General features: G+C 45.3%; 1 protein-coding gene and 1 pseudogene across 5 annotated transcripts; one reads left to right on the top strand and one right to left on the bottom strand.

Annotated features, from left to right (window-relative positions):
• The first annotated feature begins 9,982 nt into the window (after positions 1 to 9,982).
• TMEM114 (transmembrane protein 114) lies at positions 9,983 to 72,503 on the top strand. 5 transcript variants are annotated; one of them, XM_010383648.2, is made up of 4 exons: positions 9,983 to 10,469; positions 11,205 to 11,285; positions 28,626 to 28,763; positions 30,855 to 31,358. In XM_010383648.2, the coding sequence occupies exons 2-4, from the start codon at positions 11,228 to 11,230 to the stop codon at positions 31,085 to 31,087; spliced, it is 429 nt and encodes a 142-aa protein (XP_010381950.1). In that variant the 5' UTR covers positions 9,983 to 10,469; positions 11,205 to 11,227; the 3' UTR covers positions 31,088 to 31,358. The 5 variants fall into 5 exon arrangements, with proteins under 5 accessions (XP_010381950.1, XP_010381949.1, XP_010381947.1 ...); XM_010383647.1 differs by lacking the exons at positions 9,983 to 10,469; positions 28,626 to 28,763; positions 30,855 to 31,358 and adding exons at positions 10,660 to 10,879; positions 46,592 to 46,684; positions 72,374 to 72,503; XM_010383645.2 differs by lacking the exon at positions 9,983 to 10,469 and adding an exon at positions 10,660 to 10,879.
• Positions 72,504 to 92,858: 20,355 nt separating this feature from the next.
• On the bottom strand, positions 92,859 to 93,593 carry LOC104678390 (annotated as a pseudogene).
• Positions 93,594 to 130,455: the final 36,862 nt, after the last annotated feature.

Raw genomic sequence — 130,455 nt, 5'->3', positions numbered from 1 at the left:
GTGGTTGCGTTAGGCATACTTCTCTCCCACAATTGATGTGAAGGTTCAAACAGGAACACGCCTGATGTGCCTGCCCCATTGTCACAATTCAGCACATATCAGCTATAGCTGGAATAGATTCCCAGAGAAGGGCTTTTACTAGCCCCTCTTACAGATGAGGAAACTGAGGCCCAGAAAGGAGAAGTAACCAGATCAGGACCTTTCAGCCGGCTAGTGGCAGAGCTGGTGCTAGAACCCAGCTGTCCTGGTTCCTGGTCTAAATTCTTTCCCTTCAGCCATGTGATGTCTGGAAGAAGCTTCTCTCTGGCTGAGGATTTCTATTCCAATTTGGGAAGAAGTTTCCCCAAGGAAAGAGAGCTCAGACTTTAATATCTTGGTGTTATGCCAGGTGGGTAATGGCAAAATTAGACCAGTGGGTTACTGATCTCTTTTCATTCTAAGCTAATTACATCACCTAGGATATTGAGAGTGGCAGCTAGCTCTTCTAGATGTCCTTAATGGATGGATAAAGGCTTTATACTTAAATGGTGATGCACAGGTCAGGTCCAGGGAGTCCAGTTCACCAGCAGAACATCATGACCTCATGAAACTTAATACAGAGAAGAGGTTCTCTCTAGCGCAGCAATCTTAATAACTGTACCACATCCTAGCTATATTTCTAAAGCCTTCAGCTGGTTCCTTACAGTTCCTTACAGCCAAACAAAATAAGCTCTGTGCTTGCAAGAAGATACTTTTTGCAGGATTCATTTATTAAGTCAACAAATTTCTGTTACACACATATTATGTCTCACATACTAACCCAAAAGCCATTGATACCCATTGGATAGCACCAGTGCAATCCCTCTCTGCATCAATTCACAATGTGTTCAGTTGCAAATAACAGACAACTCTAAGTTAATGGCTTAATAGATAAGGGTTTATTTTTTATCTTGTAACAAGAATTCTGGAGGTAGGCAAATCAAAGATGGGGCAATGATACTGTTGGGTATTCATATGGTCACCCAATGGAGAGTTGCATTGTTCAATGATACTATTGTGTCCTCAGATCTCTGAAACTTTCTGTTTTTGCCATCACAGATGGTTTATCCTCATGGTTGCAAAATAGCTGCTGCACTTCTAGACATCACATTTACATTCCAGATGGACAAAAAGCCTTCTTCTTCCAAGGTCTTGTCGTTTTTGCTTGGGGGAGCCATTTGCAATAGACTCTGTGTCTATCTCATTGGTCTGAACTATGTCACATGGCCACTACTGGCTGAAAGGTGTCTACAAATGTGAAAGAGAAGTGAATCTGAATGGTGTTGAGTGAGCCATCCTGTAGTACACCATATTGCCTGAATGAGGTTTACAGTCCAAAGGAGCAGACACGTAGCTAGCAAATAACTTCATTGTTAAATATTCCGTAATTACTATTAGGAAGGTCTCTTTGAAGTTGTAAGAGTGCTAGATACATGTCTTAGGTTGGGTTTTTCGGAAGTGGACCCTGAGATAAGGATTTTAGGGCAAGTAATTTTTTTTTTTTTTTTTTTGAGACGGAGTCTTGCTTCATCACCTAGGCCGCAGTGCAGTGACATGATCTTGGCTCACTGCAATCTCCACCTCCCAGTTTCAAGCAATTCTTCTGCCTTAGCCTCCCTCCCGTGTAGCTGAGACTACATGCGTGTGCCACCTCACCCAGCTAATTTTTTGTAGAGATGGGGTTTTGTGATGTTTCCAGGCTGTTCTCGAACTCCTGGCCTCAAGTGATCCACCTGCCTCTGCCTCCCAAAATGGTGGGATTATAGGCATGAGCTACAATGCCTGGCTGAGGTCAAGTAATTTTATTTGGAGGGTTATCCTAGGATGCCCTGGTACAGGAGTGGGGAATTGAGATGCAGGAGGGAGAAGAAAAGTAAACCAATATAAGATGTACTATTGAGCAGGACACCACTTTAGGGAGCTGCAACTCAGTCTCTTTGGGAACCTCTGGGAACCAGAGTAGAACATGCTCAGAGCTTTCCCCTGCCCTAACGGATGAGATCACTGGGGGCTATTTATCCTCCATTCTATTCCCTTTCACACTGGTATTTCTCCCAGTGAAAGCCTTGTAGATCTAACCCTGTCTGTGTCAGCTTCTTAGAAAACCTGAACTAACACAGGCTGGGAGTGGGGACAGGCCTCAAGTAGGATTGCCTTAGCAAATGCGAAGCCATAAAGAAGCTGTGGGAAAGGAATGACATGTTCTGAGTTGTGTTTCATGATGACCATGCAGGCTCTTGTAAGAATGGATGGTCATAGTGGTGGTGGGGCAATGGCAGACAACAGCAGACGCAGGGACACCAGTGTTCAAGTTATTAATAGCTGTGTAACAAGCTACTCCCCGATTCTCTGGCTTAAAACAACTGTTTTATTTTGTTCATGCTTTTCTGGTTTAGGAATTCAGGAAGGGCTCAGCTGGGTGGTTCATCTCTAATCCATGTGGCAGCAGATGGAGCTGCTGGAGCTGGAGGGTCTACTTCCAAGATGACTTCTCCACTCATAAGCCTGGCACCTTGGTGCTCCCTGGCCCCATCCACCTGCTCTCTGGCATTTCATCCTCCAGCCTTTCGTCATGGCCGGGGCTTCTCACAGAAGGGTGGTCTCCAGGAATTTGCATCCTTACATGGTAGCCAACTTCCAAGAGATTGAAAATGGAGGCTCCTTGGCCGGGCACGGTGGCTCAAGCCTGTAATCCCAGCACTTTGGGAGGCTGAGACGGGTGGATCACAAGGTCAGGAGATCGAGACCATCCTGGCTAACCTGGTGAAACCCCGACTCTACTAAAAAATAAAAAAAATTAGCCGGGCGAGGTGGCGGGGGCCTGTAGTCCCAGCTACTTGGGAGGCTGAGGCAGGAGAATGGCATAAACCTGGGAGGCGGAGGTTGCAGTGAGCTGAGATCCGGCCACTGCACTCCAGCCTGGGTGACAGAGTGAGACTCTGTCTCAAAAAAAAAAAATAAAATAAAATAAAATAAAATAAAAAGAAAATGGAGGCTCCCAGGCCAGTTAAGGGTAGTGCCTAGAACTGGCCCAGCATCCTTTCTGCCAAATTCTATTGGTGAAAACAAGCACAGTCCTCCTCAGCTTTGAGGCAGTGGAGAAATACAGTCAACATTTTGCTGGGGAGTGGCAAAGTCCACTGGAGAAGAGCCTGTGGCATGGGCAATATTGCTGCTACCATGTTTGGAAATGACAGTTGGTTATAACCAGGTAGGAGGTTTTGTAGCATCCAGGCAAGAAACAAAGAAATATTAATGACATGACTGTGAAGATGGAGAGTTGCAGATACATAATACATTTTGGAAGTAGAACTGATAGGAGGTGGTGATGTCTTGGTTGTGGTCCTTGCAGGTGAGAAGAGTGCTGAATAGCTTCCATGTTTCTGTGAAGGCAACAGAGGAGATGATAGCTCTGTTTCCTGAGGTGGTAATGTCCTGAGATCAAGAAGGAGATCAAGAGTCCAGTTCTCAGGGCACTCATGGGTGGTCATCTGTTGAGTCAGACAGTTATGCCATCTCTGCAAAGTTATTGACCTTGGGCAAGTTGCTCAAACTCTGAACCTCAACTTCTGCATCTGTAAAATGCGCATGCATCACCTCTCTGATTGAATAGTTGTGAGGACTTTGTGGGTGTGGCAATGACCTGGGGTGGATGCTTTTTTTTTTCTTTTCTTTTTTTTTTTTTTTTGAGGCAGGGTCTCGCTCTGTCACCCAGGGTAGAGTTCTGTGGTGCAGTCTCGGCTCACTGCAACCTCCACCCCCTAGGCTCAAGTGATCTTCCTCAGCCTCCTGAGTAGCTGGGACCACAGGTGCACATCACCACTTCTGGCTATTTTTTTTTTTTTTTGTATTTTTGGTAGAGACTGGGTCTTATCATGTTGCCCAGGCTGGTCTCAAACTCCTGAGCTCAAGTGATCCTCCCGCCTTGGCCTCCCAAAGTGCTGAGATTACAAGTGTGAGCCAAAGTGCCTGACCTTAGATGTTTAACTGATGCCCCAAAGTTTCCCTGCTGACCCATCTGGGCTCAGTCTGGCCTAGGACAAACTGTCCAGGTCAGAGAACTTCCTGGGAACTGGGAAAGGGGAAGGGAATTCATGGACTTATTCAACATCTACTATGTTTCAGATGCTTTTTATACATTATCTTATTAAATTCCTCTGCAACTCTATATGTAAGATACATGTAGAAATAGGGAAACTGAGGCTCCAGGAAAAAGGGACTTACTCAAGTTCACATAATGATGAGTAAAAGAGCTGACAGCCAAATCCGAGTCTCATTAATTTTTTAAAAAATACCATTTTTTCCCTATGATGCCTCAGTGCTTCATAATAAGAGATAACCTTTCTTCCCTACATCCTGATACCTCCCTCCCTCTTCCTTTATTCTTTCTCTTAAAAATATATATTTTTTATTTTTTTAGGGACAGGGTCTCACTGTATTGCCCAGACTGGAGTACAGTGGCATGATCATAGCTCACTGCAGCCTCAAACTCTTGGACTAAAGTGATTCTCCCACCTCAGCCTCCCAAGTAGCTGGGACTATAGGTGTGCCATCACACCTAGCTAATTTTTTATTTTTATTATTTTTTTGGTGGAGATAGAGTCTTGCTATGTTGCCCAGTCTGTTCTGGAACTCTTGGCCTCAAGTGATCCCCCCATCTCAGACTCCCAAAGCATTGGAATTACAGGCATGAGCCACTATGCCCAGCCCTTTCCTTCTCTTTCTTTTAAAATATTTCCTCTTTTCATTCTTAATGTGCATTTTCCTCCACACTTCTGAAAGTGCTTTCCACTTATTTTTTGAGACAGAGTCACACTCTATCACACAGGCTGGAGTGCAGTGACGCGATCGCAGCTCACTCCAACCTCCGGCTGCTGGGTTCAAGCGATTCTCCTGCCTCAGCCTCCTGAGTAGCTGTGATTACAGGTGCCCGCCACCATGCCCAGATAATAGACAACTTCTCTGGGCTCAGACAGCCTGTCAGATGCTGATTTAAGACTCAAAACCTGCCTCTGCAATTCCTGCTGAACGTTGTGCTCCCGCATGCTGTAGTGAGCTAGAACGGTGCCTGGTGTAGCCTTAATCTTAAATGCCATGGCTTGTTTGGATCTGGCCTTGGGAGCTTTCAGATTTTAACATGCCTCTTCAGTTGACTGGCTGAGTAATGATATTACATGATGTTTGATGTGCTCCTCTCCTCCTCAGAATCATAAAAAAAAAAAAAATTACTTTCTGTTCCTTTTAGAATGACTGAGCATGATTCAGGTGGAGTACATTAAAACCCTCAGGGAAAATACAATTTCGAAACCTATAAGGTTATCTTTGCCCAGGAACCTGGAAGAAGGTCTCCTTATATAGATGAGGAACATGGGACCCATTGAAGTGACAGGCCCATGGTGGGTGCAGGGGGCAGCCCCTGTTTTAGCCTGCCATTGTCCATTCTCTTGGTTCTGATAATGGCACCTTGGTTTTCTTTCAGGAGTCAGCTAGGTTTGCTGGATACAATAGAAGCCATCTGGTTAAATTTTAACTTCAGATAACACAAAAGTTTTTTTTTTCTTTTTTCTTTTTTTTTTTGAGATGGAGTCTCGCTGTGTCTCCCAGACTGGAGTGCAGTGGCGTGATCTCGGCTCACTGCAAGCTCCGCCTCCCGGGTTCCCGCCATTCTCCTGCCTCAGCCTCCTGGGTAGCTGGGACTACAGGCACCCGCCACCATGCCTGGCTAATTTTTTGTATTTTTATTAGAGATGGGGTTTCACTGAGTTAGCCAGGGTGGTCTCGATCTCCTGACCTCATGATCCACCCGCCTCAGCCTCCCAAAGTCCTGGGATTACAGGCGTGAGCCACCACGCCCGGCCCAAAAGTTTTTCTAGTATACCTCAAGTATTGCGTGGGACATATGCTGAAAAATTATTCACTATTTACTTAAAATTAAAATTTAACTGGATTTCCTGTATTTTTATTTGTCACATTTAGCAGTCATAACACCTTTCAGCTCAAATGGCTTAAACAACACTTTTATTTTAAATTCAAGGGTACCTGTGCAGGTTTGTTATATAGGTAAACTCATGTTACAGGGGTTTGTTATACAGAGTGTTTCATCATCCAGGTATTAAGCCTAGTATCTATTAGTTATTTTTTTTCTGCTCCTCTCCCTCCTCCCACTGTCCACCTTCAGGTAGGCCCCAGTGTTGTTGTTCCCTTCTATGTGTCCGTGTGTTCTTATCATTTAGCTCCCACTTGTAAGTGAGAACATGCAATACTGGGTTTTCTGTTCCTGTGTTAATATACTAAGGATAATGGCTTCCAGCTCCATCGGTGTTCCTGCAAAGGACATAATATTGTCCTTTTTTATGGCGGCATAGTATTGCATGGTGTAGTGTACCACATTTTCTTTATCCAATCTACCATTGATGGGCATTTAAGTTGATTCTATATCTTTGCTATCATAGTTGAACTCAAATATTTAGGGTGGGACTGACTTCTGCCACTCTGGCTCCAGGAGTAGATGGGTGACCGAGGCTTGGCCAATTAGCACATCTGGTCCCTTTGAGTGATAGAGATTGATTCAGAGATGGGCACATGACCAAAAACAGGCCAATGAGATTGAATTCTGGGGATCTGGCACTTTTGAGAGAGAGATTATTTCTTTTTCTTGGAGTTGCTAAGCTGTGAAACTGGCTCCTATGATTGAACAAATAAGAGCCTGCTTGAAAAGTGAAGTCAAGCGAGAGGAAAACAATTGAGAGATGGCAAGGAGAAGAGAAAGAGGAAAGAGATTGAACCTCAAAGACATTGTAAGGGCTCCTGGGATCAGCCTCAACTGAATTTTACCTGCATCTCTCAAGTTGATGGTGAGGACTATTTGGATGATGGTGGAAGTAAAGATAATAGTAGAAGTGTGATGGAGTTGACAGCAAAATGATCAGTGATGATGGTTTTTGGAAAAGATCTATTTTCATCAAGATAGTGGTGGAGGGGTGATGAAACAGAATGGTCTGCAGAATCAAGGGAGGGTATATTCTTGCTGGTGATAGCTCTGCCAGGGTGCTGATGCCCTTGATAATGAAGACGAGGATGACAGTGATATGGATTAAGGTGGTATTGGCAAGGAAGAATAAAGTAACAAGGAAAAGCATAATTCTCCACCCCAGCCTATCACCAAACCCTACCAGTTCTAGTCCTTCAACTTTTAAAAACTCTATACACTTTACTCTCTGTTCACTGCTGCCCCCACCCTAGCCCAAGTCAGCAGGATCTTGCTGCTTCTTCTACGATGTCCTCCTAACTGGCCTTCTTGTTCCCTTTCTTGTCTCTCTATATTCTATATTCCACACTACAGCAAGCATAGTGAGATTTTTAAATACGTTAGTTAGAACATTTGACTTTCATGCTGAAAACAGTTCAGTGGTTTGGACTAAAATCGAAACTCTATCATGGATCTCAAGACCTGTGTGACCTGACCACTTCTTATACCCTCCATCTCATTTCCCTCCGCTTGCTCTTCCCTTACTACATTCTAGCCTGATAGCCCTTCTTTTGACTTCTCTAGAATGACGAAACCCCTCATATAAGCCATTCTCTAGACATGGATAATTTTATAACCTTCATGTCTCAGTGTCAGTGTCACTTCCTCAGAGAAGCCCAGTGAGATCTCCCCTCTGGTACTTTCTCTCATAGCACCGTCTTAAGCACACTTTGATGATTCTCTTCCGACCTGACCAGCACCTATCAACTTTTGGACCTTGACACAATGGTCCCTTAAGAATGGATCACAGGGCCAGGCATGGTGGCTAAAGCCTGTAATCCCAGCACTTTGGGAGGCCGAGACGGGAGGATCACAAGGTCGGGAGATCGAGACCATCCTGGCTAACATGGTGAAACCCCGTCTCTACTAAAAAATACAAAAAACTAGCCGGGCGAGGCGGCGGGCACCTGTAGTCCCAGCGACTCAGGAGGCTGAGGCAGGAGAATGGCGTAAACCTGGGAGGCGGAGCTTGCAGTGAGCTGAGATCCGGCCACTGCACTCCAGCCTGGGCGACAGAGCGAGACTCTGTCTCAAAAAAAAAAAAAAAAAAAAGAATGGATCACAGGAGTGCCAAGATTTTGATTCCTCAGCCATAAGGTCAGCCTTGAGGGGCCTTTAGTAGCTGTAACTCCTGAGGATTGGTCATCCCCAGTATCTGGAAGCCTCTTCTATTAATGAGCCATGCAAATATAGGTATTTTCTCTGTGTCCCCTGCATGTAAAAGGCTGGGAAGCCTGAACCCTATATTTCTTAAGGGCAGGACTATTTTTTGGATTGTTCATGCCAATATTCTTAACATAGACTATAGGATCAGACACATAGAAGGTACCAGAAGTATTTCTTTAAGGAATAAAAGGTTTTATGGTGGTGAAGAAGGTGATTGAATGGATAAGAATGATGGTGATGATAAAGAGGAGAGTGGTGCTGGTGCTGGTGGTGGTGGTGATGGTAATGATGGTAGTGGTGATAGTGGTAATGGTGGTGATGATGGTGATGATGGTGATGGTGGTATGATGGTGGTGGTAATGGTTGGTGGTGATGGTGGTGGTTGGTGGTGGTGGTGGTGGTGATGATGACGATGGTGATGACAGTGGCAATGTTGGTGATAGTGATGGTGGTGGTGGTAATGGTGGTGTTGTCCATGGTGATGGTGGTGGTGGTGGTGGTGATTATGATGGTGATGGTGGTGGTGTTGGTGATGCTGCTCCTGGTGGTGATGGTGGTAGTGGTGGTGATGGTGGTGATGAAGATGATGGTGATGGTAGTGATGATGGTGTTGGTGGTGGTGATGGTATTGCTGTCTGTGGTGATGCTGGTGGTGGTGGTGGTTGTGGTGGTGGTGATGGTGATGGTTGTGGTGTTGGTGATACTGCTGGTGGTGATGGTGGTGATGATGATGATGGTGATGGTAGTGATGATGGTGGTGGCATTGGTGGGGATGATGGTGATGGTGGTGGTGATGGTGTTGCTGTCCGTGGTGATGGTGGTGCTGGTGATGAAGATGATGGTGATCGTAGTGATGATGGTGGTAGTGGTGGTGGTGATGATGATAGTGGTGGCGTTGGTGATGCTGCTGGTGGTGATGATGATGGTGATGGTAGTGATGATGGTGGTGGCGTTGGTGGGGATGATGGTGATGGTGGTGGTGATGGTGTTGCTGTCCATGGTGATGGTGGTGGTGGTGATGGTGGTGATGATGATGGTGGTGATGGTAGGGGTGATGGTGGTGGTGGTGATGGTGGTGATGATGATGATGGTGATGGTGGGGGTGATGATGGTTGTGGTGGTGCTGATGATGGTGATGGTGGTGGTGATGGTGTTGCTGTCTGTGGTGGTGATGATGATGGTGGTGGTGTTGGTGATGCTTCGGGTGGTGATGGTGGTGGTGATGATGGTGATGTGGTGGTGATGGTGTTGGTGGTGGTGGTGATGATGGTGATGGTGGTGGTGATGCTGCCGGTGGTGGTGGTGGTGATGATGGTGATGGTGGTGATGATAGTGTTGGTGGTGATGATGGTGGCAGTGGTGGTGATGGTGTTGGTGGTGGTGATGATGGTGATGGTGGTGGTGGTGGTGATGGTGGTGGTGATGGTGGCAGTGGTGGTGGCTATGATAATGAAGAAAGACTTTGGGGGTAAAAATGATAGATTCTGAGGACCTGGACTACCTCAGTGCTTTAGAGAACTTTTATGAAAAACTGATGTGCCTTTTCCCATTCTGGTCAGCCCAGACTACACTTGAAGGTGAATTTTGGAGGAAGGGTGCTTGGAGCTGGAGGGACTCTTGGAGATGATTTGCAAATCCTGGCGGGACTGTGAGGCCCGCCACACCCCTCTTTCCTACTGCCCCAGGTGGTCCCAAGGCCGCCTTCCCTTCCACACCGGTAGCCTCCAGCACTCCAGGGCTGGGGACCGCCCCCGTCCGTGCTGCGTGCGCACTCCGAGCTTGTCCTCGGCGGCGAGAAGGAGGGCGCAGAGGGTCAGCTGCGACCCGGCCAGAGCAGGAGCTGCGGGAAGACCCTGGAGAGCAGGGCTGGGAGTGGGGAGCTGGCAGTGTGGGGCCAAGAAAAAGGGTTAGGGCGGAAAGCCAGAGTCAGAGGCAGAGAGGGAAGCATCTGGGGTCGGGGGAAGGGTTCCCGGAGAGTGAGGCAGGGGAATGGAGGGAGTAGGGGTCTGGGGAAAGTGAGGATTTTGAAGTGAGAGAGTCCGCTTGGGCTGGGCGTGGAGGGCTGAGGGTGGAGTGGGGCTGAGGGACAAGGTGGATTAAGGTGCTGGTGGGGAAGGACTAGGGCTTCCAGGAGGGTCTGAAGGCGGGGGTGGAGGTCGGACAGCACAGGTGAGGGGTCTGCAGGTAGAGCTGGCTTTGGAGGGCTGGGAGCGTGGACCGGGGCTGAGCGGGCGCGCGTGCAGGTCGGAGCCGGCAGGTGAGGGTCTGAGGGTGGATCCAGGGTCTGAGCTAGGGCCAAGGGTCCAAAGGAAAGGCTTTCAGATCTGAGCTCGGCGGCTCCGGCGGTGGAGCTGGGAGCCCGCGGTGGCCGACTGGGGACGGGGGCGGGCACAGAGGGGTCGCGCCTCGGCCGCAGGAACCCGCGGCTGCTGGTCCTGGGCTCAAAGATGCGGGTGCACCTGGGCGGGCTGGCCGGCGCGGCTGCGCTGACAGGGGCGCTCAGCTTTGTGCTTCTGGCGGCCGCCATCGGCACGGACTTCTGGTACATCATTGACACCGAGCGACTGGAGAGGAGCGGCCTGGGGGCGCAGGACCTTCTGGGGTCCATCAATCGCAGCCAGCTGGAGCCTCTGAGCTCCCACTCCGGCCTCTGGCGGACCTGCCGGGGTAAGGGTGCACCCCGGGGCTGGGAGCTGTGGCTGCGGACTCCCCCTGCGCGGTGCCCTGCTCGCTTGGGACCTGTTGCTTGGCGCGCACTCCTCCCCTAAGTTCCTAGAATACAATGTCTAGAGACTCGGGGGGAAGGTGAGCAGAAGGCCGGGACTGTGAAAGCCCTTCCGAGAGGCGCCCGGCTGCGATCCCAACTGCTCTAGTTCTCCCCATGCCCTCCCTGGGTGGCGCACTTAGGGTGTGCATGGGGGCAAAGCCGCGGACGGGGGCTCTGCGCGGAACTCCGGGGTCCTGCGCCCATGGATTCCTCCGTCCTATCCAGTCCAGAGCCCGTGCACACCGCTGATGAACCCCTTCTGGCTGGAGAACGTGACAGTCAGCGAATCCAGCCGGCAACTTCTCAGTGAGTCCGGGGAGGGTGAGGATGGAGGAAGCGCCCCAGTCCTAGCCGTGGGTTCTGGAGCCTTTCCCCAAACAGCTGGGCTTCAGAGCTTGCGGAGGGGGCGGCTGGGGTGGCCTCTGACAGTCCGGCCTGAGAATGCAGTGGGCTTAAGACCCAGGGGCGGGGTCTTTCCTGATCCACCTGTGACGTTTTGTGGTTTAGGGTTCGTTCAGCTCACGTTGACTAATGGCGTTCTTTGCACAGTTTTGATTGATGGTTAAGACACAGGCCATCCCCTCAAGAAGCTCACAGTGGTGCAGGGGACAAATGTGGAGATGCGCAGTTCAGAGTTCAGAGTGAAGAGCAGCGTGAGGAGGGGAAGGTGGGAAGACCCTGCAGATACCTAAATTAGCCTGGGGAGGTGAATGGTGAAAGAGAGGTCTCATTCCACAGATTCCATGCCAGCGTTGTTTGTATCCACATTTCCTAGAACAAGGGCTTTGCAGTAGTGGGGTGCGATAAAAATTTGCATATAAATATGTGATTGGAGCCAGGCAATTAGGAGGTGGGAACAGCCCCTCCTCCCAGGGCCATTGTGTCCCTGTTACTCATAGTTGGTTCTTAGTACCCAGCTCTGGGCCTGGAACTCAGAAAAGTTGTGAGGACTGAAAGCAATTAAAGAAATGGGATGAATGAGCATTTGTGGAGGGAGGGAAATAAACGTAACAGTTCAATTCATTGAGGCTTGCGATAAGCCAGACATGGAGCGAACTGCTTTTCATCTATGTCTTCATTTGATTCCTACAGCCACACCCGATGAAGTTATCAGTATCTTCACTTCTGCCTTCATTTTTCCAATTAGGAGGCCCAGAGAGGTTCTGTAGGAGGGTCTGATGAGGAAATGAAGATTTGAGTTTTGTAGACTTTGAAAATGTGGGCAGGTTTTTTTGAGACAGGGTCTTGCTCTGTCACCCAGGCTGGAGTACAGTGGCACAATCTTGACTCACTGCAACCTCCTTCTCCCAGGTTCAAGCGATTTTCCTGCCTCAGCCTCCCGAGTAGCTGAAACTACAGGTGCCTGCCACCATGCCCGGCTAATTTTTTGTATTTCTAGTACAAATGGGGTTTCACCATGTTGGCCAGGCTGGTCTCGAACTCCTGACCTCAAGTGATCTGCCCATCTCAGCCTTCCAAAGTGCTAGGATTACAGGTGTGAGCCACTGCATTGGTACCAGGTTTTTTTTTTTTTTTTTTTTTTTAAGTTAAAAAAGATATTTATTTATTTATTTATTTATTTATTTATTTAAAATAGTGATAGGGTCTTACTATGTTTCGCAGGCTGGTCTTGAACTCCTGGCCTCAAGTGATGTTCCTGCCTTGGCTTCCCAAAGTGTTGGGATTTCAGGTGTGAGCCACTGTGCCTGACTTTCTCCCTCCACCCAACCCTACCCAGAGACAGGGTCTTGTTCTGTTGCCCAGGCTGGAATGCAGTGGCACGATCATAGCTCACTGCAGCCTCAGACTCCTAAGCTCAAGCGATCTTCCCGCCTCAGTCTCAAAGTGCTGAGATTATAGGCATGAGCAGTTTTTGATAGACTTACTGAGGCTGGGGATAAAAAAATAAGACAAGTGCCTAGCATGGCCCACAAGGCCTGGTAGGTCCTTCTCCAGCCCCATTCTCCCTTTTACTCCTTTCTCTCCAGCTGGGCTGGCCTTGGTCAGTTCTTGGAACATGCCAAGTTTCCTCCTGTCACAAAGATTTTGCACAGGCTGTTCCCTCTACCTGGAATCTCCCTGCTTTTATCCCACCACCTTGACTTGGCTAACTCCCACTCATAGTGCAGGTTGTATGACTTTTTTTGGGGGGGGGGGGGGGTTAAATCTGACTCCTTCATTAGATTGAAAGCTTCATGGGGACAAGGACCATGTCTATCTTGCCACTGCTGAATTCCCAATATTTAGCATAGAACCTGGCACATAGTAGCCCATGAGTCAAAGTTTGCTGAACAAACATGTTAGTGAGTGCAAATTATATTATGCTGTAGGTTGAGCTCAATATATGTATTTATTGTATGAATGTATGGGTTTATGGTGAACTGAAACTGTTTCTCTGAAGTCCAGAGGCATGCTGGGAAATATTGAACAACTGGATCTCTGCAAAATTAAAAGAAATAAAGCCCTGGTTTGTAGCATTTGCCAATTTCTGTGGTGCAAATACTTCCACCATGGCCAATTTCAAGATACCAACATGATGTCACCTGGCTCACAAAATTCTCAAAATCTTAATTGGCTCTCGTGAGTCAGCTCCTGCACACTGCTGTGTAAAGTCCCACCAAAGGAGACATACCCTAGACACCTGGAATGTGTGGGAGTTGAGGAAAGGTGAAGGTACTGCAAGCTCTGTCCTGAGCCCCAAACTGCACAACGGGGAACTTTGAGTGTCTTTGAAGCACTTTGTTTCAAGTGAAGCTCTTTGTTTCAAGAATTATAAGAATTTGGCCAGGCGTGGCGGCGGCTCATGTCTGTAATCCCAGCACTTTGGGAGGCTGAGGCAGGCAGATCACCTGAGGTCAGGAGTTCGAGACTAGCCTGGCCAACATGATGAAACCCCATCTCTGCTAAAAATATAAAAATCAGCCTGGTTTGGTGGCACATGCCTGTAGTCCCAGCTACTCAGGACGCTGAGTCACAAGAATCGCTTGAACCTGGGAGGCAGAGATTGCAGTGAGCTGAGATTGTGCCACTGCATTCCAGCCTGGGCAACAGAGTGAGACTCTGTCTCAAAACAACAGCAACAACAACAACAGAAAATGAATTATAAGAATTATTGTCATGGAAGTGAGGGAAATGGGGGTCACGTCCCAGATAAAACCCTTATAGAGGCCTTCTGTGATCCTGGGATAGGTGTCTTAACCTCTCTGAGCCTCAGTGTTCACATCCATCAAACTGAGATGTGGATACCATCAAAGGATATGGTTAGAATTCCATGAGAGGGAATAAAAATGGATGAACAAAATGGACCTTGCCTAGGACCAGTCATAAAGGAATGACCAGACTTGTCAGCAAGGAATGACTTGACATCAAGGTTCCAGACATATGGTAAGTGCTTAGTAAGCATGAACTCTTCCTTTGCCCTTCCTTCCAGCCTCCTTCTAGAGGTAGTAACATCTATGGAGTGCTGATCCTTTGCCAAGCTGGGTGTGGGCATTCAGCCGACTTATTACATCCGTGGGTCAATTGGACAGCTAACCACAGTAGGCACTGGGCTGGCTTCCTCTTCAAACTTGACAATGCAACAACTCTGCTTGTTCCAGGATTTTGAGAAACAGCAGAACTCACATGCACAGTCTATTCACTCGTTCACCCTCAGTCCTAGGGCTAACCGGCAGTTTCACTGCCAAGTAGGCACGTGGCCATGGGCATTTCCTTATTTCATTATACCTCTCTGAGCCTCAGTTCCCTCCTGTGCAAAATGAGGATAATTGTCATCTCTTTTTCTAAGGTCATTGTGAGGTAAAACAGGAGAGTGTATTTAAAGAGCCTAATGTGGTGCCTGGCCTCCGTAAGTGTGCCATAGGTGGTAGCTGCTATTCTTTCCATTATATCATCCAAGAAAAGGGACAAGCTGCCCCTTCACACCATGTACTCCTTGCAAATCACCCCCAGAAAGAGCTTTTTTAATTTTTTTTTTCCTCTGCATAATCTCTTTTTCTTCCAAAACGAATTTTGAGTTTGGTCCAAGCTCTTCTATTATATGAAGACATTTCATTCCTTTAAGGACCTGCTGCAGAGGCCATAGAGGAGAAGCCAGCTGACAAGCAGCACGTTCGACAAGCAGCATGTTCTGTAAGTTCAGCCTCCTAGACAAATCCTTGTGGGGGTGTATGGCAAGAAATCTTGATTTTTCCTCTAAGAAAACCCTCACAGAGAGACCACTTCAGTGCTAAGTAATTCGCTGTATTCACCTGGCAGATGGAGGGCTGTGACGGAAGTCCCACGATCTAACTTGCCTCCTGATACGGTTTGGCTGTGTCCCCACCCAAATCTCATCTTGAATTGTAGCTCCCTTAATTCCCATGTGCTGTGGGAGGGATCTGGTGGGAGGTAATTGAACCATGGGGGCGGGTCTTTCCCCTGCTGTTCTCCTGAGAGTGAATAAGTCTCACGAGATCTGATGGTTTTATAAAGGGGGTTCCCCTGCACATGCTCTCCTGCCTGCCACCATGTAAGATGTGACTTTGCTCCTCATTCACCTTCAGCCAGGATTGTGAGGCCTCCCCAGCTGTGTGGAACTGTGGGTTCATTAAGCCTCTTTCTTTTATAAATTACCCAGTCTCAGGTATGTCTGTTTTTTTTGTTTGTTTTTTGAGATGGGGTTTTGCTCTTGTTGCCTAGCCTGGAGTGCAATGGTGCGATCTTGGCTCACTGCAACCTCCACCTCCTGGGTTTAAGTGATTCTCCTGCCTCAGTCTCCTGAGTAGCTGGGATTACGGGTGCCCGCCACCACACCTGGCTATTTTTTTTGTATTTTTAGTAGAGACAGGGTTTCACCATGTTGGACAGGCTGGTCTTGAACTCCTGACCTCAGGTGATCTGCCTGCCTCAGCCTCCCAAAGTACTGGGATTACAGGGTGGGCCACTATGCCCAGCCAGGTATGTCTTTATTAGCAGCATGAGAACAGAGTAATACATCTCCTTAATTCTACTTAGCCACTTTGGGAGAGTGGAGTTGAGCAGAAATATCAAGTCCATAAACAGGTACATCCCATAACCTCCACTCTTTCAGCCACAGAGAGAAGTTTTCAATGGAACAGGTTCCTTGTCAGCAAAATCCACTTTGCTAAAGTGTTTTGCCTTCCAGATTAGCTTTGGGGAAGTCATGGGTTTGTTTTTTGGGCTAGGGACTGGAATTATTTTTGGTGAAAAAGAGGTCTTCAAATTCAGCACAGTGTAGATGAAACAGCTATGGTCTAGAATGAACCAGGCTAGCTGTATCAGCCAGGATCTTTTTGGTGGCAAGTGACAGAAACTCAAATCTTACGGGCTTCAATAAGAAAAGAAATTACTGGTTCAGGTAACTGAAAAGCTCATGTCTGCTTGAATCCACTGTTAAACTCAATTTCTTTCCTCTTCGTTTTGGGCTTTGCTTTCTTCTGTTTGAGTTCTGCTTTCAGCTAAATCCTCTCCCACCTTAGCAACCATAGTAAGGGAGACGTTTTGTTTCTCAAGAATTCCACCAAACTTCCAGCTAGGTTTTCCACTGGACCACATTGGGTCACATGCTCAGTCCTGAGCCAGTCCCTGGAGCCAAGCTGATTGGCCAGGCTGAGTCATGTGCCCACTTGTAACCCGGGTGGATTGGGATCAGTTCTATAGATAGGGGTGGGAAGGTGGGGAGGAGTGGTCACATGGTCACAGGCAGATCATGGTGCTGTTGTTAGGTGTAGGGGTGGGCAAAACCCACATGTGCCTATATCACTGGGGTTCAAATCCTGGTCCTACTTCTTGCTGGCTGTGGGACTTCTTTTTTTTTTTTGAGACAGAGTCTTGCTCTGTTGTCCAGGCTGGAGTGCAGTAGCACGATCATAGCTCACTGCAGCCTCCACCTCCCAGGCTCAAGCAGTTCTCCTGCCTCAGCCTCCCAAGTAGCTGGAACCACAGATGTTCACCATTACACCCGACTAATTTTTGTATTTTTTTTTTTGTAGAGGTGGGGGTCTTACCATGCTGCCCAGGCTGGTCTGGAACTCCTGGGCTCAAGCAATCCTCCTGCCTTGGCCTCCCAAAGTGCTGGGATAACAGGCCTGAACCACTGTGCTCGGCCAGCTGTGTGACTTCTGATGAGTCACCTTCATCCACAAATGGGCTGTTCTAAGATGAAATGAGATCACATAAACAAAGCAGCCAGCACTTGGCCTTGCGCATAGTAGGAGCTCAGTTAATGCCTCCTCTTCCTGCTCTAATTCATATTGCCATCCTGAGCCTCAAGCTTTTCATCTATGAAATAGACCAAATCATTGCAGACCCACCAGACACATTTATTTGCACAGTACATTCTGATTTCATCCCCAGTACTGGGCTAGTTGCCTGGTGTAGAATATGGTGAGACAGTTGCTGTGTGCTGGACACTATTCTGAGCTCTTGGTTTGTATCTACTCATTTAATCTTCACAGCAGCCCAAGAGGCACTATTATTATCATCCTCACTTTGCAGATGAGATATAGAGAAGTTAGGTATGGTATTTAAGTTTGCACAGTAACTGGAACTTCTAGGATTTGAACCCTAGCAGTTTCTCTCTCTCTCTCTCTCTCTTTCCCTTTCTCCCTCTCTCTCTTTCTCTCTCTCTTTCTCTCTTTCTTTCTTTTGTCTGTCTGTCTCACTCTGTTGCCCAGGCTGGAGTGCAGTGCTGAGATCTTGGCTCAGTGCAGCTTCCACCTCCTGGATTCAAGCAATTATCCTGAGCCTCTTGCCTCAGACTTCTGAGTAGCTGGGACTACAGATGTGCACCACCATGCCTGGATAATTTTTGTATTTTTGTAATTTTAGTAGAGATGGGGTTTCACCATGTTGGCCAGGCTGGTCTCCAACTCCTAACCTCAAGTGATCTGCCCACCTCGGCCTCCCAAAGTGCTGGGATTACAGGCATGAACCGCCACACCCAGCCTACCTAGCAGTTTGTTTCTACTCCATTGAAGCAATGCAACACTGATTATAGTTTCAGTGTAATGTGTGTATGTTAAGACTAGAGGTCATGGTAGCCCAGAGGAGCTCCTAGCCTGTTTCTGGGGTTCAGAGTCCTGCTATCCAACATTGCCTCTTTCAGACAGGAAACCAGAGACCTGCATTAAGGGAAGGAACAGCAGATTCAGAGTCATGAGGCAGGACTGAGCTTGGTATGTTCCAGAAATAGCAGGAAGACTGGTGTTTCTGGAGGCTGATGTGGAAAGTGCTTCTTCAGGGCACTTCCTGTTTTTTTTTTTTTTTCTATGTCTTACCTCAGCTGTGTCTCCTAAGAGCCCGTGAGAGAGGCCACCAGGCTGGCCAGATGAGGACACCAGACCCAGAGAGGTCAGACGCCTTGTCCAACACAGCACACCAGTGGTGGAAGCAGAACTGAGAGGAAGTGGTCTGGCCTGGCTGTCCTCTGAGGCGACCAGGTTGGAAAATCACAAGATTTGATTTCCAGTTTTTCTGGGTGCTGGGCTGTTGCAGTGACATGGAAAATTAAAACCAGCCCACCCACGATGCTTGGTGCAAATTGCAAGAGTGGAGGAGGTGAGGGACAGAGCAAGGATTGGGAACATAAATGCGTGAAGAGGCTGCCTGAGCCCAGGAGGGAGGAACTCTCGGTGTGATTTATGCATAGCTGTGCTGCATAAATCTTCGCTCCTCTGGGCACAAGGGACTGGGCTTCAGGCTGCCTTTCTGAGGTGCCCATTAAAAAGTAAAGGCCACATTTTAAAATAACAAAAGTTCGTATTTAAAGCAAGTCCACTTCTGACTGGGCCCGGTGGCTCACACCTGTAATCCCGGCACTTTGGGAGAGCAAGGTGGCGGATCACTTGAGGCCAGGAGTTTGAGAGCAGCCTGGCCAACATGGCAAAACCCTGTCTCTACTAAAAATACAAAAATTAGCCAGGCATGGTGGCGTGTGCCTGTAGTCCCAGCTACTTGGGAGGCTGAGGCACGAGAATTGCTTGAGCCCAAGAGTCAGAGGTTTCAGTGGGCCGAGATCACACAATTGCATTCCAGCCTGGGCGACAGAGTGAGACCCTGTCTCTCTCACACACACACAAGTCCACTTTTTGGTATCGGCCATGTGAGGGTTCTAGGAAGTTCACCATACCAGTTTGAAATTGAAAAACAACAAGATATATACAGCTCAGTGCCCACAGATGGAGAAATGGCTAGACATTTATAGGCGTATATTCATGTTATGGAATATTATATAGCCTGTAAAAAGAATCTACTAATGCATATTAGTATTAATATTATATAGCCTATAAAAAGAAAATATTAAGATGTATTGTGGAATGAAAAAAGCAAGTTACAGAGTGTTATGGGCAGTAGGATGTCATTTATTATCCCCCCTCAAAGAAACTCCCCAATATTACACCTTTTCTGCGGGCATATAACAAAATTGTAAGATGCACGTTTATGAGCCATTAAGATAGACAAATATACTGCCAATTATGATTGTGAGGTGCTGTGGATGGTCAAACATACTCTGTTTTCAGATCCGTTAAAGTATGATAAAGGCTGGGTGTGGTGGCTCATGCCTGTAATCCCAGCACTTTGGGAGGCTGAGGCAGGTGGATCACTTGAGCTCCGGAGTTCTAGACCAGTCTGTGCAACATGGTGAAACCCTGTCTCTACCAGAAATACAAAAAATTAGCCGGGCATGGTGGCATGCACCTGTGGTCCCAGCTGCTTGGGAGACTGAAGTCGGAGGTTGCTTGAGCCTGGGAGATGGAGGTTGCAGTGAGCCGAGATAATGCCCATGGCACTTCAGCCTGCGTGTCAGAGTGAGACCCTATCTCAGAAACAAACAACAAAAAAAGTATAATCAAGTGTGCATTGTAGAGTTTGAGGAATATGTGAATATATAGAAAAATTATAAATGTATAGAAAAAAACTGGGAAGATGCACACTGAGTCATTTACAGAGGGTCACTCTGGAAAGGAGAGGAAGACACAGGGTTTGGAGTGGTGGCCAAAAGGGTCTTGTTTTAATTTTTTCTTTCTTTAATTTCTTTTGAGATGGAGTCTCACTCTGTCGCCCAGCATGGAGTGCAGTGGTGTGATCTCGCCTCACTGCAACCTCTGCCTCCCAGGTTCAAGTGATTCTCCTGCCTCAGCCTCGTGCTGGGCCTTGCTTTAATTTTTTCTAAGAAGAATGTTATCATGTGTTGATGTAAAGCAGGCTCCAAGAGGGCTGCTTCTGTGGTTGGATTTCTCATTAGTGTGGCTTGTAGGGTTATTTTTGATCCTAGCTCACCTCTCCAGCTGCAAGAGCTGAGATATTGCTACTTTGGATGTCTCCTGCTTCTGGATGTTGGCATTTTCTGTCCCCACTTTTGGGAATCCCTCTCCTCCCTCTCAGCCCAGTTAACACCTCACCGTCTTGCCTCTAGGTCTCAGCTGAGACCTCTCCCCCCTCAGGAAGCCTTTCTTAACTTCTCAAGCTGGAGTACGTGTCCACGTCTGCAGTTCCATGACCCCTTTGTCCACTTCCTTTGTAATTTCATTCCAGCTCTGACACTTCATGGCCATTAGATCTTGGGGTATTTGATGTAAGTTCCCTGAACCTCAATTTTCCCACCTGTGAAATGGGAATTAAAAACTCCTACCTGGTAGAGTCTAAGTTGAAGATGAGAAAGAGACAATTATTCTCATATTTGGTGCCCACGGCTCTAGAAGGCCAGAGTCCGATTGACAGGTGAGGAAAACGAGACTTTTGAGCGATGATGTGGTTTGCTTGGGTAAGAGGCAGAGTCAGGATTTGAACCTATGTCTTTGCTTGGAGACTCCTAGTCTTTCCATATCCTGACAATACCTCTTGGAGACCATGAAGAGGTAGTCCCCATCCTCCAGGACAGACTCAAGGACATATATATATATAATTTTAAAAGCCACTTCCTTACCAGGCATGACAGGACTACATAGCTCTGAGCTCTTTCTGAAGTCTCAAAGTCACACAGACAAGGTTAGAAAATAAAGGCAGTGATATTCCTTGCAGTAAGTGGATCCTGAGACCTTCTTCTTTTGCCAGAGCTTTGGATGTTCCTGGGGTAAGAGACATCCCTCCAGTCTGCGTAAGAGCGCTAACCACCCCGGGGCTTCCTGACCTCGCAAACATCAGGGACGACTGCTTTCCCCATTGAGCAGTTCTTCGAACAGCATGATAATGGAGCAGTCACAAGCACTTCTTTTGTTTGTTTTTGGTGTGAACATCTTTGCTGATTTCTGGGGTTGCTTTTCTCTTGACTTGCAACAAAGCATTTTGCATCTAAAATATCTCTGCACTTGGGCACACATGTTTACCATTGATGAAACAATGTCCTGCCAATATTTTATTTTATTTTATTTTATCTTATTTTATTTATTTTCTTGAGATGGAGTCTCACTCTGTCACCCAGGTTAGAGTGCAGTGGTACAATCTCGGCTCACTGTGACCTCTGCCTTCAAGGTTCAAGTGATTCTCCTGCTTCAGCCTCCCAAGTAGCTGGGATTACAGGCCTGTGCCACCACGCCCAGCTAATTTTTGTATTTTTAGTAGAAAGGGGGTTTCACCATGTTGCCCAGGCTTTTCTTGAACTTCTGACCTTAGATGATCCGCCTGTCTCGGCCTCTCAAAGTGCTGGGGTTACAGGTGTGGGCCGCCACGCCCAGCCAACATTTTAATATTACTAGTAATTCCATGTAATAATCATAGCTATCATCTATTGAGTACCCACTGTATGCCATCCAAGACGTGGCACTGTGTGGGTGGTGTCACTCCTAAAAAGATACACTCATGTACTAAGCCCCAGTACCTGCGAATGTGATTTATTCAGAAAGAGCATCTTTGCAGGTGTAATTCAGACTCTCGAGATGAGATAACCTTGGACTAACTTGGTGGGCCCTAAATCCTATGACAAATGTCCTTATAAGAAGAGGAGAAGGTGGCCATGTGTGGATGGAGGCAGGGATTGGAGTGATGTAGCCACAAGCTAGCGAGCATCACAGATTGCCCACGGCTCCCAGGACATGAGAGAGGCGAGGAAGGATTCTCCCCTAGAACCATCAAAGGGAACATGGTCCTGCTGATATCTTGATTTTGTACTTTTGGCCTCCAGAACTGTAAGAGACCAAGTTCTTGCTGCTTGGAAGCCACCCAATTTGCCTTCATGTGTTACAGTGGCCACAGGAAACTAATACCACCACCTGATCCAAGAACAAGGTCTTCCTGCCACTGCCCACCTGTTTTTCTGCATCATCACACTTATTTCCTTTGTGAGACATCACAACCTGCAATGATCTTTGTTTCCTTGCTTCCTGGCTACTCTGTCTCCTGTGCCCACCTGTGAACTTCATCAGGGCAGTGGCCTCGTTCAATGTGGTGTCCCCAGGCCCTAGGACAGGGCTTGGCCCTCACTGGGGACCCTGAGGCATTTATTTCTGAATGAATGCATGTGCTCAGGGTTGAGTTCAATGCTTTTGAAAACACTGCTGGTGTCTCATGCCTATAATGCCAGCACTTTGGGAGGCTGGGGTGGGTGGATCACTTGAGGTCAGGAGTTCAAGAGCAGCCTGACCAATATGGTGAAACGCCATCTCTACTAAAAATACAAAAATTATCCAGGAGTGGTGGCAGGCGCCTGTAGTCCCAGCTCCTCGGGATGGTGAGACAGGAGAATTGCTTGAACCCAGGAAGTGGAGGTTGCAGTGATCTGAGATGGCACCACTGCATTCTAGCCTGGGTGACAGAGCAAGACTCCATCTCAAAAAAAAAAAAAAAAAAAAAAGAAGAAAAAAAAAAAGAAAACATTGCCAATCCAGAAAACAACCCTGCAGGGAGGTCTTAGGTCTTCAATTTTTTTTTTTTTTTTTTTTTTTTTTTTTTTTTTTGAGACGGAGTCTCACTCTGTCGCCCAGGCTGGAGTGCAGTGGCTGGATCTCAGCTCACTGCAAACTCCACCTCCCGGGTTCACGCCATTCTCCTGCCTCAGCTTCCTGAGTAGCTGGGACTACAGGTGCCACCACCACGCCTGGATAATTTTTTTTTTTTTTTTTTTTTGTATTTTTAGTTGAGATGGGGTTTCACCGTGTTAGCCAGAATGGTCTTGATCTCCTGAGCTCGTGATCGGCCCGCCTCGGCCTCCCAAAGTGCTGGGGTTACAGGTATGAGCCATCGCACCCGGCCAGGTCTTAAATAATTTTTACGAATGAGGAAATGAGGGCTCACGGAGGTGAAGGGACTTACCTAAGGTCACAGGGTCAGTAAGAGTATCTGGCTGGCTTCAGACCCAAGATCCTTCTCTCCCAAGACCATCAACAGGGAATAACAGAACTGAGGTGGAAATCCAAGGTTCAGGAAGTTTGCATTTGAGTCCAATGCAGTAGCTGCCCCCACATCATTCCTCTCTAGCTGTTGAAGGCAGACACCTTTGACAGCTTCAGGGTCTGTGGGAGAAGGAAAAGGCCAGTTAGATCTGCAGAGTAGAGGGAAGGGAAGTGGCTCTTGATGAGGGCTTGAGCCCCAGTCATCTGCTATGGTCCTTATGTCAAGATGAATATGGTCCATTTCCGTTTTTCAGATGAGAAAATCGAAGCTCAATGAGGCAGCTTGTCTGAAGTCACATGGCTAGTAAGAACCACACTCAGGTCTGACTCTAAATACTCCACACTTTCCTCTAAAATTCACTGCCTTAAATGGAGGGCCTGTGATCATGTGGACTTAGCCTGGCATCTCTGAACTAACACATGGCTGTCTGAGTCTCTTAAGGCACCACTTTTGCCTGACATGACAGCAATTTATGTCTACATCTGAGCTTCCTTTCTGAATTATAAGTTCCAAGGAGGTGGGATTTATATCTGATTCAACTTTTTACCTCTACAATACCCATCCCAAAATAATGCACCTATTAGATGCTCAGCAAATGCTCAGTTTCCTTCCTTCCTCCCTCTCTCCCTCCCTCCCTCCCTCCCTTCCTTCCTTTTTTCCTTCTCTCATTCATTAACTCAGCCATCCATTGCACAGGGAGCATGTACTACCTTCTAGGTTCTGGGTTGCAAGTTATTGGGCATTCAGGATGTGCAAGAATACATCACAAGAAAGACATTTTCCAGGTCCTGCTGGCCTTTGATTCCTGCCACCTCTGTCCTGCTCCATCATATCCTCCCTGCTCGCCAGTGCCTGGGAGAGCCCCTGGCCCCTGCCAATGCCCTCCAGCCAGAGACCACTGGGGACATCCCTGCAGTTCACGTTGGGGTTTATTACTTATTGCAGCAAAGGAGAACACACACCATGGGGAGCCGTGGGACGTCTCAGTAAGAGGTTGCTAGGAAGGACTTACGGGATTCCAGCTTTGATCGAGTGACTTTGGAGGGTCTGAGGAGTTGGAGGTTTGCTCTGGACGGGTAATATCAGGAAGCGGAGACAATTCTGTGACCGAATATCTCAATCTTATCTACAGGGAGGCAGACTAGCTGTGTTGAGCAAGTAGGGACACTCATATTGGCTGGGAGAAAGAGGTGTGGATATTTTGTGGGTGGCACAGAGACCTTGTTTTCACCTCTGCTTAGGAAGCCTGTGGTGTGCCCTTGCTGGGCCTCATTGTGTTGTGGTCTGAGATGACCTCGTCTGATGTCGGAGTTCTAAGATATTATATCCAGCAGAATACTGCAGTCTAGTTATAAGCGCCACGCCAGTTCCCAGAAACTGGAAACTGTTTATTTATTTATTTATTTATTTATTTATTTATTTATTTATTTTTATTTTTTAGTAGAGACGGGGTTTCACCGTGTTAGCCAGGGTGGTCTTGAACTCCTGACCTCGTGATCCACCCGGCTCGGCCTCCCAAAGTGCTGGGATTACAGGCTTGAGCCACCGTGCCCGGCATGGAAACTGTTTCTTTCTTTCTCTCCATCACAGAGGTTCATTAGAGGCTTGCTGATGAATGGGAATCAGGTCGCATGACCTTAGATCTGTGTTTGGTTGTAACAGGTTTTCCATATTACCAAAAGGTGTGCAAGATTTCACGCACATTATTTCATTTAGATAGTCCAATATCAAGCTGAGAATAACAATTAACACTTTTATTAGGTTTATGATGCGACAAGCACTATTCTAAGAAGTTTGTCCATTTTATCTCATCCTCAGTACACAATCCTGCGAAGTGCATACGCTTAGTATTCCCATTTAGTTGATGAGAAAACTGAGGCTTCAAAGTTATAAAGTAACTTGCCTACAGCCCCTCAGCTAGAAGTGATTGGGCTGACATTAAAACCCTGGTGAGCATAGGTGGCAGGTGTTGCATCAGTGTTTACTGAAACAATAAACGGAGAAGTGGGGGGACCAGTTGTCCTGGTTTATCCTGCCTGGTGCCTGTAGACACCTATGGTCATGGTAGATAATTTAATACCATTGATGATTGTTTGATTCTCAAAAGTGTGGTTTGGATGGTCAGTCATACAGTTACTCCATCAACATGCCTGCAAGAGAAGAACTGCCTGTGACTTATTTCTTTGTCTTCAATGCTCAGTGTGGAGCTAGACTCATAGCAGACACTCTTAATATGTTTGCTGACTTTAATAAGTTCTAGGAGATCAGTGGGCAGGTATTTTTACTCTTGTTTTGCCGACGAGGCTCAGAGTGGTCCAGTCATTTGTCCAAAGTCACACAGCTTGTATGGCACAGACTCTTATTCAGTGGTCTTTTGACTGTAACCCCTCACTCTGAAACTACATATCCACTATGTCCCAAATAACCCAGCCCCCACAAAATTGGTGATGATGATTATTTTTATCATATCCACATTCCAAAGGGGAATATCTTCCCCAGGCGCATTCAGAGATGTGGCTAGCGATGGGAACATTTGCAAGTAGAACAGAACTTGGAATCAATATTCATGTTCTAAAACCACAATCCTGGGGGGGAAAAAAAAAACATAGCGAAGAATAGGGCACACACACAAAGAAAGCTAAACCAAATTTCAGCAGGAGGTTTTACAAGTCTCTCCTGGGTAACTTGTTCTTACCCAGACATTTAATTGAATGTGGACATCAAGGCAGCTTGCAGCATGACTGCGGAACTCACATGGGGCTGCCATGGCTGCATCAGCTCTGGGAAACCTCATTAATTTCTGAATGAGAAATGATTTCCTTTCTCGGCCACAGTCTGCGATGATGGTGTGCAGGGGGTGGATTTTAAAGGACTAGGTGTTTGCATGAGCTGTGGTACTTCCCTGCCCAAGATTTTTCCCTGAAAAAGAAAGGAAGGAAGACCATAGGTCTCATCCCCTGTAATCACATTTCATCCCAGGACAGCCCTGGGAGGAAGTTCAGTCTTGTTTTCTTGACTCACCAAAGTTAGTGCCACTTGAGGGACTGAAGACAAAGTGATTTGGTCACAGTGGAGGTCACAGACCAAATTATTATTCTCATCATCTTTATTATTGGTAGAGTTATGATTTATTTAGTGCCTGCTCTATGGGACACAAGACTGCACATCTTACTACATCGCCCCATGTTGCCCTATGGTCTTTACAAGTATTATTCTCACGATAATTCTGTGAGCCGTATACTTTTACCTCCATTTCATAAGAAGTGGAAATGGAGGTTCTGAGTAAATACATGACATGCCTAGGACCCCACAGTCAGCCTGAATTCGAGTGCAAATAATCTGGCTCTGAAGTCTATATTTTTCATCGCCATGAGGTCATCTCTTAGGCTTCCTCAGTTTTTTTCTTATTGCCTAGAAACTGCCATATTTTTCCTGCCTGAGAGCCACACTGTCTAGCTCAAAATTCACTCATTCACTCACTCGTTCATTCAGTACGTTGGTCAACACACATCTCTTCAGCACTTACCATGTTCCAGAACAGAACCTCTGCTAGAAACTCAGGGACACAATTGTGCACAAGGAAATAAGATCAAATAAAATCCTCCTTGCCAAGGAACTCACGTCCTGTCAGGTGAGACATAAAAGTGACTCACATGCCCTCAACACTAGGTAATAAATGCCTGTCCCTATGGGGTGCTGAGGGGGCACAGAGGAAGGGCACTTGACTGGATGGACAGTGGTGAATATAGAGTAAGGAAAGACTTCTCGGAACAAACGATGCTTAGCCTGTACTAAAGGATGAGAAGAAAGTATTTATTTTTATACTGAAGGATGAGAAGAAAGTATTTATTTTCATACCTATCCTACTGCCAAAAGGATTTAAAGATGCTTGGCACCCAGCTCATAGTAAACAACCAATACACATTTGGTAAATGAAGGATGGATAAAAAAATAACTTTGCACTTGTTTCCCTTTTTTCTTTGGCTGCTGGGAAGCTCAGAGCCAAAGTAGTGGCAGAGGTATAGACCCTGAAACCTTAGACTTCCCCCTTTCCTCTTCCTCTTCCTCCATTCAGCCCCCACCATGGGTCTTGACTTTCATGTCATTCATTCTTTTCTACTTGCTGATTTTATAGATTATATTAATATTTGTCTTTGACTGTTTGGGCTTGGGAGTTCTCTAGAATTGGTCCCAGATCTTATTAAAGAGGAGGCAAGAGAAATACATTCAATGCAGGACTGTTCTCCAGGTGGATCCGTTCGGCTTTGCAATCCAGGGACAGCATCTCCCCCTTCACTTTGGTTATCCCACACATCATGTGGTCTTCATGCCCTGATAATAACAGTGTCCCCTTTAGTTCTCTCAATGCCCAAAGCCCTTTATCCACAGAGTCCCTGCTCCCCCATCCCATCCAAAAAGCTTGCATGATGCAATCAAGGTGCTGGCAAAAACTTTAAACAAAACAAAACCCAAAAAGCTTGCACGAGGCTCCTCCTTGTGGCGACAAATATGTTCTTGTAGAGAACGGGGCGGGCACTCCGGTCAGTGAAGCCAGCCTTGGGAGAAGGATAACTTCTAAATGATCAGCAAGTGCTGTCCCCAAATGCCATGCTAAAGACCACAGTGGCTTTTAGATCTCTTAAGTTCCCATGGCTGTGGAGGCAGAGCCAAGCACAAACCATGCCAGCCATCCCCCAATCCCAAGTACTCCCTAACACCCAGCTCTTGTAATGAATAATTAATGATGTGTGTGAGCATCTGCATTGTGGCTCCCCCCTTGTTAGAAACCAGCTCTGGCCAGGCACAGTGGCTCACACCTGTCATGCCAGCACTTTGGGAGGCCAAGGTAGGAGGATCGCTTGAGCCCAGGAGTTTGAGACCAGTCTGGGTGACATATCAAGACCTCATCTTTACCAAAAATCAAAAAATTAGCCGGGTGTGGTGATGCACACCTGCAATCCCAGCTACTCGGGCAGCTGAGGTGAAAGGTTCCCTTAAGCCCAGGAGGTTGAGGCTGCAGTGAGTCATGGACATGCCATTGTACTCCAGCCTGGGTGACAGAGCAAGACCCTGTCTCAAAAACAAAACAAACAATAACAAACAACAACACGAAAGCACACAGCCTTGCACACGATGAGCCTCAACCACTGTTGCCATGGTCATCATTATCATCAGAAACAGTAGAAGTAATAGTCACAGGGGCAGTGACAGTGTGGATTTTCCCCAGCTCCAGTAGGTGCTCGGGAAGTGTTTGTTGATTGAATGAAGGATGTTAGTAACTCTCCTCTGCCTGGTATCCTCTCTGTCTCTTCTAAGCCATGCATGGGACGTTTGTGATTCTGCTGCCGCTCAGCCTCATCCTGATGGTTTTTGGGGGGATGACAGGGTTTCTGAGCTTCCTCCTCCGAGCCTACCTCCTCCTTCTGCTCACTGGAACTCTCTTCCTCTTTGGAGGTAGGTGCCCACCCTGCCTGGGGCTCTGGCTTGTGGTCTGGGGGTTGGGCAGTGGCTACTGTGTATGAACCCTCAGGAAAGGAGGGGGATCCCAGGACCTCATGGGGTTCATTTTCCCCTTCTGGGATATCAGTTGGAAGAGATGAGTGGTTTCCAGTCCAGAATCACTTCGTCTCTGGTTCCAAGACAGGAGCAGTGCAGAGGGAGCAGCTTCCAAGAATCATTTTTATTATTTCACCAAAGAAGCTGCATATATTACCTTTGCCCGAACTCGTGATGGCTTCAAGCTTTAGGGCTGTGAGCTGGCAAGAGACCATCGCTCCAGCCACCCTCAAGCTCCCCTGCTGATCAGCCATTGTGATAGATACTGCTTTGATTGACTAAAAAACGGGCATGTCCAGGCTCAGAAAGACAAACACCTCATGATCTCCTTTCTATGTAGAATCCAGAAGAGTCAAATTCACAGAAACAGAGAATGGAACAGGCTGGTGGGCCAGGGCGTAGGGGGGAGATGTTGGTCAAAGAACACACAATTTCAGTTCAAAAGGAGGAAGTCCAGTGACCTCTTGGGCATCATAGTCACAGCAGTTAACAGCAGCCTATTGTGTTCCTGAAAATCGCTGAGAGTAGATTTTAGTGTCCACCACACACAAAAGCAATGCTAAGTGTGTGAGGCCGTGCCTGTGTTGAATAGCTTGACTGAGCCATTCCACAGTGTACACATGCATATCAAACCTTTGTGCTGTGCACTGTAAATACATACAATTTTTACTTGTCAAGTAAACAGCAGCACACATAAAAACAAGACGAAAGAAAACAACAGGTGGACAGACATTGGCTAGGTTCGCACCATTGGGTGGTTCAGTGGACCAGAGGTTTTGAAAAATAGGACCTGGCACGTGGCTGGCTGCCTTACGGCTCCCTGTATCCCTGTGTATTTGAAATGTTCCTTAAAAAAAAAAAAAAAAAAAAAGACAGCAGTGATGACATGCTGGAATCCACAGAGGGAAAAAAGCAAAAGGGATGTCTGGAGGTGAAAATATTGCAAAGCTCTCATTTCCTGTAACCACTCACTATTATTATTAATAGTAGCATTCATAGTTCACCCAATGACAAATTCTCAAAACCAGCACTGCCTGGTAGAAGTTTCTGTGATGGTGGAGAAGTTCCCTAATCCGTGCCGAGCATCGGGAGCTGCAAACCAGGCCAGGGCAGTGAGTGCTGATAGGGGACTGAGCTGTTAACTTTATTTAAATTAATTAACTTAAATTTAAATAGCCATGTGTAACTGGCCAGTGGCTATTGTACTGGACCACGTGGCTCAAATCTAATATCTGTGGAAAACCGCCATGGGCCAGGCACCATTCTAGGTGCTGGGGAATTGAAAATGAGCAAAACCAACACGAGCGTCTGCCCTCTGGAGACTCATGGGAGACAGATGTTACTTAAATAATTACACAAACACGCCTGCAATCCCAGCACTTGGGGAGGCTGAGACAGGCGGATCACTTGAGGTCAGGAGTTTGAGACCAGCGTGGCCAATATCATGAAACCCTGTCCCTACTAAAAATACAAAAATTGGCCAGGCGTGGTGGTGGGCACCTGTAGTCCCAGCTACTCAGCAGGCTGAGGCAGGAGAATAGCTTGAACCTGGGAGGCAGAGGTTGCAGCGCAGCAAGCTGAGATTGCAACAAGCTGAGATTGCACTACTGCACCACCGCACTGGGCGATAGAGTGAGACTCTGTCTCAAAAAAAAAAAAAAAAAAAAAAATTACACAAACGAATGCAAAGTTGCAATTGTGACCCGGGCAGTGATGGGCAGCTGTATGGTGCTGTGGAATCACTGCTCAGGCAAGTCCAGGAATCGAAGCCTGAGCTGCAATGTGCAGGGAGGGTAGGAGTTGCTGATGACAGGCAGAGAAGCAGGGGTGAGTGCATCTAGTGGGGAGACCAGCAGGCGCAAAGGTCCTGCGGCAGGAAGGAACGAGGACGCTGGACGTCGGGCAGCATGGCTGGGAAGGGCGAGGAGGTGGAGGGGAGTGCTGGGGCGGGGTGGGGGTTGATCTGCTCTCCCTTTGCCCTCCCTGCAGCCATGGTGACCCTCGCTGGGATCAGCATCTACATAGCATATTCAGCCGCCGCCTTCCAGGAGGCTCTGTGTCTCCTGGAGGAGAAGGCCCTCCTGGACCAGGTGGACATCCACTTCGGCTGGTCCCTGGCCCTGGGTTGGATCAGCTTCATCGCGGAGCTGCTCACGGGGGGGGCCTTCCTGGCAGCAGCCCGCGAGCTCAGCCTAAGACGGAGGCAGGACCAGGCCATATGAGCCTGGGCGCTGGATCATGAAGGGGAGGGAGGGGTTTGGCCCCGGAGCTTCATGGGCCCATCTTCATGGGCTGCAGCCTCCTCTTCCTCAAAGGCCACTCGGGGAGGCCAGGCACCCCCTCGTCCCCCACAAATCCCCGCGGACTAAGCTTGGGGCCTGGCTGTTATCCTAGTGCCTGTGTGCTCATGTCCGTGTGTGTCCGTGTGGCCTGGAGGAGCCTGAGGGAGTGCCAAATCTCTTTACAAGAAATAAAAACGATCCTTTAATCACACACACAGTCTTACAGATTGCAAAGTCCTTGCGCCCCCTCCGACTTCATTTCCTTCTCACCCGTGTCCCTTGGATCAGCTCCTTGGTGGACCTGAGAAAGGGAGAGGGCACCTTACCTCCTGGGCCCTGTAGTGCATTGAGCTCTTTCTGAGGAGCTTTGCCCTGGAGTTCCTTTTGCTCTAAAATAACTCTGGCATGACATTGGCTTTCTGCAGGGTCGGGTTAAATCTGCAATATGAAGCTGCAAGACTCCCAAGAGGCTGGCCAATTGATAGAGTGCTCTTTGAGGCTAATCGTACCTTTTCCATCCTCCCCCAGAAAAATCCAGTCCTCCTTTCATCCTGGTGTTCTGCCCCTGGGAATGGGCTCCACCTCCGGGTCCCCTGGGGCAGCGCTGTTCACATTTAGCGTGCCCGAGTCTCTATGGGCTTGTTGGTACTCATGGGCTGATGCCACCCCCAGGGTGTCTGAGCCAGGAGGACTGGGTGAAGCCCAAGAACTCACATTTCTTTCTTTCTTTTTTTTTTTTTTTTTGTTTTTGAGATGGAGTCTCGCTCTGTCCCCCAGGCTGGAGGGCAGCGGGGCAATCTTGGCTCACTGCAAGCTCCGCCTCCCGGGTTCACGCCATTCTCCTGCCTCAGCCTCCTGGAGTAGCTGGGACTACAGGCACCCGCCACCACGTCCGGCTAATTTTTTGTATTTTTAGTAGAGACGGGGTTTCACCATGTTAGCCAGGATGGTCTCGATTTTTCTGACCTCGTGATCCGCCCACCTCAGCCTCCCAAAGTGTCGGGATTACAGGCGTGAGCCACCGCGCCCAGCAGGAACTCACATTTCTAACTAGCTTCCAGGCGAGGCTGAGGCTTCTGGCCCAGAGCCACACTTTGCATAAGTGCTGAGGTGGGGTGTTAAGTGACAGAGAAGGGTTGTCATCTTGCTGCTCTTAGAATCACCTGAATATCTTCCCAAAATCCTGCTGCTCTGGCTACATCCTTGATCTGATATTCTCTAGGGATAGTGTCTAGCCATCAGTGTTTTTTAAGAGCTTTCCAGGCTATTCTAACCCAAAACCACGGCTGAGATTCTGTTCCTGTAAGATTCCAAGTCATGAGATGTAGGGAAGGGCCCGGGGAGCCTTTGGCTTAGGAAACTCTGGGAGGTGCTGACGGTTTGGGGAATACTGATGTGGATTAAAAGATGACAACACCATTATCAACAATATGACATCATCATCTTCATCATGACATCATCATCACCATAACATCAACATTGTCATCATCATAGCTGACACCCACTGAGTACTTTCTATGCACCTGTGCTATTCTCAATGCCAGTCGGTCAGTCAGTCATTCAACAAACACCTAAAGGAAGGCCAGTACACACCAGCAACTAGGGGGCAGTGACTCCTCCAGACCCAGCCCTTGTTATCTGGGGTGCCACATGGTTGAGGAGAGAGAGGCATATGAAATATGTAGCCTGGGATGAGGACTAGGAGATAAGCAAAGCAGGGTACAGATGAGGAAACTTAGGCACCAGCAGGTTAACATAGCTGGACTAAGGGGATAAGGAGAGAAAGAGATGCAACTGGAAGTAAAATTCAGAACTGCCTGATCCCAAGATGGTCCTCCCTGGAGTTCCAGCAACACCTGCACTTCTTCACTGGCTGGCTGCTCCTGGGTTCAGCACGTTGCTGCGATGTCCCCGCTAACTGGAAAAGCGCAAATGAGTGGCTTACTCACATGGCCCCATGGGGCTAAACGAGCGCTATCGGAAAATCAGTTGCTAGGCTGAGGAAAAGAAACTTTTTGCAAAGTGAGGGCAACCATGCTACCGAAAGGGCGGTCTCTGCTTCCATCTGCTGGTCGTATTATGGAACTGCGCCAGAGGCAAGATTTGATTCCCAAATTCAAAAAACACGTGTTCAGCCCTCCTAGCACCCAAGTGCTGGATTAAATACTGCAGCGCCAGGGTCCTCAGCTGGGGCGATTCTCTCCCCCACCTGACATTTGGTAATGTTTGGAGACAGTTTTGGTTGTTCTTAGTGCGTGTGGGGAGTGGTATTACTGGCATCTCCAGTGGGAAGAGGCCAGGGATGCTTCTCAATGTCCTGTGATGCTCAGAACATCTGGTCCCACATGTCCACCTTGGGACATGCTGAGACACTCTGCTAAGCGAGCAACAATGAACAATAACAAACCAAAACATGTGCACTCCAGGATCTGACAATGTCAAAGAATCTCATTCATTCCCCCATCCATTCATGCTTTCCATAAATGCCTGCCAGATACCTACTATGTGTCAGAGACTGTTCCAGGGCCTGGGGACACATGAATGGGGGTGGCCAAGAAGATCTCCACCCTTCCTAGCTCACATGGGAACAGACGATAAACACATGAACCAATAATCTATCTGAGAGATTCAGACAGTGATTAGTGTTGTGATGAAAACAAAACGGGACGATGAGGCTGGGCGCCATGGCTCACACCTGTGATCCCAGCACTTTGGGAGGCCAAGGCAGGCAGGTCACCTGAGGTCAGGAGTTCGAAACTAGCCTGGCCAACATGGTGAAACTCCGTCTCTACTAAAAATAAAAAAAATAAAAAATAAAAAATAAATTGCCGGATGTGGTAGCACGCGCCTGTAATCCCAGCTACTCGGGAGGCTGAGGCAGGAGAATCACTTGAACCCAGGAAGCGGAGGTTACAGTGAGCCGAGATCACACCACTGCACTCACTCCAGCCTGGGCAACAAAGCAAGACTCTGTCTCAAAAACAAAAAACAAAAAATAAAACAAAACGAAACAAAAGACAGGGTGATGGGATGAAAGGTGTCTGGGAGAAATGCAGCTCCAGAGAGGACAATCAGAAAGGGCCTCTTGGAGGAGGTGGCATTGTACTGAGACCCGCATGAAGAACCTACCTGCAGTTAGTGAAACTGTAGACCAGGCAGGTGACAGCACACGCAGAGACCCTGAGGTGGGAGGAAGCTTCTGTGTTTGAGGGAAACAGAGAGGGTTGAAGGAAAGAAATAGGAGGTGAAGGTAGAGGCGGGAAGGGAGAAGTCAGTGGGCGGTGCCCATGGCCCGTGGTAAGGAGGTGCTGATGATTAAGTGGGGTTGGGATGCTGTTCTGTTCTATTCTGTTCTATCCTGATCCGTTCTGATCTGTTCTATTCTATTCTGATCCATTCTGATCTGCTCTGTTCTATTCTGATCCTTTTTTTTTTTTTTTTTTTTTTTTGAGACTGAGTCTAGCTCTGTCACCCAGGCTGGGGGTGCAGTGGCGCAATCTCGGCTCACTGCAACCTCCACCTCCCAGGTTCAAGTGATTCTCCTGCCTCAGCCCTCCGAGCAGCTGGGACTACAGGTGTGCACCACCATGCACCATGCCTGGCTAATTTTTTGTATTTTTAGTAGAGACGGGGTTTCACCGTGTTAGCCAGGATGGTCTCAATCTCCTGAGCTCATGATCCACCTACCTCGGCCTCCCAAAGTGCTGGGATTACAAACGTGAGCCACCGTGCCCGGCCCGATCCATTCTATTTTGATCTGTCCTGCTCTATTCTAATCCATTTGGATCGGTTCTGTTCTATTCTGATCCATTTTGTTCTGATGTGTTCTGTTCCATCCTGTCTTGTCCTCTCCTCTTCTATTTTTCCATTCCACTTGGACTCTATCTTGAGAGCGATGTGCCTTTAAGACAGTGGTTCTCAAACCTGGCTTTATATTAGCATCACGTGGGGGTCTTATTAAAAAAACAACCAGTTGCTAACACTTGGGCCCTAATGGAGCCAAATGCAGTCAGACACTCGAGGGCAGACCTGGGCACTGTTATTTTTACAAAGTTCCCCAGGTGATTCTGCTGTGCAGGGGAGGTGAGAACCATAGCTGTAAGACTGTTAGGTCTGTTGTGTGAATGGACCGGCCTGCAGGGGTGGGAGTGGATGCAGGAAGTCCAGGGAGGGGCCTCCCAGGGCCAGATGAGAGGAGGGAGAACTCAGAGCAGGTGGAAGTGTGGTCGGATCCAGGTGTGCTGGACTAACCAGGGGGTTAGAGGAGGGGATTTATACTCATGAGAAGGTAAAAAGGAGGAGGAAGAGGGACTAGGGTGCCTGTCCCTTTGCTGGGGAGGCTCAGCCCGGATTTCTCCCTTCAGGTCCAGACCTGGCTGGAACCCCTGGCAAACAACTGGCCGCTCTCTTTCTCTCAGAGAGGGTGGTCTATCTGGCAAAGAAGATCCATTCATTTATTCACTCACTCATTTATTCACTCGTCATCTACCCATCCATTTATTTACTCACTCATTTCTTCACTTATTTACATATTCATGCACACATTCAGTCTTTGCTCATTCATAAATTCACTCGCTTATACCTGTCCCGTGCTTCATTCATTCACTCACTTATTTGTTCATTTATTCATACATTTTCCGATTAATCCATTCACTCTTCCAACCGCGCATCCATCCACCCATCCATCATTATCCATCCATTTGCTAACTCACTCATTCACTTATTCACTCAGTCATTCATTTACTCATTCACTCATTCACTCCCTCACTCATTCACTCACTCATTCTCTCCCTCACTCCCTCACTCACTCATTCACTCACTCATTCTCTCCCTCACTCACTCATTCACTCACTCACTTATTCGCTCAGTCACTCATTCACTCACTCGTTCACTCCCTCACTCTTTCACTCCCTCACTTATTCACTCACCCATTCCATCACTCACTCATTTACTCACTCATTCACCTCTTCACTAATTCACTCCCTCACTCACTCATTCATTCACTCACTCACTCATTCACTCACTCATTCCCTCACTCATTCATTCACTCACTCATTTACTCATTCACTCACTCACTCATTCACTCACTCATTCCCTCACTCATTCATTCACTCACTCACTCATTTACTCATTCCCTCCCTCCCTCCCTCCCTCATTCATTCACTCACTCACTCATTTACTCATTCCCTCCCTCATTCACTCACTCATTCCATCCCTCCCTCCCTCACTCATTCACTCCCTCACTCACTCATTCACTCTTTCATTTCCTTACTCATTCATTCACTCACTCATTCACTCACTCATTTATTCATTCACTCATTCCCTCCTTCCCTCCCTCCCTCACTCAGTCATTTACTCACTCATTCACTCACTCACTCACTCATTTACTTATTCCCTCCCTCATTCACTCACTCATTCCCTCACTCATTCCCTCCCTCCCTCACTCATTCACTCACTCATTCCCTCCTTCTCTCACTCCCTCATTTACTCATTCACTCACTCATTCACTCATTCATTCACTCACTCATTCCGTCACTCATTCATTCACTCGTTTACTCATTCACTCACTCACTCATTCAGTATTCACTCACTCATTCCCTCACTCATTCATTCATTCCCTCACTAATTCCTCCCTCACTCATTCATTCACTCACTCTCTCATTACTAATTCATTTATTCACTCATTCATTTATTCACTTACTCATTCACTCCCTCACTCATCACTTGCTCACTTACTTGTTCATATAGTTATTCATTCATTCACTTGCTCATTCATATGTTCATTGACTCATTCATTCAACGGTGACTTATTTGATGCCTGATGTACCAGTGCTGCTTGAAACACCAAGGATTTAACAGTGAACAAAAGTGACTCAAAACCTACCTTTTGCAGCTGACATTCCAGGGCCTGTGTGTGTGTGTGTATGAGTGCACGGGTATGACACACAGTAAACATGGCTGGTGGAATGTGGGGTATACTTCCTGATAAGAAGTTCTATAAAGCAGATAGGCAGAAGGTAGCAGGGAAGGGTGTGTTGTACAATGAATATAATGTGCTGTCCAGTCTTTTGAGAGACCAGCAACTCTTCCTCCTAATTTGGCCTTGATTAATTAGCTCAATAAGTGTTGCCCAAGCCTGTGCTGTAGGCAAGGGAAGGGGAATCTCCCTAGGGCTGGACAGACAGGGGCAGAGTGTAAACCCAGTGATATGGTTTGTCTGTGTCTCCACCCAAATCTCATGTTGAATTGTAGCTCCCAGAATTCCCACATGTCGTGGGAGGGACCCTGTGGGAGATCATCGAATCATGGGGCAGTTTCCCCATACTGTTCTCATGGTAGCGAGTAAGTCTCATGAAACCTGACGGTTTTTTAAGAGTTTCCCTTTTTGCTTGGCTCTCATTCTCTCTCTCGCCTGTGGCGACATAAGACGTGCCTTTCAACTTCTGCCATGATCGTGAAGCCTTCCCAGCCATGTAGGAGTGTGAGTCCATTCAACCTCTTTTTCTTTCTTTTTTTTTTTTTTTTTTGAGACGGAGTCTCGCTCTGTCGCCCAGGCTGGAGTGCAGTTGCCAGATCTCAGCTCACTGCAAGCTCCGCCCCCCCGGGTTTACGCCATTCTCCTGCCTCAGCCTCCCGAGTAGCTGGGACTACAGGCGCCCGCCACCTCGCCCAGCTACTTTTTTGTATTTTTTAGTAGAGATGGGGTTTCACCGTATTAGCCAGGATGGTCTTGATCTCCTGACCACGTGATCCGCCCGTCTCAGCCTCCCAAAGTGCTGGGATTACAGGCTTGAGCCACCACGCCCGGCCTCAACCTCTTTTTCTTAATAATTTACCCAGTCTCAGGTACCTCTTTACCAGCAGTGTGAGAACAGACTAATACACCCAGCCTCAGTCCCCAATGCTGACTTTGGTCCTTTCTCCTGCAGGTGAACGTTGGGACTGATGGGGGATCCCAGACATAGTGAGGGCGCCCTGGAAACTTGCCAAGCATGTTCTCATGCCCTGACTGGCAGACAGGAACCTGAGGTTCACAGAAGGAGAAGACTTGCTCTGGTAGAGGCTGATAGTGAGAGAAACCGGGATGAGACTCGAACTCCGGCCCCAGAATCTCCCTTTGACATCTCGGGCTGCCTCCCTCCCTTTCTCCCTTCAGAATAAACAACCTGCCTTTTGGAGCCTGCAGGAAGTGCCTCCTCTGTGCACAGCCCCTAGTCGCTGAGGATGGGCCACCCTGGCTTGCAAACCTTTGTTTACATGGTAGAGCACTTTACAGTTTCCAGGGCAAGTTCCAAGGCTCATGTGACCCTTGCCACTGTCCTCCAAGGAGAGAATGCCCACCATTGCTCCCACTAATGGACAAGCCAACAGAAACTCAGGGAGGTCAAGGATGCATCCAAGATCATTGGCCAGGTCAGGAATGGTGGCTCACACCTGTAGTCCCAACAATTTGGAAGGCCAGGCAGGACAGGAGGATCGCGTGAGCCTGGGACTTTGAGACCAGCCTAAGCAACATAGCAAGACCCCATCTCTACAAAAAAAAAAAAAAAAAAAAAAAAAAAAAAAGCCGGATTTGGTGGCATGCACCTGTAGTCCCAGCTGCTCAGGAGGCTGAGGCGGGGGGACTGAGCCTAGGAGGTCGAGGCTGCAGTGAGCTGTGATGGCACCACTGCACTCCAGTCTTGGTAACAGAGTGAAACCCTGTCTCAAACAACAACAATAACCACAACAAGATCGTTAGCCAGAAGTTTGCAGAACAGAGACTCAAAGCCAGGTCTTCTGAGTGCCCAGCTAAGCCGCCCACTTCTGCCTCCCATTCAGCCACCCCAGGCTCCCAACTTCCCACCCTTGGGGTCTAAAAAGCCCCACAGGGAACTCAGTCCTTGTCCTGGTGCTGCAGCTTCTGTGTCATGGAAACCTGGGCTTCACGCACACGCAGCTCCTCCATCATCAGCAGCACGAAGTCAGCAGCATCGCAACTGCAGGGCTCAGGCACCTTCTCCTTGTGAGGGTGGCATGGGGCTTCTGTTAGAACATCTGCGTCTGTCCCATATTCATTTCTATTTCCTCAATGAAATGCTTCTTTTAACAGAGTACTCAGAGCTCCACAAGAGGAACAACGCTTTGATGACTGATAAAATATTCATGCATTGAAAAAGCTGACTCCCCATCCCCTTCCACATTTGTTCCTTGGTGGAGTTTGTTCCCTCCTGCATCTACTGGATTGCTGGGTCCTTGCTTAGAAGTAGCAGCTCAGGGAGCCCATGGCAGGCCGAGGATTCACTTGTAATGCTTGAGGTAGCCATTGGTTTTTCTCCACACCTGGGACGTTGGTCCTGATGTGTGTGATGGAAGCAGCTAGTATCAGAACTGGGTGGAATTAAGGCCGGATTCGGTGGCTCACGCCTGTAATCTCAGAGTTTTGGGAGGCTAAGGTGGGCGGGTCACTTGAGGTCAGGACTTAGGGACGAGCCTGGCCAACGCGGTGAAACCCCGTCTCTACTGAAAATACAAAAATCATCTGGGCATGGTGGCGCATGCCTGTAGTCCCAGCTACCCGGGAGGCTGAGGCAGGAAAATCTCTTGAACCTGGGAGGCGGAGGTTGCAGTGAGCCGAGATCGCACCACTGCACTCTAGCCGGGTGACAGAGTGAGCTCCATCTCAAAAAAAAAAAAAAAAAAAAAAAACAGGCCGGGCGCCGTGGCTCATGCCTGTGATCCCAGCACTTTGGGAGGCTGAGACGAGGTCAGGAGATCAAGCCCATCCTGGCTAACACGGTGAAACCGTGTCTCCACTAAAAATACAGAAAAAATTAGCTGGGCATGGTGGCACGTGCCTGTAGTCCCAGCTACTTGGGAGGCTAAGGCAGGAGAATCACTTGAACCCGGGAGGCAGAGGTTGCAGTGAGCTGAGATCACGCCATTGCACTCCAGCCTGGGTGACAGAGTAAACTCCACCCCCCCCCCCAAAAAAAAAAGAACTGGGTGTAATCATATTAGCATCTGATCTTCCACCTTTTGTCAATGGGACCCTGAGAGGCAGGGTGACATGCTCAGGGCGGGTGTTGTAGTTGCCTACCTGAAGAGGGGACTGTTGTGGGTTCCAGCATGTGCCCCCAAAACATCATGTTGAAATTGTAACTTCAGTACCTGTAAATGTGACCTTACTTAGAAAAAGGGGTCTTTACAGGTGTAATTGCTATAGTTAAGATGAAGTTATAATGGATTTGGGTGGGCTCTAAATCCAATGGCTGGTGTCTTTTTTTTTTTTTTTTTGAGACGGAGTCTTGCTCTGCCGCCCAGGCTGGAGTGCAGTGGCCGGATCTCAGCTCACTGCAAGCTCCGCCTCCCGGGTTCACGCCATTCTCCTGCCTCAGCCTCCCGAGTAGCTGGGACTACAGGCGCCCGCCAGGTCGCCCGGCTAGTTTTTTGTATTTTTAGTAGAGACGGGGTTTCACCATGTTAGCCAGGATGGTCTCGATCTCCTGACCTCGTGATCCGCCCGTCTCAGCCTCCCAAAGTGCTGGGATTACAGGCTTGAGCCACTGCGCCCGGCCAAGCTGGTGTCTTTTTAAGAAGACCATGTGAGGGTGGAGAGATACACAGAGAAAAGTTCACGTGAAGGCAGAAGCGGGGGTTGGAGTGATGCTGGCACAAGCCAAGGAGCACCTGGAGCCACCAGGAGCTGGAATAGGCAAGGAAGGACCCTCCACTGGAGTCCTCAGAGGGTGCGTGGCCCGCCTGACACCTTGAGTTTGAACTTTCTTGTTTTTTCTTTTTCTTTTTGAGACAGAGTCTCTGTTGCCCAGGCTGGAGTGAAGTGGCGTGTGCTCACTGCAACCTCTGCTTCTCAGGTTCAAGTGATTCTCCTGCCTCAGCCTCCCCAGTAGCTGGGATTACAGGCACGCACCATACACCCGGCTAATTTCTGTATTTTTAGTAGAGACGGGGTTTCACTATGTTGATCAGGCTGGTCTTGAACTCCTGACCTCAGGTGATCCACCTGCCTCAGCCTCCCAAAGTGCTTGGATGACAGGCGTGAGCCACCGTGCCTGGGCTGATTTTGAACTCTGGACCTTCAGAATTGTGAGAGAATACATTGCTGTTGTTTTAAGCCACCTAATTTGTGGTGGTTTGTTAGGGCAGCTCTAGGAAGTCACTAAAGTCACGATATCACGAGATTATTTTAAAGATCAAAGTGTTAATAACAGCTCACATTACCAAGTGATGATGGTGCTTTATCTTCTTTAGTCTTCCCACGATATCTGTGAGGTAGGTGCTGTTACTATCTTTCCCAAAGTGAGGAAATTGAGGCTCAGAGGCAGGAAGTAATTACCTGAGTTCATGCCCTGGGCAAGTTGGTTCTGGAAAAGGGAGCAAGCTGCTGACCAACACCTGTGCTCTTAAGGGCCACACATATTTCTTTGTAGCTGCCTAACAAATCACCCAAGATGTAGTGGCTAAAACCAGTGACCCTTGTATATTACTTGTGGTCTTTGAGAGTTGGGAATTGCAGAAGGATTCAGCTGGGCAATTGTGGTTTGGCTTCTCTCATGCAGTAGCTGGAGCTGGAACAGCAGGCAGTGGAGCAGCTAGGGGCAGGCTGAGCGCTTCTCTCTTTACATCTTCTCAGGGCCTTTCCATATGGCTCTCCACATGGGCTAGACTGGGCTTCCTGACAATATGGTAGTATCAGGGCTGTTGGGAGGCTTAATGGCAGTTCCTGGGCCCAGGGCTAGTGCTCTCATGGGCAAGGTGGAAGTTGCGTTACCTTTTGTGACCTAGTCTCAGAAGTCATATGGCATCCTTTCTGCCATAGTCACAGCCTGTTCTGATTCACAAGGAGGGAACATAGACCTCAACCTCCCTGGGAGGAGTAGCAAGCTCGTATTCTAACAAGGGCGTGGGGGATTGGAGAGCTGCTAGAGCCACCCTTACAAAGTACAATCCGCTACCCTCTCCGAGTATAGCCTGTTTTCTCAAGCCTCACCGACTCATCGTTTCTACCATGGGATCTCAGACACCTCAGATTTTGCTCTGGTCCCCCGCAAAATCCACCTATTTATTTGCATCCTTAGCAAGAACAGAGGCTGGAGGGGTCAGCAGGGGCCACATCATGGAAGGCCACAGGGAGGAGCATTGAGATCAATGTGGAGGGTTTTAAAAAATTGTGATAAAATACACATGACATAAAATTTACATTTCAATCATTTTAAAGTGCACACGGGTTAGGCATGGTGGCTCACGCCTATAATCCCAGCACTTTGGGAGGCCGAGGCGGGCGGATCACCTGAGCTCAGGAGTTCGAGACCAGCCTGGCCAACATGGTGAAACCCCGTCTCTACTAAAAAAATTAGCTGGGTGTGGTGGCAGGCACCTGTAATCCCAGCTATTTAGGAGTCTGGGGCAGGAGAATCGCTTGAACCTGGGAGGTGGAGGTTGCAGTGAGCCAAAATCATGCCATTGCCCTCCAGCCTGAGCAACAAGAGCAAAACTCCATCTCAAAACAACAAAAAAAGCTAAAGTGCATACAACTCAGTAGCATTTAGTACATGCACAATGTCATGCAACCATTGCCACCGTCTAGTTCTAGAGTATTTTCATCACCCAAGGATGAAAAGGATGAATGTCTTCACCCCTTTTCAACCCAAAAGGAAACCCAGTGGGGAGTTCTATGGAGGAGGCGATACTTTTGTGCCCTAGAAGGATCTCTGTCTAGAAGTTGAGTGATGGGCTGGAACAGCGGGGGCTGGTATAACTGCAGGGACAAAGGCCGGCAGAGAGGCTGATACTTGTGTAGATGAGAGAATGTGGGCAGAGCTGACGAGAAGGAGAGAAGAATTCAGACTTGGCATTTACAAGGTAGAATTGATGGACTGGGCGAGTGATGGATGCAGGAAGAGGAGACCGGGTTCCCAGATGAAATATGAGTGTGGACGGTATTATGATTCACAGAGCTGGAAAATGCCAGGAGGCATGTCGACATGTAGTGTTGAAGGAGGGGAGTAAATAGTAAATTCATTCTGGAAGACAGCGCTTGAGACACTGTGGGGACATCCAAGAGGGACACGTCCAAGAGGCAGTTGGAGATACTTCTTAGGGTTAGGTCAACCAGGCTTTCCCAACTTTGGTACTAGTGACATTTGAGGCCAGATATTCTTTGTTCTTGGGAGCTGCCTTCTGCATTGTAGGCAGTTTGGCAGAATCCCTGGATTCCAGCCAGTAGATGCCCACTGCACCCCCTCTTTGCAATTATGACAACCAAAAACATCTCCAGATATTGCCACGTGTGCCTGGAGGACACGAATGTCCTGGTTGAGAATTACCTGGTCAGAGGCATGGGGAGTCATCGACATGAAAACAATGGTGAGATAGGGAGCAGGTGCAACTGGACCCCAGACCAGATTGAAGACTCGTGGAAGCTGGGAAGAGGCATCGAAAGACACATCCACCAGTGCTACGACAGTTTACCATTGCCATGACAACACCTGGAAGTTACTGCCCCTTGCCATGGCAACACCCCCTCCCCCACCCGGAAGTTACTGCTCATTTTCTAGCTGATTCTGAAAGGCTGCTCTTTAATTACCATATCATTAAAAGTGGGTATAAAGACTGCAAAACTGCCCTGAGTGCTACTCTCACCACACTGCCTGTGAGGTGTCCCTGCTCTTGTAGGAGTAGTCACAGAGCTGCAAGCCTGCCGCATCCTCAGTGCAGCTGTTTTCTTGTACCACGAGCTTGCTCTTGAATTCCTTCCTGGGCTAAGCCAAGAACCTGCTCTGCATCAGTAGTGCAAACCTTCGGGATGTATGAGGCGCTCAGAGAGTCAGCGTGACATGCGAAGAGAGAAGAGCTCAGGAAATGTGCATGATAAACAGCAACTCACATGGGCGAAACCAGAGGAGACCACAGAGGTTACTGAGAAGGAGAGACCTGGGAGGAGAGGGGAGGGAAACCCCACGAGTGGGCAGGTCCTGGTACCGAAGGCTCCCTCACCTTCTGACTTCCAGCCATCTATGAGACCACATTTCCACGTTTACTTCTGGGGGTCTGCAGAGCATGGGGGCTCAAGGCACAGGCTCTATGGGCATTCGAATACCCAGCTGTGGTACCAAGGACAAACAGCTTAAGCTCCTCATCCCTCAACTTCCTTATCCTTAAGACAGCACTAACATCAGTGCCTACCCTCAGGGTTGTTGCATAAGTTACAGCAGGCAAAGTGCATAGAACAGGACTTCTCATCTGTGAGTGCTAAGCCAGTGTCAGCTGCTCTTCGGATTCTTACTTGACTCATTTCCAGGCCTTTTGAACCTGGCCTCACTCCTTGGGCTTAAATTAACTCCATCATTCTTACATTCAGCAAATATTTTTGGAAGACTTAGTATGCACCAGCAGACAGTGTGTGTGGGGAGCAAAAGAGAAGCAGAGCCCACCCCACAGAAAGCATGGTTGGGGGTGGAGGATCAATCGAGTGCCACATGTATGATTCCAAACGGAGACAAGTGTTATGAAGGGGCTATGAGAGGCCAAGAAGGAGACCCTCTCTCTGGTCAGCAATGGTGCCTCGTTTTTATTATTATTATTATTAGAGACAGAGTTTGGTGCAATCATAGATCACTGCAGTCTCGAACTCCTGGTCTCAAGCGATGTTCCTGCCTCGGCCTCCCAAAGGGCTGGAATTGCAGGCTTGAGCCACTGTGTTCGCCCCTACCCATTTTTCCTCCTAAATCACATGACCTCATCTGTTTGCAGGGCCCAGGCAGTCAATAAAGGGGAAAAAGAACGGAAGGCCTTTCAAATACATCTCTTATTGTTCTGGAGAAAGAAAGTATTACAGTGAAGCAGTGTTAGGGAGGCCAAGGTGGGTGGATCACTTGAGCTCAGGAGTTCAAGACCAGCCTGGGCAACATGGTGAAACCCTGTCTCTACAAAAAACACAAAAATTAGCTGGGTGTGGTGGTGCATGCCTGTGATCCCAGCTATTGAGGAGGCTGAGGCATGAGAATCACTTGAACCTGGGAGGCAGAGGTTGCAGTGAGCTGAGATCGCATCACTGCACTCCAGCCTTGGTGACAGACCCTGTCTCAAAAACAAACAAACAAAAAAAATTAGCAGCCATAGTGGTGTGGGCCCGTAATTCCAGCTACTTGGGAGGCTAAGGTGGGAGGATAATGAACTTGAAAAGCTGAGATTGCAGTGAGCCCAGATAGTGCCACTGTACTCCAGCCTGGGTGACAGAGCAAGACTCCGTCTCAAAAAAAAAAAAAAAAAAAAAAAAAAAGTTCAAGTCCTTGAATCTCCATCTCCTGATTCTTTGGACTCTACAGCTATTTTCATTCTCCTGAAAGAGTTCTCCGGCCATAGACACCCACAGGAACCTCCCATGGCCAGATTTTTCAGAACCTCAATTTCAAAGTGATATGAGATAATGCCCATTAAATCACAGGTCTTGATGTTGGTCTGGAAAGCAGGGGCGCTGAGCTGATGCCCCGGGGCCAGCTGAGTGTTTCTCAGACCAGTGGAATGAAACAGCTGCGGTCAGCACTCCTGCGCTCTCCTGCCCTCTCCATCCTGGCCTCTTCGCCAAGCAAAGGGTGAGCAACAAAGGGGAGGATGAGAAGTCGGAAGAAAAACCTGGCAGGAAGCAAAAACCTCAGCTGGATTAGCAAGTGACCAGAATCAAGCCATCAAAGGACCTGGATAAAAGGATGGAGATCACTCGGGGAGAGTTTAAATACAGGCAGCTTAAGTGGTAAGAGACCTAAAGTGAGTGATCAAAGACGACTTCAGAATCACAGCTCGGCGGGCCCTGGGAGCTGTTAAGTCGGAGAATCAAGGGCTGCTGGGAGGGGAGGGGAGGGGTTTGTGTAGGAACAGCAAGGTTTCACCTTCAGGGCGGAAGGCCAGGGTCTCTGAGTTAGAGAATTCAGGAGCAGGTAGGACCTTAGAGCACAGCCATTGTCTTTTTTTTTTTTTCTATTTATTTTGAAATAATTATAGGCTCACAGGAAGTGGCATAAATAGTACAGAGAGTCCCTTGAACCCTTCACTTATCTTTCCCCAGTGGTGACATCCTACATAATTGCAGTACAATGTCAAAGCTAGGAAATCCACATTGCAATACTGCTAAACTACAGATCTTATCTTTGTGTGTGTGTGTGTGTGTGTACAGTTTTGTGCAGATTTCTGCCATGTATAGATTTGTGCACAGCACAATCATGAAGCAGAACTTTTCCATCACCTCAAAGGAGCTCTATGTAACTATGCTTTGTAGTCTAGAGTCTCACTCTGTTGCCCAGGCTGGAGTGCAGTGGAGTGAACATAGCTCACTACAGCCTCAACCTCGTGGGTTCAAGTGATGCTCCCACCTTAGCCTCCCTAGTAGCTGGGACTACAGGCACACACAACCATGCCCGGCTAATATTTAAAGTGTTTTTGTTGCAGAGATGGAGTCTTGCTGTGTTGCCCAGGCTGGTCTCAAATTCCTGGCTTCAAGAGATCCTCTTGCTTCAGCCTCCCAAAGTGCTGGGATTACAGGTATGAGCCGCTGTGCCTGGTTCTCCTTGTAGTCCTTGCTTGACCCCTGGCAATCACTCATCTGTCCTCTACCTCTGGAGCTCTGTAATTTTGAGAATGTTATCTATAAATGGAATCATACAATATAGAATCTTTGGAGACTGGCTTTTCTTCACTCAGCATATTGGATGGATACCTTTGAGATCCATCCACATTGTTGCATTTGTTCCTTTTCATTGCTGCATAGTATTCCATGGTTCTGATGTAGTACAGTTTGTGTATCCAATAACCTAGTGAAGGACATTTGGGTGGTTCTCAGTTTTGTACAGTTATGACCATGGGTTTTACATTTGGTACGTGAGCTTGAATGGAGAAGTTTAGTAAAACACCCCTAGGAACACACTGTTAAATTTTATTTCAGAATATTGTTTGAGATGCTCGCGTAACATCGATTGTGCTATTCTCTGAAAGGTTTTGAAAAGACAAATTTCTGTCCTGCCTCCCAGACAGAAAGTCCATGTTTCTAGTCAGTCTTTACTATGATCATATCTGAGGATACTGGGAATGTTGTCACTGATGGACTTTCTCTCTTTTCTTTGGCCACCAGGAAGTTGAGTTTGGGGCCAACTGTTTCTTTGTGGAATTCTCTTCTTATGCAGTGCTCACCTAATTTGGCCTTGACATATTCATCTTTGTTTTTTTACCTTTAATATTATTTTTAAGTATAACAGTGTAGAGAAGGCTACACAGTGTAGGCTAAGCCACTTGCTCAGTCAGGGTCCCACCGTTACTAGGGGCTGGAGCTTGGATTCAAACACATGGTGTCTGACGAACTTATTTGAAGAACAGGCTTTTCAGAGGGTCTTGCTTGCAGCCATTCCACGAGCGTGAAACTTGCATTTCCCCTGTCTCATGAAATTAACAAAGTCTGGCCAAATATTTTGGCCAGAGTCTTGTTCCTGGTTCTTGGTTCTGGTAAAAACCAGAATTCTAGGGGATCCTTTCTTTGGAGAAAAAAATCCTCCAGTGCTAGAGACCAGAGCATGTTTCCTAGGAGACCCATAGCTCAGTAGAACAAGAAAGAGTGAACAAACAGGATGGTGGGAGACCTCTGTCACCTTTGCTAGACTTTGAACTCCTTTAGTGTCAGAACCATGTATCATTCATCTTTGTAGTTCTGCAAATCAAGTACAAGGTGAGGTGCAGAATAGCTGTGCCCAGTAATGTTTTGCTCACTTTTCTTCTACTGTGGTTCTCTCAGGAGGAGAGCAGTGGATGTTCTATCCTATGGGTTCAGGGAGGACCACAGGTTGAGGAAGGGGATGAATTGCTCTAGCAGCCACAAGCATGTGTCGATATGGGAGTGGGCAGGAGGTGGACCTTCAGAGCCCCAAAAGCTGGAGTGTTAGGAGGGACCAGTTTTTATTTTGTTGTTGTTTGTTTTTTTTTTCAGACGAAGTTTCGCTCTTGTTGCCCAGGCTGGAGTGCAATGGTGCGATCTCGGCTCACTGCGACCTCCACCTCCAGGGTTCAAGTGATTCTTCTGCCTCATCCTCCCAAGTAGCTGGGTTTACAGGCATGCACTACTACGCCTGGCTAATTTTGTTTTTTTAGTAGAGACGGGGTTTCACCATGTTGGTCAGGGTGCTCTCAAACTCCTGACTTTGTGGTCTGCCCACCTTGGCCTCCCAAAGTGCTGGGATTGTAGCCGGGAGGGACCAGATTAGAGATTCCAGAGAACACAAACAAAATTCTGGAATACTGTGATGGTTAATATTAAGTGTCAACTTGATTGGCTTGAAGGATGCAAAGTAGCGTTTCTGGGTGTATCTGGGTATTTCTGGCTCTTGCCAGAAGAGGTTATCATTTGAGTCAGTGAACTGGGAGAGGAAGACCCACCCACAACATGGGTAGGCACCATCCCATTGGCTGCCAGCAAGGTTAGAAAAAGCAGGCAGAAGATGGTGGAAGAAGCTGACTTGCTGAGTCTTCTGGCCTTCATCTTTCTCCCGTGCTAGATGCTTCCTGCCCTGGAACATCAGATTCCAAGTTCTTTAGCTTTTGGACTCTTGGGCTTACACCAGTGGTTTGCCAGGGGCTCTTGGGCCTTTGGCCACAGACTGAAGGCTGCACAGTTGGCTTCACTGGTTTTGAGGTTTTGGGACTCCAACTGAGCCACTACTGGCTTCCTTACTCCTCAGCTTGCAGACGGACTGTGGTGGGACTTCACCTTGTGATCATGTAAGCCGATTCTCCTGAATAAATTCCCTTTTATATATTCATCTATTCTATTAGTTCTGCCCTCTAGAGAACCCTGACTAATACAGGTAGAAGTTCTGTTACGTACTTTTCATCACGGCAAGTAAGTCCATCAATTCAGCCGCCACCTGAGCACACAGACACAGAACCCCACATACTAAAAGACAGTCACTACCGTTTCCTGTTACAACTGTCTCTCACACATGTACACACACACACGAAGGAAAATATGATATCTTGGAATACAAGGTTGAATTTTAAACAGAATGCATGTGAACTTTCTTATTTTTCTCAGTTCACACAAATCTCACTTTGAGATCATGCATTCTTTTTTTTTTTTTTTTTTTTTTTTTGAGACGGAGTTTTGCTCTTGTTGCCCAGGCTTGAGTGAAGTGGCTCGATCATGGCTCACTGCAACCTCTGCCTCTGGGTTCAAGTGATTCTCCTGCCTCAGCCTCCCTAGTAGCTAGGACTACAGGTACCAACCGCCACTTCGGGCTAATTTTTGTATTTTTAGTGAGATGGGGCTTTGCCATGTTGGCCAGGCTGGTCTCGAACTCCTGACCTCAGGTGATCCACCCACCTTGGCTTCCCAAAATGCTGGGATTACAGGTGTGAGCCACCACCCTTGACCTGAGATCATGCATTCTTTTTTTTTTTTGAGATAGAGTCTTGCACTGTTGCCCAGGCTGGAGTGCAGTGGCACGATCTCGGCTCCCTGCAAGCTCTGCCTCCTGGGTTCACACCATTCTCCTGCCTCAGCCTCCCAAGTAGCTGGGACTACAGGTGCCCGCCACCATGCCAGGCTAATTTTTTGTACTTTTAGTAGAGATGGGGTTTCACCATGTTAGCCAGGATGGTCTCTATCTCCTGACCTCGTGATCCGCCGGCCTCCACCTCCCAAAGTGCTGGGATTGCAGGTGTGAGCCGCCGCGCCCAGCTGGATCATGCATTCTTAATGCAGGCAACAACTGGATCTCTCTCTCTCTCTTTGTTGAATTGGAAGATGCTTTATTTCTTTTGAACACAAGCTCCTCCACCAACTGTATAAAATTGAAATATTTCACATGGTCATTCCCATCAGTTAAAGTAAAACAAAGCATTTTCCATATGTGGGTGTATTTTTTTTTGTATACATACATACACGGCATTTTTTAGCTCACTTCTCTATGGGCAAGAAAAAGACAAAAAAATGCATGTAAGATTTCATCTTTGTTCAGATAATTGGCTTTTGGGGGGGTGAAAAGGTGTTGGATAATACAATGGTTTGTGGCCCTGCAAAGGGTCACAGTACAGAAACAGATACACAGTGCACCTGTGCTATTATTTCAAGGGTGTGTGTGGGGTGACGATTAGGAAAAAAAGTTTGAAAGACGCATCAGGGAGGTAATAATAATAAAAGGTTGTAAAGCCATGCCGTACATGGCTAGTATCTGAGAATCATTGACCTTGACTGTAGGAAACTATAGACGTGTCACCCAGCATTCAAGAAACATGCGTTATAATCGCCAGAGTTTGCTATGGGTCAGGCACACTGCCAAACCCTTTAAATGCAGCATTTCACAGCAACCCTGAGAGGCAGGAACTCATATTATGTCCTTTTCACAAATAAGAAAATCCAGGGGTGGAGAGGCTAACTAAGCCACTTGCTCAGTTAGGGTCCCACCGTTACTAGGAGCTGGAGCTTAGATTCAAACTCACGGTGTCTAACTAACTTATTTGAAGAATAGGGTTTTCAGAGGGTCTTGCTTGCAGCCGTTCCAGGAGCGTGAAACTTGCATTTCCCCTTCCTCATGAAATTAACAAAGTCTGGCCAAATGTTTGGGTCAGAGTCTTGTTCCTGACATTTCTATCACCTGGACTGGGAATCATTTCCACAGCCCCAGCAAATCCAGATGTTGGAGGTCAAAAGAGCAAGCCACAGGCCCATCAAAGGAATGATGGGCCTCCCAAGCCCAGCAATTAAGAGGGGTTTCTCAGCTGTGAACTTGCCTGTTGGCGTCCTGATGAAAGTCTCTCATGGTAATTAAATAACCATGACCGTGGTCCGCACTTCCCCGAGACTTTGCTCAGAGGCCACGCGAGGACCTCTTTCTGCCTGAGAAGACAACCTTGCCAACCTTTGTGTTCAGTAAAGAAAGCGTGCCGGCTGGTCGTGGCAGCTCATGCCTGTAATCCCAGCACTTTGGGAGGCTGAGGCGGGTGGATCACAAGGTCAGGAGTTCAAGACCACTCTGGCCAAGATGGTGAAACCCTGTCTCTAGTAAAAATACAAAAATTAGCCAGGCGTAGTGGCAGACACCTGTAATCCCAGCTACTCAGGAGGCTGAGGCAAGAGAATAGCTAGAACTCGGGAGGCGGAGGTTGTAGTGAGCTGAGATTGCACCACTGTACTCCAGCCTGGGCTACAGAGCGAGACTCCATCTCAAAAAAAAAAAAAAAAAAAAAAAAAAAAGAAGGAAAGAAAGAAGGAAAGAAGGAAAGAAAGCGTGCCTCTGCAGGGGCAATGGAATACATTTCAGGACAAGGAAGCGCCTCCAATGGAGACAGAATCTGGTCTAGAGTTCTTGCTTAACCCCTTTGGAGAAATCCTGGTTGATACATTCTGCCCTTCCTTACTCCTCATCCTCCACACAGCTGCTGGGACGGTGTAAAAATCATGACACCTTTTAGCTCAAAAATTCCTTGATGACTCCCCCTTTCCCCCAGCCATATTTGCCATCAATGAGACCACACGATCCCTCAACAGAATTCCAGAAAAGAGCCTGAGAACACGTACCTGCAGCAACCATTATATGCAGACTGGATAAACATTCTAATGGGTCTTGTACATACCGGTATTTTATGTAATGCTTAGATACATTTACCCAAGGCTCAGTTGGCTGAGGCCTTCCCCTGTCCTCCCAGCTAGCTTTAGAAATAAACACAGCCCAACCAAATAAGAACAAGCAAAAGCTATTTATTCAGAGCTTGCCATAGCAAGGGAGTCAGCCAGCATCACTTGTGTTTTGGCAGACACTCAAAGGTAGATAGAGGAGAGGGAAACCTTTATTGCAGAAGAAAAAGAAGACTCGGTGTGCTCTGATTGGAGCTGTTGTCATGGGGCACCTGAAGGTGGGAATAATTAGAAGTGGTCATCTGCTGTGATCTGGTAGGGGTGTCTGTTTAGCTTTCTTGGGTTTATCCCCAGTTGGATGCAGGGACAAAAATTTTAGGGAAGCTGTCAGTTATTTTAGGAATCCTGGGCATTTGGGACCGATTGTTACTGGCGTTGTTGCCTGGCTTCCTGAACCAGTTGCTACATAGAGTGAGCAGACTTTCTACAAGTCTGACTTACAGAGAGCAGGCTGGTGCCCTGGGCTGGTTCCTGTAGATAATGTCCGGGTTGGTCACTGCAGATAGTTGGCTCAGGGTTCTATATAGAGTCTGGTCACTGTCGGTACATTCAGTCTCTCAGGTAAACATGTAAACCTAAAGAGATCACATGAAATTCTTGGCTCCTCATTTATAAATGTTTACAATTACTGACAGGTGACAATGAGAAGGAATGCAAATTATCTGTGTTGGTTTACTTAACAGTTTGAAATGAGTTAAGGGATTCTTTAATGTATACACAATCAATCTTAAACATCGTGGTGCATGTAAAAGTGCTCATCGGGATTGTATGTATGTATTTATGAACATTTATGCTCTTAATATAATTGTTTTATTCATTTTGAACATTTTTGTTTTGAGACAGGGTCTTGCTCTGTTCCCAGGCTGGAGTGCAGTAGCATGATCATAGCTCACTATAGCCTCCATCTGCTGGGCTCAAGTGATCCTCCCACCTCAGCCTCCAAGGCAGCTGGGACTACAGGCACACACCACCACGCCCAGCTAATTTTTAAATTTTCTGTAGTGATAGGGTCTTGCTATGTTGCCTAGGCTGGTCTCAAACTCTTAGGCTCAAGTAATCCTTCTCCCTCAGCCTCCCAAAGTGGTGGGATTACAGGCATGAGCCACCATGCCTGGCTGAGCATTTATTTATGAAATCAAAGGTTTCAGAATTTTAAGAAGGGTAAAATATGTAAGAAACCGATGAAACCATAGACAAAATGGTCATATAGTAGGAGAAGGGAGATAAGGTAGCTCACTGCTTCTCAAAGTGTGGCCCCTGGATCAGGGGCATCAGCCTCATTTGGGAATTTGTTAGAAAAGCAAATTCTCAGGCCCCACTAATGATCTACTGAATTAGAAACTCTGAGAATGATGCCCAGCAATCTGTATTTGAGTAGCCCTCTGGGCAGTTCTGATACACATGAATATTTAAGGACCACAAAATTAGATTGATGATTTGTTTTTAAATACAGAGTATAACTCTGTTGCACAGGGTGAGTGCAGTGGTATAATTACAGCTCACTGCAGCCTCAACCTCCTGGGCTCAAGCAATCCTCCTACCTCACCCTCCCGAGTAGCTGGGATGACTACAGGCATGTGCCACTATGTCTGGTTATTTTTTATTTTTGGTAGATAAGGGTTCTTGCTATGTTGTCCAGGTTGGTCTTGAACTCCTAGATGCAAGTAATCTTCCCACCTTGGCCTCCCAAAGTGTTGGGATTACAGATGTGAGCCACTGAGCCTGGCCAACAATAGATTAGTGATCAAGAACATAGGAGAAAGAGAAGAACAACTAGAAAGAAAAGAGAAAGGGTGCAACATAGGCCTGATTAAACAAAAGACAGGAGCATCCGATAAAACAGGTCCACGAGTTATAACCACACTGGAAACACGCACTGTGGAAACTGCATTTCAATGCCAAGCCTCACAAGATAAGATATTAGGGAGAGAGACAGAGAGAGAGAGGGAGAGAGAGAGAGAGAGAGAGAGAGAGAGAGAGAGAGAGAGAGAGAGAGAGAGAGAGAAAGGAAAGATGTTGAGGAGAGAAGAGTAACCACTTGGAATAGACACATTCATATTTTATTCATATCTCTGAGGGGAGCAGTGTATGTTTTGCTGGGTGCAGCTATTTTTCAAATGTCTGTAAATTCGATTGGGTTGAACAAAGTACAAATTAATTTAAGTGCATCACTGAACTTACTATGCCTTTCGCTGTCGTGTGTTTTTCTCAGTCGATTTGCACTGAGACTACTACCATGAACACTGAAAAGGGGTCCCCCTATGTAAAACATTTATAGACCAGTGGCTTGTAGGGTAAAGTCTAAACTTATCAACAAGGTCTGTTCCTAAGTGTCTTATGAGCTATCCTTCCTTGTCTCAACAGGTTGGTTGTCTGCTGACTGTTCATTCACATGTATCTTGTAGCAATATCAAGTCACTTGACATTCTTAAAATTCAGCAGGTTTTGTTTCTTCTACTAGTGAACTCCTACATATCCATTAAGACTCTGCTCAAATATCACCCCCTTTACTTCCCAGTAAACAATGTACTCCTTGAGTGAGGAGACCATGTGTTTTCTTCTGTATATGCACAGGACCCAGCTTAATGCCTGGCTCAGTTAATGCTCAACACATATTTGTTGAGTATTCATTTACCACTTAGACAAATTATACCTGTTACTTATCCAAAAGGTGTGCTTTTCTGTTAAATAAAACATAAAGCAAGCATGAGAGGGCTTGCATATATCCTTTACTTGGTCTTTGTAGTTTGCCTATATAAAGTTGTTTGCTACTGATGAGTCAGTAAATGGGAAACAGAAAACAAAAACAGCAACAAAATCACAGTGAAGGAAAAAGAAAATCAGTCAACCAAAACAAAACCTAGGCTAATACTGTTGTTATTGTTTATCATGGCATTTAGCTTTGAGCTTCCTGGCAGTCTATGCAAAAGGAAAATATTGGATTACATAAGCCAGTTTGACCAATGAATCACAGTGGTTTATGAAGACAGATGCATGGTTTTTTTTTTGTTTTTTTTTTTTTTTTTTTTGTTTTTGAGACGGAGTCTCGCTTTGTCTCCTAGGCTGGAGTGCAGTGGCCGGATCTCAGCTCACTACAAGCTCCGCCTCCCGGGTTTATGCCATTCTCCTGCCTCAGCCTCCCGAGCAGCTGGGACCACAGGCGCCCGCCACCTCGCCCGGCTAGTTTTTTTTTTTGTATTTTTTAGTAGAGACGGGGTTTCACCATATTAGCCCGGATGGTCTCGATCTCCTGACCTCGTGATCCACCCGTCTCGGCCTCCCAAAGTGCTGGGATTACAGGCTTGAGCCACCGCGCCCGGCCAATGCATGGTTTTTTACACAAGGAATTTACTGTGTAGGTTCCTATGTTATTGACAAAATGTTAGGTTACTCCAGTAGCTATAGAGAATATTTATTTGTTCATTCTTCAAATATTCTTTCAGCACATGTTCTGTCCTAGACATTGTGTGGATCTTGGACTACAGAAATGAGTGATACGTTCACATTCTACAGGAGGAGAGAGACAGGTGAATTCATGCAATATAGGGTGATACAGTCCATGTTAGAAGGAAGGTCAGGAGGGTCTGGGAGCCCAAGGCAGAAACCTTGGCTGTCATTGAGAAAGGAAGGCTCTGGGGAAGAGAAGACATCTGAGCTGAGTTTTAAAGAATGAGTTGGGTTGGCCAGATGAAGTTTTGGTGGAGGGGTGTCCTGGTAGATAGAACATCAAGTGTAAAGTTTTGGAGGAATGAAGCATGGTGCAAGGTGCAGCATTGCATGATGCAAGCGACTCAGTCACACTAGAGCACTTGGTGGGGAGGGGAAGCAGGTGAAACTGACAAGGTAACAAGCAAGTGCCACACCATGAATTATCCCCAGTGACACCAAAGGACCTTGGTCTTTGGGTTCTGCAGGGCAGGGCAAGGGAGAGCTATAAAAATAATTTAAATAAAAAAGTGACATAGTCTAAGTTATGTGTTTAAAGATGAACAAATGTTCCTCATGCCGTCGCTCCTTAGTCCCCCACTGGGGCCCAGCTTTGCTCTGTAGGCAATCTGCCTGATCCTAAGTTTCTTCGCTACGAGGCCAAGCACTTCGGAAACACCGAAGCCTGAACTGACATCAATTATGCTGAAAGGGGGAAAAATTAATTAAAAGTTTTCGAAGGGCTGTGTTCTGTATTCTTCTCTATTTTCGTGTTATCAGCAACGCTGCCTTTTCTCCTGGCTGGGAGTTATTACAGTATAACATTTTCATGTTGCTTGTAGGGTAATTATGTCAAATATATGGGAGATGATAAGCGGCAGTTTGTATTATTCTGTGATTAATCTCCATACATTCTGGCATTTCAATCTGGTCTAAGAAGACTACATTTGCTAAACTCTGGTGCAGAGGGAGGATGTGGGGAAGAGCCGGGAGGATTGGCGAGTTGAGACTGAGAAGATTCTGGTTGGAAATATCCCAGTTCCCTCAAAGAACCCAGCAACCCCAGGCTCCAATTTCCCTGTTCCTTCCAAGGCTCATTAAGCGTAGTGCTTCTGAAAGTGCACCTGGCTTGCTTGTGTACAAAGCACACTCCTACCCCCTTTGCTGGCCTCCCCCACCCCAAACCCACAGAATCAATATTTAGAATGTTATAAAGCCAAGGAATTTGCATTTCCTACCACTCCCTGCCAAATCGTTCTTACATGTTTAGAATTTTTGAAAAGCAGGTCTAGCTCTGTCAGACCCAACCCTTTGCAAACCTGAAATCGAATATGAAAGTTTTCCACGATGGTGCTGGAGGAGCAGACTTGGGAATTTAGAATGACCTGGGATGACCCAGGGAGACCCTTGCATCTCCTTATCTGGGTTTCTTTAAAAATGTGAAATAGTTGGAATTGGTTTATTGTTACCCAGAGGTAGGATAAGGCATCTCTTGCAAGATGTTAGAACAGGGAAAAGAACATTTCAGTAGAGGTTCTAGACACAAAGTTTGGGAATGAGCCCTACAGTTGGAACAGAGTCTGAAGCTGGAGAAATCTTGGCAGGGAAAGTAGAGGGATGCCTGGTTTCACATCCTCCTTGGTCAAGGGACCCCCCCCGCCCTGAATCATCCTCAACATCTCAACCAGAGAGGGTGATAGCAGATGACTTCTCCAGGCACACAGTGCTGTGCTTCTGCTGCATTTCAACCTAACGTTGGGGTGCTTATTTTTGAGACGGGTCTCGCTGTGTCACCCAGGCTGGAGTGCAGTGGTGCGATCTCAGCTCACTGCAACCTCCACCTCCCGGGTTCACGCCATTCTCCTGCTTCAGCCTCCTGAGTAGCTGGGAATACAGGCTCCTGCCACCACACCCGGCTACTTTTTTGTATTTTTAGTAGAGGCGAGGTTTCACCGTGTTAGCCAGGATGGTCTCCATCTCCTGACTTCGTGATCCGCCCACCTCGGCCTCCCAAAGTGCTGGGATTACGGGTGTGAGCCACCGCGCCTGGCCGGGGTGCTTTTTCTTGATCACCACACTGTTCTGGTTTCTGAAAGCTGCCTCGCAGGGTGGTGGATCCCTTAGAGGTAAAGTTCATATGGGGCCTCTGTGTTACATCTCTCTAAGCCATTCCCACTGGGGCCGGACCCCTTTGGTCCTCACCAGCCTGATCTCTTGGGCCCTGCAGCATTCCAGAATCTTCCCAGTTCCCAAGTGGAACCCTCTGCCAAGTAACCCCTTACACAGACAGGCAAAGAATATTGTGGCTTATGTTGAGTTCTCTTTAGTTTATGATTTATTGATGGAGAATATGAAATTTTCATTAAAACAGACTGCTGTTTCTCACTCATTTGTCGCATTTTTAATTTGTATTTTAAAACATTAATAAAACTGACACAATTATTTTTCAAAATGTCAAATATATTGAAGAGATGGGACTGGAACGAAGCTTCGTGTTGTAGCAGAAGGAGGCATTGGTTCAAGAAAATGATCTGGTTACACTGAGATCTTTCCCCTTCCTGAACCTTATGGTCAGATAAATTGTCTCTGAGTTCTTAACAGATATCACTGTTTACAAAGTACTTTCATTTTTTAAAAAAATCCTGAGATATTATCCAGTAGTGCTTGGTGAGGTCCTGGGTTATGTCTGTGGTCTTAGTATTATTAATAATGTACCCCTGGACTGTCCTCCTTTGTATGACAAATTGTATGATGTTCTGAGTCCAAGACTGCAAGGGGTCTTGACTTAGACATAACTGGTTCATGTCTTTGGTAGCCACATGACCTCAAGCCTGTTTCCCCATTTGTAAAATGCAGAAAATAATAGCACCAACTTCATGGTATTGTCATGAGTTTAGATGATATGATATAATGTGCCTGGCATACAGCAAGAGATCAATATACGATTGCTGCTACCGTATTTGTGGCCATTATTATTATTAGACCCTGCATAGGGCTGGTCCCGACTTTGCTCTCAGCCTGAACTCAGTCTACACTCCCCATTGCGGCCTCTCTCTGGCAACTCTGGACTTCTTTCAGTTCCATATGTATGTCTTTGCCACAGGGACTTTGCACCTGCTGCTTGATCTTTTAACCTGAGTCCCTTCTCAGCTCAAACATTATTCCCCAGGGAAGCCTGCCCTGATCTCTCTCATTAGATCAAATCCTTTCATCAGTTCTTGAAACATCCTACATCTCTCTTCTGTAACAATTGTCATTGTCAAAAGTTAGCAGTTATTTCTGTGATTCCTTGGTTTATGTCCATCTCTACCTCCAGTCTGTAATTTCCAAGAAGACAGGAACTATGTCCGTCTGTGCTTACCACTGGTTCCCAGTACCTAGTGGAATGCTGAGCTATAGTGAGTGGTCAATAAAAATTGGTTCAATGAGTGAATTGAATTTCACTGCTTCCTGACTCATCAGTTCTACTTCATCTGTTCCTATTAACGCCCAAGTCTCCCCGTCTTTTTCTGTATCTTTCATTGACTATCCAACCTTGGATAAAATGGGTGCTATTATAACAGTAATAATAGCTGAGATTTTTGGAGTGCTTGCTATATACCAGATATTTTACTTGCATTATTTTTTTGGAGACTTATGACAATCTGATGAATTCAATGCAATCATCATCACTCTCATTTCACAGATGAGGAAACTGAGGCTGAGGTAATGATACCCAGCAGGTGAGTGACTAGCTGGGATTCCCGAACAGATGGCTGGACTCCAGAGCTCCTGTCTCTAGCTGAGACTGTTCTGTTCCTTCTGTAAACTATTTTATGAGAAAATAGTTCATCACTGTATCCTTAATCTCCAGCCAAGTGTCTGGAATATAAGGAGTGCGATAAATATGCACTCAATAACTTGATGTTTGAATGAATAAATAAATTCTGATTATTAAATGCCATATTTGTGGCCCAGCGTGGCGGCTCAAGCCTGTAATCCCAGAACTTTGGGAGGCTGAGGACGGTAGATCACTTCAGGCTGAGGTCAAGAGTTCAAGACCAGCCTGGCCAACATGGTGAAACCCCATCTCTACCAAAAATACAAAAATCAACTAGGCATGGTGGCACCTGCCTGTCATCCCAGCTACTCTGGAGTCTGAGGCAGGAGAATCGATTGAATCTGAAAGGTAGAGTGGTAGAGGTTGCAATGAGCCGAGATTGTGCCACTGCATTCCATCCTGGGTAACAGAGCGAGACTCTGTCTAAAAAACTAAAATGATAAAATAAATGGCATATTTGTGAGTTGTAATTTTTTTTAAAGTTACTTTCGTGTTTTTTTCTTTTTTAGTTTAGGTTTCCTGTCACAATCTGGGATCGCCATGGAACATGTGACCTATATGAGCAATGTCTGTCTTGTTTGCGGTGGGGAATAAATATTTAAGGATCCTCAGGCCAATTGCACGCAGGGTGCTTCCAGCTGGTGTAACCTGCAATCCCAGGTTGGGATCCGAAAGAGTGAAGATTCAGGGGTAATTTTCCTCTGAAGGGAGTCGGGGCGTGGGAGGATGGAAGGAGAGGGTGGTGTGAGGCTGCGGGGAAGATCTGCCCAGGCATCTGAGCCTGCTTGCAGGAGGCAGAGCCCTCCTTCGGGTCTGATGAGGGTCAGAGAGAGAAGGAGGCTTTGCGGAGCTGAAGCCGTCACTCGGGTCAGGGGCAAGTGTTCTGGGTAAGTGGGTCTTGGGTTGGGATTCTGCTTTTAGCTTCCCTACCTCCCACCCCTCAATTCCATTCTCAGAGGAAAAGGACCACTGAATCTTGTGTCTTCCAGATCCCATCCTGGAATTCCAGATCATATCAGCTGGAAGCACCCTGAGGGCAGTTGGCCCAGGGATCCTCAAACATTTATTCAGCACCGCCCACAAGGCAGACGTTGTTCATGTGGATCACATGTTCCATGGCAATGCCCAGATTGTGACCGAACACCCAAACTGAAAAAAGTGGAACTAAAAAAAATTGCAGCTCTCAAGTATGCTATTTAATAATCAGAATGTATTTATTCATTCAAACGTCAAGTTATTGAGTACATATTTATCGAGCTCCTTATATTCCAGGCATTTGACTAGCGGTGGAGGATACAGTGATAAACTGTTTTCTCAAAGACACAGATAGGTACACTATAAACGATATAATTTAAATATCCCACAAATTTATCTACTGTATACAAATAAAATACATACATACACACACATATGCAATGAAGTATATACAACTTGAAAACACAGCATGGCCGGGCGCAGTGGCTCACGCCTGTAATCCCAGCACTTTGGGAGGCCAAGACGGGCGGATCATGAGGTCAGGAGATCGAGACCATCCTGGCTAACACAGTGAAACCCCATCTCAACTAAAAATACAAAAAATTAGCCGGGTGCGGCGGCGGGCTCCTGTAGTCCTAGTTACTCGGAGGCTGAGGCAGGAGAATGGCGTGAACCCGAGAGGCAGAGCTTGAGCCGAGATCGTGCCACTGCACTCCAGCCTGGGGACAGAGCAAGACTCCGTCTCAAAAAAACAAAAAACAAAGAACAACAAACAAACAAACAAAAAAAACCCACAGCGCACTCATTCTTTGTCTAGGTTCAGACAGTCATATGGTCTAAAATTCCACGGGAGCTATAATAGAGTACATCGTGTACAATAGAGTACACGATGACACTTCTCTCTCCTCCCTTCGGTCTCTGTTTGCCCACTGTCTCCCAGCACAACCAGCACCATCAATTATTTGGTTTCCCCTCCAGAGCAAATATGTTTATCTTTTTTTTTTTTTTTTTGAGATATGATCTTATTCTGTCACCCAGGCTACAGTGCAGTGGAAAGATCATGGCTCACTGCAGCCTCGGTTTCCTGGGCTCCAGTGAACCTCCTATCTCAGCCTCCTGAGTAGCTGGGACTACAGGCAGGCACCACCATATCCAGCTAAGTTTTTTTTTTTTGTAAATACAGAGTGTCACCATGCTGCCCAGGCTGGTCTCGAACTCATGGGCTCAATAAATCTACCTGCCCTGGCCTCTCAAAGTGCTGGGATTACAGGTGTAAGTCACCACACCCAGTCTCAGGGCAAAAATGTTTACATATTGCCCCCCGCCACCCCTGCCACGACACCTTTATTTTTGTTTTCTCTCTTGTTTTACACAAATGGGAGCAAAGTAAACGGTGTTCTAACCTTGTCTTTTATGCCTATACATATCTTGGAGGTGGTTCATGTCAGTACACACAAAGCTTTCTTGTTCTTTTTTATAGCTGCTTTTTGATAGCTCCACGGATGTCAATGGTGAATTATTAACAGGAAATCAACAGAATGGAAAACTTCTGCAGGGCTTTCCTGTTATGGAAAGAAGTTCCTGGTATAAAACAGAATGGGGGAGAAAACCAGACTGTAGTTTCACACCATATGGTATCATATGATATTATCATGGTTATGAAAAATAGAATCTACACGTATATGTGAATAGCTATATGGATTGGGAAGAATGTTTATTAAAATATTAACATCAATTATATCCCAGTGGCAGATTTATTGTCATATATGTGTGTGTGTGTATATATATATATACACACACACACACCATATATATGTGTGTGTGTGTATGTGTGTATGTGTGTGTGTGTATATCTATATCTATATCTATATCTATATCTATATCTATATATATATATATATGCTGTTTTGTTTTTTTTTTTGAGATGGAGTCTCGCTCTGTCATCCAGGCAGGAGTGTAATAGTGCGGTCTTGGCTCACTGCAACCTCTGCCTCCTGGGTTCAAGCCATTCTCCTGCCTCAGCCTCCCAAGTAGCTGGGACTACAGGCATGTGCCATCATGCCTGGCTAATTTTTGTATTTTTAGTAGAGACGGGGTTTCATCATGTTGGCCAGACTGGTCTTGAACTCCTGACCTCAGGTCATCTGCCTGCCTTGGCCTCCCAAAGTGCTAGGGTTACAGGTGTGAGCCACCATGCCTGGCCTGTTTTTGTTTTTTGAGACAGGATCTCACTTTGTTGCCCAGGATGGAGTGCAGTGATGCAATCACAGCTCACTGCAGCTTCAACTTCTGAGCACATGCGATCTTCCAGCCTCAGCCTCCCAAGAAGCTGGGACTACGGGCATGCACCACCACGGTCAGCTAATTCTTACATTGTTTGTAGACATGGGGTTTCATCTTGTTGTCCAGGCTGGTCTCCAATTCCTGGGCTCAAATGATCCTCCCACCTTAGCCTCCCAAAATGATGGGATTACAGGTGTGACCCACCACACTTGGCCTGTATTTTTAATAAAAGTAAAAATGTGTGATTCCTGCAGCCATGACAAATGAAATATTATCTTTGTTTTGAAACAAACAAGTGCCCTTCACACCTGCTCTGCCTTTTACTACTGCTGAGGGTGAATAATTAGACCATGAACAGCGCTGATTCCCAGGGCCTCAACTGTGAGTCCTCTCCTTTTTCTTAGCTCAATGCCTGGCACATGATTAAAACATGGAAGCAAAAAACCCAAAACAAACAAAAACGAACAAAAAACAACAACAAAAAAGAAAAAGAATAAGTATCTGAACTTAAGGGAGCAAGAATGGCTTTGTCAACGGACCTTTGAATTCACTTTAATTTGCTTTAGCAAGTCTTTGAAGACTTCATTAGTTGAGCTGATTTTAGTAATGAATTGGTTGTGACTCTCCCCATTGCTAGTCATTATTCCCTAATGTTGAGATACTGAGGTTGCAAGCCTTCATCCAAGTCAACCTTCTCATTTTAGAGACGAGGATGTTCAGTCCCTCAAAGTTCCCGAAGAAGACGTCAAGGTGTGGTGAAGTTAGCTATGTACAAATTATTATATGAAGAGCTTTCAAAACATACGAGTACCTGGGGGCTAAAAATAATAAAATGGGTTGTTAGAGATGAAAGAGTTGGGATTCAGGACCTGTTTCAACCCCTTCTTTTTTTTTTTTTTTTTTTTTTTTTTTTTTTTTTTGAGATAGTATCGCTTGGCCACCCAAGCTGGAGTGCAGTGGCACAATCTTGGCTCACTACAACCTCCGCCTCCTGGGTTCAAGTGATTCTCCTGCCACAGCCTCCCGAGTAGCTGGGATTACAGGTGCACGCCACCACACCCAGCTGATTTTTGTAATTTTAGGAGAGATGGGGTTTCGCCATGTTGGCCAGGCTAGTCTCTAACTCCTGACCACAGGTGATCTGCCCGCCTTGCCCTCTCAAAGTCCTGGGACTTTGAGGCATGAGCCACTGCGCCCTGTCCAACCCCTTCATTTTTGATACTTTTGTCTCTCACTTTGACCACGAGGACTTGAGAAAACACTTGTTCAGGATCAAACCAAAGAGCCAGGGCTAAAACCTGGATATTATGATTCTCAGCCCTGGGACTTTCTTCAACATTGTGTTCCATACACCCCAGGCAGCACATAAAAGATGGCAGGGCTCCCTACGCAGTGAGTCTTCTGTACCTTCACCTTTACTTGACTTGATGAGAATTATGCAGGAACCAAAATTCGCAGGTGACGTTCCCATGATGAAGGATTGGCTGCAATGCCACATTCATCACAGAACTCATAAGAGCAGTGCCTACAGTTTGGAAATCCTTTTTCCTTGACAAATGATGTATTTCATTTATTTCCCATGATCTTCTTGCATTATTTCAGTATTATTAATACTTGGCAAATATATTAAAAAAGTAATAAACTGGCAATTATGATTGTGCTATGGACCCCAAACTGCAATTATTCATTACGTTTCAATTATTAACTTCCCTTCAAATGTCTTTCAGCGAAGATTGTAAGAAGAAAAAAAAATCCCGATGAAGCTCTGTACCCTGGTTCCTGGAGATCTATGTTTCACTCTGACTTGACATTTTTCTGATTTATCTGCTATCTCAGGGCTATAGGAATCAAAATAATAATAAAAAAGTCCTCGCTACTTAATAAACAATAACCATCAACACCTTAAATTTATATAGAGCTTTTTAACTCTTCCTGGTGCCTTAGTATCTATGACTGCATTTTATTTCAAAACTAGGCTCATGAAGTATGTGGTTCCAATATATGCCCCTGTTTATTGATGGGGGACACAGAGACACATAGAGACTCAGAGACTAGGGACAGAGGACACTCAGATGGTGAGACTTCCCACCACTCACACCCCTCCACCACCACTCCCCACCATAGCGTCTCAGCACCAGCCCCAGTTCCAAGGCGAGTCTTGACCTAAAGAGAAAGTCAGTCACTGAGACTGATGGAGAAGGTGATGATGACAGGAGTAGCTGTTCTCTGAACTTGCACAGGGACCTAAGTGCTGGGCACATGTTACTTTGTCTAATCTTCCCAAGATCCCAATGGGGAAGATACAGTAATAATTCCGCTTTATGGAAATCTTAGGAGATTTGCCCAAAGGCCCACAGCCAGTATCTAGGAGTACAACCATAGTGATGATAACCCTGATTATAGTTGCGTGAATTCAATGTTGACCATGTGCCAAGTACATTTGTAGATTTTATAAATGAGAGTCCTGAGGATCAAAGGACTTGCTCAAAGTCAGTAGTAACCATGTTGCTCACCTCTCCACCAGCACCTCTCCTTCAGCACTCCCACCAAGCACTTGTGTGTGTCATCCCATCTGATGTATCACCTCATTACTATTTTTCCTTTAACTGCCAAAGGAAAAGTAGTGATGGGAACAGGAAAGAGGGATGTCTATGGATGTAGTTGCCTTGGAGAGACCCTCCCACCAGAATTTGGCTCATGATTAGCCCTCAAAGCAATTCTACACCCTCCACCTCCTCCCCCTTCTCACATTATCCCTGTAGGAGTACGATAAGTGATAGCTATAAAGGACATGAAGAATTCCTTTTTTTTTTTCAAATAAGCAAATTGCATTAAATTTTAATGATGGCCATTATGGACTGGTTTGTCTTTGGTGCTTAAGCGAGTCCTCCAGTCCCCTTTGAAGAATTACATTTGCACAGATTAATTGTCTGCAATTTTGTCCGGCACATCCTTATCCCAGTCATCACACTGCGAAACCTTGTCCCCATCTGGGCAGAGCTCAATGATGTAGCACTTTGGCCTTTAAAATATGCACAATAAATATTTCAGATTTTCTGATGAATGACTTGCTCTCATGGCAAGGCTGCAGGGATAGAGTTTTGCAGGGACAGAAGGAGGGAGAAGCGAAGCAAATCTCAAAACGAGAATCACTTTCAGGCTTCTCAAAGAGGTACTGGGTGCCAGGCAGAAGGGGTGGCTTTTGTGGTCAGATGCCACAGCAGCAGGAGTCACGCTGGAGTTGCTTTCTGAAATGCCTGACTGTGTCCTTCTCCTGGACAGGTATCACTTTCCCAGGATGACTCTCTTCCAAGGAGCACATTTAACCTTCCCAATCTTAGGAACCCTATATGAGACCAAAGTTCCTGCTGAAAGAGATGTGTGATTTTCGGTAAACTGGTCCATGGAAAACTCAATGAAGTGACCAATGTAACATTCAAGGTAACAAGTGAATAGTTAATGGGACACTCAGTTGAATAGTCTGTGGAACCCTCAGTGAAATAATCCATGTAACATTCAATTGGTACTTTGTACTCCATTTATTCAACAATTCAATTTTCCATAAAGCATCCACTTGGTACTTTAAAGCTCTGGACCAGATCATGCCATTTACCTTTAAAAAATATTCCATGGCTTCATATTACACTTAGAATAATATTCTAACTCCTGACCATGTACCTAAGGCTCTGACATGAACCATAACCACCTCACGCATTCATCACCCCTCACAATACTCCATCCACACAGGCCTTGGCCCATCTTCCCTGAACTCACAAAGCATGTTTCTGCTCCAGAACCTTGACACTTGCTCCTCTCTCTTCCCAGAATACTCTGCCTTGGGATCTTCCCAGGGCTGGCTTCTTGATGTCATCCAGGTCTCAACTCAAACGTTCTATCAAATGTCAGAGGATATATTATTGAACTAATCTAAGGTAATCCCTTCATCTCAACCATTCTCTATCAATTACTTTATCTTATCAGCTCTCATCACTATTCAAACTTGTTTGCTTTGTGTATGTGTGCTTTACTTATTGGTTATCTGTCTCTTCCAGTCCAATGTAAGTTCCATGAAGGTAGGGACTTTATTTATGTTGTTCATCATGGTATCCCTACTGCTTAGAATGTAGCTCGTCACCATGTCAGTGCACAGAAGACATCTGTTGAATGAATGAATATTTCTTGAGCACTAATGATACGCAGATTGTATGTTGAGCACCTGGAATATAGCACTAAATGAGGCACGTGGTTCTTTTTAATGGATCCCTTTACATTCTAGTAAGGTGTCTGTCCTTTCACCTTTGATGGCCTTGGACAGCAGCTCTGGGAGGCAAACACACCCAGACAGGAGTGACTGGTGTCCAATTTTGATTATGATACTAGGGTCAGATTCAGAACTCCTAGAGGTTTTAGTGTCAAAAGAATTTTTAGAGATCACGACATCCAAGCTTCCTATTTATAAGTCCCAGAGAGAGGATGTGGCTTAGACAAGTTTACACAGAGGGCCAGCGGCAGAGCGAAAATTAAAATGCAGGACTTTTGACTCCAGGAGTTATGTTCCTTCAATTTTATTGTCTCAGTACTAGGATCTGGGTTCTGAGCAGCCTATGCATTGTTTCAAAAGAAAAATTTATACTAGCACATTCTAATTAAAACCCATCAAATCAAGATTGGTGTGTTGGAGCTGAACCCCAGGTAGTACCACAAAAGACCTTACTAGGGGCACCTGAGCCACAAAACAGCTAGACGCAAAAACAGCTAGAGCTGCTATGAATTCAACTTTACTTCTCATCTACATGAGATAGGTTCCCTATCTCATAGTAGAGGTATCTGCCAAGGGAATGTTCCTCATTTCTAGTTCATAAAGAATTCTACAGCCCTTTCCATTAAATATCTGATTGACAATCCCTCTGAGTGCTTCACAGACTATTCAACTTTTCCATGGACTATTCTGTTGACTGTTACATTGGTCATTTCATTGAGGATTCCACAGACTATTCAACTGGGTGTCCCATGAATTATTCAATGGTTACCTTGATTGTTACACTGGTCACTTCATTGAGTTTTCTATGGATGAGTGCACCAAAAATCACACATCTCTTTCAGCAGGAACTTTGGTCTCAGATGGAGTTCCTGAGACTGGGAAGGTTAAATAAACTTCTGCATGGGTGCAAGAGGCCCTTCTACCTCTGTTATCTTGTTGTGGCAGAATCCTTCAGTGCCCACTCCTTGAGGAAAACCAACATGGCTTCCCTTGTGATGACTCTCACAGCAGTTTCAAACGTGGCCATAAAAAGCAGTACTTGATTTCCCAGCTGAAACACTTCTTTTTCCAGTGTCCTAAGGAGGGGGTTGGAATGGGATAAGTTATGTGTTGTGGTTTTAGGCATTAATGAATATGAGAAACTAAATTATTGAATTTTGCAATGCAAATTATATTTTGAACAGAAATTCTTCATTTCTGAATGCTAAGGACTCATAAAGAATGTCAGTGGTTTATGAATTAGGCCATTAGCATGCAATTTGTGATTCAAACAGCACACTAGCACTGTGTAATAAGTAACTATATAAAGAGTAGTGTTGTTGTCTACATTTTCAAAATATTTTGCTTAATGCATTAGAAAGTTTTCAAAAGGCTGCAATGGGCTGCCCTTCCTTCCTCACTCCTCCCTCCCCGCCTTCCTTCTTCCCTCTGTCCTTTTCTTTTGAGACAGAGTCTCGCTCTGCTGCCCAGGCTACAGTGCAGTGGCGCGATCTCAGCTCACTGCAAGCTCCACCTCCCAGTTCAAGCCATTCTCCTGCCTCAGCCTCCTGAGTAGCTGGGATTATAGGTGTATGCCACCACACCCTGCTAATATTTGCATTTTTAGTAGAGATGGGTATTTCTCCATGTTGACCAGGTTGGTCTTGAACTCCCGGCTTCAAGCAATGCATCTGACTCGGCCTCCCAAAGTGCTGGGATTATAGGCGTGAGCCACCATGCCCGGCCCCTCCTTCTTTTCCAAACTTCCTCCCCAATCCTAATTCTCTCCCTCCCTCCCTCCCATCCTCCTTTATTGGTTAACTACATTCCCCTCCCTTCCTTCATCCCTCCCACCTTCCCTTCTTCCTTCCTTCCTACTTTCTTTCTCTCCTTCCTCTCTCCCTTGTTGTCCTCCTTTCTCTCTCCTTCCTTTCTTTCCTCTCTCTCATTCTCTTTCTATTGGCTACATTAGCTATTACTCTTATGCTTCCCAGTCTAGTCCTTCCCAGATTAGATTATGGGAACTGAAAGAGTTTTAAGAACGAATCTAGACTAGTCCCACTAGCTCTAGAGATGGGAACCCTGAGACCCAGAGAGTGAAAGGTCATGTCCAAGGTCCCACAGGGATAGATCCAGGTAGAGCCAGGTCTCTGCAATACTCACCCCCTCAAATGACTCCATCATGGCAGTGAGCAATCGACTCATCTCAGATACTTTGCTGAGAGCGGGTTTTCATGGAGGCAGAGAGATTAGGGCACTGGCCATCAGGTGAGATTAGAGGGTGGGAAGGAGGTGAGAAACTGGAGGTGAAAAAAGGATGTAGCAGGAAAAAGCTAACGCAAATTTCAACTGTACAGTTTATTAATTGGGATGACTTGATCTCAAGGCAACTGGGACCATGAAATAGCATTGGTATGGAGTAAAATTTCAGTTCAGTTGAAAAAATAAGGTTTCGCAATTAGAACCATCAGTCAAAGAAGGAACTACCTAGTGAAGTGGTGCGCATTCCATCACTTAGAGAATTTCAGGTTGAGTGCAAAAACTAATACATAGAAATCCAGGAGCCTAAAATTCTTCTAGCTTAGTGGTGGTCAACCTTGGCTGCACCTCAGAATCACCTAGGGGAGATTTGAAAACTCTCTCCATGCCCGAGAAACACTGTCAATGAAATCAGACTTTCTGGGGGTGCGACTTGAGACATCAGGACTTTTTTTTTTTTTTTTTTTTTTAAGTTTTCTTTTAAGAATTCCAGTGTTCAGCTAGGATTCAGAACTACCAGTAAGCCCAGTGGTTCTCAAATTTTACTGTGCATGAGAAACACCAATGAAGCTAATTATGAATGTAGGTTCCTGGGTGCCTCTGCCTACCTATTCCAATTCAGTTCATCCAAAGGGGGACCTGGGAATCAGCATTTGAACAAACAACCCAGATGACACTGATGCTGCTAATCTGAGGACCACAGTCATAGAAACACTCCCTGTCTACTTCTTCATGTGATATTCAATTCTCTTCAACAAATGTCCCTGCTAGTTATACACCTGCCACTTTGCTGCTTCCAGAAACAAGGAGGAGCCAATTCCACTAATGGGTTAACTGCACGTGAGAGAGCTCTGACTCAAGGCCAATAGTCTCAGATGGCTTTGGGGAGTCCTGGTCAGAATCATTTTGGAATAGAAGTACTCAACTTTTAGCTCCAGGGATGCACACATAATCCTAGCCTTGAGTGGAAAGCTAGCGATAAGAGAGAAATAACCTTCATCCAAGTCTAGCTGTTCTCTTCCCATATTGATGGAGGATTTTTGGTCATCCTTGCTTCTCACCCTAGCCAGCTGCAGTCTCTTCCAGGTAACCAAGATGCTGAGGATTTTGCTGTCTTCTCCAAACAATTCTCTAAAGCCCTTCTCCAAACAATTCTCTAAAGCTTCTGAGAGTGCCTTTCCCACTCTGCAGGAAAGACCTTCAAAGTCAATAGTCCTGTGTTAGCTGTAACGAAATAGACAAGATCTAGAGTCTGCCAGGGATTCCTGCAGCAGCCATTTTCCAGGAAGATGGCAAACAATAGCATTATTCAAATGACCAGAGGCAAAATATCCCCCCTACCAAGAGTGCCTTGCAGATTTGCACATTCTGTAATGGAGTGTCTTCAGAAGCACACACAGAGAGTGTGCTCAGTGAGTGATGGCCAGAAGGCAAAGAGCTCACCTTGGGCTATGAAATATTTAGAAGTTAACTTAGCACCCTCATGCTTTATAAAGAAGAAAGTTCATGCATTTTTAAATTATTTTGTAAATCATGTTGAAGGCTGACAATGCAGATTTACCACCACGGCTGCGATTTAAATAGCAGGTTATCGTCTCATTATGTTAACAGAGTGAAGAGAAAGAGAGAGTCATTCCCTCTGATCTGTCAAAAGCCTGTTGCGCTCCTCTTGGTGAAAGCATGCCCCCCTCCTCAACTCTGGCTTCCAGGAGATGCTCCCCCTTGGTGTGAGAGGTTGAGGAAGGGTGTGATTGGATGCTTTGAGAGAACTGTCTGTGTTTGGGGGAGCAGGTCAGAAGGGGTGACAGAGTGTTCGTGCCTATTAACTAGAACAGCATGGTGCATGAGCCAGGTTACGTCTTCTGCAGCAGAGTGGGGCAGCGGGGTGACGTGAGATGCATCTTCCTCCTTTATCAGAACTTACGAATTCCTTCAAAAGAGAAAGAGTGTGTGTGTGTGTGTGTGTGTGTGTGTGTGCATTTTGGGTGAACAAATTCATATCAGAAACTATCAGGAAACTAGTTCTGGAATGGTGGCTCAAACCATGAGTTCTAGCACTTTGGGAGGCCAAGACAGGCAGATCGCTTGAGCCCAGGAGTTCAAGGCTAGCCTGGGCAACATGGCGAAACCCCATCTCTACCAAAACTTAGCTGGGCATGGTGCCATGTGCCTGTGATCCCAGCTACTCAGGAAGCTGAGATGGGAGAATAAAGTTGAGCCTGGGAGGCAGAGGTTGCAGTGAGCTATCACGCCACTGCACTCCAGCCTGGGCAATACAGGGAGACCTTGTCTAAAACAAACAAACAAAAAAACAAACAAACAAGAACAAACTATCAGGAAACTGGAGACCCAGTCTAGGTGATGAGGGGGAAATAATAACTTGCAAATAGCTCACAGACCCCACACTCCGCACCTCGTATTGGGGGGGAGACAGAGTCATGGTGTGGATTTACAATCAGATGCTGTTTAGTTAGCTGTTTGCAGCTGTGTGGTTTTGGACAAGTTACTAAACCTCCCTGAGCATAGTTTCCTTTTCTGTAAAGTGGGGCCCAAAACTACCACCCTCAGTGGTCCCATGTGACAATAAAAAGACACAGCACAAGAAAGGGGCTTAGTACAGGCACAGAGTACAGTCTCAATGCAGTCTGGCTAAAAACACGCAAAATTCCATGATTAAAAAAAAAAAATCTTACAACTAGAAATCTTGTTTGGGCTTTGCAGTTGTTATCTTATTTTGTGCTCACAGCAAACCCACGGGGAACTGTCCATGTTATGCTCATCTCACAGAGAAGAGGACTGAGGTTCAGGTAAACAATGAGCCTCAAAGCACACAGACACTAACAGGCAGAGGCAGGATTTGAATTTGGCTGTCCCTGACACCAAAGCTGGGGCTTTTCAACTTTCCCCTGCTGTCTCCCTTCCCTGGAGAGAAGATCTCATGGCTTTATGAGCTTAGGAGCTGTGAGGGCCCATGAGTTGAGCAGTGAGGAAATATTTATTTATTTATTTACTGAGACATAGTTTCATTCTGTTGCCTAGGCTGGATGGAGTGCAGTGGCGTGATCTTGGCTCACTTCAACCCCCACCTTCCAGTTCAAGGGATTCTCCTGCCTCAACCTCCGGAGTACCTGGGACTACAGGTATGACCACCATACTGGGCTAATTTTGGTATGTTTAGTAGAGTTGGGGTTTCACCATGTTGGCCAGGCTGGTCTTGAACTCCTGACCTCAGGTAATCCACCTGTCTTGGCCTCCCAAAGTGCTGCGATTACAGGCATGAGCCACTGTGCCCGGCCTACTTAGCATGTTTTCATGTTCAAAGTTTAAAGTGTTGGTGGCAGGAAAATGTTCATGGGTTGGAGAGAAACCACCAACTTGACTCATACTCATTAACTTTTCTGGTAGACCAGGGGATGGGTGGGCATTATTTTGCTGTGGCTAGATTGGAGGGTGTAACCATCTGCTCTTGCATTGCTGTAAAGAAATACTTGAGACTGGGTAATTTATAAAAAAAAGACGTTTAATTGTCTCACAGTTCTGCAGGCTGTATAGGCTGTTTAGGAAGCAGAGCAGCTTCTGCTTCTGGGGAGGCCTCAGGAAAGTTACAATTATGCCAGAAGGTGAAAACATGAACTCTCATCTTGATCATGATACAAAATAAATATTGGCTCTATCAGAACAATTGGATAGTCTTGTTTTTGTCAGTCATAACATGGTAAGTTCAACCCCCATGTCAATTTCTGAGATGGCAAAATCAGCAATAACTGAGGCAAAGCACCGTTAACGCACAAGACAATTTCATCAAGTAAAATCTCACAAATAATATATTGCTGTTTGTCATCAAGACACTTAATACACTAGGGGCTGCTCCCAAAGCTCCCATAATCAATTTTTGCCAATTTACCAATTCTGTGGCTCTGTGAGGGTTCTGGTAATTTCATATTTTACACACCCACAGAGGTTACAGTAATTGATTCAGTTCTAGAAAGTACTGTAATGACTTTGAAACATAGCAGCTTCTACTTCTGGGGAGGCCTCAGGAAACTTACAATCATGGTGGAAGGTGAAGGGGAAACAAGATGGGGCTTTAGTACTCTGGTACCAGAGTAGTGTAAGGAGCCCTAGAAAGTATTGGATAACCAAGAATCAATAAAGGCAAAAACCAAGTGTGTTCTGGGACATGAGCTCAAAGAATCCATGATGCTTCTCATTGGAGTGCGTTAGATCCAATGACATGCAGTTTCTAAATCTTGGTCTTCCAAATATCAAATTCCCAGTAGGGAATCCAATTTTCCCAGGTCCAACCGGGTACTCATGCCTGGGATCATTCAGCTATGATTGGGTTGGCAGAGGAAGGGGTTCCTATATATAGTGGGGTCATTATTGGAGCCAGATAGACATCCCATGAGGTCTCAGAGTGCTAGTGCTGGGAGGTACCGTCCACATTCCTTTGTTTGTCTGTCTCCTTTCCGAGAAAAGACAATCTGAAGCTTATCTTTTTGCTTTGAGACAAATCAAGACATAAACCAAGAAAGCAGCAGGAACAAGAAGAATGCTACATGGGGAACACAGACTTTTTTTTTTTTTTTTTTTTTTTTTTTTTTTTTTTTTTTTTTTTTTTTTTTGAGACAGAGTCTCGCTCTGTCACGCAGGCTGGAGTGCAGTGGCGTGATCTTGGCTCACTGCAACCTCCGTCGCCTGGGTTCAAGTGATTCTCCTGCCTCAGCCTCCAGAGTAGCTGGGACTACAGGCATGTGCCACCATGCCCAGCTTTTTTTTTGTATTTTCAGTAGAGATGGGGTTTCACTTTGTTAGCCAGGATGGTCTTGATAACCTGACTTCGTGATCTGCCCACCTTGGCCTCCCACAGTGCTGGAATTAGAGACACTGACCTTTTAGGGTACAGTGATCCTGCCCTTAATCAACCTGGCTCAGAAAGTGGATCCATAGGATAACATAGGGGAAGGAGGGTAAAGAATGGATTATGAGAAGGGAGTGATGAGAAGGACAAACAGCTCTCCCACATCGAAAGTGTTTAAATAATAGTCTGTTCTCGACGTATGACCCACGGTGTCCAGAGAGGAGAAACCGTGGTGAGCTCATTTGGAAAGCCCGAACTCTCATCTTGATTGTGATACAAAATAAATATTGGCTCTATCAGAACAATTGGATTGTCTTGTTTTTGTCAGTCACAACATGGTAAGCTCAACCCCCATGTCAATTTCTGAGATGGTAAAATCAGCAGTAACCGAGGCAAAGCACCGTTAACGGAAAAGACAATTTCATCAAGCAAAATCTCACAAATAATATATTGCTGTTTGTCATCAAGACACTTAATACACCAGGGGCTGCTCCCATAATCAATTTTTGCTAATTTACCATTTCTGTGGCTCTGTGAGGGTTCTGGTAATTTCACATTTTACACACCCACAGAGGTTACGGTAATTGATTCAGTTCTAGAAAGTGCTGTAATGACTTTGAATGAACTTGAAAGGTTTTGCATTTGTTTTCAGAGGCTGTTAGAGAGAGTGATTCAAACTCTGCCACACGGGCACAATTTGTAAAGGTTGGACATGAAAACGACGGATTAGCTTTTCTCGGAGACAGCTATCTTCTTGTTATAACCTCCCTGCTCATGAGGCAGGCTGGGCTTGGCACTGAAACACTCGACTTCCTTTTTATCTGTATCTCGATGGTGGCGGAAATCATCTCTGAACATCTGAAGGGAAAAAAGGCAATTATTGAAAAATCCTCCTAGAATGACTTGGCTTTTTGAATTCAATTTCTTTAACAAACACCCAAAAAGTAAGTTGGCAAAGATGAGAAGTTGTAAAAATTTTCTTCTCGACTTTGGCACTTATGAAACTATATATATTCAGCTTCACTTTGGCCCTGAGTATCTCTTTTAAGCTGGTTAGGCCTGACTGTGAAGACAATGTCAGGAGGAGAAACCTGGAGCCCTGTTGTAGTGGCACCAGCAGCATGGTTATTGCCATTTTTAAGGAGTGTTTTCTACGTCCCTGAGACTGTGCTAAGCACTTTGTACAGCGAGAGCACTGAAGCGGAATGAATCCCTTTCAGGCGGCTCAACCCATTTTACAGATTGTAAAATTGAGGCTCAGCAAGGTAAATATGTGCAGGCTTCCCAGTCTGTCTGGTTACAATGCCTGTGCCCTTAACCACCCTCCTGCTCTGCTAGTCTACCAGTAGTGTGCTGGTAAATGTTTAACAACCAGCTTTCTGAAAACACAAACAAAAACAACGGAACTCTGGTTTGTAGCGTCTGTTTATTATTGTGGTATGAATACTCGCACCACAGTTAATTTCAAGCTACTGATGTGATGCTGAGAAATAAGGAAGAGTTATGCAAGTGAGGTAGGAGGTGGGACTTTACTCTGGACCAGACTGAAGAGTGGCTGAAACAGGGAAGAGGCAAAAGCACCTCTCCAGAAGACGTGCCCGCCAGTGCCAGGTCAGTTGATCATTGCCATGGCAACACCCAGACTTTACCACCCTTTTTCATAGCAACGACCGGGAAGTTGCCATCCTTTTTCTAGACATTTCTGAAAAACCTGCTCCTTCATTTGCATGTAATTAAAATTGGGTATAACTATGACTGCAGACCTGACCCTAGGCTGCTACTTTCAACACACTGCTTATGGGGTAGCCCTGCTCTGCAGGAGCGATCATGAGGCTGTAACACGGCTGCTGCCTCATTAAAGCTAAGCTTTCTTCTACCACCAGCTTGCTCTTGAATTCTTTCCTGAGTGAAGGCAAGAATCTCTGTGGGCTAAGCCCCAGTTTTGGGGCTCACCTGCCCTGCATTACAAGGTCAGCTCTCATGCTGGTGTGATATCAACCCCACAAAGTTTCCTACGAACCATTTATCTATTAATAAACGCATCTTGCACTCCATTTTCTGATATGTGCCAGTATTGCAGCTCAGATAGCTATTCCTTGTAGCCTCACTTTGTTGGATGCTACCACTATGGCCCTGTCTTCTGATTCATTCCCAGAGTATAAACATCTTACTAGTCTTTTGTCCAGCACCCCTGCTGAAATGACCTTCACTCTGAGAACTGGACTTTCACAGAATCTATTTCAGAAAGACAACAACGCCTCAGCCAGCTCCAGTGTTTGAGGGTGAGGTGTTCAATCATGATGGTGTGTGGGGACATTTTCAGTAACTAAGTGTGCTGGCGAGTCGAGAGGTGAACTTTTAAGCCCACTCCAACACTCCCACGTTGGAACCAACACGAGTGGGTGGAGAATGCACCAAGGGTTCTTAAAGTGGGCGAGAAACGACTTAGAGGAGCTGTCCGAGTTCCGGGGTGGAGAAGGAGCCCCTCTCCAGGCTCAACAGGAACGGAGGCTCCGGAAGACATTGAGGAGTTTCTGTTCATCAGTGAGGGATGAGACTCCGGGTAAGACTCCCTGGAGTGCAATTAGACCATATAGAAAACATTCTCATCTGCATCCTGAAGACTGCTCTTGGGAGAAGGTGGCAGAGTTGAATATATAATGAGGAAATGAACCAATGAGAAAGGGTGAAACCTGAATCTCAAGGGAGGCTCATGAGTTCGGTAGGAGACGATGGTGGCCAGGACTGGGGTGTGGGCAGTGCCCAGGGACAGTGGAGGAGGGGGAGTGCTGCTGTGGGGAGAGAAACCATCAAGGAGGAAACAGCTCTGGCTGTGGGAAGCGATGGCAAATGTGTATCCACTGCTGAACACCAGGCAGTTGATGCGGCAGGTTGAGAGAAGGATGGTACTCAAGGCTTATTGAACACCCTGCATTAGGCTGGATACTTTAGAGGTGGTGCTCTATTTCATCCTCTAAGAGTCCTTTCGTGACAATTAAGCTGAGAACAGTTGCGATTGGGCACCCAGTTATATAACTGGTGTGGTTTGCAGTCAAGCCAGGATTTTCTGATTCCTCCTTCAGTGCTGTCTGGTCTCACCGTGTAGAAGGCAACGCTTTCCTCCAAGCCCTCCCATTCTTTCCTTGCTGGGCTATTTCTTCTCTGTCTTCAAGCTCCTGGATTTTGAAGCTACTATTTCTTGAGTTCTTAATAAGCTAAAGCACCTGACCGAAGGGTCTGCATCCAATGTTTCATTAAATACACACAACAATGCAGTGAGGTGAGTGCTCGCTCTTCCTACCACCATTTTTCCCAATGAGAATTCTTATCCGTAGAGGGGTAGACTCACTTGTCCAAGGTCACCCTGTCAATATATGGCAGAGCTGGGGTACGAACCGTGATGGCATCTTGCCTGCTACTCTTCTGATGTGCAAGGTAAATATGTGCAGCCTTCCCAGTCTGTCTGCTTACAATGCCGGTGCCCTTAACCACCCTCCTGTTCTGCTAGTCTACCAGTAGTGTGCTGGTAAATGTTTAACAACCAGCTTTCTGAAAACACAAACAAAAACAACAAAACTCTGATTTGTGGCTTTTATTATTGTGGTGTAAATACTCCCAGCACAGTTAATTTCAAGCTACTGATGTGATGCTGAGAAATAAGGAAGAGTTATGCAAGTGAGATAGGAGTTGGGACTTTACTCTGGACCAGACTGAAGAGTGGCTGAAACAAGGAAGAGGCAAAAGCACCTCTCCAGAAGACATGCCCACCAGTGGCAGGTCAGTTGACCATTGCCATGGCAACACTCAAAAGTTACCACCCTTTTTCATAGCAATGACGGGAAGTTGCCATCCTTTTTCTAGACATTTCTGAAAAATCTGCCCCTTCCTTTGAGTGTAATTAAAATTGGGTATAACACATTTCAAGACCTTATCTAGGAAACAGCATTTGTACAAGAGAAGAGTACTGTTTGATGGGGCCATTCTTTTTTCTTTTTTTGACACAGAGTCTTGCTCTGTCGTCCAGGCTGGAGTGCGGTGGCGCGATCTCACTGCAAGCTCCGCCTCCCGGGTTCACGCCATTCTCCTGCCTCAGCCTCCCAAGTAGCTGGGACTACAGGCGCCCGCCACCACGCCCGGCCAACTTTTTTTTTTGTATTTTTAGTAGAGACGGGGTTTCACCGTGTTAGCCAGGATGGTCTCGATCTCCCGACCTTGTGATCCCCTTGCCTCGGCCTCCCAAAGTGCTGGGATTACAGGCGTGAGCCACCACGCCTGGCCTGATGGGGCCATTCTTTCAATGTTTTCCTGGTCCTGGCAGGCTGAGGCGAGAGGATTGCTTGAGCCTGGGAGGTCGAGGCTGCAGTGAGCTATGATTTTGCCACTGCACTCCAGCCTGGGCAACAGAGCAAGAGCTTGTTGCTAAAAAAAATAAAATAACTTTGTGGTCCAGAGCTCCATGGATGCACATGGACAGACTCTTGTTTAATTGACAGCCTAGGAAGCTCTTTTTTTGTTTTTTGGTCTTTTCCTGGGGATATTCCTGCTGACACAGAGAAAATGCCTTCATCTTTGCCCTTTAGAGAAAATGTGACAAGAATCAGAAAATAACCGACAGTTGTTAATTCTCACATTCTAAACGCAAGGGTGAACGATTTAATTCCAGAGTTAGAAATAAGGCTCTAACTTCACATTTACAACCAGCAATGAGGTCCTAGGATAACTGCATTTTTGTTTCCTAAGAAAGAGGCTATGTTGATGGGAAAAGGCTGTATTGCAATGCTATGTCCTTATTCCTCACCCAGAAGCCTCATAGGTTAAAATCCATCAACCGAGGTGAGATTTGCGTAAGTTACTTTATCCTCCTGGGCCTTGATTTTTTTTTTTTTTTTCATGTATGAAGTAACTTTGATAGAGAATAGAGAAAATAATTCCTCGTTTTCTGGGTTATTATGAACCTTGAGTGAGAAAGTAAGGTGAGCATGTGCAGAGAGCATGTTAAATGGTGATGTCACCCCGGTACAGTGTGGTAGTTAGGATGTAGACGCTGGTGTCTGACAGGCCAAGGGTCTGAAGGCCAGCTCTGCCATTCACTAATGGAGCAACTTTGGAGAAGCGTTTTAGCCTTTCTTTACCTCCCTCCCTCCCTCCCTCCCTCCCTCCCTCCCTCCCTCCCTCCCTCCCTCCCTCCCTTCCTTCCTTCCTTCCTTCCTTCCTTCCTTCCTTCCTTCCTTCCTTCCTTCCTTCCTTTCTTCTTTCCTTCCTTCTTTCCCTCCTTCCTTCCTTCCCTCCATCCCTCTCTTTCTCTCTTCCTTTCTCTCCTTTCTCCCCTCCCTTCCTCCTTCCCTCCCCTCCCTTCCTCCTTCCCTCCCTCCTTCCCTGCCTCTGTCACTCTCTCTTTCTCTCTTCCTTTCTCTCCTTTCTCTCCTTCCTTCCTTCCTCTCTCTTTTTTGAGACAGGGTCTCACTCTGTTGCCCAGGCTAGAGCACAATCATAGCTCATTGTAGCTTCGAACTCCTGGACTCAAGCAGTCCTCCCACTTCAGCCTTCTGAGTAGCTGGGACTACAGGTTACTCAGCTAATTTATTTTTGATACCTGGCTAATTTAGTTTTTGTTTTCCTAAAGATGGGGTCTAGCTATGTTATCCAGGCTGGTTTCAAATTCCTGGCCTCAAGTTATTTTCCCACCTTGGCCTCCCAAAATGCTAGGATTACAGGTGTGAGCCACTGTGTCTAGCCTGTTTTAGCTTTTCTGAGCCTCTGTTTCCTTATGTCTAAAAGAGAGATGTTACTGACACTGCCTTATAGGGTAGATGTGAGGATGACATGGGATAATGCATGGAAAATGCTCAACACAGGGCCTGGTGTGTAGCAAACATTTAGTAAATGGCAACAACTGTTGTAACAGGGACCTTGTCCGTAGTCCATCAAGTGGCTTCATTAGGAGCCAAGAGGCAGTGAGGGTGGGGACGAGGAAGGCGGGTTGGAATGTGGGGCAGGGGAGAACATTCCCCACTGGAGGAGTCCAGGAAGAGTCTGGGGGCTCGTGTGGTTTGAGTTGGGTGCCAGGACCAGGAAAACATTTCAAGAATGGCCCCATCAAAAGTTGGGGATGAAAGGAACCATATTGATCAGTTACGTTCTATGGACTCTTTGAGACACTTTCGTATATAAGACTTCCCTTAACCCTTGAACAAAACCAACAGGGTAGTATCATGATCTCCATTTTACAGATGTGAAAATGGAGGTTCATGAAAGTGAACTGGATCAAGGGTAGAGTAGGTGATTGAACCCAAATCTCTCAGCTTCTTGGAACTTGGTGCTGTATCCACTTTGTTCCAAAAGGGGAGTTTTGGGAGAAGCAATCAGAGAGGACACCCACCATAGCTCCTGAAAATGCCTGTGGGCCGGTCGTCCTTCACCCCCAGGGGATCCGAGGCAGCCCAGGGCCCCAGCGGCGTTTCTGATGACCACAAGGCCCCTTGCTTGGTTCATTCTGTCTCTCTGCATGCCCAGTCCCAGCAAGATGCCAGTGGCCTTCGCTAATGTTCCTGAACAGACCATTCCCAGACCCAGACAAGAGCCCAATTATCTCTGGCCAATCAAAGGCCAGCTCCCTGCTTGGGTCCCACATCTAAAGGCGATTTCTCTTTCTCAGGAGAGTCAGCCAGGGACCTGCAAGCCGCTGTGAAGGTAATTAGGAAAGTTTGGCTGTGGCAACCTCTCTCCCCTTTCTGCCATGGAAGGGAAGGGAGGGGCTCTGAGAGGAATGGGGGTGGCTTTTCTAGGCAGCTGCCTGCACTGAGTGCTGCGAGTCAAATAAGAAGAGAGAAGACAGAAAAACAAGAGTCTGTCCATGTGCATTCATGGAGCTCTGGACCACAAAGTTATTTTATTTTTTTAGCGACAAGTTTTGCTCTGTTGTCCAGGCTGGCGTGTAATGGTATAATGATAGCTCACTGCAGCCTCAACCTCCCAGGCTCAAGCAGTCCTCCCATCTCAGCCTCCTGAGTAGTTGGGATTACCCGTGCACATCAGCATGCCCAGCTATTTTTAAAAATTCTTTATAGATACGGGGGTCTCCCTATGTTGTGAGGACTGCTCTCGAACTCCTGGCCTCAAGCGATTCTCCTGCCTTGGCCTCCTAAAGTGTTGGGATTACAGGCATGAGCCACCGTGCTCTGCCCTCAAAGTTATTTTTCACGTGTCTTCAAAACAGGCTTGAGATGAGGATCAGCATGTCTTCCCCCACCTCCTTCAGCCATTTTCCCCCTTCCGTCGTCCCCACCCAAACTGGCTAATGTAGTCATTAAGATAAGAACTCTGGCTCCTTCTCCATCCACCATACCCAGGAACCATCTCGGCTTCTTCTCTTGTCTTTCCTATTCAAGTCCTGCTCCAGCAGCAAGCTTTATCAGCTCTGCCCCAAACAGATACACTGAATTGGATAATTTTCCTCTATCTCTGATGTGCCTTAGTCCAAGCCACAGCCACCCCTTGTCCAGATCACCATGATGGTTTCTTAATTCTGGACAATCCACCGGAAGTAAAAATTAGGTTACTTGTCACTGCCTTGTTTCAACCCAACAATGACTTCTCTTTGCTCCTTAAACATGGATACATGATCATAGTACATATTTAAGGGGTTCACGTGATATTTTGATGCAAGCATAAAATGTGTGATGATCAAGTTGGAGTATTTAGGACATCCATCACCCCAAATGCCTGGGCAGGCTGATCGGCTGGCTGTCTGTGAGCTGACCCAGGCCTGTCTCTCTGACATCAGGTCCTCATCTTCCTCCGTCCAGCAATTGTCCTGTTTCAGGCACTCTGGCCTTCGTCACGCTCCTTGAAAATGCCATATCTTAGGCCTGTGCATGGTCTGTTCCCCTCTGTCTAGACTTCTCTTACCCCAGCCCATTGTGTGGCTGGCTTCTCCAGGCCTGGTATCATCCTTATAAATAGGTCTTTCCTGAACACCCTTTCTTTTTTCCTTTTTCCAGATCTTTTTTTTTTTTTTTTGCTTACTTAAAAAATTATTATTATTTTTAACTGACAGATAATTGTACATATTTATGGGGCACAGTGTGGTATTTCCATATATGTAGAGAAAACATCAGGATCATGTTTAGAATATTCAAAACCTACTTTTCTAGCTATTTGAAAATATACAATAAATTATTGTTTATTATAGATACTTGACACTGAACACCCTTTCTAAAGTAACAACCTGCCTCCACTCCCCAATAAACTGTGTTCCCATGCCCTCTTTATTGTCTTTATAACATTTATCATGGTCTGAAATTATTTTATTCATTGTTTGCTGCCTTATGGGTTGTCTATCACCACAAGAATAGGAGTTCCATGAAATTAGGAGCCTTTCTTGCTAGCTTTTGTTTTCTTTTCTTTTTTTTTGAGACAGAGTCTCCACTCTATCACCCAGCAGTGACAACCTCAGGGAAAATTTCACAATTCTGCTATTATAGAAAAACAAGGCCAGGCATTGTGACTCATGCCTGTAATACCAGCACTTTGGGACACTGAGGTGGATTACTTGAGGCCAGGAGTTTGAGACCAGTCTAGACAACTTGATGAAACCCCAGCTCTACAAAAAAAGTACACAAATTAGCATGGACATAGCCTGTGTCTGTAATCTCAGCTACTGGGAGGTTGAGTGAGGTAGGAGGATTGCTTGAGCCCCGGAGGCAGAAGCTGTAGTGAGCCATGATAGCACCATTACACTCCAGCTTGGGTGACAGAGTGAGACCTTGCCAAAAAAAAAAAAAAAAAAAGAGAGAAACTAGTTATGGAAATGACAATATTTAGTATTATTTGCATGAAACAAAGGAATAGATTGGTCATGAAATAAAAAATGCAGTGAAAATTAAAGAAATATTACATTTAGGTACATATTGCAGCTTTCTTCTTAATACCCATTGCTATTTACCCCAGTCTCCGGCTTGTACTGTCACAGACTGGAGTTTAAAACTTAGCTTGACTTAGGTTCCAGGACAATGTTTCTCAAAGGGTGGTCCATGAACCACCTGCACTGAACAAACTGAACTGGGATCTCTGGGGTGAGGCAAGAACCTGCGTTTGAAAGACACTCCTAGGTGACCGTATGCACGAGAGTCCCTGGGAACAGTGTTCTGAATTCATTCCTGAACGGGCATTATGGTGCATGTTTCTCATGGCCATGCATGTCTGAACTCAGTGTGATTTTGTATTATCAAGAAGAAATGGTGGAGGAGAAAGACAAACACAACCTCTCTTAGAACAAGGCAAACAGATGAGCTCATAAAGCAAGGTGCTATGGGAAAGCATGAAAAGTGAGATGAATTCTGCCTCAAAGGACTTTACTGAGGATTAAAGAAGAAAGATGGGTTTAGAGTGAGATTTGCAGGATACTGAGGTCATGTGGTGTGGAAAAGGAGTCCCCAAAGGAAAGAAAAAGGAGGAATGGGTTATAAGACCTGGGCAAAAAGGAATGTGTAACACCACAGTCTGCTACACAGGCTGCAGAAATAGCTTGAGGAAGGGACGATGATAAAAACAGACAAACGTGGACTATGTTTTGGGAATCAAACCTGTGGCAGGAGTATTGCAAATATCAAGAACAGAGGGATAAAGCTGGAATTGTGGACAGGAATAGTAAAGATCCTGAACATCATGCTGGCAATGGAAAGCTATTTGTTAAATACATAACATCAAATTTGCCATTTTAACCACTTTTAAGTGTTCAGCTCAGTGGCATTAAGCAAATTCAGATTGTTGTACAACCATCACCACCATCCATCTAAAACTCTGCACACATTCAACATGAACTCCCCATTCTCTCTCCTCCCAGGCCCTGGTAACCTTTATTTTACCTTCTGTCTCCACGAATTTGACTATTCTAGATACCGCATATAAGCAAATTATACAATATTTGTCCTTTTGTGTCTAGCTTATTTCATTTAGCATAATGTCTTGGGAAGTTTCATTCATGTAGCAAGTATCTGACTTTATTTATTTTATTTTTTATTTTTATTTTTGAGATGGAATCTCTCTCTGTTGCCCAGGCTGGAGTGCAGTGGCGCAATCTCAGCTTACTGCAACTTTTGCCTCCTGCCTCAGTCTCCTGAGTAGCTGGGACTACAGGCACGTACCACCATACCCAGCTAATCTTTTTCTGTATTTTTAGTAGAGACGGGGTTTCGTCGTGTTAGCCAGGATGGTCTCAATCTCTTGACCTCATGATCCGCCCGCCTCGGCCTCCCAAAGTGCTGGGATTACAGGTGTGAGCTGCCGCGCCCGGCCCAACTTCCCTTTATTTTTAAGGCTAAATGGTATTCCTTTGTAGATGCATACAAAACATTTTTTAAATCCACTCATCCATTGACAGACATTTGGTTTCTCATTTAATGTGTTTGAAACAAGGACTGTTAACATCTGGGAACTGATGGAGAAATAGGTATTAGGCAGGTTTTTTTGTTTTGTTTTGGTTTGTTTTTTTGAGACAGGGTCTCACTCTTGTCCATGCCGGAGTGCAGTGGAGCAATCTCAGCTCACTGCACCCTCCACCTCCTGGGCTCAAACAATCCTCCCACCTCATCCTCCTGAGTAGCAGGGACTACAGGTGTGCCCCATCACTCCTGGCTAATTCAAAAAAATATATGTATTTTTTTTTCACAGAGACAGGCTTTCACAATATCTCCCAGGCTGGTCTTGAACTCGTGAGCTCAAGTGATCCTCCCAAGCGGGTAGGTATTTAGAATGAGGAAGGTACTGCAAGGTCTTCTTTGTATCCAGACGAGGACTCTGGGCTCTGGCTAACCAAAAGAGATAAATGTCAGCTGGTAACGAGTGCATGGCTGCTGTGTTGAAAAATCCCCGTGATTGATTAGCTATGCCTTCCACACTCATGGAGGGAGGAGTGACACCTGCCAGGTATTTGCATTCCTGGTCTAAATTGTTTGAACTTGGGTTACCTTCATAACCCCACTGGGGAAAGAGGTAGCATCTCTAACCCTTTAAACAGAGACAAGGGAGGATGTTGGCAGTGTCTGAAGGGTCATTTCCAGCTTCAGATTATAGCTCTGGCTTAAGAGGCATGAACAATCCAGCCTCCGCCCTTGGCAATATCTCGAACTGAAGGATCAATAGTTTTTTTATTTTGTTTTCTCTTTCCTCTGCTGAATCATCAGTGGTGAGAATGAAACAGTGCTGGGATTCTTGATCACAGGAATCCGGGTGAGTTCTTCTTCCAGAAAATAAGCATCTGCTGTTTGACCCAAAACTTGTATCGTTGTGAACTTTCTGGGACGGGATGCTTTTGAAAAGCAGGGAGTTTTCATTTGTGCCTGTTACCCCAAGCTATGTTGATTCATTCATTCATTTGTAATGGGCTTCTCCGATTTTTCTAGCAATTCTTCTCTCTTTTTCTGTGGTGACAGTGCTTTGCTTTTCCCCAGGGGAACTGTTGCTCTTCTATTCCCTCTGGCCTCAGTGGGGCTTTCCATCAAGTTGTCCTGCCCAGTTCCAGCTCCCAGCCACAAAGATGGTTCCAGGATGAAGACTCGCCAGTCAGCGTTTTTTACATCCCTGGCCCCAGAGAGTGATTCAGGGAGAGAATCATGTCCCAAACATGTCCTTTGAGAGTTTATATTCACACATGGCAAAAGTAGAGGTCTTTCACTTAGATCAGGGATTGGCAAACTTTTTTTTCTGTAAAGGGCCGGATGGTAAATATTTTAGGCTTTTTGGGCTATTCAGTCTGTGTTGCAGCTACTCAATGCTGCTGCCTTTAGTGCAAAAGTATCCATAGACTATAGATACTTCAATGAATGGGTGTGGCTGTATTCTAATAAAACTTTATTTACAAAAATGAGCAATGGGCCTCATTTGACCTATGGGCAATCCTTGTCTTAAACTAAACCATTGGAATGTAGGAATCTAGGACCCATCTCATGAAGAGAGCCACCTTGAAATGAACTCAGGGGAAAAATTAAGAGAGAATGAGCTTGGACAACAGTCGCTGACTCCTGGATTTAGCCATGCCTGAAGGCAGCTGCCCCTTAGACAAGCCAGTTATGTCATCCAACATGATCTTTTACTGCTGGTGGCAATTTGATATGGGTTCTTTCATTAAAGAGAGTCCTGGCTCCTAGGGACCTCTCCAGCCATCTGCTCTGGGAGTCTTAAAATTGTACAATGAACTGGAAAGGCCCATCAACAACCAAGCAGGAAGAGGAGAAGGACTTTTCAAAATCTCAGTTCAGAGGCCTCCACTGAACTTTCCCATTGGCCAGAAGCAGGGAGGCTGATCTTGTCCACCTATCCCCTGCCCCCACTCAAGTCCTATATATTCTTTCAACCATTTATTGAGTGCCTAGTATTTGCCAGGCCCCGTGGCTTGACCTAGAAGGAAGGGAAGAATGGACATGTGTTCCATTGTATAGCACATGCCCAGTGTGTGTGCTGTGGGCACCTGCATACCATATTTCATGCCATCCTTCCAGCAGCCCGAAGAAATAGGATTGTTATTTCTATTTTGCACATAAGAAATCATCAGCAATAGAGCTGAAGAGGGTTAAGTGATTTGCTCAAAGTAACGCAGATGGAAAGTGACGGATCTAGGATATAAACCCAGCTCTGGAAGTTCAATCCATTTACCCCACCAATACCATTGCTGTCTTCCCTAAGAAGAGGCCACGAGTGCCGGCTCTGGTCCTTGTCATAGAAAAAGCACGTTTATAATAAGCCTGCATCTTACACGGATGAGGAAAAGAGTGAAGGAAAGCCAACAGCGCCTGTCACCTGGCTCACCGGGAGCATTATAAACAAGCGTGGGCCCGTTAGCTGTAAATACAGACCAGCTATTCTTTCAAGTAAATTGGTAGTGCTGTATTAGAAAATCTCTCTCTGCAAAATGCTAGCAATGCAGTGGTGCTTAAATTTTATGTATGCAAGATGATGACTAGATAAATAAAATGGGAAGAAAAAAATCTGCAACTGACAAGAGTTGGATACATAATTATTATTTTTTCCCCTCTCTCCCAGTTTCTTTCCCAAACAGTTCTGCAGTGAAAGAGTTTCCTTATGGAGAAAGTTAACAATAAAACTGCTGACTGTAAGCGGGTACAGAGCACTGTATATTTCTCAGCATATGGGGATGCTGAGAAACTGGTAATCTCTGCTTTTCTGGAGAAGAATCGAAGACTTTTGTCACTGGTAACATTGCAGCCTATTTAAAAATAGTGATGGGCCGGGCGCGGTGGCTCAAGCCTGTAATCCCAGCACTTTGGGAGGCCGAGACGGGTGGATCACGAGGTCAGGAGATCGAGACCATCCTGGCTAACACGGTGAAACCCCGTCTCTACTAAAAAATACAAAAAATTAGCCGGGCGAGATGGCGGGCGCCTGTAGTCCCAGCTACTCGGGAGGCTGAGGCAGGAGAATGGCGTAAACTCGGGAGGCAGAGCTTGCAGTGAGCCAAGATCGCGCCACTGCACTCCAGCCTGGGCGACAGAGCCAGACTCCGTCTCAAAAAAAATAAAATAAAATAAAATAAAAATAGTGATGGTTCTTACCAAATGGATGGAGTCTGTCTTTGTCATCCAGGCTGGAGTGCAGTTGCACAATCTCAGTTCACTGCAACCTCTGCCACCTGGGCTCAAGCGATTCTCCTGCCTCAGCCTCTAGAATGCTGGGATTACAGGTGCCCCCTGCCACATTCAGCTAATTTTTGTATTCGTAGTAAAGACAGGGTTTCCTCATGTTGGCCAGGCTGGTCTTGAACTCCTGACCTCAAGTGATCTGCCTGCCTTGGCCTCCCAAAGTGCTGGAATTGGAGGTGTGAGCCACTGTGTCTGTCCTGTTAATTGATATTGATGCCACCTCCTTCCACTCCAAAGATGCCACTTGCAGACATGCATAAATAGTCAGTTTTCAGAGTCCACTCGTGAGATAAGGTTTTAATGGGGACATGAGGGGCTCTTCTCAGACCACGCCCACTGCAGTGCCTGGATCAGGAACCGCCTTGGGTTCTTCAATGAATGAATCATGCTTGTGTACAAGGTCACCCTGGTCAAACCCTCATTTTCATGAGCAACCGCAAATGTCCTGTCTTATCAGGATCCCAGCGAGGGAATAAGCAATAATGGTATCAGTTTTACTCTTGACTGCTGCTTTGCAAAATCACCATTTCATCTCACCTTGTCCTTCTCTCTCCTTGTCTTTCTGCCTTCCCCTCTATTCTGCAGAGCCAGCCTCTCCTGTTCGCTCTTAAAATTAAAAGGGACTAGCAAACGGCTAGGCAGCCTTGACACACTCTTGCAGCATCAAACACTCTGGTTGGTTTGGGGCTGCTACTGCCAGGGGCTATCAGCCCTGAAAGTTCGAAACAGTTGTCTAACAGGAAGTTTCAGGCTCACCATCTGTGGGCTGGGGCACTGCTGTTGAGAATAATGTCAGGCAGCCTGTGCCATCTTCAGATTCAGCAGAAAAAGAAAACACAATAAAGATATTTTCATTTGCAGAAATAAAAAGAGATCAGCTTGGGGCTGTGAACTGGTGCAGCATCGGAGCAAATCTAACAAGATGAGTTCATCTTGAAGGAATAGAGGGAAGATATTTAGAGTGTTAGCTCTGAAGTTGGGTGAGAATCCTAGCTCCACCACATTGAGACTCTTACTGAAACTCTAATACTTGTTTTTCGCATCTGTGAAATGGGTTATTCGGTCCTTAGCCCATAGCAGAGAGGAATCTATTTCTGAGAATGGTTTTATGGCCCTCATGGGGTGAGAGGCTGGAGGAGGGTGAATCCTTGAGTGAAGCTGCTGGAGGCACCGTATCAGTATAGACTTTGTCAATATTTGCTGCAAAGAAACTCACAATGTTTGTAAGTAGGCACTGATTTTGAAAAGACCTATATATTCCACATCTTTCAGTTGAAGAAACTCTGGGTTTGTGACCTTGTGCAAATCGCTTTAATATCTCCATGCCTCACTTTTCTTAAAAGTAAAATGGAAGTTACTGGTGCTTACCTCATAAAATTGTGTGGATTTGGCCGGGCGCGGTGGTTCACGTCTGTAATCCCAGAACTTTGGGAGGCCGAGGCGGGCGGATCACGAGGTCAGGATATCGAGACCATCTGACCAACATGGTGAAACCCTGTCTCTACTAAAAGTACAATTAGCCGGGCATGGTGGCATGTGCCTCTAATCCTAGCTACTGGGGAGGCTCAGGCAGGAGAATCGCTTGAACCCAGGAGGCAGAGGTTGCAGTGAGCTGAGATTGGGCACTATTGCACTCCAGCCTGGTCGACAGAGCAAGATCTCGTCTAAAAAAAAAAATTATGTGGATTTAATGAGTCAAGACAAATGAAACACTTACATTAGTGCCTGACATACAGTATGTGCCCAATAAATTAGATATGGTTATTAGACTGTCATCAGTACTCCTGTTTGCAAATGGCCAACCTGACTGGATTCAGCTAGGGCAGAAGATGGTGTGTGGGTTATGGGCATAGTAACCCAACTACGGGCAGGATGGAAATACAGCAAGAGAGAGGTTCTCTTTCTCCTCTTACCTCTCAGCTTTCTTCTATAATCCTGCCAAGAATTTATTTTGTCTTTCTGAGAATGGCTTTCATTAGCCCCCATGGCCACCAATAGGCAAAAGTTAGACTTCTCCTAGGTTTTCCACCAGAGAGGGCAGTATCCCACTTCCAGGCCCAGGTGGAAAAATCCTGGGGAAGAGGAATGATTGGGTTGGCTTCTTTTTTTTTTTTTTTTTTTTTTTTTTTTGAGACGGAGTCTCGCTCTGTCACCCAGGCTGGAGTGCTGTGGCCGGATCTCAGCTCACTGCAAGCTCCGCCTCCCGGGTTCACGCCATTCTCCTGTCTCAGCCTCCCGAGTAGCTGGGACTACAGGCGCCACCGCGTCACCCGGCTAGTTTTTTGTAGTTTTTAGTAGAGACGGGGTTTCACCGTGTTAGCCAGGATGGTCTCGATCTCCTGACCTCGTGATCCGCCCGTCTCGGCCTCCCAAAGTGCTGGGATTACAGGCTTGAGCCACCGCGCCCGGCCTTGGGTTGGCTTCTATCATGTTCCTGCCTCTTAGACCAATCACTGTGGCCAGGGTGGTGAGGTGCTATGATTGGATGAGTTTTAATCACATGACTGTTGGACGTCCTATAATTGGCCCAGTTTTAATCACATGACTAAGGTCCCATGATGGGCTCAGATTCAATTGCATGACTTTTCTCGGGGATTCCATGTATGGTTGATATGAAAGAAAGGGCATTTCCCCAAAGAAGGGACATGCGGGACAGACAGAGGAATGGATGTCTGTTAGAGTAAAAGAAGAGCCCAGCATATTTTCTAGCATGCAGCAGGACCTCAGCAGATCAGCCTTCATCTGTTAGTCCCAGCCTCAAGGGTCCTTCTCTATAAAATGGGCATCTCCTATTACTACTAGTGAGGATGAAATAACATACTTTAGTACTTAGTAGTGCAGAAACGTATTAGACGCTTTGTGAATTTCTTTGTCCTTCCCCCTTTCTATAGCCAGAGATGTAGGAAGACCACCATATGAATAACTCAAATTATACACTGCTGATGGGCATGTAAATTAGTTCGGCTGCTGTGGAAGGCAGTTTGGAGATTTCTCAAAGAACTAAAAATAGAACTACCTTTGGATTCAAGAATCCTATTACTGGGTATATACTCACAGGATCACAAATCATCCCGCCAAAAAGACATATATTCTTGTATGTTCATCACAGCATTATTCACACTGGCAAAGATGTGGAATTAACCTAGATGTCCATCAGTGGTGGGCTGGATAAAGAAAATGTGGTGGATATACACCATGGAATACCATGCAGCCATGAAAAAGAACGAAATCATGCGTTTTGTGGCAAGATGGATGCAGCCGGAGGTCATTCCCCCAAGCAAATCAATGCAGAAACAGAACATCAAATACCACATGCTCTCACTTTTAAGTGGAAGCTACACATTGGGTGCGCATGGACATAAAGATGAGAACGACAGGCACTGGGGACTACCAGAGTGGGGAGGGATGGAGGGGGTAAACGCTGACAAACTAGGTTGGGTACTATCTATGCTCATTACCTGGGTGATGAGTTCAGCCATACCCCAAACCTCAGCATCATACAATATACCCAGGTAACAAACCTACACATGTACCCCCTGAAACTAAATTAAAAAGTGAAAAAGAAAAAATACCCAAAGCTTCTGAAGGAAATGTGCTTGAGAGCTGCCTCCCTGCACGACCCCAGAAACTCCAAAGCAAATGTAAGTTGAGAAACACTGCACTTACCACTTAGTAATTAGGCCGTGATTGTTGTTTATCTGTGCGCTGTACTGTAACTCCCTCTGCCTGAGGCTGGTGCTGGAGCTCGGAAAATACAATTTCCTCCAAACTAATTTAGTTTTAAGAGGAAAATGAAAGTTTAAAGTAGTTTAATGTTTCAGCAAAACCATAATGGCTGGGGAAGATTGGACGATGTGAACCAATAAAGCACCCTAATTCTGATAATAACTCAAGGCTTAACTCTTCCCACATCAAAACCTATCCTGAAGCTGACACTTGGCACGGGACAACATGGCTTCAGCCAATGGTGGAGCAGTCATTCTTCTTTATTTATTTTAATTTATTTATTTTTAATCAACAGCATCACTTTTGACTTTAGTAGAGCCATAAAGACACAGCTGTTAATATCATTTATGGAGCCCTGTAATTACACCTTTAGAGACGACCTCAGGATTTATTCGTTTCCATTTGCAAGTTTTCCCCAGACCTAGGGTTCTCAGGAGGAGTCCCATCCTTGGGCTGAACATGTAAGATAGTTGTTGAAAATCCCTGAGTCAAAACATTAGTTCTAAAACTTGAAACCTCTGAGAGTCTCAGTTTCTCATGTACAAAATAGGCAGAAAGAGAAGGAATTTGTAGGGTTGTTGTGAGAATTACATGGGATAGTGGTGATATTAGGCACTTGGCCAATAAGACTGAAGTGGTGAGTTGGTGGGGGGGAGGGGGAGAGAGAGAGAGAGAGAGAGAGAGAAGGGAGAGCAGGAGGGAGAACTAAGAACGCACGCAGCATCCATTCTTTTGCTACACATTTTTATTTTTTTTTCAACTTTTATTTTAGATTCAGGGGGTATATATGCAGGTTTTGTTTGTTTTTAGCCTGGTATATTGTGTGATGCTGAGATTTGGTGTGTGATTGAATCCATAACCCAGGTAGTAAGCACAGTATCCAATAGTAATTTTTTCAAACCTTGTCCCCCTCCTGTTCTCCCTACTCTAGTTGTGTGCAGTGGCTATTGTTCCCATTTTTATGTCCATGGGTACCCAATATTTAGCTCCCACTTATAAGTCAAAACATCTGGTATTTGGTTTTCTGTTCTTGTGTTAATTTGCTTAGGATAATTGCCTCCACCTACATTCATATTTCTGCAAAGGACATGATTTTTGCTTTTTTTTGGGGGGGGGGCTGCATAGTATTCCATGGTGCACATTTTCTTTATCCAGCCCATCATGGATGGGCCCCTAGGTTGATTTCATTGCTACTGTGTATTGTCTTTGCTATTGTGAATAGTGCTTTGATGACTGTGTGAGTGTATGTGTCTGTTTGGTAGAAAGATTTATTTTCCTTTGGGTATATACCCAATAATGGGGTTGCTGGGCTGAACGGTTGTTCTAAGTCCCTTGAGAACTCTCCAAAGTGCTTTCCGCAATGAACTAATTTACATTTTCATCAACAGAGGTTAAGTCTTCTCTTTTCTCCACAGCCCTACCAGCATCTGTATTTTTTGACTTTTTAGTAATAGCCATTACGATTGGTGTCAGTTGATATTTCATTGTGGTTTTGATTTTTTGCCACACTCCATGGCTGGCATTATCACGGTAGCTGAGGATCCATGAAGCCACAGGACATGGAACCTGACTCAAGGAGTTTCCAGTCTCACTGGGGATATAAGCAAGCCATCAGAGGATCTCAGTTCTTCAGTGCTGCAGTGTTCTCATTTCTAAAATGGGAATAATCCTGGAACCAGTTTTGTAGGGTTGTTGGTGGATTCAACGTGACAAGCTTTTAGAAGAGGCTCTGACATATAATTAGTGCTCAGGGCATATTGGTTGGCTTTTTATTTTCTTACAGGAAAGCAATTTATTAACAGAAAAATATTTTGAGGATTCCTGTCCACAGACGGCAACCACGGTGACCCCCCTTCCTGTGAGTGCTGTCAGAGGGGATTGGAGTGACGTATTCATTCTGCCAGATCTTCATACCTGAACAGGCAAGGGGCTCTGAGGGACATCTGGGCCCCAGGTCCAGGGGTCTTGTTCTTATTTCCTCCTGTGGCCCGGAGTTTGATGTGTAGGGCAGAGATGCCCAGCCCTTGCACCTCTGGGCCACGTCCTGGGTGGCTAGCATGGCAGCATATGGCGAGGATTCATCTGGGCCTGCCTTCACCTTCATCCCACCAGTAACAAGGCAAAGGGTTTCTTTGCCAGAAAGATCTAAAAGAACAAAAATCATGCCCTTTGCAGCAAATGGATGCAACTGGAGGCTGCATCTTCCAGCCATGGACAAAATGACATGGACCAAAGTGTCAATGAAGGATGCAAAAATTTGACAGACACCAAACACATTCTCTCCTACACCCACCTGAGGTCCAAGGCTGATGATTTGCTCTTCCTTTTTTTCTTTCCCTTTCGAGGTGCCATTTCTACATGTCATTTCCCACTTGCTGGTTTTTAAGACTGACAGTTTGCAAATGCTCCACATTGACAAGGGTGACCTAGAACTGGTGAATGTCTTAGATGGCAGTTTTCTGAGAATCTCGAGTTCATGGGGCGGGCAGTGTTCAGCATTCAGAATTTCCTTATATACCAATGCTTGCATCGCTGATCTTGGTTTTTTGTTTTTTAAGTATATTTATACATTGATACTGAGAAAACTTCCTTGTGATGATGTGACAAAACTGATTATTATCATACTTAAAGTATAAAACTTCCACTCCCCCCAGTTAACTACTGTTCTGGTTTTTTTCACCATGTATTAATTTTGCCTCTTTTAGAATTTAATGTAAATGGGATCATGGAGTGTGTCTTCTTTTGAAAAAGGCTGATCCCCAGCAAGATATCTTTGATGCTTCTCTGTGTTATGTGATATGCATTACATGTATCGAACTTTTTATTGCCAAATACTATTCCTTCCTTTCTCAGGGAGAGTGCTGCTGGTCTTGGATTTGAGGACCTGGGAATCCATGCCTCTGAACTCTGGTGACCCTTCTAACAGCTCTCGACTCCACCTGGTGGCAGAGAGGTAGGAGAGAGTATGTGTGGTCTTTGGTTCTTGCAGACCTGAGTGAATCTTGTCTCTGCTACTCATCAGTTGTGTGACTCATCATGTTATTAATACATAATCCATGCCCATCCTCAGTTTTTTCACCTGCGAAATAAGCAGGCTGGTACTTACTGTATGGGTCATTGTCAAGGGTAAGTGAAATAATTTCCACTGTGGCTACTCAAGTCCAAGCTTCTATTATATTTTGCTGGGGCAACTACCATGGTTTTTATGCTTCCTCCTTTGTGCTTTATTATCAGTCTATTGCCCATACAGTATTTATAGCAATGATTAGCAATATAGATCAGATCCCATCTTTCTTCTCAAAAACTTCCAGTGACTTCCCATCACATCAATTGACTGATTGATTGATTGATTGACAGACAGGGTCTCACTCTGCCACCCAGGCTGAAATGCAGTGGTGCAATCACAGGTCACTGTAGCCTTGACCTCTTGGGCTCAAGTGATCCTCCCAGTTCAGCCTCCTGAGTATCTGGGACCACAGGCATGTGCCACCATGCTTGGTTAAGTAAAGAACATTGCTTTTTTTAAGAGACAGGGTCTCACTATGTTGCCCAGGCTGGTCTTGAACTCCCGGTCTCAAGTGATCCTCCTGCCTTGGCCTCCCAAAGTGCTGGGATTAGAGGCATGAGTAACTGCACCCAGTCCCCGTTGCATTTAAATAATGTCCAAGCTCTTTACCTTGGCCTGCCAGGCCCTTTGTCATCTGGCCCGTGCCCTTCTCTCCAACCATATTTCCCGACTCTTCTTCACCATGATGTCCCAGCTGCATTGACCTTCTTTCTGTTCTTTAAAGCTTTGACCCTGCTTCTAACCTCAGGGTGTCGCTCCTGCGTAGAATCCACATTCCCTAGATCTTTGTAAAATTAGCTTTTTATCTGGTGTCAGGTCAAGTGTCTCCTCTTCAGTTTAAATGTCACCTCTTGCCTGACCAGGCTAAAGTTGACCCCTTCTCCTGTTGTAGTCCATTTCCTTCTCTAGTTACTCAGTTTTATTTTCTTCATTGTTGTCATCATTAACAGATCCATCTGTTTATGGGTTTACCATCTCCTTCTATCACATAAGTTCCATAAGGACAGAGATCTTGCCTGGGGTGTTCGCTGCTGTATCCTCAATACGTAAAAGGGTGCCTGGCACATAGTTGATGCTTAACGAATATTTGTAGAATACATGAATGAAACGATGTCTTCAAGGTGCTAAACAGAAAAAACAAAACACAATAGTTGGCTTTCCTATGTTGACTACTGTGATTTAGTTTTATTTATGTACAAATTTAAAGTGTTTCAGTGCTTATTTAGGGAGTCACTCAGACATTCCAACTACTTAGCTCCTTAACAGGCCTGCACGGTTTCTGAACGACTCTCTCCTTTCTTGCCACTTCACTAGAGAGCTCCTTGCTTCTTGGTGGCTTCCATCACCTATCTTGTCTCTTAAAGTTGTAGGTGTTTTAATATTTGGTTTCTATGGCATTTCTTGAACGCTCATACAGAGACCAGATGCTACAAGGACATTAGATCTGCCACTCCACTGCGGTCTTGGAGGTGGATCTGAGTCTGGATCACTTTGAATTGTTTGTTGTTTGCATAATGGCTCTCCTTTGTTCTTTGTTAATTGTATTAGAGTACCTTGATTAAACAAATGTGCCTTCAGGCAGTGGAGCCAGTTACAGCACCTCTGTTTGCTAAGCTTTCCATGGAAAAATGTGAAGCATGCATGCTTCCAGTGTTAAGAATACACATTTAGATGTTTAAAGCCGTGGTCAACTTGGGAATTCACATCTCTCAGGACAAAGGTGAAGTTCAAAGAAGCAAGTTGTGTTTCCTTTTAAGGTTATCATTGTGATTGGAGGGGAGTGGATTGAGGAAGTTATTGCATAATCTCACAATTATGTTTGGTCTGTGATTCACATTTATGGGAAGGTAATAGGCAGCCAATAAAATCTTCTAAGATTATGACAGTTGAGTGGTCTCTGCCTTGCTTTATGTCTGACCAGGACCCTGATGACTATAACTATGTGGTAGGATAGGTCTTAGCACCCACTTGACCTTCATAGCTTTGCTTCCTGCCGTTTGTCCTGATATACTCTGTGTTTCAGCCAATTAACTTTTATATATACATGAGGGGTCTTCAGAAAGTTCAAGGAAATGTATATTTTCCATGCATAGTGTAAAAACTATGCTTGGATTTCTTTTTTTTTTTTTCCACCAAAATAAACTTGTTTTAACTTGTTACAGTATGTTTAAACTCAGTCTAGTTTTAGACGTTCAGAAGAACAAGATATTCATTTGAAAAGAGCCCCTCTCTGAGCAACATAAATTCTGCTAACATTGAAGCAAGAACAAACATCAAATTTATGGTGAGACTTGAGTGGAGGAATGGTGAGATCACTGATGCTTCGTGAAAAGTTTATGGGGACAATGCCCCCAAGGAAATCAGCAGTTTACAAATGGATAACTGGTTGTAAGAAGATATGAGATGATGTTGAAGATGAAGCCCACAGTGGCAGACCATCCACATCGATCTGCGAGGAAAAAATTAATCTTGTTCATGTCCTAATTGAAGAGAATCAGTCGTTAACCACAGAAATAATAGCCAACACCATAGGCATCTCAACTGGTTCAGCTTACACAATTTGGACTCAAAAATTAAAATTGTCCCAGTTACTCAGGAGGCTGAGGCAGGAGAATGGCGTGAACCTGGGAGGCAGAGCTTGCACCTGAGCCGAGATCACACCACTGCACTCCAGTCTGGGCAACAGAGCAAGATTCCATCTCAAAAAAAAAAAAAAAAAAAAAAAAAAAATTAAAATTGGAGACTGGGCACCGTGGCTTATGCCTCTAATCCCAGCACTTTGGGAAGCCGAGGTGGGCAGATCATGAGGTCAAGAGATCAAGACCATCCTGACCAACATGGTGAAACCCCGTCTCTACTAAAAATACAGAAATTAGCTGGGTGTGGTGGTGTGCACGTGTAGTTCCAACTACTCGGGAGGCTGAGGCAGGAGAATCTCTTGAACTAGGGAGGCAGGGGTTGTGCCATTGCCCTCCACCCTGGCGACAGACTGAGACTCCATAGCAAAAAAAAAGAAAAAAAATCGAGCAAACTTTCTGCTTGATGGGTGCCAAAACTGTTGTGCCCAGATTAGCTGCAGATAAGAGAAGAGATTTCAATGAAAATTTGTAAAGAAACGGAATCAAGATGCTAAAGCATTTCTCAAAGAACTGTAACAGGACATGAAACATGACTTTATCAGTATGATCCTGAAGACAAAACACAATCAAAACAATGGCTACCAAGAGGTGGAAGTGGTCCAGTCAAAGTAAAATGGACTGGTCAAGAGCAAAGGTCAAGGCAATACTTTTTTGAGATGCTCAAGACGTTTTGCTTGTTGACTTTTTGGAGGGTCTATGAATGATAATATCTGCTTATTATGAGAGTGTTTTGAGAAAGTTAGCCAAAGCTTTGGCAGAAAATCACCTGAGAAAGCGTCACCAGAAATTTCTTCTCTATCATGACAATGCTGCTGCTCATTCTTCTCATCAAACAAAGGCAATTTTGCAAGTGTTTCGATTGGAAATCATTAGACATCTCCCTTATAGTCCTGATTTGGCTGCTTCTGACTTCTTTGTATTTCCTAATCTTAAGAAATCTTTAAAGGCACTCATTTTTTTTTTTCCAGTTAATAGTATAAAAAAGACTACATTGAGATGGTTGAATTCCCAGGACTCTCTGTTCTTTAGGGATGGACTAGTGGCTGGTATCATTGCTTACAAAAGTGTCCTGAACTTGATGGAAATTATGTTGAGAAATAAAGTTTACATTTTCATTTTTATCTTTTTTTTTTTTTTTTTTTTTTGAGATAGAGTCTCACTCTGTCACCCAGACTGGAGTGCAGTGGCATCATCTTGGCTCATTGCAACCTCTACCTCCTGGGTTTAAGTGATTCTCCTGCCTCAGTCTCCCAAGTAGCTGGGATTACAGCTGCCTGCCACCCCACCTGGCTAATTTTTATATTTTTAGTAGAGACAGGGTTTCACCATGTTGGCCAGGCTGGTCTTGAACTCCTGGCCTCAAGCAGTCCTCTTCCCTTGGCCTCCCAAAGTGCTGGGATTACAGGTGTGAGCCAACATGCCCACTGGCTTTTAATTCTTTTAATTCCACTTTTACATGAACTTTTGAAGCCCTCGTGTGTGTGTGTGTGTGTGTGTGTGTGCATGCATGTGTCCTAAAATATCTAAATTCCAGAGAAAAAATCTTTCTTTTTTCTGTGTGCTTTAATCATGTGGTATCATTTCTGTCTTCAGTGTATTTTGCCCTTCTTTCACCTGGAAAACATTCTCCAAGATCAGGCTAAAATTTCATCGGCTTTAGCAAGTCTTCCCAGATTGTGCAGAGGTAGTTCCTTGCTGTATTAGTGTGTTCTCGCATTCCTCTAAAGAAATACCTGAGACTAGGTAATTTATAAAGAAAAGAGGTTTAATTGACTCATGGTCCCACAGACTGTGCAGGAAGCATAGCTGGGGAGGCCTCAGGAAGCTTACAGTCATGGTGGATGGTGAAGAGGAAGCAGGAATGTCTTACAAGCCTGGAGCAGGCAGAAAGGGGCAGGGGAGGTGCTACACACGTCTCTTTTTTTTGACAGAGTCTTGTTCTGTTGCCCAGGCTGGAGTGCGGTGGAGTGATCTTGGCTCACTGCAACCTCTGCCTCCCAGGTTCATGCCATTCTCCTGCCTCAGCCTCCCTAGTAGCTAGGACTATAGGCACTCGCCACCACGCCCTGCTAATGTTTTATATTTTTAGCAGAGATGGGATTTCACTGTGTTAGCCAGGATGGTCTCAATCTCTTGACCTCGTGATCTGGCCACCTCAGCCTCCCAAAGTGCTGGGATTATAGGCATGAGCCACCGCGCCTGGTCGGGAGGTGCTACACACTTCTAAACAACCACTTAAACAACAAACAGTCTTTAGCCACAGACTGAAGGCTGCACTGTCAGCTTCCCTGGTTTTGAGGCTTTTGGACTCGGATTGAGTACTACTGGTTTCTTTCTTCCCCAGCTTGGAGGCAGCCTATCATGGGACTTTGCCTTATCATTGTGTGAGTCAATTCTCCCTAAGAAATTCCCTTTCAGAGAGACATATATCTTATTAGTTCTGTCCCTCTGGAGATTCCTGACTGATACAGGCTCCTTGGGAATCACTTTCTTTCTCTTTGTGTATCTCCCTGTGGACTCTTCAGCATAGTGGATCCAGGGCAACAAGGCTTCTTACAGGGCAGCCCAGGGCTCCAAAGAAGTGTGGGTGGAGGGAGGGGTGCAGGGCTATATCACCTTTTGTGACCAAGCTTCAGAAGTCGTGCAGCCTCGCTCTATCACTTTCTATTTATTGTGGTGATCCCAAAGGCCTCAATTCAAGGAAAGGGGGCATAGACTCCATCTCCTGATGGGAGAGTAACAAAGTTCTGTAGTAGCATGTGGGGCCAGAAGCATCGTTGCCGGTGACGGATTTTGGAAATGCAATCATAGTCTGCCTTCTAGTCATGATCATTGTCAGCCCTTCCACTTGCAAAATACACTCAACCCCTCCTTTAAAACACCTCGATGCCATATCATTTTATGCTATTAACCTTGTGCTTGAGGTCCAGGATCTTGTTATCTAAGTGAAGTTCAGGTGTGAATGGAGCTTCCTGAGTGTCTCACCAACATACCATGGTGAGACAGGCATAGATCATTATAGACACTCGCATTCAAAACATGGGAAAATAGCAGTCACACAGCATTCATTGGTCCATAGACATTTCGAAATACAGCTGAGTACACGTTGCTAGTTCTTTAATTACTATTTAGCTCTATTTCCTGGGAATAATTCTCTATGCAATGGAATCCTGGTTCACCTCCTGAATTATCCTTCCTTCTCTATAAAACAGCTGGTGTTTGCAGCCGAATAGTTTTTTTTTTTTCCCCAGCCTGATTCCTATCCATAGTACTTTTTGGAGGGAGTGCCTACAGACTCCTTTTTGCTTTGTATGAGTTCTGTCCAGAAAAATAGGTTGGCAGAACATCACCAGCTTCGTAGTTGAAAGCCAGCATAATTTTCTTAAAAACTTTGAGGATTTTTTTGTGACTCTCATTTGAGTTCGCTCAATTAGCTAGAATCAATACCCACAAATCTTGTTGATAAAAGTGATTCTCTACCTTGGGCTCCCTGGAAAGCTGCTGTGAAATGTTGCCCTTATTGTTATGAGTTTAACGTTAATTAAGTTCAGTGAGGAGTGTCTGAGAGGCATGCCTGTAAGATCCTTAGAGGACCTTTTGTTTGCTGAAAGGGTCTGTGAGGCACCACCTTAAATTTTTCTAAAGCCTAAAGAAAGGATCTCATAGTTCTCCTCTGGATTTGATTTTTGTTCTAAGGTCATTTCTTAATATAATATTTTTTTTTTTTTCATGTAGAGAGGCTAGAAATGAGAAACAACTTTATTTTCAAACCCATCAGTCCAGGATCCTTCACAACTTGCATTAAATTTGGTTGAAAATCAAACAGTTCCTTTTTCAAGTCATGTTTCTCCATACTTTTATTGATTGATTGATTGACTGATTGAGACAGGCTCTCATTCTGTTGCCCAGGCTGGAATGTAACAGCACGATCTTGGCTCACTGCAACCTCCACCTCCTGGGTTTGAGTGATTCTCCTGCCTCAGACTCCTAAGTAGCTGGGATTACAGGTGCGTGCCACCACGCGGCTAACTTTTTTGTATTTTTAGTAGAGACAGGGTTTCACCATGTTGGCCAGGCTGGTCTCGAACTCCTGACCTCAAATGATCTGCCCACCTTGGACTCCCAAAGTTCTGAGATTACAGCTGTTAGCCCTTATGCCTGGCCTCCATCCTTATCTGCTAAAAGAAACTAGTATTAACATTTTGTTTGGAATTCTAATCTCTTCATCCAAATTAAACAGTTAATTCTGTATATTTTCTATTCTCTACTTCAGAACAGGTGACAGTGCTGCTAAACCTTTCATAATTACATAACAAGGATCATGACATTTTTCTAACTTATACTAAGTCCTCACCAGCGGCCTCCTCAAGGGCCATCAAACCTCGGCTGACAGATTTCTCAAAGCCTTTGTAATGTGTACACACCCCCGTCTCAAAGCCATTACTGCAGTTTAGGTTTTGTTATGGCAACCTCCCACTTCCAGAGAGCAAAGTCTATTTTTGTTATCTGTTACTAAATGGTAACTCCTCACTTAATGTCATTGACAGGTTCTTGTAAACAGCACCCTCAAGTGAAATGACATATAAAGAAACCAATTTTACTGTAGGCTAATTGATAGAAACAAGAGTTAAATTACTGCAGCATATTTCTGGTCACAAAAACATCACCAAACTCCTAAATAAAGACCCAGAACACTTCTAAAATCTTGACATAAGTGTTAGCTATATATGCATTTAAGAAAGATTAATAAAAACAAGCGAGAGAATTATTTATCCATTTTTGTTGTTGTTGTTGTTGTTTTTTGAGATGGAGTCTCACTGTCTCCCAGGCTGGAGTACAGTGGTGTGATCTTGGCTCACTCCTCCTGACTAGCTGGGACCACGCCAGACTAATTTTTGTATTTTTAGTAGAGACGGGATTTCACCATGTTGGCCAGGCTGGTCTCGAACTACTGGTTTCAAGTGATCTGCCCACCCTGGCCTCCCAAAGTGCTGGGATTACAGACATGAGTCACCATGAGCCTATTTATTCAATTTTTGGTTAATCGGTGAGTGATAACTGTTGTAGTGTTGTGGTTAAATCGAGAAATCAAGGAATAAGTGTTTACAAGTGAAAATTGAAAGGAGCACCTCTTGCCACCACCAAGCAGTTAAAAAACAATCACAAGCCGGGCGCAGTGGCTCACGCCTGTAATCCCAGCACTTTGGGAGGCCAAGAAAGGAAAATTGCTTGAACCCAGGATTTCTAGACTGGCCCTGGCAACATAGTAAGACCCTGTATCTACAAAAAAATGCAAAAATTAGCTGGGCATGGTGGCATGCGCCTGTAGTCCCAGCTACTCAGGAGGCTGAGGTGGGAGAATCACCTGAGCCCAGGAGGTTGAGGCTGTGGTGAGTGGTGATAGCAGCACTACACTCCAGCCTGGGTGACAGAGTAAGACTCTGTTTCCAAAAAAGGAAGGGAGATTACTGTTGAAAAAAGGGGCAGTGGGGGAGTGATGATGATGGGTACCGGGCTTCTTCTTAAGGATGATGAAAATGTTCTGGAATTAGATAGTGATGATGGCTGCCTGAATGGCTCGTCACCTCTCCGTCTCCCTCTCCGGTGCTGGGGACTCAGCCTGATCAGAGGCTTTGGCTCAGGAACAGGAATAGAAAAGTGAGTGGTTTCAGGAGGAAATTGGAATGGTGTTGCCAAAAGAATGGGAGAGGAACATGGAATGGCAGAAATGAACTACTGCGCACTGTGGTTCCTTTTTGAACCCCCAGCACTTAGAATGGAACAGGCATTTAGCAAACACCTACTGAATTAAATTGAACCCTGAAATACAAATATTGGCTTCCAAATGACAGTCTATAGGAAGGAATGAAAAGCTTTGAAAGTTGGGCCAAACAGAGAAGATATATGATATTAAACTCCCAAATTACTTTTGTATCTAAAAAGCACATGCTCTGATGCTCATTTTGGACATTTCTTTTACACTAGTGAAGATGTTCCAAACAGTTTTGAGAGTCCAAATTAGGGGTCTCGACCTTTTTGTTTAGTGACATAGCTACGGTTACTCTTTTAAAATTCAGTGAAAGCTGGTGGGGCCTGGTGGCTCATGTTTGTAGTCTCAGCAGTTTGGGAGGTCGAGGCAGGAGGATCAGTTGAGGCCCAGACTGTGAGAGCAGCCTGGCTAACATGGTGAAAACCCATCTCTACTAAAAATACAAGAATTAGCCGGGTATGGTGGCACATGCCTGTAATCTCAGCAACTCGGGAGGCTGAGGCATAAGAATGGCTTGAACCTGGGAGGTAGAGGTTGCAGTGAGCCAAGATTGCGCCACTGCACTCCAGCCTGCGCTACAGAGAGAGCTTGTCTCAAAAAAAAAAAAAAAAAAAAAAAAAAAAAAAAAAAAAATTCAGTGAAAGCCACAGACGCTTTCCACAAAATGTTTTACATTATAGACTGACTGATATGGAATTTTGGGAGTCCCTGGAACCCTTGGAGTGCCAAGTTGGGCCGCTTTGTTGTGAATAATTACATCCAGTGTTAGATTTTGTGTATTTTATAATTCCCCATTGTTTTCAGAACCTTTTCTCTTGGAATTACCCTGACTCAGGACTAGAGGGCATTGTGTACCTTGAAACCACATCAGACACAGTGCAAGAGCGCCTTAGATTTTCATACAAAAAGGCTTGTTCACTGCTCAGTTAACAAGTGAGTCCGTCCTGCTCCCAGAAGGGAATGAAGTCAGCTCCCTGTGAAGAAAGGGATGGGGACGAGGGGAGAAGCACTGCCTCAATGTTTCCCTCATTTGTATGTTGATGAAATGTTGGCAGTCTCCCTGGAGTTCAAGAGCCTGGTTTGGATTGATTTCCCAGCAAGGATCCCGGTGTGTTAGGAAGTGCTGCATACTGGGAGCAGATGAGATTGAGAGTCCCAGCTCTGCCTCTGGCTTCCTGTGGGGTTTCAGGAAGGTTCCTTTCCTTAGCTGTGCCTCAGTGCTCTTATCTGCAAAATGAGGGGATGAGATTAGCTGCTCCCAAGCTCATCACAGTATATGATGCTTCACAGGTTCAAATGTTTCAGGAGTGGTGCAGATGTGAGGAGGAAAAAAAAAAAGCAGCCAAGGAAAAGTGTGGTTAGACTCAGAAATGGACATGTCAGGTGATCCCATGAGGATTTGGTCCAAACAAATCCAGTGAATGAATTTGGAGGGTTGAAGGAGAAGGCCCCTCCGCAATACTAAATGGTTTGTATATGAATGCAGTCTGTTTATCCAAAAAGAAAAGTACTGCAGGCTCTATGATAGCACTAAAAGTTCCCATTTCCTTGTGCAGTCATCTTCCCTTAAATGTGACTCAACCTAGTGACTTACTTCTAGCCAATAGGATCAGGCAAAAGTGATGGAATTCACCTTGGAGGGAAGGTTCCAAAAAGATGGTAAATTCCATCTTGCATACTCTCTAGCCTGCTGCTGTGATTAAGCCCAGTGCCAAGTCGTAAGCTGCTAAATGGAGAAGCCCCCATGACGAGGAACTAAGGAAGGCCTGTGATGAATGACCAGTGAGAAACTGAGGCCCGTGGTCCAACAGCTTATGTGGAACTGAGTTCTGCCAACCACCCCATGAATGAGCCTAGAAACAGATTTTCCTGCAGTGAAGCCTTCAGATCAGACTGCAGCCCTGGTGGACTGCTTCATTATATAGACTCTGAGGGACCTAGAGGCAGGGGCACCCAGCTCAGCCATGCCTGGATTCCTGGCCCACAGGAACTATGAGATAACAAATGTTTGTTGTCTGAAGCTGCTAAGTTTTGGCGTAATTTGCCATATAGCAATAGATAACTAATGCATCTATTAAGGCAGTAACTTTCAAACAGTTTTCCTTCCTAGCAGAGTGACTTTGGGTAAGTGTTTTACTTTCTCTAAGCCTTGGTTTTGTCTTCTGTCAATGGTCCCTACATCATAGGATTGTTGTCATATCTAAATGAGATCATGCGTGAAAAGTGTTGACACATGTTTGGGATATGAACATTAAATTGTCATCATCATCATTATGGTGTTCATCAAAGAAATCCAGTAATAGAGGGATGGAAACCAGTAGCTGTTTTTTTAAAAAATCCATCCAGAGATCTTTCCTATTTTTCTTCCTCCATTAACAGTCACTACAATTGTGTGCAAATAACTGGCCAATCAGAGAGCCCCATCCTTTAGCAACAATGGTGGGTCCAAGGGACGAATGTTGACCCCAAAAGACCAATAAGAGTTTTTTTCTGAGATTTACATAGTCTCTGGGAGGGGAGAAGGCTTCTGGAGTGGGGCAGAATTTCTAGTGGTCCTGAAGCCATAGAGAGAAATCTTCAAATCTGACCCTCAGAACAGTAATTTCCAGAAAAGCTCTTTGATATTTATTTTACTTTTCATGGAACTAAATTCTAGTGATTATTGACGTCTTTGCAAAGAAACAAACACAACAACAGAAATCCCTCCTCCAAAATCTATCTGCAGATGATCTCTCATAGTTTAATTGGCCCTTTAGGTAAAACCTCTCATTGTTGCAACAAAAATAGGTCCTTTTTACTCCAGAGAGTGCTCAGGGCTGATTACCTTTGAAGAATGAGACTTGAAGGCAGATCACACAGTGAATTCTTTTATCCATCCCTGTCCTGGAAGCAAAAGCGTCACCATGGATGGGTGGGGAGGAAAGCACTCCTATCTCCCAGATTTCCTGGGAGTCTCCTAGAAACCCTTAGTGATTCTCCCAACTTTTGGGTACTGATGTTTTCCTCCTGGGTAGCCAGGAGGGGTAATGGCAGATTGCCAGAAAGACACGGACTTATAAAATAATCCAACTCTAAATTCCCTCCTTGGAATTTAGAAAAGGCTTATTTATGTACAGATTTTTTTTTTTTTTAATTGAGGAAACTAGGAGTTTAATTTTGGACATGTTGAACTTGAGACACCTAAAATGTGCAAGTTGCAGTATCAAGTAGCAATTGGCTGGGCGAGTCTGTAACTCAAGGGAGAGTGTGGCTGGGTGTATACATTTGGGAGTTATAGTACGTGGAATCCATAGGAAACCACGGTACTGGATGTGAATAAAAAGGGAAGGGAAGTTTGCCTCCCACCCCACTTCGTAGGCACCTCTTTCTTTTGGCAGGTGAGCTGAACAGAATCCCAGGATGCCCTGTGGGGATTGACGAGCTTTTATTCTTGGGTTACCCGGGAGATTGTTCCGGTCTCCCGACTTCTGTTGTGCTTGTGACTCTTGCAAGCGAGTGTGTCTCAAAGTGAGGAGCTGTGGAAGAAAGAGATGAGGCACATTAGAAAATAAAAATAAAAACAGAGAGACATGTGTGCATGTGTCTTTATAGTGGAATGATTTATATTCCTTTGGGTATATACCCAGTAATGGGATTGATGGGTCATATGGTATTTCTGGTTCTAGGAATTTCTGTCCTTGTGGAATTGAATGGCGACATTTTTTTTCCATGACTGCATTAAATTTTTCCTAAAGGAGAACTTGGGTCTTCAGAGCAGTCTTGTTGGAAAACGCTGTTCAGGGAGGTAAGATTCCTGTGTTAATAGTCAGGGCTCTGAGATTATCTTGCTATGTGACCGGGGGTAAGCCACTTTTTGTCTGTGAGCTTCAGTTTTCCATCTACACAATAATTAGCTCCACCAGGTGATCCTATAGACCTATCCCACTGATATTCTTCTTCTATCAGTTCCAGTAGGTTGAAAGCTAGCACATTGCAGATGTGCCTGACTGCTATGGCTGAGTCCTAAAAAATTATGGCAAATACCATCTGGACCAAATCTTTAGTAATTTTATAGAGGCTTCCAGTGACCTCTCTCTATCATCTCTTTGTACCTAGAAAGCAAGGGTGGCTTTGAATTCTGTCATCCTCCCTCACTAAACCATCAAGGTGGGCCATTAGACTGCATTTGTCATGAAAGGTTGAGAAAGAGGAGGGACTACGTTCAGACATTAAGGGAACCTATCACGTAAATTCCACTGGAATATTTTATGTCAGGCAATATAATGGAATGTGAAGACTTTTGGAAGGGGGTTGTTGATAAAAGACTCATTCATTCCCTTGCGGACACTGGATCCAATCCTCTTTTTCAGTGTCCTGGTTCATGGAAGACACGATGGCTTACTCATCATTCTTTTTACTAAACAAACATTTAATGAGCACCTATTATGTCCTGAGATCTGTCTTCATGATGCTAGTCCATTCAGGCAAGAAAATCATCCTGGGATAGAAGACTAAGTCCCTAGATCCAATTTTGCCACTTGGTTACTGGGTGAGCTTGGGGAAAATTTCTTATGCTCGTTGACTCTGTTTGCATGTCTGTAAAGTGGGGATAGTAGCATTATCTCTCTCTCTTAAGGTTATGGTGAGCTTTAGGGAAGGCAATGCGTGCAAAGTGTTAGCACAGCTCTGAGGGCATTTGTAACTGGCTGTTACTATTACTTATTACCTTGTGCCAGGTAGGTTTGATGCTTTGCTTATACCACAGTGCTATGTTTACTTACCTCATGGCCATCTGGTCCACTGCTGCTATTTGACAGATGAGAAAATGATCTTGCTTCAGGTCATACAACTGTTGATACTTGGCCACAAAAATTAATGGATGCCAAACTCCGGTAGGCCCTTGGGGCCACCTATAAATTCTTTTTTATTTGTGCCAATACAGATTATCTCATTTATTCTGTACAGCACACCTAAGTGGTAGGTGTCACTATTACCTCCAAGGTACAGATAAGAAAAGGAATGTATTAAAAGGCCACGTGGCCTCACCTTCATCTCCATCGTTCTCCATCTTCATGACAACCCTGCTGAAGCGATATTTTCATTTTGCAGTCAGGAAATCTGAGGCTTGGAGAGAGTAAGCAAATTGCCCCAGGTTTCAAGGCGAATACAAGGCAGAGATCTCATTCAAAGCATACATCCGTCTGTCTGATTCGGGAACCCATAGTCTTGCCCTTAAACAAGGTAGCAGAATGATTCAGAATTCCAGTTCTGGAAACAGGCGTGCTGTACTTATCTATTAAAAATGACAACCCCTTAAAATTGTAGCACCCCTCTTCTATTCTCTATGGGCCTTCTCTGCCTTATTTTTAAAATTTTACTTATTTATTTATTTTGAGACAGAGTCTCACTTTGTCGCCCAGGCTGGAGTGCAGCACAGTGTCAGTTCACTGCAGCCCCTGCCTCTCGGATTCAAGTGGGTTCTCCGGTGCCTCAGCCTCCAGAGTAGCTGGGATTACAGGTGTGTGCCACCATGCTCAGCTAATTACTTTGTATTTTCAGTAGAGACAGGGTTTCGCCATGTTGACCAGGCTGGTCTCAAACTCCTGGGCCCAAGTGATCCACCTACCTCTGGCTCCCAAAGTTCTGGGATTTTAGGTGGGAGCCACTGTGCCCCACATCTGCTTTATTTTTCTCCCCAAATACTTATCACTTTCTTCCAGGTTGCATATTGTACTTATTTATTTTGTTATTGCCTTCATCCCCTTCACAAGAATGTAAGCTCTGTGAATGTAGGGAATTTTTTTTCTATTTTATCCACTACTATATCTCTTGCTCCTGGAATATATCAATATATGTCTGGCCCAAGGTAGCCATGTCTATAATAATTCAGTTTCCTCAAGAGCAAAATCGGGAAAATGGCAACACTCACTTCATAGGTTAGGTTCAAGGAATGTAAGGGGTTAATGCCTCTGAAGGTCTTGAAACAGGGTTAAGAACACACTGGGCTCTGAATAATCATTAACTACTATCATGTAATCCATTGCATGCCAGTGCTTTATTGATGTCAGCTATCCCCTGATGACTGCCCACTGTGCCAATGTTTGTTTTACGTATATCATCTAACTGATGCCTTTAAATAATGACTGCCCTCACTTTACAGTTGGGGAAATGGAGGGGTTAAAAGGCAGTGCTTTTTTCTGTCATGTCATTAGTCAGCATGCAGGGAAGACATCTTCATGGTGCTCAACAAAGTCATCCTCTCTAGCTGTCCTCCTGTGCAAGCTAGCCCCAACTCTGTCCTGGGACTTCATGTTTCCACTCATGAAACTCCAAAGCTTTACAGATTCAGTGTTGGTTTGCAAAATACCCCGTGAACATCGTCCCTTAATTTATGCCAGTCTTCATGTAAAGCCACATTGGTAGGACTCTTGTATCTTAACACCCCAAGCAATGCAATGTCCAGGACAATCTATATCTGAAGTGTTTAAAACAGGTTACCTTCCCTCAACTTTACAAAAAAATTAATTTATACTAAATGCTGTTGCAAAATCAGATTTATCACCCGAGAATTAAGAAAAATGAAGGACCAATTTAATGACAGGATTTAGTTCATTATGTATCTTCTAACATGTAAATTATAGATTATCATAAACATTTTATTCTTTGGGTGCCCACCACCAAATTCCAGAAAAAAAGAGAAGCCTGTATTACAAAGAGCAAGTGTCTCCTCTCTGGGCACAAGAGCCATCTCTTCTGCCTTCTGACGGACGATAATCTGTCAAAATGAAAAATTAATGGCTGCTCCCTTAATTCATCATTGCCTGCTTCTGTTCTATTAATGCCTTTCCCCCTTCTTCCTTCCCTCCTTCCTCCCTCAGCCTCCCCCTCTCCCTTCCTCCTCCACCCACCCCAGTGGTGTGAGTCTCTTCACCAGCAGTGAATTGGAGGCAGAGAACTGGAGTGGTGGTGGTGAATAGGACAAAGAAAAAGAAAATCAAATCCATTGACCTCTATATCCATGTAGCGTCTGTTAAGATGGGAAAGAATGGGCTCTGCTTTGCTCATCTAATGCATCAGGGCCCCATGACGTCAATGCTGATGTAGAGTGTGTATATCACAGCAGGCATCTCAGACATTCTATTCCCTTCTAAGACCTGTGGTCGGCATAGGGGTGTTAAGTGGCGTGGTGTTTCACTATCATCAGATTCACTGTCCAAATGATGAATCTTGGAATTTGGTAGAGAAACTTACAGGCCATCCAATCCAACTCTTTCGTTTTACAGATCAGAAGACAGAGCCTCAGAGAGGAAATGGGTATTTCTAAAAGTCCCGCAACTAGTGAAACTAGCAGCACTATAAATTATGGATGCCAAACTCAGTCAGGTTGTCGAGGCCACCCATCAGTCCTTTCATTTGTTTGAAATCATCTCCCTTTTTCAATTCCCTTAAAGACTTTTCCACACTCCCACTCAATTTCCCTGACTGTAGACAACATATCTCTCACTTCCTTGCAATAACCATCTGTGCCATTTACGAAATATTTCTAGCTCTTTACTTTCTGGTCAAATGTTAACCTTGAGGTTAGGCTTACCCACGTGGCTTGCTTTGGTCAATGAAATATGGGCAGGAGCTTTAAAGACAGATATGCAATTTACTGAATTTCCTTCCCATTGCAGTGGCAATTAAGTATGGTGGAGTGCATCGCCAGCAGCCCAGGTCCTCGAGTGACTGCAATGAGGAGGACACCCTGTGGACCCAAGTTACCACACAGTGTGTTAAGCCTCTGAGATGCTGGGGGCGTTTTTTTTTTTTTCCTGCAGCAAAACTTAGCCTATGCTGACTCCTAAATTCATTAGAAAAAAAATGGAGGTCGTGAGACTCTTCCTTTCCCAGCTTCCTGCAGATGTATTTACAGCTGGTCCATCATCATCTCATTTCCTCCAGGCTGAGTAAATGAGATATCTCTTCTCTTCCACAGGACACATCATTTTCTCCTGGAGTTTCCATTTCCGCCTTCCTTTTGTGTCTGCCTTGTCAAGGTATCAATATGCATAAGTCTCTCTCGCCTCTAAATATCCTTCCATTGCCTCCCCCTCTGAAGCTTTCATCCATTCTCCTTCCCATTTCTCATCTAGTATTTTCTGAAAGACTTGTCTACTGTTACTTTCTTCCATTTCTCACCTCCATTGCCCTCCCCCCGCCCCAGTTTATTATGATTAGGCTTCTCCTCCCAATACTCCAATGAAGCTCTCTGTGGTACTCAGTGTCATCTGCTTAGTTAGGTCCAGTCTACCATGCTGGTCCTTGTTGATGCATCTGCTCCTGTTGATTTTGGCTCTTTCTTGAAATACCATGACTCTTGACTTGTATTACACCTAACTCCCCTGGATATTTGAATGCCTGTCTGGCCAGTTCCTTTCTGGATCTTCCTTGAATATTTTTCTCCTACAACTTCTACATGTATTATTATTGGTGTTTCTCAGCACGCCAGCATCCTCATGTATTCCACATTTATTCAATTTATAGTTTAGATTATTTCTTCAGTCTAGATACCTTCCTAAAGACCTAGGAATAACATAGCCAACTGTCTACTCCTCATCTCCAGAGAATGTCTGTGTATTTGTCAACACCATCACCTTCTTCCAAAACATTTTTTCCTTTTCTTTTTTTTTTCTTGTAGTTGGTGACATCATTTTTCTAAGCATCCAAGCCAACCTCTCCTTCTCTTCAGAATCTCAATACCTAAATCAGGTTATTTCTCTTATATTCCCTCCTCCCCCAGAGGATGAATAAGAGAAGGAGTCAAGGGTAAACTCCAGTTGTCCAGTAGATCAAGCTGCTTTTATTTCCTTTCTGAAAGATAAGAAAAGAATTACTGGGCAAGAGAAGAGAACCTGCCTTGAGAAAGGAGGGTTCGTGTGTGTTGAGCTGTTGCTCTCTGAGGGCTCAAACTTGTCTGGGTGATTTTGGGAAAATCCTTTCACCCATACAGGCCTCTGTCCATTGATAAGTTGAATGAGTTGGATCCAGGGATCTCCAGGGATCTCTTAGGGTTTTCTCTTTCTCTCTTCTTACCATAGACTGGAGCAGATATTCAGATAGTGCTCAAACGTACTCTGAATCCTGCAACCCCTTCCAAGTTAAGATGCAGATACAGTTTCTGGGGTCAGGATGGAAGTTATAAGGTGGCACTTTAATGGGATTGGAGTAAATAATGGGAGATAGTAAGCTTAAGGCCCGTGGAGCATAACTTAGCTGCCTTCCCTAAAAGATAAGAGAGGGGGCAGAAATAATATGCTACAACGGATAAATGAGGGATTAGTCAGTTTCAACAACCTAGTGGCTATGGAATAACCACAAAGAAATCACAGCTGGAATTGAAATTGTCCACAGAATCTCTAGCATCCTCTGAGTAGTCATCTTTTCCTCACCTTAAGAAGCCGACTACACTGGCTGGTTGCAAATATTGACAAATTTCAGGATCACCTTGGAAGGTGGTTTTTTAGGTTCTTTCATTATAACTCTTCAATCATGCTCTATCAACCCACCAGTCCCAAGTCAGGCTGGTATTTGAGGCTCCTCATGACCTGGTTTCTGGTCTTGGCTTCAACCCCTCTACTGTCCCTTGCTGAATCTTGTGTGCCAGTCTCCCTGTGGAGGTCACGATGAAGGTGAAAGCCATGTGACCAGATGAAGGGACTGAGAAGCGCCAAGGAAGATGTCAGGGCGAGGCTTGTTCTGGGTTCGATGTAAATATAGCCACAGAGATTTCCACCTCTAAGCTCTGGCCCTCCTTTCTCTATGACATTCCTATCTCCTTTCCTGCCTTCCGTCTTAGGTCAAAGAACCACAGGCAGCCACCTGAAAGACTGTGCACCATAACATTCAAGAACATGGGCTTTGGAAATCCATGTGGTCTGGGTTTAGATCCTCGCTGCACCACATACTAGCTGTGTGACTTTGGGAAAGTTAGGTTACCTGTCTGGGCCTCAGTGTTGTCATCACAGCTCTTTAGCTCAACATCAGTCCTAGTCCCCATCATTTGCAATAGCAATCGTTCTCCAGGAAAAGTTTTCACCTCTTCATTGAAGGCTGCTGCAACTCTCAAGCAGTCTGGGTACCCTTTTCCCCAACTCCTACCCTAGTTATATCTGTTACCTGTGACCTTCCCTTCTGAATATTGCTCCAATAGCATGAACCTTTTTATAGTTTGAAAGACAGCATGGAAATATGGAAGCAGAGAAAGTGCATAGAATGTGGAATGTGAGTCCAGGCTCTGCTACCAGCTGTATGACCTTGAGCAGATTATGTAACCTGGTTGAACCTGTTCCCTATTTTCAATAAAAGATCAGTGATTCCCTTTTCTCAGGATGTTTCTAAGTATTAAGTGGGATGAGATGCATATGCTTTGGGCTTTACTTATCTGTGAGTACAAAATAAAATTATATCACAGTTATAATCTGAGTTCTTGACAATAGGGAAACCTACTTACCCCAATGTTTTCAAGAATCCTCATGGTGCCCATGAATGTCCAAAAATCAGACTTATTTCTTTTCTATGCAAGCCTAGGCAAAGTGTGGCAGCACGACCTATGTTCTCAGTTATAGCTTTCCACCGTCTAGGTTTCAGAGAGTTGGAGCTCTGTCCCTCCTCAAAACTGCAGAAACTGGAGAAGCCGTTTTTTTTTTTTTTTTTTTTTTTTTTGAGACAGGGTCTTGCTCTTTTGCCCAGGCTGGAATTCAGTGGTGCAATCATAGTTCACTGTAGCCTCAATCTCCTGGGCTCAAGCAATCCTCCCACTTCAGCCTCCAGAGGGGCAGGAAACATAGGTGCTTGTCACCATGTCCGGCTAATTAAATTTAATTAAATTAATTTGTTTGTAGAGATGGAGTTTTGCTATGTTGCCTAAGCTGGTATTGAACTCCCATCCTCAGGTGATTCTCCCACCTCAGCCTCCCAAAGTGCTGGGACTACAGATGTGAGCCACCACACCTGGCCAGGAAATGCTTTTTTTTGAATTCTGGGTACCAAAGATTTAAGTTGTAATGCTTGAAAAGTGAGAAGGCCATGCTGCTTCTGTGCTATGTCCAGTGAGGGAGCCCCACGATTTGATTCATTGAGGTTTTATAATCAAAGTCTCACACTCTTTTCTGTTTCTTGATGGGTTACAAATCCCCTGCTTTGGGCCGACCAATCCCATGGGGTTGACACAGTAAGGCTGGGGTTCTGTTCTCGTACCATCACTGGTGTTCCCGTGCAGGGGCATGAGAATGCAGACACATACAATGTCAGCGGGCTGGAAATACCAGCATCTGAGACCAAGGTGATATCTCACATGAAACATGACAAATACACCTTTTGTGTTACGCTTGGTTGGGGCATCACGCTATTAAGCTGCCGGAGACTCGAGATATTACAGCCTTTAGTGATGCCCATTTTTTAAGTCACTTCTTGAAGTGCATGGAGAGTACACAGCCTCTTCCCTCCTGTCTTAGAATCCTCCTTCGCTTAGATGCTTATGTCTTGCCCCTGCATCTAACTTACAATGACAGACTCTGCTTTCTCTTTAACTTTGTTCCCTCAGGAGCTCCTTGTTCCTTCCTCTAAGACAACTTCTGTTGAGACACCGTCACTCCTCAGTTCTGCCTGAAATATGCCCAGATCCTTATATTGGCCAGGGGTTGGGCTCTCTTCCAAGGTTGTTCCTCAGCCTCTATGGAGCTGCAAATGGATAGGACTGTTTGCTATCTCCACCCACTGGAAGTGATCTGAAGCCCAGCTTCTGCTCAGCCAAGAGCCCTGCTACAAAGCCCAGAGCTGGGCACCACCTGGGCCCTCAGAGGTTAATTTATTTTCCACCTACCTTGTTTCCATCATGACCTTCAAGATGGGACTTCAGAGCACCAGGATTAGTCCATGCTGTATTCTTCCTCGCCTTCATCCATCTTGCCAGTGCTGTTGCCTTTTCAGTTTAATAACACAACATCAAAGAATGGATGAGGGCTTGATTTCCCAATAAATCACCATTGCATAAGTCTCTGCTACTTTGCATTGTGGGAATATTCCGGGGGAATTAATGATACTCTTGAATGGCTACTATGAAGATTTATGTGTGGATCTAGGGAGGGTTGCTTTTCGTCTTTCTATTTTCCCTCCTCTTAAAGTTATAATAAAGATTACAAAAGAGAAATAATCAGGGAAAGTTAATTTGAAATGAATCTTTAATCAGGTTTCATCTGTTTGAAGCAAACGTCTCCTTTGTCTGAGCAGAGCCTCAGAGGTGGAGCCTGGAGACACCATTCTGTAGATGTATCCTCAAAGTCAAAGCCATTCTGACAGAAATCAAATGAGAAATAATTTCTCCCTGAAGGAATTCTGTTTTAGCGTAATGACGGCGGGAGTGTTCCTGTTGAAATGGCATAATGGGGGTTTTTAATTACGATTCATACTGTCCGGTTTAAGGGCAAGACTTTTACTTATTTATTTTTATCCCTGAGCTCAGAGGCTCATTTGTTGAGTGTGTACTGCTAAATGCTGAGTTTACCCCAAGGTGAAGAAATGAATTAACTTCTAAGAGTGGACCCACGCTCCAATTTCCCCTTAATGGGAGAGAAGAGGCCGACTGACCTGGCCAATGGAACTCAATAGAATCAAGCTGGAGTCAGACGTTTATTTTTTAGGACCACCAGAGAGGCACCAATTAGAGCAAGTTGAGCCAATAGATAAGAATGCCCAAGAACAAGAATACAAAAATGTGGCCAGGCACAGTGGTCCATGCCTGTAATCCCAGCACTTTGCGGGGCCAAGGAGGATGGATCCCTTGAGCCCAGGAGTTTGAGACCAGCCTGGGCAACATGGTGAAACCCTGTCTCTACAAACAAAACAAAACAAAAATTAGCCAGATATGGTGGCACGTGTGCGTACTCACAGCTACTCGGGAGGCTGAGGTGGGAGGATTGCTTGAGCCCAGGAGGTTGAGGCTAAAGTGAGCTGTGATTGTACCACTGCATACCAACCTGAGCAACAGAGGGAAGCCCTATCTCAAAAAAACAAATCTAAAAATGAATCTAAAATAGCCATTAGGATCATGGTTTGAGTCAGGCAACTCCTTTTAAACAATTAAGAATGTGCTGGTGCCAGGCGCGGTGGCTCATGCCTGTAAGCCCAGAACTTTGGGAGGCTGAGGCAGGCAGATCACAAGGTCAAGAGTTCGAGATCAGCCTGGCCAGTATGGTGAAACCCCGTCTCTACTGAAAGTACAAAAATCAGCTGAGCATGGTGGCGGGCACCTGTAGTATCAGCTACTCAGGAGGCTGAGGCAGAAGAATCACTTGAACCCAGGAGGCAGAGGTTGCAGTGAGCCGAGATCACACCACTGCACTTCAGCCTGGGTGACAGAGTGAGACTCCATCTCAAAAAAAAAAAAAAAAAAAAAAGAATGTGGTGGCGTTACATCCTGGAAAAATCACTTGCAATCGCATTGCTTGACCTGCATTCTAGCTCTGTGGAACAATGGGATCATTTAGCTTCCTTGGATTTCACTGTCTCCATAGTGTCAGGTGGAGACCTTAGTGAAGGGAGAAACCTACTGTAGCAAAAAAAGACATGGAAACCCAAATTGGAATCAAAATTTGCTTCTTGTCAGTCCTCAGAGTTGCCTAAGCTCCCTGAGTGTCCATTATAACATGGAGAACACATGGATGAAAAAAATATTATGGATCATGCAATGTTGCCTACCTCCAGTGCATTGGTGAGCTGGTCGATAACAGGTAAATTTCACTGCAAAATCATTTCCATCCTCATTTGCAGGACCCTAGGACCACAGCCACAGGAGGGTTAGGAACTAAAACCGGTAACCAATATTACCCCTCCCAAGGGTTTTAGTGAGGATGCAATGACATTATGTACATAAAATTGGACATAAGGTACCGTTTTTGGCACATAGTAAGTATTCAAAATGTGTTTATTTCCCCTCTATCTCAAGGTCTAATCTTGATTTTGATCTGTACAATATATGCTCAATTAAATACGCATTGAAGCAAATAAAAATCTATTATAAAAATACAAGACTGTGTACCGAGTAGGCATTCAATAAAATCGTTATTGAATAGTGACTTTCTATAGCTTTTGATGACTTGATTAACCTCTCTGAACTTGATGTATAAGATCTTTTCCCTCTCACATCTTATGAATTAATAATATGTTAATTAGAGTTCATAATTTTCTACTTTATGACTTAGGTGCATTCATCTTAAATCTTTTCTGGAATGGGGCCTAGAAAATAAAGGAAAAAAAAAAAGAAGGAAAGAGCAAGTAAGTAAGTTTAATTATTTCGCATATCATACCATGATGTTCAAGAAGAAGAAATTTGACCTGATGATACTTATCATTCATTGCATAAAGTGCATAAAGTGCAAACAAAATGGTTAGAGCATTGGCACCTTCAAGCTCCATGGCGATGGGTACATCATGTACTTGGAGTCCAGGCCTTTGGACATTTTTATCTTTTACCTTGGAGGCAGCGGCTCACATCTCTTCTGTAAGAGTCTAACTTTAGGAGGTAGTTCAGACACCTGGAGCATCAGGAATTTATATCTCTGATCCAAACTGAAATAACTCCTCCAAAATTCTTGACAATCACATGGAGACTACCCCAAATCATTTCTCCCATCCCTAGAGCAGCCTGATGACCTGAATGCATTTTGGAATCATTAAACCGTACTATTGGTTTACATATTAGCAGGGATATAACCCTTGACCATTGTAAATGTTGCCGCCTTTCTCTTTTTTCCCTATTCACTCATTTATTTATTTATTTATTTTTGAGACAGAGTCTTGCTCTGTCACTAGGCTGGAGTGCAGTGGTGTGATCTCGGCTCAATGCAACCTCCGTCTCCTGGTTCAAGTGATTCTCTTGCCTCAGCCTCCTGAGTAGCTGGGATTACAGATACATGCCACCACGCCTGGCTAGTTTTTGTGTTTTTAGTAGATACAGGGTTTCACCATGTTGGCCAGGATGATCTCGATCTCTTGACCTAGTGATCTGCCCGCCTCGGCCTCCCAAAGGGCTGGGATTATAGGCGTGAGGCACCGCGCCCAGCCTACCGTTTTCCTTTTTTTTTTTTTTTTCAACTTTCAAGTTCAGGGGTGCATGTGCAGGCTTGTTACATAGGTAAACTCGTGTCTTCAGGGTTTGTTGTACAGATTATTTCATCACCCAGGTGTTAAGTCCAGTACCTGTTATTTTTCCTGATCCTCTCCCTCCTCACACCCTCTGCTCTCCGGTAGGCCCCATGTCTGTTGCTCCCCTTTTAGTGTGCATGTGTTTTCATCATTTAGCTCCCACTTATAAATGAGAACATGTGGTATTTGGTTTTCTATTCCTTCATTAGTCTGCTAGGGATAATGGCCTCCAACTGCATCCATGTTCCTGCAAAGGACATGATCTCATTCTTTGTTATGGCTGCATAGTATTCCATGGTGTATATTTACCACATTTTCTTTACCCAGTCTGCCATTGATGGGCATTTAGGTTGATTCCATGTCTTTGCTCTTATGACCTATTCACTCTTCTAAAGTGACAAGCAGCTCTTCCATGTTTATATTTACAGGGAGAGAAGAGTACACAGGTGTGTGGCTGAGGCTTGCCGTGCTGATCTGAACCTCTGGAACATGCATTATGCCTTCCCATGTATTTAATGGTTATTCTTAGCTCTCTTCTCCCAAAGTCGTTAACCATTCCCTAGTGGGACTGGGAAACGTTTAAATTAAAGGTGTTTATACACCTGCCTTAGAGGCCGTGAGAGAGCCCTGGTATTAAAGGTGTTTATACAACTGCATTAGAGGCCGTGAGAGAGCCTGGTGGTTTGCTTGACTGTCAGTTCCATTCTTTTTCTTGTTATGTGGCCTTCAGTGACTCAGTTTACCACTCTAAGCCCAAGTTTCCTCATATGTAAAATGGAGATCCAGATCCATTTTTCCACCTCACCAGGTTTCTGGGAGAATTACATCAGCTAGTAAAAGCCAATAAAAACTTTATAGTTCTATAACGATATGAAAGATTATTGGGTGCAGTTAAAATACAATTGATGCTACTGAGTTAATGAAGTTACCTTCTCATAGCACCAGAGTCCTCCCCTCTGAACTATTTATAATTACAAATTTATATCTGTGTGATCATTTAATTTGTATCTTTTTCTTCTATCACACAGTAAGCTTGAGGGCTAGGTCTGTGAATGTTTGCGGCCTCACACATGGTATTATGATAAACAGGGATAAGTGGTTATTGATGGCTTCCATTAGTGTGATAACCATGGAGATGGCAAGATGTGGTCAGATGCTGATGTAAGTTCAGGTGGAGCCCATCGGACTTCCTAGCATGTTGAATATGAGGTGGGAAAGACAGAGAGTCTTCAAGGAGAACTCCAAGGATTTGGTCTTGAGCAACTTGAAGTTTTGTTAAGTGAGATGGGAAAGGCTGTGGGAGGAACAGGTTTTGGAAAGAAGATTATGAATCTAGTTGTGGGCTGGGCGTGGTGGCTCTCGCCTGTAATCCCAGCACTTTGGGAGGCCCAAGGTGGGTGGATCGCTTGAGCCCAGAAGTTCGAGACCAGCCTGGGGAACATGATAAAACCTTGTCTCTATAAACGATCCAACAATTATCTGGGTATGGTGGCATGCAGCTGTAGTCCCAGCTACTCGGGAGGCTGCGGTGGGAGGATCACTTGAGCCCAGGCGGTCTAGGCTGCTGTGAGCCGCCATCATGCCACTGCGCTCCAGCCTGGGTGACAGAGCAAGACCCTGTTTTTTGTTTCCTTTAATTTTTAAATATTTTGATTTTCTAAAACCTGATCTTGGAAGTGACAAGACTGTTTTCTTTTCTTTCTTTTTTTTTAAAGATTCTAATTTTGAACTTATGTTCAGAATGCAATGATAGAATAATAAATTCTAAGAGACTGAAGGGCACCTAGAAACTGTCTTGCCAACTGGTCTCAGTAAGTGGCCATCTAGCTTCTGCCTAAATATCATCAGTGAGGAGGAGCTCACTTCCTTTGGAAGAAGCCCTTTTCATTGTCAGACACCTCTAAGTGGTGTGATGTTGAAATCTCTCCATGTTCCTTTTACCCTATTGACTACATTTGAGCTCTGTTCTCCCAAACAGTCATTAACATATTTGAAGTCATTGACCCCGCATAGCTGAGTTTTCCCTTCTTCAGGAAATGCACTCCCAGTTCCTCCAGCCATGCTTCACGCAATCTGGGTATCAGTCATTCACACTGTAGTGCAAAGTTGCCTTTTCTTAGGATATTTACACCGGGGAGCTGGCCTAATGCAGCACGCGTATCTGATGCTGAGACAAGCAGATAATGGTCAGGAATGTAATCAGATGTTGCCTAGTCCTGACAGATGAGATGATAGAAGAACCTGGCCATAGCAGTCGGAGGCAGGCTAGAAATTAAGAGTCAGATATGGCAAGAGTGTAAAACCATCATGGCAGGATGTTGATTTGTCTTGTTCAATGCAGTATCTCCTATGCCTTGCATGGGGCCTTGTATTCAGTAAGCAGTTGATCAGTGCTTGTTGAATGACTGAGTGGATAAATGAGTGAATGTGAGGATAAGAAATGGACCATGCAGTGCCCTCCCAGCTCAAAAGACCTCTTCTTTAAGAAAGGCTTCTCTGCCTCCAACACCTGCTCAGTTCCTTTTTTTGTAAATTCTCATTGTTCTGTATACTTACCCCTAGGAGTACTTTCTATTAATAATTGTGTGATTGTGTGCTTTGCCTTCCTCTTAGCCATGAGTCCTTCAAGGCTGAGATGATTTCTGGTTCTTTTCTCCAGTGAATCTCAAGTATTGTGCACAGTGCCTGGCACATAGGAGGGAGGGACTAAAAAAAGTTTATTATGTAAACATCCAGAGCTGATTTCTAGAAATTATTGAAACTGGATTTTAGATACACAGGTACACCAGAAATAACACTCATCACAAAAGAAGTAGGGCTTATTCTCTCTTTAAATTGGGGGAGTTGATCTCGTCAGCCCAACTCTTACTTGTCTTATAGAGGTATTTTGTGTGAATCAGCATTTATTGAAGCCCTAAAAATGAAAATGTTGGTGACATCTGATTTTGACTGCTTTTGCACTTACATTGCTTAATTTTCTGTGTGACCTTGGGCTAGTTTTCTCATATTTGCTTCTTAGTTTCCTCATCTGTATTGCCAAAGGGTTGGAAGAGATGTTCTAATAGGAATCTTTCGGCGTCAACTGTCAACAATTCTATCCTCTCCACACATTTTAATTTTTACCGCATTACGCTGAGCTAGAGGTGAGTTCCCAAAGTGACCTGTGAGGAAGTCCTCCAAAGTTGTGTGACTTCCACTTGACTTCCAGAACGCAGCAGTAAAAAGAAATCAACAAAAAGTTCTGAGCCCTTGAGAGACAGCAGTGCTAGAACAAAGAGATCCATCGTCTGGCTGTCACTGTGGACAGCCGAAAAACAGGTGACAGAAAGATGCAGAATTCTGTGCGAGATGACAGGCCCTGCCTTCATTGTAATCAGCTAGAAGAAGCAGCTATGGAACAGGTATTGGGGTGGGAAGGTGGAGAAGAGGGTGTAGTCAGACACCAGAGTCCTGTGTAGAAATTGCTGTAGACAGAAGGGTGGACAGGAAGACGTCCTAACCGAGCCCCTTTGGTATCTGGGCATCTTGATGTCTGCTCACCTACTTTTCATAAAAGTCTTGAGAGGAAGAAATTATTCTTTGCAGATGAGGAATTGAAATATACAGAAAATAAAATGTTCACCAAATAGTGTTACCCAGGTTAGGCTAAGCTGGTATAACGGAGAGACTGCCAAATTAAGAGGCTTAAAGAACAAAGAAGTTTGATTCTCTCTGGTGATAGAGTCCAGGAAGGTCGGTACTGGGCTCCACGCAGTCATTCTTGGTCTCAGTTCTTTACATTTACCAGTGGTTGTGGAATCCACTAGGGTCATACTGCTATTCCCAGTAAGTGGTAAATTATAAATACAGGTTGATCACACATGCAAGATTTTATGGGCCAGGCTTGGAAGCTGTACATGTACATGCACACACACACATGCACACACACACATGCACACACTTTCACTTAACATCCTTTGGGCAAGATCTTCCATCTATTTTCAGGAAAGACTAGAAAATAGTGAGTTTCAGGCTGGGCAGCTATATCACAGCTATAAATATATCGTTATTACAGAAGGGAATGATGAATTTTGGTGGATACCTAATAATTTTCACCATGCCTATATTATGCACACAGGGAGTTGGGGAACAGGGATCTATGCCCAGACTGAGTCCAAAGCTCTTGTGTTTTCTTCCTTCAGCTCAGTCTTAGCTAATGTCCATCTCTCCAGCATCATTTCCCTCCACTCTCTCCTGGCTCACAACAGGCCTCTCATCAAATTTGCCAAGCTATTTCCAACACCAGGGCATTTGATCCCTTGCACATTGCTGTTTTCCCAGTCTTTGAGCTCACATGTCACCTCCCAGATCTGGCCCTGTCTAGGTGGGGAATTCACCTGGAGTTTTCTGTCTTCTAGGCTGAGCCATGCAGGATTCATCAGCCTGCCCCAGGGAACTTCCTGGGATGGTTGTCTGGGTTGGTTTCCTCCCTGCGCTTGGGTCGGCCAAGGAGAGGAGAGAAAGAGTTCAATGAACCCTCTTGCAAATATTTTTAAAGAAGAGAAAGGAAAACAAGAGGCCGCTGGCTGGGAGCCGCACTCTAGCCATCGATTGGGTAATTGGAAGCCCTCGGGTGTGAGTCCTCATTAAGGCAAAGGGCTATGAATCATTTTCTAATGACACCTCTTCGATCTCAGCAGCTCAGCATGCAGCCTGCCTCCACGGTTGGGCTGCAAGTCAGGGGAGCCGCGGGGTCTGCAACCAGGCTGCCTGCCATATGTTGTGTCTTGCAATTAGCAGGTGCTGGGAGTGTGGGCTGGGCACCCAGAGGGCAAGGCAACTGCCTCCGCCAGGGAAGCTCTTGTGAGCCATACCCAGAGCTCAGGAAGAGAAACAAGGTGGCTGGGGGTTGATGGGCAACCCCCAGGGCCCCTAAGATGTGCTGGTCAGGAAAGAGATCTCTGTCTGCAGAGAGTTTTATTCCTGTACAGGTATTTACAGCTTGCTATTGCAAATTGATGGATCTTTTTTCCTGGAGCTGTAGTCCTTCTTGCAGGTCTGTTGGGGGAGACATCTTGGGATAGATCTTTGATGTCTATCATCACACTATGGAAGGTACTGTAAAAATATTGACCCTTTCCTGAGTAATCAGTCATTAATGATATTGCTTATATTATTTATTTCCATATTTTTTTACAGATTTTTCTTTTGGTATAAAATTTACAAACAGTAAAATCTTAAATGTATATTAGCCAAATTTTGATAAATGCAAGCCCTTATCTTTTACTTTTCTTTTCTTTTCTGTTTTTTGATATGAAGTCTCACTCTGTCTCCCAACCTGGAGTACAGTGGTGCAATCTTGGCTCACTGCAACCTCTGCCTCCCGGGTTCAAATGATTCTGCTGCCCCACCTTCCTGAGTGGCTGGGACTACAGGTGCATGCCACCAGGTCTGGCTATTTTTTTTTTTTTTTAGTAGAAATGGGGTTTCACCATGTTGGCCAGGATGGTCTCGAATTCCTGACCTCAACTGATCCGCCCACCTTGGCCTCCCAAAGTGCTGGCATCATAGGCATGAGCCACTGTGCCCAGCCTACAAGCCTTTATCTTGGTATAGAACATTATCATCACCCCAGAGAGTTTCCTCAAGCTCTTTCTCAGTGGGTTCCTAAGCTACCCTCCAGAGGTAAGTGTTGTTCCGATTTTTCTTCCCGTAGTGGAATAGAGCACTGTTCTAGGATTTCACATAAATGAGATCATGGCGTGTATATTGTTTTGTCTAACGCTTCGCTCACTCAACATAATGTTTTTGAGGTTCATTTATGTTGCATGTATTAGGAGGTTATTTCCTTTTATTGCTGAATAGTATTCTGTTGTATGGATATACCACAGTTTGCTTATTCATTCTCCTATTTACCTAGACACCTGGGATGTTTCTAGTCATCAACTATTATGAATAAAGCTGCTATAAACATTGTGCAAATCTTTTTGTGAGCATGTATTTTCATTTATCTTGGGTAAATATATATATATATTTTTTTGTTTTATTTTTGAAACAGGGTCTTGCTCTGTCATCCAGGCTGGAGTTTGGTGCAGATTACCGCTCATTGCAGCCTTGATCTCCTGGGCTCAGGCATTCCTTTTGCCTCAGTCTACCAAGTAGCTGAAACTATAGGTGCATGCTACCACGTCTGGCTAATTTTTAAATTTGTTTTGTAGAGAAGTGGTCTCATTATGTTCCCAGGCTGGTCTCAAACTCCTGAACTCAAACGATCCTCCTACCTCAGCCTCTTTTTTTTTTTTTTTTTTCTTTTTTGACAGGATCTCACTCTGTTACTTAGGCTGGAGTGTAGTGGCATGATCACAGCTCACTGCTGGGATAACAGGCCTGGTAAGTCACTGTGCCCGGCCAGAAGTGAAATTGTTGAGTCATAGAATAAGTATATATTTGGTTCTATGAAAAACTGCTAATATTTTTGGAAAGAGTTATGTAAGCAGTGTATTTCTAAAGCAACTTACAAGAGTTCCAGTTGCTCCACAATTTCATGAACATTTGGTCTCATTCATTTTCTTCTTTTTTTTTAAAAATGTGTTTTTCTGGTGGATGTAAAGTGATATTTTGTTTAGTTTTAATTTTTGTTTTCCTGATGACTAACCGTGTTGAGCACTTTCTCTTTTTCTTTTTTTTTGGAGAGTGTGTTTTAAAATCACGGACCCTTTTCTACACTGGGTTGTTTGTCTATTCTGGGTACTGAATAAAAGCATGGATTCTGGATTCAGTGAGTTCAGAGGTCGAATTCTGGTCCTTGCACTTATCCGTGTTGCCCTAGAAGAGTCACTTTAACTCTCTGGGGTATAATTTTCTCATCTACAAAGACAGGATTAATAACTGAACACATTTAATAGGGTTGTGAGGATAAATGAAGCAATGCATTGAAAGCACAAGGCATAGTGCCTGGAACCCTTGAGTGATCAACAAATGGTAGCTCTTACTATTGTTATTGTTGTTTGTGGTCACTGTGGCAAAGCCTAGAGCTTGGAAACGTGCAGGAGTCTCCTATATGTTTGTTGAAGCAAAATGAGTTGAAATCACATTCAAAATCCCTTCCAAAGACCCATGCACTGATGCAATAATGATGAAAAAGGATTTCCCCTAGATGTCTAGACTTTAGAGGTTCTTTTTTTTGTTTTTTTGTTTTTGTTTTGTTTTTTTTTTTTTTGTTTTGAGCCGGAGTCTTGCTCTGTTGCCTAGGCTGGAGTGCAATGGCACAATCCTGGCTCTCTGCAACCTTCACCTCCTGGGTTCAAGCCATTTTCCTGCCTCAGCCTCCCAAGTAGCTGGGACTATAGGCATGTGCCACAATGCTCGGCTCATTTTTGTTTTTTCAGTAGAGACAGGATTTCACCATGTTGGCCAGGCTGGTCTCGAACTCCTGACTTCAAGTCATCCGCCCACCTTGGCCTTCCAAAGTGCTGGGATTACAGGCGTGAGCCACCGCGCCTGGCCGAGGTTTCCAATATTTTTACAAGCCTCGTTGTATTTCATTCTCACCACCATCCTTTAAGGTATGTGTTATTTTTTTTTTTCTCCCATTTTCTAGCTTAGGAATCCGAGGCTCAGAGAAATGAAGTGATTTGCCCAAGATCACACCATGACTAAGTGATTAAGCCAAGGCCTCTACCCAGGTCTTCAGAATCTTAATTTTGTACTGCTTCTCCTTCCTTATTTGGCTCTGGATCGAGCCTCAGGTGCCTCATCTGCTATAGCAATGAGCAAGAGAAATAAAGGGCCCTCTCTCTTTGGAGTTTCTCTCCTGGTGGGGAGGTAGTGGGTCGAGTATTGAGAGAAAGCTGCTTCCATGGGATTCTGGGGTTGCTTGCACCTTCTCCCAAGAAAGAACAATTGAGAAATAGAAGGTAGAGCTCCCTTCCCTTCCCTTCCCTTCCCTTTTTTCTTTTCTTTTCTTTCCTTTCCTTTCCTTTCCTTTCCTTTCCTTTCCTTTCCTTTTCTTTTCTTTTCTTTTCTTTCTTTCTTTCTTCTTCTTTTTTTTGACAGAGTTTTGCTCTTGTTGCCCAGGCTGTAGTGCAATGGCATAATCTCAGCTCACCCCAACCTCTGCCTCCCGAGTTCAAGTGATTCTACTGCCTCAGCCTCCCAAGTAGCTGGGATTACAGGCATGCACCACCATGCTTGGCTAATTTTGTATTTTTAGTAGAGACGGGGGTTTCTCCATGTTGGTCAGGCTGGTCTCAAACTCCCGACCTCAGGTGATCCGCCCGCCTCAGCCTCCCAAAGTGCAGGGATTACAGGTGTGAGCCACCGCACCTGGTCTGGAGCTGCGTTTTGCTAAGCTGATGGCCCAGAGGAGGACAAGCTGATGTCTTAGCGGGGTCTAGGTTGATTCCGCTCAGGTGTAATTGCATCTTTTTGCCCCGTTTTTGTATTTGACTCTTCTTCGTGAACTCTTTCAATCCTCTCTCCTTTCAGTGCACCAGGCACTGGGGATTCAACAATGCACAGAACAAATGTGGTCCTGCCCTCTGGGGGCTGCAAATCCGCAGGAGAGGCTAGCAATCCCACGGTCACATCACAGGTATATGAGCACCACTGTGATAACAGCTGTAAAGAGGCAGGGCAGGTGCTACTCCGGAGCATCACACAAGGCTTCCCAGAGAAAGGCACATGTAGACTGAACTCAGAGAGAGCGACCCCTTCTGGAGGATCAACAGGAAAGGACGTTCCAGGCAGAGGAAACTGTGTAGTTCTGTGGCTGGCAGGTTCAAAGACTTAGGGATATCCCAGGTTATTCTCTCTATCCCTAGAGTGGACATCGCATCTGGCACTTAGCAGGCACCTGGCAAATGATTGCTGAGCTGAACTGAACCCTTCTTGATGGGAAAAATGAGAGCAGGTGTAATATTTTGAAAGGCGAGGTAGCCTCATTTTGGAGTAAATCCATTGAACCTTCTCTCATTCCATTTATACTAAGTATAAATACTAACAGGTGTCATTTGCTGGCACCAGCTCCGTACCAATGACTGTCAGATATTTTTATATTTATTTAAAGCCTTGGTTGGGCACAGTGGCTCATGCCTATAATCCCAGCACTTCGGGAGGCTGAGGTGAGAGGATTGCTTGAGCTCAGGAGTTCGAGACCAGTCTGGGCAATATAGTGAGACCCTGTCTCTACTAAAAATAAAAAAAATTAGCTGGGTATGGTGGTTTGTGTCTGTTGTCCCAGCTGCTTGGGATGCCAAGGTGGGAGGATTGCTTGAGTCCAGAAGATTGAGGCTGCAGTGAGCCGTATTTGTGCCACTGCACTTCAGCCTGGGTGACAGAGGGAGACCCTGTCTTAAAACAAAACAAAAACCTTACAATAGTCCTCCAAAGAGGATCGTGCTGCCCCATTTTGCATATTGGGATACTGAGATCAAAGAGGTGAGGTGACACGTTCAGTGCAATGCAACCCGGAGGTGGCTATGCCAGGATTCAAGACCACGTTGCACCTTCACTGGAGGCAGAGAGGCAGGTGGGGTAATGGTCCCAGTCAATCTGTTAATCTTCTCCAGTTAAATGTGGTTCAAATTGCTTCCTAATGAAAGCTGTCCAGCCATGAGCTCAGTAAGATCTTTTATGGAACAACTGACAGCCAGAGATTGCCAATACAGAGTAATTAATATGGAGCAATGATGAGTGATAAGAGATGAAGATCTAAAGTGAACTATTAAACGACAATATCATTTTTCTTGTCTTCTTCCCTTATGCACACTGACAGGAAGAGAGTTGACACGATAATTTTATAAAACTCCCTGACACTTTCTGTTAACTCCCCTCCATTAGCTGGGTCTGATAATCCCCCAGAGCAGACACACGGAAAGAGGAGGCTCACTCTTGAAAGACGGAGAGGTGCTACAAAATGGGACAGAGCTAGTGTCTCTAAGGGCTCTGAATTCCAAACCATAGTCTGAATGGCGCACCCCAAACTGAGTACTTCCTTTGGCAAATCTAGGAGCGGAGAATGTTACTACTAGAATCTCAGAAACAGAGGTAAAAATGGGCTTTCTACCTCTGATCTGTTATTTGTGTTCTAGCCCTTGTCTAGCACACACTTTTTTCCTCTCCTCTATTCACCTCAACTTTACCCACTCTTCAAAGCCCAGATAATTCTTCCAAAGCCGCTTTCCTTCCACTTCATTCTCACATCTCCTGACTTCAGTCTGTACTTGGAGGTAGGAACACGGAGTTTAGAGTTTGTCTGTGACTATGGGTAGTTTGAAAGTAGGGATCTGTAATTTCTACTTTGATTTTAGGCTGGGCGCAGTGGGATTACACATGCCTATAATCCCACGCCTTTGTGAGGCTGGGCTGAGACGGGCGGATCACTTGAGGTCAGGAGTTCAAGACCAGCCTAGCCAACATGGTGAAACCCTATCTCTACCAAAAATACAAAAATTAGCCAGGTGTGGTGCGAGGTGCCTGTAATCCCAGCTACCTGGGAGGCTGAGGCAGGAGAATCACTTGAACCTGGGAGATGGAGGTTGCAGTGAGCTGAGATCGTACCACTGTACTCCAGCCTGGGCAACAGAGTGAATCTCTGTCTGAAAACAAAACCTTTTTTAAAAGACTTTGCCTTAGGTCTCCATATTGCAAGTAGAAACAGTGCTATGGGATAAGTTGTATCCCTCCCCAAACTAATACCATTAAGTCCTAATCCTCAGGACTTTTGAATATGACTGTATTTGGAGGTAGTTTCTTTAAAGAGGTGATTTAAAATGAGGTCATTAGGGTGAACTAATTTAACATGGTGATGTCCTCATGAAAAGAGGAAATTTGCCCACAGAAACGGAGGGGAGACATAGGGAGAAGACAGACAACTGCAAGCTCAGGAGAGAGGCACAGGACAGATCTCTGATGGCCCTAAAAATGAACCAACCCTGGTGACACCTCAATCTCAGGTTTCTAGCCTTCAAGAGTTGTAAGCAAATAAATTTCTATAGTTTAAACCAGCTAGCTTGTTGAACTTTGTTACAACGGCCCTAGCAAAGTAGTACAATCAACCAAATAAATGGTCATGATCTTGCTGATGTGAATACCAATATTTCTACTACTATTCATAGCAGCTATCTTTTATTGAGGAACATGGTGACCAGCCTATTACACACATTAACTTGATATTAATAGTCTCTTCCCTTGACAGCAGCCCAAGTTCTTCTGGTCCTAAAAGTAGAATATTACTGTGGACCAGTCACAGTGGATGAATGACAAGAGGCAAATTAGGATGAGTTGCAGGGCAAGGCTGAGCCCCAGCATCTGTTTCAGGGAGAAGAAGATGGGACAAAAGAGCTCTTTTTAATCAGTGGCTTGGCGTTGGAAGAGATTGGATCCTCGCAGAGAATGCTGATTGCATTTCCAGCAAGCTCTGGATCACATGGGTGAGTGAGATAACCCTTCCTGTGTTATCCAGACCCCAAGACATCTCCAGAAGCACTGGAGTCCACTACATGTGTGACTGAATAGTTTCTTCACTCGTTCATTCATTAATTTATTTACAGATTCATTCAACTAAAATTACCATTCAGGAAAGCATTGCAGCACAATGAAAAGAGCATGTCTTTGGATTAAAATCTTATCTGCCATTTGCCAGCAATGAGAGCTGGGTTAAGTGACAACCTTCCTAAGCCTCAGGTGGAGTGAATTAGGGTGGCCTGAATCCACTGCTGCTGTGTATCCCCCTGATGACTCTGATCAGGGATCCTAGGGCAGTGCTAAGTAGACAGAGGCTCATATGACTTGCCAAAGTTCAGGAAATGTTATTGACTTGATCTACATGATGGAAATAGATACGTCATCAAAAAGCTGTAAATGTCCACACGAAATTTTACATAAATTAAACTCCTTTCCATGTTGCAGTATCTCCTTCCTTCCTTCGTCTTCTTTCTTTCCCACCAGCTTTATTTCCTTCTTTTTCTTTCTCTCCCTCCCCTTTTCCTTCCTTCCTTCCCTGTCTCTTTCCCTCCTCTTTCCTCTTTTCTTTCCTTCCTTCCTTCCTTCCTTCCTTCCTTCCCTCCCTCCCTTCTTCCTTCCCTCCCTTCTTCCCTCCCTCCCTCCTTCCTTCCTTCCTCTCTTTCTCCCTCCCTTCCTTCCTTCCTTCCTTCCTTCCTTCCTTCCTTCCTTCCTTCCTTCCCTCCCTCCCTCCCTCCCTCCCTCCCTCCCTTCTTCCCTCCCTCCCTCCTTCCTTCCTTCCTCTCTTTCTTTCTCCCTTCCTTCCTTCCCTCCCTCCCTCCCTCCCTCCCTCCCTCCCTCCCTCCCTCCTTCCTTCCTTCCTTCCTTCCTTCCTTCCTTCCTTCCTTCCTTCCTTCCTTCCTTCCTTCCTTCTCTTTTCTTTTCTTTCTCATTGTCTTTGTCTGTCTTTCCCATCAGCTTTTCCCCTTATCATACCAATTCACTCCCTCTTATGGGTTGAATCACATTCTTCCAAAAGACATGCTGAAGTCTTAGCCGCTGGTACCTGTGAGTGTGACCTTTTTTAGAAACAAGGTCTTTGCAGAGTAATTAAGATATAAGCTAAGCTGAGGTCATCTTGGTATAGAATGAGCCCTTAATCCAATATGACAGATGTCATTGAAGAGGGGAAGAGACACAGAGACAGACACATGAAGAGAAGAGTGCTGTGTGGAGACACAGACACACAGAGGGAGGATGGCCTTGTGACCGTGGAGGCAGACATCCGTTAGGCAGCTTCCAGCCATGAACGCAAGGGTTGTCAGCAACCACA

Source organism: Rhinopithecus roxellana, chromosome 20 (assembly GCF_007565055.1).
Source record: "Rhinopithecus roxellana isolate Shanxi Qingling chromosome 20, ASM756505v1, whole genome shotgun sequence".
NCBI lineage: Eukaryota > Metazoa > Chordata > Mammalia > Primates > Cercopithecidae > Rhinopithecus > Rhinopithecus roxellana.
Note: the sequence above shows the minus strand (reverse complement) of the source record. Positions and strands in the feature narration are given on the sequence as shown.

Coding starts and splice junctions, on each gene's coding strand:
- TMEM114 (XM_010383645.2), top strand. CDS start 10,660: ATGCGGGTGCACCTGGGCGGGCTGGCCGGCGCGGCTGCGCTGACAGGG. Junction 11,286..28,625: donor ATCCAGCCGGCAACTTCTCA/GTGAGTCCGGGG, acceptor GTCTCTTCTAAG/CCATGCATGGGACGTTTGTG. Junction 28,764..30,854: donor AACTCTCTTCCTCTTTGGAG/GTAGGTGCCCAC, acceptor CCCTCCCTGCAG/CCATGGTGACCCTCGCTGGG.